Here is a 107,131-nt window from a genome sequence, read left to right as displayed (position 1 = left end):
AAACAACACCGAAACAGAACAAGGTCAAGGCATCCGTTTGTTTCCAGGGTTTGGACAATCACTGAGCTGATCACAGTTTGATATCAGAGCATCTGTGAAGATCAGGAGGCGGCGTCAGAGACGCGACGCTCATCTCCTCCAAGGGTTTCATTGTCACATAGAGAGGAAATGATTGGACGAGAACGGACGAGGAAAACTGACCCCAAAACCTAATCATTCTGAGGAGAGACCATTCCTAGCTCACCTGTAAAATGTCAACTTGTTAGACCCTAGCGCTCGAGCTAAAGACTGTTCACAGACAGACACACATAGTTGCCCCTTGTAAGAGGCAACTATAAAATCTGAGTCTTTAACTAAGAGACGTTTTTTTTATACCAACAAGCCATGAATAAAAGGCTTTTTTCCCCCTTAAACTGTATTTAAATCCTAAATAGTGACAACCTAATTTGCCCACAGGCTTCTAGAACAGGACACTGTGGTGTTTCTGTGATTGACAGCTCTCTTAAACTCTATACTGACTTTGCAGAAGAACTCAGCAGCAAGCCTGGCCAACTGCTTCTATTGTTTAAACTGTCTTTTCATAACCTCCCTTCCATCTCTCAGTCTTCAGTGCTCTGGGTCAGGTAGTCCTGGAGGCAAGAAGCACCGTCTTCTGTACTCCGTCTGCCCCGCATGTTTCCCCTCAGCCCTGCTGCTGCTGCTGCTGGCTGCTTGAAGCACAGGTTCTGTGAAGGCAGAGCAATGCCCGAGTGTGAGGAGAGGGCACATGGAGAGAAGAATGAATTAGAAAGGTGGAGAGAAAGAAACTGCTGCAAGTTAAAGTTTTGATCATTCTGAATTTACCATCTTCCATAGAGGCAATAGATCTCTTTGTGGCTCCCTCCACAGTTCTCCTCCTCAGAGCTACAGGGCCCCCCAAAGCCCTCAAAGATTACAGTTTCGTTTCTTTTTTATCTGGTGCAACATAAGGATTTTGTGTTCCTGAGATACTATCCTGTCTGCACAATGTAATAACTGGTGTGTACAACGTAATAATAAAAGTGTGAAGTTGGTTTTTTTACCTTTTCTTTGTACATTTGTGCACTTTTCTCCTCACTGGTACTTTTAAATGAATGTTCACATTGCTTTTTGAGTCTTTGGCAGTGGTGGAAAGTAACTAAGTACATTCAATTTTTGAGGCAATTGTACTTTTATTTATGTATTTCCATTTTAGGTTACTTTATCCTTCCACTCTCCTATATTTCAAAGAGAAATATTGTACTTTCTACTCTGATATATTAGTCTGACAGCTTTAAGGTTTTAAATATAAAGATTTGACGTGTTAGATAATATAGCAAGCTTTTAAAATACAACACACTGATAAAGATTAAACCAGTGGCTACCTACAAAAAGAAATAGTTGTCAGTCTCACATTTCAGATCTAGTTAACAACTCATACGATATGAGCGTGTGTAGAAAGAGCGCTGAGAAGAATGTTCTAGCTACACTTCGTTATCATTCTTCCATAGGGGAATAAGTTTGTTTATATTTTTTACACCAATCACAACAGTCTTGGGCGGGGCTATGAACAAGAAAACTCCCAGGTACGTTTTATTGTACCATCCAAACATCTGGCAACACTTTCAGAAAAAAAAATCTGATTTTTAGGTTGCTGCTTAAAGGTTGTTGTTTCTTTTGACAACGGGGAAGAAAAAGCTAAATACACGGCCGATGACTTCCCTGTACCTGTAGTCCACATCCAGTCAGTCAGATTAATGACTTGTTAACAGCTCCACCAAACAGAGAATGTTCCCTCAGAACTTCTCACATGGTTTCATTTCAGTCAGCGTTCAAGTGGTCCAATAGCTCAGCAACAAATTGGAGATTAAAGAAAAACCAAAAACAGATTTGTCTATTAGAGCTTTTCTTTTCCATTATTCATCTCAGACTTATCTGCTATATAAAATTGTATATAAACTAGTTCAATCCTGCAGCAGCAACCTGATGTTGTCATATAATAATTTATCAGCAGAGGGACCAAACCATCCAGTACTTGTAATTAAATACTTTTGTTGTTCATACTTTTTCTTTTAAGTTGGATTTTTCATGCAGGACTTTTATCCGTCGTGTATTTTCACATGGATGTTCTGGTACTTTAATCTAAATAAAGGATCCAGCTGCTTCTTCCATCACTGTCCTTTGGATAATAATGAACATTGAATTTTGAGATTGACTATCCACACAGTGGGCCTTTTCATATCTGAGTGCATTAAATCTAAAATCGTTGAACACACACTGGTTGCACAAAATTCCATCTCCGTTCAAATGATTACGTGACTTCCTCGACAGCTCAGTGTGTCAGCGATGATTTAGGTGTGTGTCAGACTAAAGAGTGTAAATATTCTTGGAATCCTTTCTGCATCCCAGTGACTCAGTCAAAAAAAAAAACACACAAGCAAAAAAAACAAACATGCAAAGGGTGCCAACATATATTACAGTCACATCTTTGGCTCTCCAACAAACGCAAGTCTAATAAGACCATTAAAGCCACCAGCCCGCAACGATCCATCTCGGTTGTTATGCAGAGCACACCAGAGCACCCAGCAGCAGTTGTGACAGTCATATTCATAAAAGTACACAAGACGTGCTCGGCATCCCAGAATGCTCTTTGAATCAGCAATAGGTACATGCAGTTCCATCTGTACAGTGAGTTTGTTCAAAGAAAGAGCAGGCGCTGTACAGAGAGGAAACACAAACACTGCTTGGCGGCAGGTGGGGAGTGTTACAAAAAGTAATGTGTCCAATGTCTTTGGTGCAAAAAAGGGAAACCAGAGGATTTCAATTTGAGAACACAACAACGGGATGATTTTTCAGAAATTAAGACTTGTTGCTACGTACCACCTCCCTCGTCACGCTGTGTGGTCACACAAAGCCATACCTCTTCACAGCTAATGAGGCACTGCAGCTGTCCACCCGAAATGCTACTTCAGATCACTACAGAGTAAGATGCACAAAAAACCTGAAAGGACACTCCTCATTACGGCCTCTTTCCCACAGTTCTCACAGTGTTTAAATGCATGGCTAGTCAGAGTTTCCCCCTGAGTTACTGTGCCCTTACAGAGAGGGGCGAGAAGAGAGATGGGGGTTAGACAGTGGGGGGTAAGGAAAGAATCGGTCTGCACACCAGCACCTGGAGTCCAAACCCCCAGAGGGGAACCACAAGTACTGCTCCCTGCCTGAGGGCCTCTCCTCCATCCACAGAGTGTCAACCACAATCCATCAGTGTTTCTCCGCAGCCATGACTACCGAGCTGCTAGATGCTGGTTAATCAGTGAGACTGACCCGGCCCATCAGTCAGTACAGTCTGGGCCCGGGGGGGCCTTGTCACCAAGCTGATGCTATGAGATCTTCCCATCTCCACATTGCGTTAATGCCCCTCAGTAGTAGAAATGTGATAGATGCATATCATTTTCCTAAAAAAGTTGGTAAGAATGGCCACTGCTGAAGAATTTCTCAGAAAGTGTGGTATTTTAAACATTTTGAGGATGCCTCTCCAGCTGGTCTTTCCATCTTTCTCATATCTTGATGTCAGGGTGACTGTGGCTCAGGAGGTGGCCCACATCTTCCACTCAGTGTCCACGAACCACAAAACTGGAGTTTCAGTAACCCAGCAAGCCCATGAACGCCAAATGGCTCCTGATAGTCAGAACCAACACTGGGGCTGTTACTTAAAAATACTCAAAAGTATTATCGTCAAACCAGCAGCAAAGTTGGTGAAATCCAGCCCAAAGAGCAATTCACAGAAAACGTCTGGACGAGAACGAGGAATGACTGCATGCCTAAAAGAGTCAAGGTGACATAGGCAGTAGACTGTTCTGCCTCAAGAAGTCACATCTGGTGTCTGAATAGGTGAATGTGAGGCAAAGTAAAGTGCTTTAGATAAAAAGCGATATATAAACCCAGCCATCCAACTATCCTTAATAACAGACCAGAAACCTGACTTGGTATTTCTGAATGTACACTTTTCTTCCCCCCCTTACACAAGCTACCATTTTTTTAGAGGCTATTCTTTGGGTGGGACTTGTCGTCTTAGGAACCAAAGAAAACAGCTTGTAGCTGTCATTTGTGTGGTTGTATTTTGACACAAACCAGAATCTTTTCTGAAACCAAACCAAATAGTTTTAGTGCCTAAACTTTAGCAAGAAATTTTCTGCAGTACACGAAAGCAAACAGTGACAGAAAAGCCAGCAGACAGCAAGTAAAAAGTTGTTTTTATGGGCATATTTTAACACAAACCATGTCTTTTTCCTAAACATGACTGAATAGTTTTGCTTCCTAAACTTAACAAAGCGATTTTGTGGCGAGTGAAAATGACAAAAATTAGCAGCTGGAAACACCAGAAAACAGAAAGTAAAAATGACAAGAAACCGTGACTAAAACTATACAGACAACAGCAACTGAAGAAAACCCTGAAAAAAGTCAAAGAAAGCACCTTAAATCATTGACAGAAAACTGAGATGGAAAACAAAAGCAAACAGCGAGTGGCGATGCCAAAAAACAACTGTCAGGACTGGAATTCTAATCTTCTGGGTGAAATTTCCTTGCAGCCTCCTTATGCAGTCTAAGAAACTTGTGAGTTGTGTGACATGAAAGTTGTGTTAAATGATGTGGATGCAGGCTGATGTGTCTTATTAGGACAATATGTATAGACAGACATCTCACAGTTGTATTGTCTTTATTGTAAAACTAACAGGCTTTGGACCAATGTAGCTTTTACACATTTTGGTGTGAGACTTTTCAATGATTACATGAAGGTTGTCTTTAATTAGCTCTCTGATTAATAACTTTTATCTTCCTGAATTTAGGATAAAAATGAATACATGCCTTCTAGACTCAGAGTTCACCCATGTTTGAGCTTTTTATGTATTTATTTCTTCTTCTTCTTCTTCTTTTTTTTTAAAATTATGTTTTGTATGCATCTAAAGCACCAGCAATCCAAACAGAGTTTGGTGTTCTGTGGCCATCACTTCAATCAGATGATCCTTTGGGATTCAGACAAACCTGCAGTTTCATCATATACTTTGAAGATCGGTGATTTTGAGGTGAAAACTACAGCAACTATGTAAAAAGTAAAAGTAAAGGTTCTTTTTAGATATTCTTTAAAGTAAAATTTACAGAAGAAAAACAACAAAAAACCAGCTACATAAGAATGAATTGACCTGAATAACTTTGTCTTGTTGTTTCTTGCACCACTGACTTCAGTGTCTGAACAACCCGAACACCTTTCACCGCTCACTGCTCTGGAAAGATGCTGTGCACACAACAAACTTCCAACCCAAAAAAACTTAAATGTCAGGCACTGACAATTGGGATCCTGGCCAGACTGCCACAGTGGGGGGTGTAGCCTTTCCTCTGAAGTGGGAGTATTGGATGAGTCTCATCCCTGTGTGGCGTACACAAGCTAATTTCTGTTTTCATTAGTTTCTTCCACTTTCTTCAACTTTACAAAACTTCAGCTACACTGTGTGCTGCAGGTAAATAGCTTACGAGGCAGTCTGTCTTCCTTTATGAATCAGTGTTAATTTCTAATTTGTATGATCGTACAGTGTAGTGTGCACCCTGCAGGGAAGCATCTGTAGAGCATTAAACAGCAATAAAAAAAAAAAAGAAAAAAAACTACCCTGCTGCCACTCTGATGTGTCTGAATGGATGGAAAGCAGCAAAGAGACACACATGGCACATATGGCGTCTAACATCAGCGATAATATACCTGCTACCATCAGGATTCACAGACTTACAGCAGCAATCAGGCGATCAAATGGATGAAAGGGAAGGAGAAATGCTGTTGTAGCCAATGGGGAACAGTTGACAAAGTGAGAAAGCAATCATCGCATTGGCCACAGAAAGTCAGTCTGCTGCCAGTAAATGGAATTCTTCTACTTGACTAAGTAGCTGTTTTACCCAACTAATGAGAAGCCAAGAGATTCCATTCAACTCGGCCTTCTCAATCAGAATCATAATTTCCTAAACACAGCCGCAGAGATAAGACGGTGGAGTGGTGAGACAACAATGTGGGCAATCTGAAGGTCGCTGATGGCAGCAATCAGACGACGGATGATTTTGTCTAATGTAGCTGCATGGGACAATGGCCTCGAGGTTAACATGTTAGAGCATCTGTGCTAATAAAAAACATTCACCTAATGCACGGGGCTACAGGAAGAACAAAAACAAGCTTCTCTCTTGTGAATTAGGAAGCGATGTCACAGGCTGTATCATCGTGTGTTATATGACTGCACCCCTACCGCCGAGGATTAAGGAATAAATCGAGTCACATTGCCTGATGCTGCGGAGTGCTGTGGGCTCATCGTGACTCTCCAGGAGAAATGAAAATGGCAGATGGAATATCTAAAGAAACCTTTGTTGTGGCTTTGTCTAGCAGGAACCTTTCATGTGTCATTTTCATGCAACAGTTCCTATATTATCTGATGATGATTATGGACTGGCAGTGCTCCTGTATGAACCCCCCCTCCCCTATGAATAGAGGGCAGGAAAGATGTCAGACTTGCTTCTTACATATGGACACTCCTGACAGTAATGCTTTTGCTTTGAGGGCCAAGGTACATTAGCTGCCTCTGATACACCTCCATGGAACCTGGGCGGCATACAAAGCATGACTGAAAGGTGAGACTAGAGTCTGGAAAAGTGAAGTCCAGAGTCGTATTTGGACTAAGGTGCAACAGATTAGACTCAGCAACGTCTAATGAAGTGTCTGCTGGTCGAGGAAAGCAATTCAAGCACTTGAAGAGTGGAAGAGGAGGCAGAAATGGGGAAACATGTAGGTTTTACCATTATGAGTGTGTCCTGTGGCTTCACCCAATTCTCTCCTTCTGCTGTGTGGGTATTGACTCCGGCACAAAAGCAGTTTCATTTACAATGACTGCATAATAGTACAATGTGCATTACACACACCACCAGTCTCACCAGCCTATTTCTGAGGTGAGCAGACATAGAGATGATATTTCATTGCAACTTAATCTTACTTTGACTGGGTTTAAAAGAGGCCCTGGTTTGTCATGTGCTAGAGGCTCAGCAGCAACATACCTGTCAACAAGTCAATCATATCTAAATAACAAAAGAACACTGGTTTGCTAATTCCTACCAACACAAGCCATATGACGATTACAGGACTGATGAGTCATAGCATATTTCAAACATCTTCCACTTCTTTGCTTAAATAATTATTCAGCATTTTGAAAAATGTCAAGAGATAGATAAGAAGATGTTCTTTGTGTCGTCCGGGCCGTAAATATGAAGCTACTGCCAGAGGATTGTTGGCAAGAAGATGGAAAGGTAGCAAAACGAAACCCAAGTCAGGTCAAAGTAGACTGCCATGTTGCTCAACCAAAGGATGGTTACAGATGAATAAAGTTAATGTTCTGGAACATCCAACTCAAAGTCCTGACGTCATTTCAATAGAGATGTTGTAGAAGGACCTGAAGCAAGCAGTTCATGTGAGGAAACCCACCAACGTCCCAGAGCTGAATCAGATCATCAGCTGCAATCTTCTCAGCATGCTTTAAGCTCCTAGAGGATCAGAAGATTACAACCGATCATCATCATCAACATGCTACAATCTGGTCTTGTCCTTGGCAGCAGCAGCAGCGTACCAGATGGTGACGGAGGAGGTGATGATGGAGTCAGTGATGGAGGTTTAGAAGTGAACCATCATTGTCTTTGGCAGGTTGAATTTCTTCAGCTGTTGCAGGAAGTACATCCTCTGCTGAGCCTTCTTGATAAGGTAGCTCCCTCTTGAAGTCCTGGGTGATGATGGTGCCCAGGAGCCAACAGTGCTCCACAGTGATCACTGGACAGTCACACGATGATGGGGGCCGGTGGGTGTGGGTGCTTCCTGAAGTCAACAGTCATCTCCACTGTCTTTAGAGCATCAAGCTCCAAGTTGTTCTGCATGCACCCAGTAAAAATCTCCCATCTTTATGCAAACTCATCCCCACCAGAGATGAGTCCAATGAGGATGGAGCTTGACAGCCTGGTGACTGGAGGTGCAGCTCTTGGTGTACAGAGAGAAGAGCAGAGGTGATCCTGTGCTGATGGTTCTGGAGTCAGATGTGTTTTCTGACATGTAGAAATTTCAAAAGGGTTCACAAACTTTCTGGTACCAAAGCATGTGCCAATGTAACCTTGAGGTCAAAGCTGACGCTAGAGGCTGGGTCGTAGCAGGGCTCTAACTGTATTCCTAATGAACTCTGTGTTTGGCCTTGAAAGCCTATTAGAGCCATTAGCTGCTCTTTGAATAGCCAAAAAGCAGCAGCAGTACATGAGCAACAGTCTTTATGGAAATTATGAGTTTCATGAGAATTACATGGATTGACTTGCTCAGTAGAGTCGACCGTGACGAAACATCATTATTTTTCCTTTAATTTCTTATTATGTATGTCAGTTATAATCATTTTTGGAGTAATGCTAGCAGCAAGGTTTAGATGGCAATGTCAACTGATGTCAATAACGTTTGAGTTAATATTAGCATAGCAAAATAATTAAACTAAGCTTGTGTAATGCTAACTAAGGAATTTACAGTTATCTGCTAAGGATTAGCATGTTAGCACGGTGATGGTAGCATTTAGCTCTAGCCACTGCTGTGTCCAGGTATAGCCTCACAGAGCTGCGAGCATGGCTGTGGATTCTTCATCTTGAGATACTTCATCTATAACTGCAATAGCTGACTATTATTGGGTTGTCCGTCCATCTCTCTATTAGTCCCATGTATGTGAATGTGGAATCCTTTGGCCTGCGGAAATATTCAGATTTGACACAAAAGGAAGACGTGAAAAGACTTTGGTGGTAAAAGGTCAAAGGTCAGGCTCAGTGTTCACAAGGTAACCTCACAAAACACAGAACTTAAGAATTTGTTTGCTAATTTTAACAAAATGTCACATTTAGGGAAAAAATGATGAAGTAATGACATAAATCCAAAAGGACAGAGGTCAGATGGATATGGGTGTAAACTGCAACTTAACTGTTTGGGGGACGAGTATAAATACGAGGCCGAGGCAGCAATTCTAACTTTCTTTACAAATGAATCTACAGATTCTATTCATGATTATTAGAAGGCATGCTGACATTTTAAAATATTGTGTTTAGAATATCAAACAATTTAAAAGCCAAAGTTGAGTTTGTTCTTGCAAAATACTAAAAAACACATTTAAAAAAAGTTTCTGTTGAGAGAAATGTTGTCATTTCTGCAGAAAAATGATTTACAATATTAATTAATTATGAATTTTGCGTTGAACAGCTAATAAATTGGAGGAATGTGAGTCTAAGCCAATATATTATTTTGCCAGATTGAGCTTTTTACTGCTGGAACTGCGGAACATTTACAGGAACCACATCATAATCAGCTCTTTCAGACTTTTTGTTTCCATATTAGTGAAAGATCCAACAACTTCAACCATGACTTTAACTCTTAGTGTGCCAAAACAATGACAAATACTAATTACTGGACACAAGTCCAGTTCTATACAAAATAGAACAATGGTGGGGTTTTTATGTTCGCCTGTATGGCAAAGTTTGTTTGTGTTGTTGTTTGCAGTGTTGGAGAGGAGAAGACTGCTTCTCAATGGCAACAATAGGGAGATAAAAAAACAATTGTCTTCTATGAATTAAACCAATCAGCATCAGCCCCTGCACAGCATATTTTAATGACCACTTAGAAGTATCTACACTGGAGTAGATGCCGTTTTTACCCTTAAAAACAACCCTGAAAGAGGCTCTATAGGGTTGGTCAGTGGAAGCCACGGTAAACCTGGCACACGCTAGCTATCTAAATATGCTAATTCGCTAAATATCAGAAGACAGTGTATTCAACACATCCACATCTGGAACGCACACCCAAAGTGGCAGTTCAAGGAGTGCAAAAGAGACGTCTTCTTAAAATCAGAGCCGAGATGTTCTCCATCAATTGTGCCGTTTACTGCCATGAACCTAAAGGCCACTCATGCTGCGATAATGAAACAGTGTCCTGCATAACTTTATAATCTCAGAAGTGACTGAGTCCTTGAAGCGTATCCATCCCTACAAACCCGGCACCGCACCAATAGCTGCAGCATAGCAAAGCCCTCACCGTAGATTGAGGGTGATAGGTTGCGATGGAGAATGTAAATTAGATGCAAAACAGACTCGTTTTTGTCTCAGTATAGCGTGAAAAGCACGACCCCATTGAACACCATAGTGATGTTAAGGACAGATGAGGAAAAGTGAAGGGAGACCCAAGTGAAAGCAGGCCTAAAAGTGGAACAGTGAAAGAACATTGAGACAAACATACGCTGGTTCTCAATAAAACTGCATCACCCCTACAGTTGTTATTGTCATCCGAATAACATACTGTAAGTATACGGCAATATTTCTTACAGATTGCATCAAGTAAGATTGACACTCATAGGTGATGATGTAACATTGCATCAGCTGTTACTTTTAGCTGTATAAAGCTACAATCATTAGTCGCTTGTGTCAGGATGATCCCCTGTGAACTTTAGTTTTCTATTTTAAATGGTAAACTGAACCAACTTGAGAACTTCTGATAACATCTTTCCATAAATGGCGTGTCGACCAAAACTGCAAAATCGCTGCAAATGCTCATTTTGTAATATTTTGAGAGTCAGTTATTAGTGAGCTTTGCCTGAACTATTAATATTTCTATTTGTGATGCAGGTAACACACCAAAAAAGTTCAGAGCTGTGACATTCCTCAGTGATGACTTTCTTTGAACACTGCAGTAGAAGAAGACGAGAGAGGAAAGGTTGAAAGACCTTTGTGAGTATTACAATGAGCATCTACATTTTTCTGCTCTTTAGAATTTGACCTTTTCTGCTTCTAGGCAATCTTCCTTCTGAATAGATGTTCCCTTTAAATATCTCAGGTCTGTACCTGAACAGAGAGCCAAAGAAAGTCAGCTGTGTCACCTGTGGAACTGATATAAAACTGAATGTCTATATAGGTCTACATGGAAAACTCCTTGTTTAACTGTGTGATGTTTCCTAAAATATAGTTTTATCACTGTGCTGCTGTGTGTGTTTTTTAATCTGTTTTTCTTTTGAAATTGCACTGTTTTTGCAAAACTACTATGAAGGATAGCTCTGCAAATAATAAAACAGCATGCTGTGCTCATATCTTGCTTCTTTACCTGCAAAAATGACAAATCCCCCCCCCCCACAAAGGAGTTTGCACTGCACTGGATGTAAACTGCCAACCTGGTTGCTTCAGTGTACAATGAACACAGGTTGTAATGGTTGTTTCTGGTCCTGATAATCACTGATGGCACAGCAAAAATGTCTAATCTACCATAGACCGTTCTAAAAAAATGGATGTAGCCACGATGATGTTAGTCATTGGTTTGTGGACTGCTGTTTTTTTGAAGCCTTGGATTTGGAATTTCAGCTGTCACAGTGTCGGGCTTTTGAAATTGGAAGTAACAGGCAGGCAGCAGATCTGATTGGAGATAAAAGTGATATGATATGATAGTGACCTGTTAATCATAAGGGAGCCCCAAAGTAAAGCATTATTGTCTATTTTACTCTAAACGAAATCATGTTTTACAAAGTGTACACAAAAAGTTTTGAAACTATCGATTGAGACTATAAACTCACTAGTAAAGTGTTTACTGAGCTAATAGACCAAGTGAGAGGCACAGACTGTATAAAAGATGGACGTAGCAACCGGCCCTGAAAAATGAAGTCAACCCGGAAGTGTCAAAAACCTGCAATATCACTACGTCCGCTAGCTGCTGGCTCCAAAAAGCCCTGGCTCCCATAGACTTGAATTGGAAAAGAAGTGATCAGAGATCTCGAAATACCGCATTCCTCCAGCTCAGGATTTTTTTCTTATTAGTTTTCATGGTCAAGTCCAGAGATCAGGTGGTCAATCTGAAAATAAATCAACACTGAATTTTGGCTTGATTGACAGTCAGCAGCGACCATACAGACAAAGCGAGCAGAAGGCTCCGCCCCCTCTGACGATTTTTGCGTCACTGGCTCCAAAAATCCAAGATGTCAACCAGGAAGTAGCAAAACCCTGGCTTCATTTTCTCAGTGCAGAAACCAACGGGTGACGTCACGGTAGCAACGTCCATCTTTTATACAGTCCATGGTGAGAGGTAGTGATAAACCTCTGTACAGTCAGACTTATTCTGAACCAAGAGCAGTTGCCTCCTGCTGGCTGTTAGAAAGAATGCAGGTTAAAAGCATTTCCATGTCAGCTTCACTTTTCCAACCTGGAGGCTACATCCACCATTTCTACCAATCTATGGACTCACCACATCAAAAATAATCCAATAAGATGTTGATCAAAAGATAAAGCACGAATACAAAACTCACTTGTTCAGCTTTTTTGTCGAGATAACCTGAGGATTGTCTGAAACGAAGACGGTGTATTGTCTGCAGCAGTCTGGACTCGGGGATGTCGGGTCAAAGACTGTTTCTTCCTGCTCCTGCCACATCCTCCAGGTAACATCACCACTCCTTATGCACTAATGTCCCCTCCATTTCAGCCACTAGACGGGGTTGACTCAAACAAAAAAAATGAGTACAAAACACTGCAAACTCAAATCATCACTTTGGATCCTACATGAGCAAATATCTAATATGCTGAGTGAAAGCGTGACATTTCTCTGCTTATCTTGCAATTTGGAATTCCACCTCAGCAATTCAAGCTGAATAAGATAATCTTAGAAAATGTCATATAATTGAATATCTGACAGTCCTGTCAGTGCATTTTTTTTCCCATCTGCAAACCTCAGTGTTATTATGTTGCAGCCATGTTGTCATGAATATTATTATAGTCAGTGAACACATGTAGTTTGAAATCCGGCCTTGCCAATAAAGTTAATAGAAAAATTAATCAGAAACATGTAATATATTCTGCTGTCTATGTACACATTAGTCTTTACATTCCTCTGCACTATCTTCCAGCCATGAAACTTAACTTTGTCTTTGCGTCACTGTCGTCTCGACACCGTGAATCTGCAGTTTTTGAGGTGTGACATAATGAAACTTGTCACGCAACAGTTTCTTCTCCACTCCCCTCCTCGTCCAATGCAAAACTCTCATTATAGGCATTGTACTGTAATGGCCTCGTAATGTAATCTTGACATGAAGTAGAGCTTCTTCAGCCACACCAGGACTTACTGTGCACAGCATCTCTCAACACATTCAATTATAAAATCAATAAAAGCATGTGTGCTCAGGGAGCGAGCTACAATCCTTGCGGTTCTGATATGATTACACCATCTAATTGCATTTTTTAGCAAGAATAATATGATTATGTCTATGGAGACCAAATGTGAAAAGTCTGAGTCCTGCCATGCTATAAAGCGGCAGGGGGGAACTGTTGGTAATAAAATGATGCCTGATTACTGCTTGTGTTTTCCCTCCTGAGTTCAAAGTGAAGAGGCAATCGCTCTGCTGCTGCTCCTCTCAGATAGATATCAGTGTCTCCATGTCACAAACCTTTTTACAGATCAACTAGGATAAATCCCAAACTTTTAGTTACATGTTCAAAGGATCAGATAAAGGAACTGACCACAATATTACATTCTCCAGGGTTTACCCTGAGCTTTCAGTCTCAGAATTCAACTAAAGGGCTCACGTGGGGTATGTCACCAAATCTGCTTTTTATTGTCTCCAAAATATTGCTACTTTCCTATCTGAGTGACACAGAGACAATGATGCACATTTTCATATCAAGGAGATTAGAATAATACATTGTTCTTCTGTTTGTTCAACCCCCCCAAAAGTAAATCAGTTACAACTGTTTCAGAACTTTGCTTCTTATGTGGTGACTAAAACCAGAAGAAAAGAATATTTTACACCAAAAGTTCTCACACTGGCTGCAACAACCTCTGAACCACGTGTGAACCTGGACAGTCCTTCAGGTCTTCTGCCACAAGTCTCTTAATTGAATACAAAAGCCTGGCTGTTGATAAGGATGTTCTCTGGTGATTATTTGTTTTATTTAAAGGTAGAGTAAGCCACTCCGATGCAATAATGTTCCCAACTTTGTGGGAACAGTTTGGGGATGGCCCCTTCCTGTTCCAACAAGACCAGTACACAAATCAAGGTCAATAAAGACATGGATGAATGAGTTTGGTGTAGAGGAACTTGACTGGCCTGCACAGTGTCCTGACCTCAACCCAATACAACACCTTTGGGATGAATTATTGTGGAGATGTAGAGCCAGGCCTTCTCCTCCAACATCAGTACTTGACCTCACAAATGCGCTTCTGGAAGAATGGTCAAAAGTTTCCCATAAACACACTCCTAAGGCTTGTGGAAGGCCTTCCTAGAAGAGTTGAGGCTGGTATAGCTGCAAAGGGTGGACCAACTCCATATGAAATCCTACGGACTAAGAATGAGATGTCATTAAAGTTCACATGCGTGTTAAGACAGGCGTCGTAACACTTTGGAAATACAATGTATTTCCTCATGTTTCATTACATCTCTGCTCTGTGTGTGCACTGAAAAAAACGATGTGTGTACACAGTCCTGACTCTGTAAATGGGAACAAACATGCTCATGCACAGGCAGCCGATGAATCCCTACACGATACCCACAGGATAGAGTTAATTTAAAAGGATTTTTTTTAAACAACTGCTCCTCACCAATACTGGCAAACTTGTAAGACCATTTTCTTTTTTGGCAAACTAATGTCCTTGCTGGAAATCAGATCACAATTTTGCCACAAATATGTTGCAAACATTTCCCTTTTGTGCTCAATCTTAAAATAATTGAAACATTAAAGTTGAGACAGATCACTCTTTCTCTCGTGGGCAAATGAACAGTCAAATCTTTCGTATATTATACTTTAGTTTGCTCAACCACAAAACACTCAGTGGTTATTTTCCTGGTAGGACAACAAGGCAGCTGGTGGTCTTAATTGGTGGGAGATATTAGACTAAAGCATGGCTCTACGCATCAGTCTGCAAATCCAGACAGAAACAGATTGACATTTATGATGTCTCTATGCAAAACAAGAAATCCACAAACTCTACCGACGAAAGGTGGCTGTCAGATAAAGTATTACCATAAATCAGAGCATTGTCTGCTCCCCCCCACTGTCTGCACACCGCTTAGGCCTTGAATAAAGAAACAGAGGTTCCTTGGATACTTCACGGGACTACATTAATCAACCTTGCTTGTCAGAAAAGTTGTGTGCCACAGTGTTGCAGTTTAACATTACTTGCACCATTTAGTCTGTAGCCTAGCTAGGAAAGTGTGTGGCGGTGGGAAAAGAAGGGCAAAATTTACAGCCAAGACACGAAGAAACAGCGTAGAGCACTGCAAGCATTGGATGTCAGAGCTTGCATGATGACTAGGCAGATATTAACATTCCATGTTTTGAAAATGATGCATCTTATCAGCATCTACACTGTCTTTGCTGTCTGTCCCTGCACATGCATTATCTCTCCGTTATGCAGAACACAGCTTCACAAACACATGCATCTCATTTCTCTTTGTCAGTGTGTCGTCTCCTTACTATGGTGGGGCAAGAAGCTGCGCATACTGGATGGATCAGGGCATCAGCCTTTCTCACACTTACTTTTTGGAAAACTTTGAAGGTGGATTATAATATATTTATGTATATAAATATATTTTCTCTCTATCTCACATCTGCCTTTTTTTTGGTATTGTTAATATTTTATTTTATTTTGGTATCTGTTTACTGCTTCTTTGCACCAATGGACCAAGTCAAATTCCTGGTGATGTAAAAATTACTTGGCAATAAAACTGATTCTGATTCTGATTCTGATTCTGAATACAGTAGGTCTTTTAACCACACAATCAGTTCGGCTCTACGCTTTGTCCCAACTGTATGTCATGGACTGCCTTGAAATTTGCTCCAGATACGAGGAGTAAATTGAGGATGAATGCCATAAATTTAGAGTGGGAAGCCTTTCCAGCAAGTTACATGTTAAATTGTTCTATTTAGTGCTAGATACAACCATGCTAAACCAAGCTTGGTAAAGTTACTGCACTGATGGCAGCATTTACCTAAAAGCATTAAAGTGCCTGCTGGAAGTTAAGCTACACAGAAGACTGTATGCTTGGTCGTTTGCTGAGATTACATAGATTAAAAAAAAAAAAAAAAGATCTGCATTACTTATAACAACCAGTAGGGGGCGACTCCTCTGGCTGCAGAAAGAAGCTGTATATAAATGTAATAAAACATGACCCTATTTCTAACCTGATCTGAACATTTTACTCATGAGTTCATGGTCTCAATTGCTAGTTTCAAGAGTTTTTATGCAATTTAAAAGGATGACTGATATAAAAATCCATCCTCTGTACAGTTGTCATAAATGAGAAGACCAGCTATAGACACCAAAACAGTTTTTTGTAAAAGGCCTAAACCGATATAACATTGTTATAAGGCTTATTTAACATTGGACATTTTAACATGGGAGTCTATAGGGACAGCCTCACTTTTAGAGACAGGCCCACGTGGACATTCAAGGAACTGCAGTTTTTTGGCACTTTGGCTTCACTTAGTTATAGTTGCGGGAAAAAAAATCGGTTTACATACACTTCTAAAGCCCATGTGTATCTTCATCTGCAGTCTCGACCTGTATCTGCATTCAGACAAAACGGCAAGCCAATCAGGATTGATACTTGGTGCTACGAACACAATACGTTGTGAAGTATAAACCATTTTTCATTTTGAAATAAATTTACCAATGATTAGTTAGTCATTAGTGACACTGATTATACAGTGTGGTGGAGACTGTCCACACTTAAATGTGGCTTATCTGTCACTGATGTCCTCATGGTGATGTTAACTGAGAGCTGAGAGAGTGTTTTGTGTTGTTACTGCTGTGTTAATGCTTTAACTTTACACCAGAGAATTTACTATCAGAGCCAAAACCACAGAGACAGAATGTGCCTTTTTCTCTCTCTCTCTCTCTTACACAGTTTCTACAACTGGTGTAAATATAAGAACATTTCTGGATCAGAAATAAACATGGACTCAATGTCTGAGTCCTGTGTGCCTCAGTTTTGTGCTGATCCAATCACAAGAGATATGATGGTTGTGGTGAGTTGATTCAGCTAATTGCAGGGAAACCATAGCATTTATCTCATTAGGCTTGATTGTATTCAGACTAGCTCGACTGTCTCGGTCTTGAATGTTTGTTGCTTTAAAGTGATGTGATTTGAATAAATGTCACTGTATTATCACCAGTTGTTCCAGATCTTGAATTAAAATCACAGAAAAAATTCTATTTTAGATTTTGTTTTTTGTACAGAATAAACAAACAAGATAGGATTTTTGACTTTTCATGGTGCTTCAAGGCAAATTTAGTCACTTTTAGACAGAGTCCTTGCTAGATTCTGCCATTGCACCCCGATACATCACCAGCAGCACTCAAATAGATTTCCAATGAGCAGATGTGTTTGTTCAGTTTTGTGTATCTTTGCTAAAGCCTCCTTATGCACGTTTTGTCTCTCTTCTGGGCAGAACAAAGACATGGTTAGGGAAGGGAAACCTGATTGATTTCCGGGTCAGACAAGGAGAGATGATGAAGGAGATAATAAAGGAGGAGGGAGGGGCACTTAAACATAGACTAATGCAACAACAGTCAATACTCCCCGAGGGAAAGGCTCGTCCCTGCATTTGCCTTAAATTGTTGGGACACTGGTGGTTGTCACCAACCCACATTAACCCCGACTGACCTCTGTGTGAATTTAGTAAATGAGGTCTATTTGCACCTAGCAACGAATTCATCTTTTCAGTGAAACACCAGGGCAGGATTTACCTCCCATTCGTTTGAATGTCAAATGGAGCCAGATGCCGTGCTTTGCCTCCTGTTCTTGCTTTTCAGCTGAAGTTTACCAAGCTTTTGGATCACCTTCAGGATCCTTGGCGCCATCTTAAGTCTCATTTCATTACTGTGAAAACTCAAATGGACTATTATGAGATCTGTCCTTCAAGGGCTGAGAGAGCAACTCAGTAGAGCAGAACACTTGAGGACAAGTCTTATGTCGAATTTGCGGTGTTTCCTCTGTACGCTAAAGGCTCAAGGGACTTATGCATGACTGAAAATAGTTATAGGACAGTAACCTCCACGCACCCACCTAATCATCATTACCATCCATTACTGTCATTTGCAGTCCTGCCTAAAGGTCCAGTGTTTGTCTCTTGGACCCTCCACCTCTCCTAATTAATGAGCCGGTAGGTAATGAAGACATGTTGTACCCCTCTCCTCTGCAAACACGAGGTTTTCTGGTAACATAAAATGCATCTCTTTATTAACTAAATGATTGTATGTAGTAAATGACCACCGGCCTCTGCTGTTTAACAAGCATTCTGCAAATTTGGGGGAAAAAAAAGAAAGTTTTGTGATGAATCAATTATATTTCAGTGGTCAAAGATCACTGTCATCTCACAAAATATGATTTTGGCCGAAAACAAAATTTCACACAAACGTCTAAAATGATAAAATGATGAAGTGATGATATTTTACACCCAAAAGGTCATCTTCACTGTAGCATAAACATCTTCAGCAAAAACACTTTTCTGGGTGTTATTTAACTCCATAACTCAGAAATAGAAGGACAGATTGTGAGCGTATTTCACATTTGGTCAGATGCTGAATTGGTGACACTAATCTCGGATGCCCATCTTGAAACTTTGTATAGATCGTCTGTGCTGCTGGGTAGAAGATCTTTGTGGCAACATCTATATTTGTCTCCTGTCACAGCTACAGCTCTGAATCAGCTTTATTGGCCAAACATGTGAAGACACGCCAAGAATTTGACGTATACGACCTATACAGAGGTTTGAGGTGACAAAGCAAAAAATATTTTGACAAAATTTAGGAGATTATCAAAAATCAAAAACTACAATCTCTCCTTTACGAAGGTGTTCAGACTCTCTGCTGTGCCAAACGTTCGCCAGGTTCCTTGTGTTTGCTTTAATCAAATGTGTCTGGAACTTGACTGAGCTCCATTTGTGGCAAACTGAATCGACTGGACATAGTTCAGAAAGGCACGCGCCTGGGTGGACAAGGTCCCACAATTCACACTGTGTCACAACAGAAACCAAGGCATAAATTCAAGGAGCTCTCTGTAGACCACCACAATTAAAGTGGGGCCAATCATAGATCAGAGCACGGTGATAAAACCATTTCTGAAGCTCTGACTGTTCCCAGGAGCACAGAGGCCTCAATATCTGTGAAATGAAAGAAGTTTTGGAACCACCAGGACTCTTCTTAGTTTTCTTAGTTGGCTGCCTGGGCAAACTATGTAACCGAACTAGAACAGCTTTAGTCAGGGAGGTGACAAGGAACTCAACAGTCCCTCTAACAGAGTTTCAGAATTTCCCTGCAGAGCTTGAGGACCTGCTGGAAGGTCGACCATCTCAGCAGCATCAATCAGGAATGGAGTGGAGCAGCTAAATGAATATGCCAAACAATGTTTCAAAATATCCGAGAGCACTAGAGAAAAGATTCTCTGATCTGATGAGACAAAAACTTATTAATTGAACTCCTAGCGCTCTAAATTTTGAGTAAAGCTCAATATCCCACTGTGCAGTTCTTATGGTGGAGCATGGTGGTGGCATCATCATACGACAAGAGTGCTTCTTAGTGGCAGCAACAGGAAGACTGATCAGAACTGAAAGAAGGATAACTGCAGTCAAAAACAGAGAGGTCCTTGAACCTGCTCCAGAGTGCAGCAATATTACGCTTTAGCTGCAGTTCACATTTCAGCACAACAGTGAACCAAAGCATCCAGACGACGGACCGCATACTCATAAATATTTGATAGAAAATGGGTTTTGAATCAAGAATTGATTCTGAACAGAACTGTGACACCAATAATCAGAATCCTAATTGTTTTGTGAGATTGTCAAAGCTGCCCTTAACCCTACCTGCTCCCGGGGCGCTGCACCATGGCTGACCCTGCGCTCTGACCCCAACTGGTGTATGCAAAAACAAAAAACACATTTCACAATTCTGTAACATATTTGTGTCAAATAAAGACTGCTTCTTTTTCTTGTGATGTAAGAAACCCCAGAAGTCTGAATCGTGTTTGTGAGGCTGTCATCCCTACATTGGAGTTTTAAGGTTTTTACAGAAGGTTCAATTGTGAAGGCAGGTAGAAACTCAACCAAAAATTAAAGCTTTTATGTATTGTCCATTCCAGTCCTCACAAAAGGAGTTTCTCAGCATGCTGCTTTTGTGTTTTTATATCCTTCCCCTTTTCTCTCTTGATATTGCTCTCGGTCTTTTTGTTGTTGTTGCCACAGTTTACACACCTTGGTTCACACGCCGCCATCACCGAGACAGAGTAAATGCAGAACTACCACCCACGTCCTCTTAGACACTCAGCAGCTCATTATCAAGACTCTTCCTCTTTATTAACCCAAATGCCAATATTTACCCCAGCAGAGCTTTATCCAGAGACGCAGTGGTGATGATGCTGATAGGGTTTATCCCCAAGATTTAGTGTTACCTGCAGTAGTGTGTGAATAATCTCCCGGGCCTCTGACTTCTTGCCTCCCGTCCCAGCTGCCTCCAGTGTGCGATAAATCTGCTGCACAGCGAAGAGCTCTCTCTGACCTACTTACATACATATTGAGCTTTTAAAGGTCAAACAACAGGCTGCAGAGGAACATGCTCTGGCTGGTGTGTGTTAATATTCATAATGTTTAATCAGTTTTGAAATGAGTGTAACTGTGTTCTCTTAAAGCTGTTAGATCTACATGTAAATGGTGTGTGCATGATACAGTGTGTGTGTGCATGTGTGCGATGAAGCAAAAGGAAGAGAGAGACATCTGTTGGCTGCCCTGAGGGGTGAAAAGTCAACTTGTCCCTGGGTGGAAGGACAAAAAGGCGCTGAGACAGACAGTTAGCAACAGTGATGTATCAGAATAAGGGGAACAACAACAACAAAAAACCTTGTCCAGCAAATCACTCTGAATGTCACCAGCTAAAGAACAAGCTGTTCACACATCAGCGGCACGAGCTGAAACAATCATTTTTAAAATGCTATTTTATAATCAGCACTTTGTTATAAACTGCATGAGAACTACTGCAGAGCTTGTGTGCCTTCACGGGAGAGGCTCTGTAATCGCATCAACAATATCTGATCAGGAGGCAACATTTGGGCTTGACATATGAATGTTGGTAAGGACAAAGAGTCTGAGACAAGCTAATTCAACACAAATTTGTTATCTGACAAGGCAGCAAAATGAGACCAGTCACAAAGAAATAAGCACAATATTAGTTATATTGGAGTCCATTCAGGAAACAAATATGGATCCATTGTGCTCTTTTACCCCCTCTTGTTCACCAGACGTGTCTACAGCACCGTCCTCTCTCCACTGTAACACACAACTGAAGTACTTCACTGTTTCTGTGCAGTTTTGAGGAGTTCACTGTGACAGACAGAGAGAAAACAGTTGATGTCTTTAGGGTAAACGGAAGTAATTCAAATGCTCAAACATCATTTAGGAGCACAAATATATTGTCACCAAAATCAAACCAAAGAACCGTGTGATTCACAAAGCTGAGGTATTCATTTGAAATCACTGAATTTTGTTGTCTTGGTAATTTCAGATGAGAAAACTGACATTGTTCTTAAATCTGTATGTTAAATATGAAACTACCGCCTGCAGTCTCTTAGCTTTACTTTATATAAAGACTGGAGACAGGGGAAATCAGCCAGCCTCGCTCAAACCCAAAGCAAGAAAAACAATCTACCATCTCGTCTAAAGCTCACTAATTGACAGTTTCTTTTCCTTATTTAAGTCAAACAAAAAGCCCAGCAATACAGAGAGCATTATGTGATAAGATTCTTCTTGCCCAGGTGCAGAAATTCTTGTTTTTATAATGAGTTTTAATGTGTTAATTAGTGGGCTTTAGAAATAGTGCAGTGTTTCCATAGCTAACCAGCTGCTGCCACTCGCTTCAAATTGGCTACTGCACATGCACCAGTCATCCACAACACTGAAACCACCTGATTAATACTGTGTGCGTCCCCTTTGTGCCACCAAAGCAGTTCCAGTCGTCTGGTCCATAGACATGAAACCTTTGGGGGTGTTCTGTGGTGTCCGGTCGCTAACGTTAGCAGCAGATCCTCGGTTCTTTTGGGTTTGTGGGGCCTGTTTAGATCAGGTTCATAGAATGGATTGGAATTTCAAGAGTTAGGTCACTGGGTCAGCAACTTGGGCTCTTGGTTATGTTCCTCTAGCTGTTCCTGAGCAGAGCTGTGCTGCTAGGGGAGTCTGCTCCTGTCACATTGTGCCACTGCCATGGGATGTGTTTGGTCTGTAACAATGTTTAGGTGGATGGCACATGAGAAACATCCACATAAATACTGGGATTCACAGTCTCCCGGGCAGAACTTTGCATTGCAACATTTGTTTTAATGTTGTATTTGTAACTCTTAGCAAGAAAGTAAAGTAGCTTATTTCCTAAAATGTCAATCTAATCTTCTAATTCTTCCACTGTCACCTCTACACTAGCGGTTCATAGACCCAAATCTGTTCGGACTCAATAAAAGTAGAGAAAATTTGAATATACAGGGAAACATGTAAGCCACTGCGCATACTAGGGGTGTGTTTGCCATTTAGGAAAAATCATATTTTGTGCACTTCAATGTCTGATAAATGCATTCACTAAATTAAAATGATGACAATTACATTTATTTTTACTGTTATTTTAATGAGAGAATGAACCCAGCCTCTCTCAGGTAAAGTCAACCAAACAGAGGTCGTTGAGTTTATTTCATGTTACATGTGAAGAAAAAAGAAAAAAACTGCAGTAAATAGAGTTGAAAGACGAAGCTGCATGACTACACTGTAGGGTGTAACTGACTATAAGCCACTGTTTTCTGGTTCGGACCTGTCAAAGTGTTTATTTGATCCAAAATCGTTTCTCAAGTTCAATTTGTTTGACTTCTATTAGTGAAAAACTGGTTGTCATTGTGACCATTGTGGACAGTACATTCTGGGCAGCAATCCCATAGGTACAACTTATCATTGCAATGTAAAGTAGCACATTTTAATAATGCAAGACATGTATGGGGCAAATCTCTATAAGCTACCTGCCCCAGCACTGAAAGCTCTGGCTTTAGCTTATAGGGTTGAGCATGTTGCATATCGTATTTTACGTCTGTTGTGTATCGTAAAAAATATATAATTAATATTTTTAGTCTGTATTCTCATAAAATTACAAAGTGGAGAATGTCAGTAAAGAATCAAGGCTCATCTTTAATGAAATATTTAAACCCCGCATACAACAGAAGCTTTGTTTTTTTTTAAAAATATAGTGATATCTGTAAAGCCACCTGCCATGTACGCCTGTAATCGTCTTCATCTATGAAATGTAGATCAGAAGTAGGATGTACGGAATATTACATGACTACTAGGTTAGGAAGTCCATAAAGAATGCAGTTGAAGGCTGATGGTGCAAGAGCTATTTTGTGGTGATCCTCATCTTCCTTTGAGTCGGTGAGAAGCACTTTATCTGCAGAGGAAGCAGGAAATATGTGAAATGGTTATATTGTGTTGTGCTTTCTACACACAGCCAGGCTATATTCAGCTGGATTCGTGATTACAGTTATCCTACACGTGTTTTCTCTTTGCAAAGTAGCCCAGGCGTCACACAGAAAGATGTATGGGTGTCTGATTATGCAAACTGAATGCGTTTACAATGAATAGAAATGAAAATGTGAAGCTAAATGAGGTTGCGAGCTGGATATACAGTACCACATGATCCTGTGACCTTGTGATGTTGGATCTCTGTAGCGTTCCCTTTCCTCAGGGCATGGACGGCCTGTCCAGAGGTCTGTCTGGCCCTCAGTATATCTACAACACATGGAGACACACGCAGAATGTATCACTGTTTCTATATTTACATCAATTCTAATGATGCCCACAGGCAGAAAATAAATATTTAAAATTGCTAAATGACAGTGTATTAGATTGACAGCAGTGATGAGGAGTGTAATCGCTACAAGTAGGGAAGTAAGTAGATTTCATAGTAGTGTGGCAATAATGGTTTTTTGGTTTATGTGACCACGTAAGGCTTTTGCATTCCCTTGCAACAGTTTTGTGTTACTTTGTAATATGCTTAATATTCTCCAAAAATCCATATAAACGTTTTTTTTCCTGGTCCAGTCCAGTTCTAATGCATCGGTTTAGACGACCACTCTTCAGAGTAGAGACCTGAAGGAGAGACACTTTACATGATGTAAAAGTAATGTGAGATAAAGCAAAATGTATTGCTGGGCAATGTGAACCTTATCGTACAGAAACCTACAGCAAGACTATGCAAAAGGTATTGAGAAGGAACACAAAAGTAATGGGGGATAACGCAAGACACAAATTCTGTCTGGGAACCTTGCAGGGCTCCGTACACAGCATAGCATTCGGTGCGATTTGCAATAAATCTAAGTATCTGTACCATCACTGCTATACATGGACACGAAGACGATATGACAATGACATCATGTGGCAATCCCAAGTGCAGTGTGCAAATACCAACTAACTACTGGCTGGCTATGTGTTCTTCACTGTCTGAAGGCAGCAAATGAATAGAAATTAAAGGAAGTAAATAGATAAATAAATAAGCTTCTGATGTAGTGAACTACTTCTGCCCTTTTGGTATAGCTTAGCTTGCTACATTTCTCTGGGAGAAATCAATGTAACGTAGAGTTAATGGTAATCTGGCTGGCGACACTTTCCAAGTAGCTTGGCCAACGCTGGATGACTGTAATGATACATTTACTAAAGGCGTTATCATTTCAAATGTGTGTTTAAAACCTACTGTCTAGAACAGCGGCCATGCTATGCGTGTTCTGCTGAAGGCTGCTGTGCCACTGGTTGAGGACGACACAGTCAACACCTGCCAAACTCAACAACAGAGCAGTCTCCCTGGGATTCTCCAGGGCAAGCTGTCCTGCGCTGCAGAGGAGAGAAATGGTGAGATTATTAAAGGCAAAAAGAGGGGAAGCCCTGTCCCTATCAACTACCAACCAAAAAAACTGAAATACTGCCAAAGACAAAAAGAAAAAAAGATATTGACTGTCACTAGTGTTAGTGGGTCCAGTAAAGCTAATTAGGGAGGCAAAAGCATGACAGAAATGAAATGAGAAGACAGATAAGTACAAAAACAAAACAGTTAGAGGTTAATTCAATTAAGCTGTTTTGTTACCTTTTTTGCATTGACTGATGGAGAATGCCAGCATTGTTCTGAATCCGGTCAAAGAGCAGAGTCATGTGGCACTCTGAGGACAGCAAACATCATTATCATTATCTAGCAACAGAACAATGAATATTCCTCTAAGTGGGTATCCCCAGTGACCCTCTAAAGGATAAGCTAATGGTATGTTATGGTGTTTTCTCCTTTCTTTTGTTCTTCTTCTCTCTGTACCAAAAAGAATTATAGATCAACTGTGTCTTTATCTGTCTGTGTCAAACTAATGCTGAGTTGTGCATGACGTACACGAGGTTATGAAGTTCAAATACTGACTTCATGATAAATCCCAAAGGGAGCCTTTTTGTTACGTTTGGCTGTATTTGTTTTCCACCAGTTCCTAGTCCAAGAAAGAGCCTCTACACTTGCTCTGTCTAAAAATACAAGCATGACATTTAACCGTGACCCTTCATCAGATCAGATGAAGTTCTCAATGTCCTTTACAGAAGTAGAAGAAACACATAGGAGAATATTGCGGCAGAAGGTCATGGCACAGAGTCAAAGAGGCTTTTAGCAGGACCCTCCAGTGCAGAAACACTATTACTTTGACACAGTCCATCTGTCTATGAGCGCACAGGAAATTGGGCTAGACCTGTGGGTGTGAAAAGCTGGCACTCGTCTGCCACAAGGTGCGTGTCAGCGAGGTCATCCGCTATCCACCATCTTCTCCAAGGCAGCAAGGTTAGGCAGTGCCTTGTAGTTATATACTGACTTACTATTTAGTAATAATCATGTCTGTGTCTGGCGCAAGACACTGCTACTGCCTACACTGGGCTCCACAGGTGTTTGAGATTTTGAATGGCAGTCCATGTCATCTCTCAGATGTACAGGCATCACCAAAGCAATGTTGAGATGTTTTGTTCAGACTAATGTTCAGCTCTTCACAACTTTAAAAGAAAGAAGGTTTACAAGAAAGAAGTCATGAAGATGCATAGAGTTGTAAAGTGAGTTGTAAAGACTTTATATATCATTTTAAATGCCTGATAATAAAGTCTCACACGTGTCTTTCAATCTTCATATCAAAATACTGCAAAGCTGGTTTATTCATTATGGCTGTATACTCTCTGGTTTTAGTTATGTTCTAAACGGGCTGTTTCAGTGTCTGTAACTTTAAATGCAACTCAGTTGCTGCTGTCAACAGTCTCTTATGGAAGAGGATTATGTGTATGGTGATTTTCTCAGTGATAACATAAGTATTTCAGCGGTGCAGAGTGGCAGCTATTAAGTGACTGCTGTTAAACAAGTAGGCTTAATGGACTGTGTTTCTGTCTAGTTCATACTTGCTGAGTCGTCTGACAGAAACAGAACAAATGTAAATGAGTTTCATTGGGAATTTGGCTGTGTTAAAGTTTAGCATAGGTGAGCATATAGAGCAGGACAGAGACAGGCATGAAAGACTGACAGCAGCTGAGTTTCAGTTGTACTGAAGCACTGAAGGTGGTGTAAATAGACAGTAACCTCCCACTTCTAATATATTGGTTTTGAATAAGTTTTAAAGTTTCCACCATTTCTGGGCATTATAATGTCCACAGCTCTGAACTGTGGACATACAATCAAAGCTAATGCTAATGTTAGTCACAGTAGCTGTACACAGGCTAATATTCAGGATTTTTCCATTGTTGTGCTGACATTGCTATCAAAAATGAAAGCAATCCACTGGATCGATCATCAGGTGGTGGGAGTGCACAAAGACTTTTGTGTTCACTCTTGCAGCCAATCTATAATGTCTCAGGCGTGAGCAAATCATACCAGAGTTAGCAGAAACAGCTCTAAAAAAAGTAAATAAACCTGGCAAACTGTGAAGCATCTCGCCTTGGAAGCAGGAGGCTCCAAGGTAAGACAATTGGTTACTTGATTCTTACTGGCTTGCAAGTCTGGGAAGCATTTAGTTGAGGGAGGTCTAGAGTAACAGCAGTAGTTTTCACAGCTTTTATTTTTTCCACGACCAAGCCTATATATACAAATGCCAGTAAAAATAGTTCTTCACCATGTGGGACCTTTAAGAAGACAAAAATGAAGTGATAAAGTAACACGATTCCCTGATAAGAAATGAGTGCAGATGGTGCCGCACATTCTGTATGACACCTTTTTTTTTTTTTTTTTTCTGAGAAACACAAATCTGCCATCACCTAATCATATCCTGATGGCCAATTAAGCATCAGTGATCTGGTGTGTGGTGAAGTAACAGCTGGAATTCAGACCATGGTGTCAGTCACACTATAGTTAGCAGATCATACAGTATGTCTGGCCTGGGGCAACGCGCGAGGCCAACCTGACACGCTGCCAATCACACTGGAAAGAAAGTTCGCCCATGCTCAGACTACCTTTGTTTGCTGGTGAAAGAGAGGAGAGAGGCCATGAAGATGAAGCCGTGGTTGTTTTTTGAAATCTCTTTTGAAGGTGTGAAGAGCTGAAAGGCGATTTGGGGGCAGGTTATCATTTATTTAAAGAGTATCTGAAGGAGGGAAGAAGCCTTCTATAATAAGTGAGAAAGGGGAGACAAGTTTGGAGTTTTCTTGTCCCCTGACTGTAAATAAATTACAACAGCCAGGAGTTCTTTTAAGACAACTCAAAGAAAGAAAAAACAAGACCTAAAGATTGGTTTGTGCTTTATCAAAGAGGCTTGAAAACACACGCTTGATTTATTTCTCAAGTCATTAATCAGCTGAGACAACAGTGACTTTAGTTTAAAATGATTCAGCGAATATGCCTTAAAATGCTTTGATTTATGCCACCAGAGCTGTTAGCTGTTATGACTTCAGACAATGATCCCAATGCCCCTCATCTAAAACATATCACAGCAACCTTGTTACCTAACATTAAGCTACATTTCCACAAGTTTACCTTGTCAGAGCATTTTAAAAAGAATCAGCCATTGTTGGACTCTTAATCAATTTACAACTGCTTTTCAAATCAGATCCACGTGTAAAATTCAGAATCATTAAACCTCAACAGATTTCCTCACCTACATTATTTTTAAAGACGCTCAGTGAAGTTATCGAAATGTTATGGCAAGTATTCAATAGTAAAACCTCATTGATTTCTTGCTGCAGCTCAGGAATATTTCTATATATACCCACTCAGCGGATGAAAGATTGATGTGTTTGAAGAGATTAAGCCTTCTGTTGAATTTACTGCTTACATAATCCACAAACAGCTCTGCCGCGGATTTCAGTCATTCATTCATTACAGTATTTTTCAACCTATTTGAAATGCTTTAGAATACCCAGACCTTGTGATTTCATAAACTCTGGCACACAAATGGGGACGTCAGGTGCTAAAGACATTTAATGACATAGGCTGGTTCTCTGTGGCTCTCTTTCTTTTGATCTTTATATAAGGGAAGAACGTTAATGTTGAGTTTTAATGTATTTTTTTTTTTATGTCCATTCAGTATTCATATGCAGATGTTGAGCAGGCTGTGGTGTATTAGTTTACAGTACCAGACAGATTGAGGGCTGCTAGTTTGGCAGGTGGAATGTTTGCCAATAAGCGCTCCATCCCCAGGTAAATAAAGGCACTGCATCTGCACAGCACCTGCTCCAGCTCAGACATACTTGACAGATAAGATGATGTGTTAGCAGAAGTGATGGGGTGCATTGTAATGTAATAAATACAGTAAGCTGTCAGCCTGCTTAGTGCAAAAAACATGAAAAGAAGAACGCTGTTGCTCGACATAAAGATTCAGACCTGGGTGTTTGTTTGCTGCCCTCCCACAAATGGGTGAAATGCTGGCTGTGTGTTTCCAAAATCTCCTTCATCCTCATGCTCAGACTGCTCCCTCCTGCGCCTTATAGAGACAACAACAGACAAATATAAACCCTTGCATCTGGATTTAGAAAAGGCCACAAAAGAAGGATTTTTTTTAAAAATTTTAATATTCATGCTTTAAGAGACCTTGTGGCGAGGAGAAGACATATGCAGAGCGACTGTATAGTAGCAATGTGTGGCTGTAATAGGTTCAAAGAGAACATTAATCACTGTAGAAGTTAGCTTTTGAACCTCAGAACTTCCACCACTGCTCCTGCAGTTCACATCACCCATACAGAATGTAAAATGAAAGCTGCGAGAGCCATACTGTCGTTGCACTTAAGCAAGCATTTTTATCTGCTACCTATTACATTTCCACCTTCAGCAAAAACACACCAATAAATAAGTGTATTAAGCATGTAATGTACGGTACATATTGAATCATTCTCTGCCAAATACATGTAATTCGTCTAAATCAGTTCAATTTACTTACCTAAATGGCCTCCATTGTAAGGGTTGACAATATCTTCAAATGGCAAGTTAAGAATAATGATACATGTAAAAGGGTACAATTCGATTATAGGACCCGCAGGAAATACATAATCTAACATACAGAGGTAGACATATTCCATCCATCCATCATCTATACACCGCTTAATCCTCACTAGGGTTGTGGGGGGTTGGAGTCTATCCCAGCTGTCTCAGGGTGAAGGCAGGGGACACCCTGGACAGGTCACCAGTCTATCACAGGGCTACACTTAGAGACAGACAACCAAGCACACTCACATTCACACCTACGGACAATTTAGAATCACCAATTAACCTCAACATGTTTTTGGACTGTGTGGAAGCCGGAGAACCCGGAGAGAACCCACGCTGGCTAGACATAATACTTAGCAAAAGTAATTGTGAAAGGACATCCTCATAAAAAGATACATTTGAAGTTGTGTGTGTCCATTGGGATGGTGTAAAAAGGCGGCGCTTGATTGGTAGGCATCTGTGTAAACAACAACATTTTAGTTATCATGGCTTCAAGCAAGCACAGCTAAACAAAGCATACAAATTAGAAGTAAATAAATGAAATGTAAGGCACACAAACACATGCAAATATCATCTATAGCACATATATGTCTGCAAATAGGTACAAGACAGAAAATACAAGTGGATTTTAAGACGGAGCAAATGAAATCGAACCAAAAAAACGAAGGGAAAAGAAAAAACACAAGCGGTGCATGACGGCGGCTAAATGCTACGAAGCTAGAAATAGGATCTTTATGAAAACACATTATGTAATTGATTGAAAAACCACACTTAAAAGAGAGGCGGGAGGAACTTTAATAATTGCCAGTGCTGACAGCAGGTAAAAGTAATGTTGCTGTCTGTATCTGGCAGGCCCAGATTAATTTACTGAACTCACCGCTTTGATGGCTTGGCTTTGATCTCCCTTCCCCTTATTTCCCTTGCCACCTTTGGTCTCCTTTTTGTTGTCACTTTCAACTGCCACAAACAGGGAGCGGAATTAACACATACACTTGTCTGCGGGGTAGATTACACAGCGTTTGGACTGGTAATAGAAGAAATGAAGTTTCCTCAGTATCTGCAAAATCAATGACATTTACTGGTGACTGAAGAAGTTTCCTCCTGGCACCTGTTACCCTCTGCAAATCAAAGCATCGACTGGTGATTAAGAATTGATTCTCAATTTAATTACCACATTAATTAGATTTAAAGTGGGTTGAGTAAACCCTGAGTTGCAGACAAAGCAAAGGCTTTTTTTCATTTTTCTGTAATTTAAGGCAAGGATTTATGAGGGGACTCCATCTGTTGACCCAGCAATGGGTCCAATGCTGTGGACCACTCGAGCCAAAAAGTCTGAATCCATGTTTTTTAAACTGTCAGTGGTACTCTGGAGTTTTAAGATGTAAATATTCAGCCATTGAGTAGACTGCTTGTTTTTGCTCATGATGTGTCCTCCAGCAGATTAAAGACACCACATGGGCATGTTAAGGTGAAAAAACACTAGAGGACATTTAGCATTTTTGTTAACATCTGTAGACATGCTGCACTTCTTACAGTCCATGCAACATCACTGCCTACATGACATCAGTGTGTTTTACTTTAGCCCTCTGCTAAACAAGTGCCTAACGTGGTTAATTCTACCCATTAGAACACTCAAGATTTAAAAATTCCAGCAATAAACAAAACCTGTGTATCACATACGTACGTCGAGCCTAAATCATTTTCTATTCACACTTAAAACAATCTAAGAGTAAAATTTGAGGCAATGAGAACAGATTCATACCAATGGAAGAGTTTCCCACCTGAAGGCAATCTTTTTATAGCTTGTGCTAATTCATCCTGAGTGGACTTCATGCAAAGCGCTGCACAGAATAATAAATAGCCCTTTCAGAAGTGGTTTCAGGCACTATATCTTCCTGACACAATGGTAAACTGTAGATGTCAAAATTATGTTAATGACATCCAGAAAAAAAAAATCCTCTTTTTTGTAGTCTCATTATCACCCATGTATTTGATCCAGACAACAAAAGATCTCAGAAGATAAGCATGTTCTTGTATTTTCTTGTCTTTGGCATATAAAAGTGTCAAGTGACACAAACATACACACTCGCACAAGCTTAACAGTGACCTTTGAACACCGACTCAAGTGATGCACATGATTCAACCTTTAAAAAGGTAGAGATGTCTGCAAGATCATATTCAGTGCTCTTTCTACGCCTTTTTTTCTTTCTAAAATATTAATGTGTATTATTCCCTGAAGGATGGAAACATCGCTGCCAAAAAACAATCTGATTTTTTTCTTGGGCTCTCCTGCTCACAGCACACCTTCAAAATAAAACCCCTCGACTGGAGAGCGGCCTGATGGGATGGAAGCTGTGAATAAAGTTAAGTGCTTTACAGCTTCACAGCTACCATGATATTGATTTACATGTGACCAATACTTTTACTTTAGACTGAGATTAAAGAACAACAAAGTAAAGTTGTTGTTTTTTTTTCATTGGAGACAAAAGAAAAAGAAAAGGTTGGACATTGTTGGGTCCAGTTGCAGAAAAGTCTGCGTTAACAATCAATTTTTTGTTCCAACAGCGTCCACGAACGACACCATTCTTCCTCCAACAGGGTAAATCTTCAGAGTCTCACAGCCTTTCTGTTATAATCCGGTTTTGTGTTTTTGGCGCACAGCTTGAGCAATTGCTGTCATTTAAATTTAAAGCGTGGTTTGCCCGGTCAACAGTTACCCATGAACACCACCAACCCCTGCACAATCAAACCTGTAGTCGTGATTCTAAATTGTTCTAGCAGGCACAACAAAATGGCCACAGTTAATGGACATCCACTTTAGAGATGCAGGCTGCGGTGTTCACGGATGTCTGCATGAAGTTCTGCATGCCAGCAGGATGTGAAATGACCTTTCTCTACTGAACAAATTCCATTTCTATGGATGGCTGCCTGCAGTCTAATACCTGACGTCAGGACGCTTTAGTAACTGTGAGCCATTATTTACTCAAATATGATGAGGACTTATGCGATGCAAACATCCACTTGTGCATTAAACCCCACTCTCTGTTTGATGGATAAGGCAATTACACCGCATTGTCTCATTTCTCTCATTCTACAGTATCTGTGACTCTGTGGTTGGCCACATTAAAAACACATTTGAAATTTTAGTTGCAGCTCATCTTCTTTCGTAAAAAAAAGTCCTAGTTTGTTTCTTGATTGGCACTGGGAAAACTGGTGAGAACTGCATTTATTCCTACTTAATTTACCACTGACTGTATTGCATCAAAATAAGTATGAGCAAGTTATAGTGCATACTGACAAAGATAACATGGTTCATTGCTTTAAAAAGAGATTAGAGAAAATAAATGAGCGTAGGTGTAATTAAAAAAAAGTCTTCAGGCAATTAAAAAAGTGCTTGTATTGTAAAAATGTAAAACATGGTGTCTAATTAGGACAGTAAGAAGAGTTTGAATGAATATTAAGGAGAAATTCTCCTAAAAGCCACTAAAATTGATTGCCACCACTTTTATTTTATAACTTGTGCCATTTGTATCTGTGTAGTACAATCTGCGACTGCATTAATTATGCTTTTTGGTTACAGTGAAAACTAGACGTCACAATATTTGGTTGTTTTATTTCGATCTTCATATGTATATGAACAATCCTGTGTATTTGTGTGTATATGTCTGTGCATCGTAAATTTATGTTTTTTTGTGAGACAGACAACCAAGCACACTCACATTCACACCTACGGACGATTTAGAATCACCAATTAACCTCAACATGTTTTTGGACTGTGGGACAAAGCTGGAGAGAACCCACGCTGCACAGGGAGAACATGCAAACTCCACGCAGAAAGATCCCGGGTGTCCTCACTGGGACGTGAACCGGCGACCTTCTACTGCGAGGCAATGGTGCTAACCACCGAATTAATTCCATGCTCTCCAATTATTGTAAAAAGAAATTCTACTTTTCTTTTCTTTTTAATTTATGGCATCATAACTGTGCCATACTGTACAAAAAACCCTTATGAGTTCACTTACTTTTTAGTCCTGGTTGTTCTGTTTCCATAGAGATGCAGGACTTTATTTTGCAGTGAAAAATGAGCCCACAGGGAATGACAGGAGGAAAAAAAAAAGCCCACAAATTGCTTGGGGTTCAGAGTGCTAATTGATTGCATAATAATAGGAATCTCTGACAAGTTTCAGGTTCCTGGGAATGGTTAGGAATCTCTAGGTAGTTGCTCATAAATATTTTAATATGTATTTATGTCTACTTCGGTACCTTTCTGTGGTTCTTCTCTATGATGGCGACTGTAGAAAAGCTGGAGAGAAAAGTCTCGTGACACAGAACTCAGGCCTTCCTCTTGCAGGATGGACAAGGATTCCAGCGGCAACTCCAGCAGCTTCCTGTCTGCCAGTATTACCACATATTCCCCTGCTTCCGGCGGTAATTTAGCTGTAGATACCACACACATAAAAGCACAATGAGTTTTACATGTATTATATATTTTACAACAGTGTAAATGCTTTTTACCTAAAATCTTTAAGATGTTTTGGTGCAACATTTTTTAAGGAATTATAGCTCCACTTATGAAGTGCACAGCTGATGCTACACCTGATACAGTGTGACTGTTTCAATAATTTGGACTGTTAATTATTTGAAATACAGTTTAGTGGTACTATACTCTCCTTTGTATAAGTGCTGAGTTATCATGTTGTGTGTGTGAACACTATTGTGTAGCACATAAAACCATTATTACAGCAACAACACTGGACTGAGGTGGAGGAACTGCAGCCTGTTTTCAAAGAAACCTGTTGCTGCCAGTTCCCACAACATACATGAATCCCAGCAGACATTGCAATAGTGGATCATATGATGCATTGTATAGATAACCACAGTGCCCTTAGGGAGTCAGACACACATCCAATGTAGAGTGACTTTACCTGAGCTCCCTTTCTCCTCTTTATCTTTTCCTTTGATCATTTCAGGGACTGGTAGCGATGCAGCCTGTGGCCTGATGGTTGGAGATAAGTACAAATGAGGATCAGTAGGACTACACTATCTTATGTTGGATAAGCACATAAGATAGACATAAACAACACACTGCAAGAAGTTGCAAAAGATACAGGCCTGCAGCACTTGCTTTGTGTAAGATGGTAGCATGCATTTGTGTTTATTAAAAAAAAGAAGAAACTTGATCAGGATAAATATCCACACAAGTTTGCTGAGCACACTTGAATGGACTTTTCTCACAGGGAACATAACTTGCAACAACTACAGTTAACAGTGGCTCGAAATCATTTAGAAACAGGTAAGATGTGCAAAATCAGAATCCAAGCAGTGAAACACCTATGTCTGACAAGTCAAGCTGTGAGAAAGACGTGTGGTATACAGTATAAACAAGGTAACATACAGTAGGTTCACAGAAATGTGAACTGTGCATAATTCAAACCATACCCACCACTGTCATGCAAAAGTTCCTTTGATACGTAACCGCAGACTTCTAAACACTAAAAATCTTGACTTCAAAGTGGCAACGCTTCCTTCCTCAGGCGAAGAAAGCTAAACGAAATTTTTCAAGCCTTTGTAGAGGACAAAGTGGAGAATCTGATCTGAATGTGGAGCTCACCTTAAGCAAGAGAAGTCAAACTGTGTGAGAAGTGGATTCAAATAGTCTTCCATGTCTTGCACGATTTCTCTGAAGCAAGGTGCTAACTTTTCTCCGCCTGCAGTTTTCTGTATTGGGGGGCAAGAAGGGAAGAAAAGGTAGTACCAGTAGCTGGCGTTTACTATCATTGTTTCAAAACACTGATTACTTTCACACACACATTTTTCTTTCAGCTACACATGGCTTGCATGCAAAAATCAGCTGTCCCAAGTCCCGTCAGTGAGCAAGAAAAGGAATGAGGTGATAATAATTGGAACGGAGGGAGATTATTTATGAAGCTTGCAGTGGATAGAGATAATAGAGTGAATAAAGGGCAGAGGCCGGAACAGGACAGAGATGGAGAAACACCTGATGCTCCTCAGAGGCCTCCAGCCTGCCCTTAACTCTGCACCAAGAGTCTTCCTTGAAGAGGGCATGTCTGGTCTCCTGGTCAAAGGCCCGAGTCTGCTCCCTCAGTGCCAGCAGAGCCTGCGGCCAGACTGAAACCTTGGCCATCTTCACGCACGTCAGGGTACCTGTAGCAACAGGAGCTGACACACAATCAGACATGCATACACAGACACATACAGCTGTTGTAATTGGTCCCCGTGAGCACCTCCAACCCCTCCTCATCATGCTCCTTTTGTAAGATCTCCCTCTTTCTTCATCTGCCTTATCTTGTTTTTACTTCACTGTGTTTTCTGTTTAATGAATTTGCCCTCATTCTCAGGCCATGAGTGTAGATGCAGCATATTCCCCCTTCCTTTACAACCTCTCAGACTAGTCTGAGGAAAGGCCATGTGGGCCAGTAACACTGTATGCTAATATGCTGTAATGACTTATGAAAGCTGGGTTTCCATGCCAGGCCAGTCGCAAAGAGGTCAAAGGAAAATGATATTTTTCTACATTTCTTCCCTTTTCCCTCTCTCCTCGTCTTCATTAAAACTGAACTTTGCATTTGCCTTGCAGATAAATGCTACATTGTAATTCCAAATTCATCTGGCTTCATTTTAATGCTGACAACAACGCATGTGTGATGAAGACCACATTCCCTGGAGCTACGAGACAAATTTGATGTGGTATAAAATAATATAAACACAAAAATAAAATAAATGTTATGTTTGAATTGGCCTGTATCCCTCATATAAGCAGAATGTGTGACTGCTCTTTGTAATATTAACATTAGCTTAAAACTATAAAAGAACTAAACCTGTAACTTGTGTAGTCTTTCCTTTTTGATTTTCTGGAGCTTTGGTCGTCTCATAGAAGGCTCCGTAAAGTTCTGACCTGAAAACAAATCAATCGACATTTAAAAATACATATAAAGAAATAGTTATCTGTATGCTGTAAACACAGCATCATATTCATTTACAACAACTTTTATTGCAAGCAACATTCACAAATGCTAATAGAGTAGTTTTAACAATCAGTCCTGTCATAGCGGATCTACCACACTGCAGGATTCTTCTGCTCAAGATGTGATTGAAACCTGAACTTAATGTGACTTGTGTGACCTGCAATCATTCTCTCATGTATTATGATACTATAAGGGCCAGATAAAGGACAGAATTTACAGCACACGGAATAAAGTCTAAAGTCTAATACAGTGGGGAAATAGATAAGGATGAAAAAGAAATTACCCATCTTCAGAGTGCTGAAGCAGCAAGATCTTCAGGTTGAGTGGGAGTTCTGCAAGGATGCTTAGGTGATTTGGATTGATGATCAGGTGGCTGAAGACCTGCAAATCCGAAAGTAGTTTCAAGATCACAAATTTTGCAGTATACTGTACAAGCTGTTTTCTCCCCTTATTCAAATAAAAGAATTTCAGAGAGCATAAAAGGTAAGCTCTTAGAATACAAATGTGGCTGTTGCACAAGGTCCTGCAAAGTATACACTCTGTAGAGGAACACCACAGGATTTCATTGTGTTTCCAGGAGGAGCTTAACAAACAATCAGGAAGTGTCATGCATTAAAACAATCAGTATTTGTTACTTTAACTATTAAGCTGATAAAAAGAGTGAAAGTAGAGTTTGTTTCTGCTAATAACACATTTTAACAAGAGCAGGTATTGTCCTGTCACTCGTCGTGCTTTAGCACTAGCTTTGACCTCCCCTTCCACTGTCTGTGCTCTATGCTCTGTTTTAAAAACCTTGTTTACTACAGTAAACAGCAGCAACCATTTCCCGGCAGCAACTGACCACACTGAAAATCGTAAGTTCTGCTAAGGATGTTGGATTGTGCAAAAAGGCTGGTCTGCTATTTTTTCTTCTTCTGTGAAACGTTCATTTTAATGACAGTGCTCAGCCCCCCGCATGCAGATGTTGCACTAAAACAATTCTTCCCATCATCATGAGTTCAACCTTGACTTAGCTGTGCTCACAATAAATGTGAGTGGCAAAAGAAATACAAAGACGCCACAGCATTTTTGTTTTTTTCTTTTGCAGAATTATAATGAGTTGCAGCCACATCATTCTGTACTGAGGAGCAACACCAGACCTATGTGATATCCATCATTCACCTGCTCATGAATGGACTGGAGCGGACCTGGACCAATGGAACATGGAAACAGAAACACACCAAGCGGAACAGACATGAGCAGATGGATGAAAGTGAAAGGTGAAGTAAAGGTATTTTTATTCGAATTAACAAAAACTCATTACATCCATTTATTGCATCAAGCTAGCAGGGGCTTATGGTTGTGGCTGGGTTATGTTTGTTCTCAGATACTTGAGTGACATCAAGTGATTCTGATAGTTCAAAGGTTCTGTATGCAACCTAAGGACTATAATAATGAAGACGACGCCTACCATGTTTCTTGAGGTTTTCTGTTCACAAGGACGTAGGTTTTACTAAAATACCAGCTATCGGACATGTTGGCTTGACATCACATCACAACCTTTAAGTCCAAGTATGTTTTCAGTTCCACTACGCTGTGTGATTTTGGAATCCTACAGTACATCTGGAGCAAAGGCCAAAGCACCAATACTATGCCCCCACCCCACCGCCCATCAAGGGAATTTACCAAGCTGGCAATGACAACATCCATAAATCATGAGTGGGGGCTGTTTGGTGACCCAGTACCTTGGAGAGGCTGTTGAGGGAGTCCTCCACTCCCTTCAGCAGGCTGCTGGGCCTCTCCTCCTGAGAGAGGAGCAGATTCCTGCGGAGGCTGAGCAGAGCAGAGAGCTGGGACACTCCGGTGTCAGCACAGGCAGAACTTAGGACCTCAGCCATCAAAGCAACAGTGCAGCAGCTCTGGGATTAAAGCAGAAGATGGATGAAGGAGCTGCTGGTAATAGCATGGATTTCAGCAGATGATGATGTCGTAAAGAGTAACATAAGTGAGAAAATATATTGTGAGGGCACAGATGTAAATGGATGCGCATGTAAATTTTACGCATTCTACAAACAATGCACACTCAAGATAATGTCTTCAGTAGTATACCTGAAACAGGGCAAGATATTGGCCTGCCACTGCAGGGTTGGACTGGCCATGACACTCCAACAGGTTTAGAGAGGCATCAGCCAGGAGGGAGGAGGGAAGGTTGTGTTGGAGACACAAACTGACAGCCTCGGTCAGTGCTTTACTGGCTTGTACCAGTAGTTGTTGGGCTTTATTCCTCTTCTATTGCAAAATAAAGACAAATACAGTCACACACAAATATGTAGGGAGATGAATATTACTACTGATAGAAAATAATTGCAAATAAGTCGATAAGATCAGTCAGTTGAAAAACATACATGTACATGCTTCTTGATAAAATGTGAGAATTAAAACATACCAACACCAACCATTCTTGAAATGTGCAGCTTCCTATGGCAGTTGCCACAAGTGTAATGTGTCACAAAGGGTGTGCAATAAGCCTTACACAATGAAATATCAGCAGGGCATATATAACTTTTATGTGAAAGTGCACCCAGCGCTTAGAAATAACAACCCAATCAATAAACTGTATATCTCTCTAAGTTGTCATCATAAGTCATCCATGACATGGTCGCAAATATATTTGACCAAAAGCCTTTCTACGTTAGGGACAGATTCACATTTTTCAAGTCTATTTTAAAACATTAATTACATTCTTATATGTGCATTGAAGGGGTAAGACTGTTGAAGCCTCAAATAGTATTAGCTGCAAGTAAACTGCACAATTCCATCACTTACATTGGAATTCCATTTAGAAAGGATTTCTTCACAGGCAGTCCAGACAAGAAGAACAATTACAGTAATCAATAACTCTTGAAAGGTACAAATGTGAGCACTGTTTTAAGACCTGCTTGAAAAATGTGAAGCCATCCCTTAAGTCAAACTTACGTAACGCTATTTTCTAGGTATTTCTTTATTGGTTGGCATTACATCTGCTGTAAAATTTAACACCAGATCTTCTAATAGCCCCCGAAACAGACCTGACTATCAAGCAGTCTGTGAAACCAATTTGCCAAAACTTTCTTATTTGCATACAATGAAAGTCAACGTCACAATACGTGCTCTGTTGTGGCATTACTGCTTTTCACAGTTCTAGCCTATTTCCAATGTTCTGCCTATTTTAATAAATGTTTTTAAGTCCATGTTTACACTTTTGTAGAGGATATATGAAAAGACTTTAGTGGGCAAAGCAGAGTTTATATTTTTTTAGTTTATGTCTACATAAGGTTTGACAGTTGAAATTAATTTTGTCTGGAATTCATTTTTAAGTGCCCCAATGACAAATGCACAATAGATGAGCTGATTAAAGCTGTCTGTGAAGGCGATTATCTCATTCTGCTAAAACTCAAATGGCACCTAGATATTAGAAATAATATATTTCGTTTTAATCATAGTCAATCTCAAAGCAGGCATCTATGTCAAAATTCAATTTTACAACTCTACTTAACATTCCAAAATGTTCCTGCATAAATAATACATTGCTCCCATTTTATTCTGCACCACGTTTGATGTGGATAGTTGATCTTTCAGTGCTCACTTTCAAAATGAGAACTATGCAGAACGCCGGGAGAGTTCCCCCCCAAGAGATCTGAGATGTGAAGGGAAACTTCAGCATAAAGACCTCAGATTAGAGACGAGTCAGGAGTGATGGGGTCACTTGTCAGGGGGTATGTACCTGCTGCTCAGCACTTCTGGCAGAAGTCATCCCCAGCTCTTTTCGGCTTGATTCACTGTCTTGCTCAGAACTCTTCTCCTTTGTGGAAATGACTTTAGGATCAGACCAGGCTTCCTTCTGCACAAAGTTAATTGAAAATCACAGAACAATGACTGTGATTAGTATAAAATCCTCTCATGAGGTGCAGATTTCAGGGAGGTGCAAGGGTATATCCCCTTAATATTTACAACATGTACATTTACTTTACTTTACATCAGTGTATTTTTAATATAAAGTGATGCAGAAAAACAATAAACAGGTGCACTTAAATTCACCACAATGCAGGAATTTAAGTTGTGCTGCTAAAAATTTCCTATGGGGAGGAAACCAGTCCCCTGCTTAATGTATTCCCACCAATGTTCATGTGAAATTTACACCCACCTGTATGTGTATCCACATACCAAAAAAGGTCTGTTCGTTATTTGTATTTCTGTCTTCTAGTAACTAAGAAAGATTGACTCCATGACTAGAGAGATTTCTTTGTGTTCTTAGAGTTGTATTTTCTAGTCACAGCGTTTCTACAGTCAAATGGTCTGACATTCGTACCTCCGAGGGTTGCGTATGTATTGGTATGTTTTCATATGGGAATACTTGTGTCCTCTACCTGCTTATGTGTGTCCCAGAGAGCACATAGATAAAGGGGATCCTCCTGCACAGCCAGGAGTCTCAGGTACTTTCCCATTAGGCTCAGGCAGCGAGCTCTGGTCTCCATGCTGTCCAGAGACTGAGAGCTGACCGCTGCCAACTGGTGCAGAGCCATCTGCCCTAAGGTTCTGCCCACACTCAGCCATTCCTGGGTGAGGAACACAAGGAAACCAAGGTCAAATGAGGAGATGAGTCACGGCGAAACACTTACTTGTATGAACATCTGATAAACGGATATTTATAATAATAATAATAATAATAATTCATTTTATTTGGATGGACTTTTCTAAATTTGACTGGATCCATTCATTTATGTTCAAATCTTCGTTACAGAGCAATTGGAAGCAACTGGTAATGCAGGTTTAATCTGTTTTGGCAGGATCTTTTACTAGGAAAAGCGGTTCTAAAAGTTGTTCAGAAGAAGCATGATTGACGTCTGTGGGGAAAACATGAAGCATTCTCGTTTTAGACTTTGTCACAACCTAAACTGATCCCTGCACTATGAAGAAAGAATGATAAAGAGACGGAGGAAGAGAGAGAGAAACCAAGAGAGAATGACATTGAGATCAGAATGGGGGTACCACACTATAAAATAATGGTATTGTATCATCACTTTTCATAAAGACCAATGGGAGCTGCTGGAGGACCACACACTTGTCATGCTCATAGGTCCGCAAGTTTCCCTGAGTCTCCTCATGTAAATTATCAGCATTAAGTGAGCAATTTCCAATTCAAAGTTCTGGGCGATGGTACCGCTAACAGCGTTTTGTGCTTTACAAACATGTGTTGACTGGGAATTAGAACATCCAGAATGAATGAATTCTTTAATATAGTGTATGTGTCAAGTGAGTGGAGTTTTAGGAGAGTCTAATTGCTATGTTTGGCAAATCTGGAACTTCAATGTTTGTTTTTGTTTCAAAATTGCAATCTCAGGAACAATACATGTTGTACTAAGTGCCCCACACGTAAAGTGACAAACAGAAAACTCATTAGTCAGTGTTATTTAGCTCTAGAACACATTTTAGAGTAGCGCAAAGTGAGTGAATGTTCATCCATGAACCTTGGCAAATTCTCAAATAATGTTATGCACACAGATTACTATAACTGTCCCTCCTATGCCCAATACTCAAGGAAGAAAGCCTACATAAATACTGTAAATGAGAGAAAACACTTGGCTTGCTGGTGAGCCACCACACACTTGATCACAGACGAGGGCTTATGAAGTGCAAAACCGCCTGTTGTTTTTATTGCATGTTAGCACCCTCAAGTGGCAATGACAGGAAACTAACCTTCAGCATCCTCTGGCTGACAGGATGCCAAACTCTATCAATCTTCAATGTGTGTTTTGCAAAGGCATGTAAACTAATGTTTTGCAGAATGTTTTTTTTGCCAGTTCTGTACTGCACCATGTTAACTCTGGTTTAGACAGGTCTACTAAGTACACTTCTGCTCAAAGAATAAATGTGTTGATTTGTGCTGAACTACACTGGCCATTGTCATTGTAAGAAACTACATCAATCAATTCCCTTTATGTGTTTGAACAGCAATAGAAGTGTAAGCTGTGAGCAGGACAAACTCAGGACTTATCTCTTAGATGTGCTGACAATATAAAAGTAATGGTAGGCTTATCCTTCAAAGAAGATGCTACACCTTTATAATTAAGTAAATCTCCATTAATGCATAGTGTTAGAATGTGTGTCTTTGGCATAATCTGTTCATTTATTGTATTAGTCAGCATTACAGGGCAATGTTTGATCATATTGAAATAGAGCTCAGATTTCACATTTGGTCCAGGTTTAAAGTGTTTTTCTTCTGTCTAACCTCTTCTGTAGAGTTGGGCTCAGGTGTGCATCGTGTTAACTCCTCCAGTGCTATTTCAGCAGGGGTCTTCTTCTCCCGGGCCAGAGCTTGGCGTGTCTCTTTAGCACAGTGCTCTCCCAGCATGGACAGACAAAGTTCTGCCAGGGCCAGTCGCAGGCGCAGCAGCTTCCGCACGGCTGCCAGCGACAGTCCATGAATCTGGCGGGGGGTGAAAACACCAGTGTAAAAGCAAACCAACTAAAGCCACCTCAGAAAGATGGATTAACAAGCATGGCTTTAGTGCCTTTTGTTTCCAGTGAAGGCTGGATGTCAAAGATTGTACTGTACTGAGCAGCAGCACCATCTGCTGAAAGCACGGTGCTACGACGGGCCTCCAGCCTGCAACGGCTGAGACAAACACCGACAGAAGATTTAATCAAAAACTCAATTGAACAAGGATTTGCAGCAGGTGTTAGTGCTGTTCAATCAATCTTTCTTTTATGATTCTATCAACATGTAAATCAAAGCTGGTGCCAGTCCATCTCTGCTGCTGAAGCCTTCAGGATAAACTCATCTGTGTGAGAGTGTGTCCTGATAAAATGAGGATTCAAACACCCATCTGTTGTTGACATGTAATAGTAATGGATGTCCTATCTGTTTATGTCAGAACATTGTTAAACTGTGGCAGGAGATAAAAAAAGAGCAACACTCACACTCACACACACACACACACACACACATACACACACACCAATATCTGGCCAAAATAACGGACAAGCAAGAACCTCAGAATGTGACGGTGACACTGGAGAAGCAGTTTAATTTTGATTTTTTTCAGTTAAACTCTTCAGTCTAAAATTCAGACAGCCCAACAAAAGCCTTTCTTTCTATCATTTTCACAGAAAATAATTCCTTCCCTCAACACTGAAAAACATGTTCAGAGACTTTCTAAATAGGATCAAAAATTTTGCCATCTGTACATATCCTTAATCAGCCAATAATCTTAGCCAAAGTGCTTGGCAATTACACCCTGAGATTGTAACAGCCAAGCAAATGTACTTCCGCAGCTGTTCAAAGCAAGTTTTATTTTAGCCACATTGTCTGCTGATCACAATCCCCAAAAGTTAGCAGAACGTCTGTGACTGGATAAAAGCGCAGATAATAGAAGCCAGAGAGATTCTCATGAACGTGTGAGAGATGAAATGCCTCCCAAAGTTTCTGAGAAGACATTATCACAATGAAAGCTGGATTTTCAAGGAACATGCGTGCACTTTATTTACCTCCTCCTGTTGGGGGAGCAGGCTCTGAACATTCAGCACCACATGTTCCTGCATTGTGACAGCTAGCTGCATTTGGAGGAGGCCGTCAAGCTGGAAGCGCTGTTTCTCCTCTATTTCAGAAGTATGGTTGGCTAAGATTCTGCAGAAGAATAGCAGTGTAGGATAAAGAGTTGACAAAGGCAGAAGACACAAAGATGTGAGTGAGACATAAATGAGTCTGAGTGACAAAGGGGCTGGGACAACACAGTGTATGGGAGTCTGGTGAAGCATGAATTCATCCTAAAGTCACTGATTTTCAGAAATGTAACAGTTCGCACTCATCAACAGGCAACAGTGTATTTAAAACTGTAGTTGCAAACTGCATACAGTATGGTTTAGCTAAATTCAGGTCTAATGTAACTGCTCACTGACTGACCTCAGACCATGTGCATACTCCTCATGTGCCTCTGCTGCCTGTTCCCTACAGCTGAGTGTAGTGAAAGCACTGGCACACTCTCTAAGAGTATCACAGGAAGTTATTAGCCTCTGGACAGCCTCGGTGCTGAGTCTTTCTCCAGGTTCACTCCCACCGATGGCACGTATATATTCCACAGCACCTCTAAAACACAACACAACATCAAGATTTCATGAATTACATAATGAGTAGGTGCTTCTTACAAGTGTGTTTGGATAAACCTTTAACGTATGACATTTAACAGATGATTCAAATGCATTCCACTTAATGCATCTACATACAAAGTAGACTTTATTAGTTAAATAAAGCAAACTGTGGTTCAGGTGGTAGAGCGGTTGTCCTCTGATCGTAAGCTTGGTGGTTCGATCCACGGTCCCTCTCCAGCGCCTTGCATGGCAGCTCTGTCGTCATTGGTGTACTAATGTGTGTGTGAATGGGTGAATAAGAAAACATTGTAAAGCGCTTTGACTGCTGCTAAGGTAGAAAAGCGCTATGTATGTGCAGTCGATTTACCATTTAAATCTTAAAACAATATGAGGTTTTTTAGGGACAAGGATTCATGTGGACTTGCAAACACACGTTTAAATAAAGCTGTTTTTGTGGTAAAAATCTAAAATGACTGTAAGATTTTAGTTGACGATGAGTGTGTGCTTGCATTTACAGAAACATAGAAAGAGTGCTGCCCATTATTGAAAAATTGTTGACGAAACAACAGCTAATCAATATGTCAACCTAACCATGAAAATAACACACTGAAAAGTTTACCAAGAGAGATTTTTTACCGTTTTTCTAATGAAGTGATCAAGAAAGTGAGTTCTGAGACTCTGTTTGCGCGTTGCTCCAGAACCAGTTTCAGAGCCCCACAGCCCTGTTTGATAATCTGATCAACCTGTAAAAGGAAAAAAAAAAGCATGATTGGATTTGTATGTAAAACAAACACAAGGTAATTAAACTGAAAATAATTGTTAGAAGGTGGTCAATCTATACCTTGGTTTGTGAATCTTGGTCCCTCTGGCCTACTACAGCTGTGACCTTGGACAGGGTGAACTGGTACCAGAACTCCTCGTCCCCACCCAGGGCTTGGGCTTTGTCCAGCAGGATCAGAGCCTGAGCATGGTTCTGCTCCTTACAAGCCAGAGAGGCCAGACTGAGCAAGCTTCTTGATATTGCATTCTGATCTCCCAGCTCCTGAACATTTACAAAAGCAGTCATAATTGAGTATATTAGCGGAACCATTGTTGTAAATACTTCCAATATAATCGGGATCATAAAGTTGCTGTCAGTCTCAAAAATAAAATGTAAAACACAGATTTTTTACACGTTATTTTAGATGTTTATCATGTTGCAGATGTATAAAATGGTATGCCAGGATAGAACAAAACAAAACATTTTCTTCCTTTTTAATTCATTTTGATTTAGGAGATTTGTTTTTTGTCAGAGTCTGACACTGCGATCTTGTTCTCTTTTAACTCACCGTAGCCACCAGGTAGGCCTCTGCCAGGAGCTGCCTGGCTGACCGATAGAGCCCCATGCTGAGGCAAACCTCAGCTTTGTCCAGCCAAATATCCTGAGCACACAAATCCATACTCTGTCTCCGAGACACAGCGTTCTCTTTCATCTCTGCTTTCTGAAAAATTACCACAATATAGGATGAATAATGTTTTTATGAACTGACTCAAACTTTTTACCGTGTCCGACAGGTCGGATACACACAAGAGATACACTATGCATATAACTTCATTCAAGAAAAAAAGTGCACATTCATACCTATTTTGTGGGGGAAAAAAAAGCGGTTGTAACAGAAAAGGAAAACAAATTATGTGGCCATTCTAGGACCATATAGTGTTTTAGTGTTGAGGTTTATGGGCTTTGCAGACTTCAATATGAAATTCACACGATTAACAGGCTCCAGTTATGGAGAAGGATAGACGCAGAGAAAAGTGATAACCATTTATAATTATCATAAAAAAATCATTGCACAAGATTGACTTAACAGTTAACACTCTTCTCAGGTTTATGACACAAGTAATTTTACCATCAGAAGCCTCATATATTAATCTGTCATAACCAACTGTGACATTATAAAAGTGCTAATTACAGCATACGATAAATTTCTTCCACCAATATAAGTCACTTGTGGGCGCTTGCCAATCATCCTCTGAGCAGTAATAAAATTACAGTAAATTAAAAGTTATTCATTGTAATGGTCATTTCTTTAACTTGCAAACCTTTGTGAAAGAGTAGTCTGGGTGGCAAGATAAAAGCACAGATGGATCTATCTTGTGAGAAGCAGCTGACCTGGTTATAAGCTTTGTGAACGCTTCTCCTCTCCTGTGAAAGAGCTATGGCTTTGTGGCACCTGCAGTCATGAAAATGATATCGTAGGTTATTAAAAATGTACAAACATTAAATCTTTATAGCTGAGTTCACATACCCCATTTGTTCTTGTTCTCGGATTTTACTCAGAGTCAAAAGTGTCTCCTGATATGGTGAATGCGTTTCCAAACCCAGCTGGACACAGGTCCTCACGATTCTAATTAGGTAGAAAAAGAGCAACCAGGACATAAAAGTGAATTACTGAGTAACTAATGGCGCCACAATTTTCTCAGAGGTTTCTGTGCGCCCCCAGGTTTTGCCTGATTAAATAAATCAGCCGTTTGACGGTTGACTTTAGTCTAATCATTCTTTTTCACTGGCACACAATTTAAATAAATTGAACTGAATTAAAGTGTTGTGCAATGACCTGACAGAGAAACTGCATGTAGTACTTCACTAAATTTCTGTTTGCACTTCTATAACATTTGTAGTTCAAAACATAACCTAAAGTATACAAGAGAAGTTAGAGCACCCCAGAGCAGTAGCACTTCAATGTCGAATGACTCAAAACTGTATCTCTAAGCTGACAAGTACGAAAATTAGCTCTTGTGAACCAAATGATTAAAAACAAATACTTCAAGAAGACTATATGGAAAATACAGGCCACAAAGTAGAAGATCAGTGCAACAGTATACCTGTACTTACTGACACAGCTGGAATTAGGAGATATAGAAGAAGTCATAGTATCACTAATAAAGATCACAGTGACTGTCCTCCTAAACTGACACTACAGATAACGTTCTGTTTGCACAATCTGGCCGTGGAAAACAAAAAAACAATAAGTAAGAGCTTCAGACTTCGTACACAGGTTATGGATGAAAATCTAAGTTTCTGTGACAGCTCTGACAGTGTGAAGGACATTGCATAACATCAACCTCTATGGACAGCATCCAAGAAAAAAAAACAAAAAAACACCTGCTTGCTCTTAAGCCCAAAACTGCAAGATTGAACTTTCTGTTGTGCAAAGAACATGAACAAAATCCATTGAATATTGGGAGCACATTTACTGGACAAATGAGATAAAGGCAAATCTGTTGATGTGGTTCAGCATGTTCGTTGTGAACCTGGTTGTTACTACCACAGTGAATGCAGAGTCCCAACAATACAGCACAGTGGTGGGATGATGACAATATGGGGCTGCATTACTGCAAAAGGTGTTGGAGATGACATTCATAGATGGCGCCATAGACGCCTGTAGATATACCAAAGAACTGCCTGACAAGATGAATCCCAGTCTGCAGAAGCTCGGCAGAAGAGGAACAGTCCAGCATGATAACAATCCGAAGCAGACTGCAAACATCACATAAGAGTTTCTACAGATAAAAGTAAAAACTATGACCTGAGCAAGTTAGTCGCCTGACTTGAATTCAAAAACACCTCTGGAGTATTTTAAAGAGAAAGGTAAAGCAACACAACCCCTCCAGCAAACAGCAGATGAAAAGAATTGTCTTTGAAGAATGCCAGGACGTACTTTCAAAAAGTTTGGTATCCTCAATGCCAAGGAGGACTCAGTCTGTCATCCAAACTAAACCTCCAAACTTTGACATTCAACTTAGAAGTAATGCAGTTACTAAAAGCTACATGTACACAATACAGCTTTGAATCATTTGAAATTTAAGCAATATTGATAACTTCTGACCTGCACTCAGAGTGTCTTGCCCACAGTTTTGTTGGAGATTCACGCGTGTTATGTTACTAGCTGCCAGTGTTGCCTTGATGCTACAAAGTCCTGTGGTAGGTTCACTTCTTTTTAACTCCACACCTTCAGATTTTCTTCAATTCTCATACTTGTATTTTTCTAAACAAACTGACATTGACCCATGCAACACCACTTAAAGCAAACTATCAGACTGTGCAGCATCTCCTGGAATCACAAAAAGCGTGTGGTAGCACTCCCCAACACATATAAACAAAAAAAATGTGGAAAACAGTAATATTACCCCTTAACATTTTAGTGTTCTCGTCAGCATCCAATTCATGTGTACCAGGCAGCTGTTTTTAGCACAAACACTGTTACAAAAGCACTGTTGTGCACCAAACAAAACACATACAAAATGAACAAGCTACCATCTCATGAACACAGTTAAGCATTTAGCAATTTATCTTATTTTCACAGCTCCCTCTTCAGCTACAAAAGCCTTTATACAACAGATTTCTCATATGCAGCTTTGCAACAACCCCTAAAAAGACTATGATGGATGAAATCATGTTAGTTCCCCTCAAATGCATTAATGTCCTTACCTGAGCCGGTAGAGGTCAGAGAGGCTCCTCCTATCCAAAAGGTCATGAGCAATAGTCTCAGCTAGATGCATTACGGGCAGGGTCAGATGGTCGAGGGAGAGCGAGTGTAGTTCTTTTTCCAGCAGGTTCAGATAAAACAGGCTTTGAGTCTACAGTCCAAAAAATATGGAAAATGAAATAGATAAATACCAAATACACTCACAAAAAAAGTACATGTCGATACCATCAAGCGTTTGATCAGACTATAAATTAACTAAAGATCCATTACTAAACTAATACATTCAGTCTCATCACATCCTTCCATCCCATTGCAGTGGTAGTGGTGTTTAGAATACATGTTTAAATTAGAATACTGGAGTTTCAGCTCCTTCTGAAATCGTAATTGGTCCTGCAATAATCAATAAGTGAACTTTCTATTGATCAACAAAAGACAGCTTCTGAGACCAACACTGAAACCAAGTCACTGCTCTTTGTAGCTTTGATTGTACATAGCCAGCAGACATGTTCTCTGCTATGTTAACAACAAAACTGAAATCAGAGACAGTACCACAGATGGTACATTGTTATGACACTGAGAGAGAGAGAGAGGGATGTAGTCATGCCTGCTTTGTAATGCTGTGTGTATTGATGCATTGGGGGTTGCTGTTGGTTCTGAATATCTGCCTGGCCTGGTCAGGACAGACGAAGCGAGCCCAGTCCCTCGGGGAGCGAGGCAGTGTCAGATCCAAAACAACGGGTTTAGGTCTTTCTTCTGCAGGGGTGGGCTGGTAAAACAGATAAGACACAGAATTGACAGTTTGTTTTTAGAGCTAATGTGCAACTAGCATATAAAGTTCAGTAAATACTATCAAAATATGTTTAGTTCTCCAAATAGTTTATGTGAATAGGAAGTACAATAATCTGTGTTGTGTCATGTAGTCTCAAGTACAATATGGTAATGTTCTAGCCTTTTCTCAAGAAATCAATAAAACGCTGAACTCATAAATAATTATTAGACATGGTTTTTCAATCATCCAGAGACATTAGGTGAACATTGGGAGACAGTAATCACAAGCAGGGAAGTAACTATATTATAATTCAAAAATACAGACTCAGATTTGAGCTGTAGGTCTTACAGCTTTCACTTTTTTGCCTTTTCCTTTGTCTTTGCCTTTTCTGGATCCAGCAGAAAGAAGGGGCTGGACGGGCTGGCTCTTTGTCATCTCACTTGAAATCTCACAAGCCACTGCCATAGAAACCTGTGATGAAATACGATTCACATTCATTGCTCAGCTCAAACTTACTTTGCGTCGGAAGCATTTTCCACATTGTCAGAGCTGAGGGGTAGTGGTGAAGACAAAATACCTGCCACATTTGGAGAACAAAGGTGTAGGCTCTAAGCAGGTTGAGCTGGTGCTCAGGTGAAGTCTTGCCTGCCAGGACAGCGAGCACAGTGTGTGCTTGTATCAAGTAGTCCAGGCGACGCACCTCCATCAGGCTGGACACATTCTGTGTGAATAACAAGCCCTGGACTCCAACCAAGGATTCACATTTCACAGAGCTCAAATCCCTCTTTATGAATTCATTTTCTAGAGAAAACACACACATAGCAATTTAATGTAACAAAAACTGCAACAGGAAACAAGGCAGACATATTCAATAGTCTAAGTATAACAAAAAAAAATCACTAACATTACACTTACAAATAAAGCCTATAATACAGAGGTTTTACTGAAGTCCTCAGTTTGTCTCTCAGGGAATATTTAATGAGGCTCCTAGCAGGAGACTAAAAAGACTTCTTACAGCAGTCTTTTAAATAGTGTGATGTTGTTCTCAGTGGGTACCCGCATGGGATCTTTTGAAAGCTGTACCATTGTATGGTCAGTTTGTATTCCTGTGAAAAATATTTACTTGGTTTATTGTTTACACAGGAAGTGAAAGTACACAGAGTTCCAATGGTGATGCAACTAACAAAAAGCTATGCTATTCCCTGTGCTAAACTAACACAGTGTAAAACATCAGGGATTTCCTAAAATTAAAGCATACAGGCACATGTGCGAATATGCAACCACACATCCAAACTGAACCCATGTGGCAGAGGACTCCTGAGATGGCTACATCCCATTCCCACATGCGTATCTCAAGGGGCTTCTTAGAATCTGTTATTTTTCCCTACAGATTTCAGAGTGCAGAGTAACATAATTAGCAAAACAACTAGTCAGTAACACAGTTTTCACATGAGACAATGAACAGGATGAGCCAATGAGTCCGACCTGCTCCTCTTGGCTGCTCAGGTTCCAAGTGTAGAAGGATGTCTATGGCCCATTGAACCTGGTGTTGGGCATCTGCTTTGGGGAAGTTGTGACAATGCAGACACTCTCCGAATTCAAGCAGAATGCTGACCTTTTGCCACTGAGTCTCCATGCTCTTTAAACAGATCACATAAAAATACAAAAGTCAATCTACAAGTTTGTACTTGGGGACAGTTGTAATGACATGCTTGTTCCACATGATGGTGCCCAAGTGCTTGCTAGAAAAATTGCCTGTTCTCAGCTCAAAGCACTACACAGAAAATAAAATGACGAATTTCATGGCAACAATTTTAGAACATGACAAATTTCAACATTATCTATTTCATCATTAATATGATGATGTGTCTTCTTTTGGTGATGATGTAAAAACGGTGCCAGAGCAGAGGTATTACCGTGAGAGAGGTGATGGCTTTCTGGTAGCAGGTTAGTTGTTGGGTTACAGAGCCAGCGCACAGTGCCACCTGGTGCCACATAAATGAACTGCATCCCTCTCCTTCATCTTGTAATTTCTGCATGTCCACGAGGACACTTTCTCCCATGTGTGCTTTCACCAGGATGCGATATTTAAGCAGGGGTCTGCGAAAACAAGACGCTGCTTGTATATGTATCTTTCCAGTCATTCTCATCTCTCCCCAGTGTTATATTTTTTTACTCACAGTCGGTGTCTGGTGCGAGGCATTTCTTTCATTGCTTTGTCCAGCAGCTGCAGAGCACCTTCAAAATCTGTCTTGTGAATGTGGATTTTGATTAACAAGCTGTAAATGGCTGCCCTCAGGGTTAGGTGCTCTTCATCTACACACAGACATGAAACACAGTAACACATTTAGTTTAAAAACAGATCTGTGATCAATTTGTAATCAGAAATGAAGCTTCCTAAGCAGATAAATATGAAGTTTGGCAGGTCACAGTGGAGAGATAACCAAATAGATTCATAACAGTAAGCAAAAACTACCATGAAGCTATCTGCAAAAGAAAATATTTTATAGCTGAGCCATTTTAGGATCCTTCTAGCACATACTTGTCACTTCATGCTTAGAACTCCCAAGAGGCGGTGCTGTCAAGGTTAGCAATCCTTTCACTTTGCCCTGTTTCTGAAATAGAACAGGAAAGGGAATAATGCTTAAGTATTAGTGTGGGAAGTAGTGGCCATATTGAAAGCTCAGTGATCAGATATAAGATAAATTGCTATCTGACCTTGACCTGTACATTACTCGGCCCTGTGTCTGTAAATCCCTCTCCACACCCGGAGCCTACAACATTGCTGGGTTCAGATACCCATGTGAGGAAATTGCCTATGATGCACACTTGGGCATCCTATACAGAAAAAACGTACACCAAGTCAGTTGTAAGAAAAGGCATGACTGTAAGGGATAGATTACACTTTTTCACCACTTATCGCTTTTGCAGCACCGCTTAAGAGCAGTGTACAGTAGGAAAGAACACCATAGATGAACATCATTCTGAGTTCTCACATAAGCCCCCTTTAATTATAGATTTCAAGTTATTTCCCAGCTGAACGACTGTTTATCCCCCTGGCTGGATTGCTGTCCACAAGCAGAGCTGGCAAGATTGTTTAGCACAACTGAGCACACCCACAAGTTCTCTCCTGTAGTACCCTAAAGAAAACTTTTCATCAATTTTTTCATCAATTACATATAACAGACCACACTTAGGAACTTTGACACCTATTTTTTTTGCCCGGTTTGATAGCAAACCAAAATAAACTTATAAAAAAAAGTAAATGAAAAAAATGGGCCAAAAATTGAAACAGTAAAAAACTAAAATAAAATAACAGGAGACGAAAGGTCGGTTCTTTCTGTCATTCAATTCTTGTTTTGCTCACTTCTTTTAGTTATTAATACTTTTTTTGGCAGAACTTTTGTCCTGTCAGCAGTTGACATAACTACAAGCGAAAAGTTCTGTCTGATGCTTGGGCTGGAAAGGGGCTGGAACACTTTTCATGGTAGAGGGGCAGACTCTATGTTTCTGCGGTTTCCATTGTTGCCGTGCTGTTTCATTGCTTCTGAGAAGTGTGAAGTGACAGGTGCAGAAAAACAGATCCAGTCAAGAAACAATGGAGAGTATCTGCACACTGGATTCAAGTTCCTAAAAAGCGAACTGAAGAATGTTTACAAAAAAAAAGGATATATAAGGATATATTTTTATAGACACAAAATGTATTTTAAAATGTATAACATTTCTATTTCTATAATATTTGCATAGCTATTTTAGTTTTCAATCATGTATATGGAGAGTCATTGTAAGAGTGGCTGCATATTATTGCCTCATCAATTTACAACGACTTCACTCAGACATGACCAGTTCACACTATGAAAAGTTATGTAAATCTAATAAAGGAGTTGAGTAAGCATAAACATAATCAACCTTGGCTCTAAAGCATTGCAAGAATTCATATGGATGAAAGCGCCAGCATAAATGTGACTAAAAGGGAAGTCATACATTTTCATGTTTGGTGGTATGACTCAGGGCATTAAGGATCTTCTCCAGGTGTTCTTTGAGCTGCCATCTTTCCTCAGGGCTCTGTGTCAGCGGTAGACAAGTGTTCCAGTAATGCCTAGCAGCTGTGACACACAACGCTGGGTTGTCCGCTTTCTCTGCAAAGCTGTGGACATGAGAAGGAAGCAGGCTGGTATAAAATTAAAAATGACAGAGGAGCAGAATAAAGCAGGAAAAAAATGAATTTTTGCAGCCAAAAGCATTAGTCAAGACCTCAGTGTGTTTGGAACTGTACCTGACACCGGACAGAAGCACCTTCATTGCCTCTTTATAAGCGTGTAGATTTCCACTGGACTCATGGACTAAGCTCAAACCCCTCAAACAGGCTGCGCTGCTCAGCATCTCGTTCACTGCAGTCGGGCCATACCTACAGACAACAGGAACTTAATTAAAACTTTTGAACTTCATGCAAAAATGCAAAGCAATGCTTGTCCATTCATGCCAACTGCAATACTCTTGAATATGCACAAGATGTCACCTGCCCCTCAGAGTGCAGAAGTGTGAACCACACCTAATACCTACCTGTAGTGCTTTCCTTAGCAACCCACACATACTCCTAAATGTAGCCTTCTTGCCTATTTTTAAAGAACTTGAAAAAAAAGGCAGGTATTTCTAAAATTATCTTACTAAAACAAATGGAAGAATTTTACACTTACAAAACACAGGGCATGGTACTGAGACTCTTTGCTGCTGTGTCTTCCAGCTGCAAAGCCCTTTCGGTGCAGCTCAACACCAAGCTGTGGTCCTTGACATAGTGGCAGAAGGCAGCCAGCTGGCACCACACCTGCAACTCCACCACAGCATCGGACCAGCTGCATTCAGACGCCATGCTCAACAGCTTTACGTGGGGAAGGAAAAGAGTGGATGGAAGGAAAATGGTAGTGATGATGGAAAGGAGAAGAGGAGGAGGGGCGGTAGGAAAAGAAGGCAGGAGGGAGTAGAGGTAGGGTGGGAAACGGGAGGCAAGCAGGGCGGGAATTAAAACAAGGGAGGAAAAAGGGTAAAGAAGAGGGAGGGGGGGATTAAGTAATGCAAGCACAGAATGGGAGAAGAGGGGAAAACACAAAGATGTTGAAGGAACAGAAAGTAGAAGAAAAAGAAGGGATGAAAACAAAAAAAGGAATTGACAAGAGAAGGGAGTAAAGCAAAAAAAAAGAAGATGGGTACAGAAATATTGAAGGCATGGAGGGGATGAAGGAAACATGCAGGGAGTCATGGAGTAAGGGATGAAGTAGGAGGCATAAGGAAGAAACCAAGAAGTGAGAAAACAATGAATGAAGACATGTAGACAAAGAAAAGTGGGACGTCAAAAAATAGGGGAAAAAAAGAGAGGACAAGCGAAGAATGTAGTGGAGGAAGGAGTGAAGGACAGTAAGTGGAGACAAATTTTCAGAGAGAGCAATTATCCACAGACAAAAACCAGCACACTTCATGTCAGAGAAATCTCTGATAACTATAATCTGACCAAAGCATGATGATGAAGGCAGGCACAGTATTTTTTTCTTTTTTTCCATATACTGTATTGAAACATGATGAGATGCAGACAGGCTCATGGGTCATCCTGGCATCTGTTGTTGCCATCTGGGCATCAGCTACTGTAGGAAAACATGAACAGAGAAAGTACATACTGTGGAGAGACTGGGAACAGAGAACTCCATATGCCTCGGGTTCCTATTGCACTGGAGCATCTCCACCCCAACCAGCACACGCGTCATCGCAGACACTTCCTCACTGCCACACTGCAAATAGGGCGGAGAACAATGCATACTGAGCCTTTTAACAGTTCTCTGCAGAATACAGAGCAATCCCTTATGTTCAATTATAGGAAAGGCATATATGTATTACTATTTGCTTATAAATTATACATGGACATGCAGTACGATTATCATACCATATGTGTCCCAAATACTGCAGAGATGGCCTTGTTGATAATGTATGACTCCCCATTGTGTGGAAAATGAGTTGATGAATGATTTATTGATTGCAATTAGAGATGAACCCCATTTACATCAACACTGCATTTCTTAATTTGCAAGGCTAGAAACAAATCTCATTGAGCTGTAACTCCAAGCCCATCAGGCTGAAGCGACTAATGTGGGGCAGGAAATTCTTAGATGACAAATGGCAGTAGGATTTGGTGACTAATCAAACAGTCCATTTAACTGACAAGCTGTGTAAGTGCTTTCCCCACATTTTTGTCCCAGTGTAAAGCGCTACAATCAGGAAATGTGCCATCTGGAGATGATCACAGGACAGCAGACACAATGCTGTAATGTGGATAGGGCAGAAGAGACACCTACAACATCTAAAAGATTCATAAAAATGTCAGCAATCATAAGTCTAAAGTATTATGAGCACATGATAGAAGAACAGAGCAAACCATAATATAGGATACATTGCAAATATGACATGATCATGTGATGAGCCACACTGAGCCTCCCTTCCATTTTGCAAATTTTGTTGTTTAATAAAAGCTTTCCAATTAGCTGTTCTTATCTTAGTATAGATATAAAACGAGCATGACAGCCCCTTGAAGTGAAAATGAAAGTAACTGCGCAGCAGGGTATGAAAACAGCTTTACTGTATGTCTTAATCATTCTCGTTACATCAAAAAAACATCACATTACCTGAGGCTTTATATAGTTGAAGGTTTTTAACAGTTTTTCTCCACATCTTTATTCACCTTTGGCAACTGCCGTCTGAAACTGCAGATGCAGTGATACAGCGATCACACATTCTCCATACTTTAAATCATTTCTTCACTTTTAAGTGTTTTCTAAGTGTTGCATAGAAATTGTAAAACACCAAACTCACTGCAGAGTCTTCTAACAGTCTTATAAGGCTTGTTTCCAATGAAGAGAAGTGAACTTAAAAATAAAAATCAAGAAAAAACTGTCAAACTCGAGAGAACCTTCTTTCCACGGTGTTAGCTTATTTATTGTACATGCTGAGGTATGCGATGCAAATAAATAAAGCAGCTGTGATGTGGACATGTGTGACTGCAATGTAGGAAAATATTTGGAGATTTGTTGAACTTTGTTAGTGTCTGTATCAGTAATGTGAGGTTTCATCATGTCACTCGCTGTAGTGGTGTGTTTCACAAGAGTTTGCAAGCCAATGACTGCATTTCCAGTTAATTTAGTCACAGACATATTGACTTCTGATGTTTCTTGCTACATTATCTTGTTTTTAGACAGTAGTTTGTAATTGTGTTTATTGTAAAAGAAGGTTTTTTTCCTCTTTCTTAAAATGTAGCTGTTGGTATTAATTTGCTATACAGCAAAAATAGGCCAGTAAGACTAAACATATTTAGCTTGCTTACTGCTGAAAGTAATAAATCAGACTCAAACTATAACTCATTATAATTCTAACTGCAACCCTTATGTGCAGTTTTGCGTGCAAGATGTCAAGTTCAACCTCTAAATGAACAGGGCTTCTCCCAACTCTTGGAAATGCTGCCATGAACCATGAAGCATCCACGGACCATGGAGCAACCTACAACCAACGTCTCACCTTCATTAGTGTCCTGTAGTGTGGTCCAATGCTACACAGAGGCATCTAAAGAAACTCCAAATCGCTCAGAACAGAGCTGCTAGAGTTGTGCTCCACTGTTCTTTTCAAAGAAATGTGCGTGAGATGCACAAGAAACTGTCCTGGTTAACAGTAGAGGCTAAATAACAAGCCAGTCTTCTGATGTTTATGCATAAAGTTTTAGCAAAGAAAGAGCCCAGATTTTTAACTGAAAAACTCTTCTTCAGTGGGTTTTGTCACAATTATGTGACTCGCCTTGTGACCTCAAGTACTTTGGTAGTCCCCAGGCCCAGAACCAACTTCATGAAAAGAACTATTGTTTACAGAGGAGCAAAAGCGTGGAATTCACTTTCTTTACCGATCAGAGATACTAAAAATATTGGCTCTTTTAAGAGGAAAATAAAGGGCCAATTGGCATAGAATACGTGGGTATTCTTCCTCTGTATTAATGTTATATTTACAGTGTTGTGTCATCTTGCATTTATTGTAATCTATTTACTGCTTTATACCGGGTTGCATTATAAATGAAACGTTTGCTATTTATTATGTATTTTTAATGTTTTGTAAATTGTAATTTTATTTTCACCCTGGGACGTCAGGAAGACTAGAAACCACTTTGTGGGAGCAACTGGGGATCCTAATAAAGAATAACGAATAAAGAACTCCAGTATTATTATAAACAAGATCATATTTGTAGTAATTTGCTATTAAGTATTAATGCATAAATTGAAAATTAACTTCGTGCATGTTAACAAATGCCACGGCCTCAACAGTTGTCATCAGCTTTTTAAATTAACAGTCATAGGCTGAAAAAAAGTTGTTGGCATTTGAAAAAACAAAAAAACAAATGAAGAAACATTTAAATAAATGAGTACATAGTTTCAACAAGGTTAGCATAATTTGGCACTAGTAACCCATTCTACACTGTCTAGTCACACTACAGAAGTTTTAAAATCCAAACAGATTCTGAAATCGGGTTGCATCACATACACAAGGACAAACTTCCCTGATATTCGTCTTTCTAATCTTAGACATACACATACTACAAGATTGGAAAATAATGGCACATCATACGTTACACAATATCGTTAAGATTATCATGCCGGCAGGAGAATCAGCGAGCAGTGCACCGCCTCACGTGAGCTCCCTGGGAAGCAGATATAAACAAAATGGAAACTGTGGAGCAACAACTTGCCCTCAGAATAATAATACTTTGCAGTGAGATAAAAACAAAAGCAGAAGGCTGAGCCAATCTAGATGAGAAAACGATTGGAAAGATGTTGTCAACGTGGGTTGTTCATCATTTCTATTAGTTTTAATATCAGTAGCTAATCTTAGCCTCGAGGTCTAGAGTGTTTGGCCTTGGCGAGCAACATTGCCCTCTGCTATGAGTGCTAGTGTGATATTCCTAACATCCCGATAAATACCAAACATGTTCAGTATTATTAAGGCGGCTCGATGAGCATTCATGCAGTTCAAGAGGTTTTCAACTGAATCTGTAAACCCATCACATTCCCAAATAATTGGGTTGAAACATGATTTCAGACCAAGATCCCTGACCAGATTTCTCCTCCGATTGTTGGTAGGTGTAAAACGGAGGTAAACTGGACTAAATCTCCTGTAGCATCCTCAGCCTACGATGTTTCCTAAGTTTTAAATGTGTTTTTTATGTGGTAGATGTTTTAAGGACAGTAGTGCAAAAAAATAAAAGAAGATACTTGTTACTAAGAATTTAAGAACTTGAACCTCCATCCTGGATAACAATGTAATAGCTTATGAATGATTAGACCTTTAACATCCCAGAAAAAACACCATGCACATTCCTGGGCTGAAACACAGAATGGTACCTGATCTTTAAACGTATCCATCTTCGAGCCGATCTGCTGTTGCAAGAGTCTCTTGATCTGCACCCATGTGGCCAACACCTGTTTCTTTGCTGCGATGTGGACTGTCTCCCCTGAGATGTGGGGACTGGATATGCGAAGGGCATAGTCGCACAGCTAGGAGGAAGTGTAGAGAACAACAATGAGCTAACTTTCTTTAAGCTAGTACTTGGTACAGTACAAGCAGTCACATAAGCTCAATACCTAGAACATGACATAACACAAAACATAATCAAGACTTTACATAGGTTCTATTAAAAACATTTGTGTGGCTCTAAGGGTCTATCAGATACTACATGTTTTGATACATATCTGCATTGTCTTTCCTGTCCCAAGGCCCTCCGCCAGCCTGTCAGCTACAGACATACACAAAGCACTCCAAATTCAGTAAGACTTTGTTCAAGTCAGACACTATATCTGACCCTGCTATACTATTTATAAAAAATGAATTGCAAAGGATTGGTTTTATCTTTCCTTCAAAAAGGAAACTGACAAGATGAAATTTAGTTAATAATTCACTGATAAAGTGTCTTTCATCTTAAGTTAGAGCCGATATTCATGGTGGATCCTTCGAATAGAAAAGGAGAAAGGAAACAGGGATTTAATTGGCACGAGAGAGAACAGAGAAATAACACTTCACGAGCAGAAAGAAGCTGGTCATGGAAGCTACATGTGAATGCGTATACATGTGTCTGCATGCATGATAGCATGAATCAAACAAATGCCAAAATGTACCCGAAGAGTACACTGGCACTTCAACATAATTCAGAAAATCTTATCAAGGAAGAACTAATGTTTCCTGAAAGGCCTCATATTTCTTATACGCAGATAAGCGCACATATGGAACCTAAACGGCATCTGTCTTTGTTTCTCTCTTGCCTTGAGTGTGGAGTCTTAGCTAATATAAAACAGCTTTATCTGTTCTGATGTGCCCATGCCCTCTTTGACATATTTATACTATGTTAAACAGCTAAAGTACAGTTTTTAAATCTTGTAGTCAAAAGCAGAAGAAAAACATTTGAAGTACCCATTGTATGTACCTTTGTTCTATAAAATAGGTCACTGTCAAAATAAAGTAGAATTACATCCATAACTATTTAAAAAAAAAAAAAAAAAAGAGAGAGAATGTCTGGGAGGTTAGTAGCACGCTATGATGGTTTAAGCTGGGGTTTGGAAAGTTAAAATGTGGATTTGACAGCCTTAAACATGCTAAAAGTTGACAGTGTGTAAATGGTTGAATACGTAATGTATCTGCACAAAAGATTAAGATTTGACTTTCTGAACACGTCTTGTAAAGATTCAGCTAACTGCATTCAGAGATTCTATACACACTCCTCAACACACTCCTCTCAGAGATTCCAATCAGTTCTTGAGCTTTCAGTGGTGGGATTTCAGACATTGTTTTCACGCTGGAAAGATCAGATACTGAGGGGAGGGGGGGGCTCAAAACATCCCAATCAGTGTGAGGAGGCACTGACAGAAGAACAGTCACGATGGGTGTTTCCACTAAACCCATGCAAGAAATCAGAGATTTTCAACTATATATGTTCTGATTAATTGTTACGTGTCATACATGTAGGGTCAGGTTGTTGGAGTTGTTCTGATTACATGTTGCATATAACACTTATTCTAACTTTTTTCTTGACCTCATCAGCGCTTCTTCTGGATTGATTATTTCTTATCTCCTACAGAAGCATGGGACTAAATCAGCCCCAATCATCTCTGCCCTGCGAGACAGTCTTGCCTTAAAGAAGCTCCCAGTTATAGGCTTTTTATCTTTATGCAAATATGACTTAATAAATTGCTTTGCAAATTAATGGTGGTGTTGGGAGTTTTAATATCAATGTATGGTAAGAGAGGGCATTTTTAAGTAAATGTGCAATGATGTGTGGAGGTTTCATTTAAATTAAGTGTCAAAGAAAGTTTCCATCCAACTTTTGTCACGATTTTAAACAAGTGTGTGGCATCAGAGAGAAGTTTGTACAAAACTATGGCCACATAGGTGGTTTTATCCATGTGCTGACGACAGTTAGTGTAGGTAGTGTTATGCAACTGCCACTGCCAAAGTCTGGTTTGTTTAAAAGTTTTATGAGGTCAGAGCCAAATGCTGCAATAATGTAACTGAGACTAACTAAAATTCACTATTCTTCACAAATAATTCTATGATACTGACAGTTGCTCAACACGTTTAACAAAGCATTTAGACATACACAGCCACGCAGAGGTGTCTATTGCCCTCATTTCACTCCCACATACAGACATTGACATACTTCTAATGCCTTGCGGACATCCTGCAGGGCAGCAGGGTCTGAGACAACCCCATGGACACTGGCAGCCTTCTCCATCCCCTTCTCAGCTCTGTTTTTTCCCTTTTCTCCTACCGGAGCTGGCTCAGTACTGTCTGGTCCAGACAGAGGTTGGATCAACCCCTGGGCCACGGTGTCACACAGCAGCACAAACAGAGCACGGTTTCTGAGAAAAACAACACAACGGATGTTCTAAACTGACATTATCTGGGAGAATATGTCCCGAAATTTGGGCTTGAAGGCCAAACATCTTTGTTTTAGGTCTTGAACTGAAAAAAATATGCTCCCTTGGCTACATCATTACATGAGAATGCCACCGCATACCAAAATTCACACAATTACTGCGGTGCCCGAGGACAGTTTGGTCTGGTTTCATGAGCTTCTTTCTACATCCAAAAAATAAGAGCAGAGGCTAAACTGTTTCATTTTCTGTGAGCGAGCTACAGTGCCATCAAAAACAAATTTACAAGCACTTTTCATGAGTCAACTTTGACTGTGCCTAAAATGATTTTCTGAGGACAAGTGCACATATTGCTATTATCCACTGAAAAACTTCAACCTGAAGTGCAGGACTTTGTATGTACACAACGGTCTACTGAGGGTAGATAAAATGACTGCTGGGCCGACGAAAGTCTTTCAAAAGCCACTGAATAATTTAAAATATGTGCAGTCATCAGTCTAAAAACAGCTATGTTTTATGTTTTTCAAATGCTGACATTTGTGAATAATATATTGATGTATGATGAAAGTTCACATCAACAGCAACTTCACAATATTAGCAAGTAATTCATTGTTGGTGGAGCAGCTTGTTTCTTTTTTTATTAAATACTGGAGTAAAAAACTTCCAGAAGTCCACAGCTGACACCTGATCTTTTCTAACAGGTATAATATCCGTGTAGTAAAATAGTGCAGTGACAGTAATTTGGAAACCTGGCCTACCCAATGTGCTCTGTCCTTTGGAGCATCTCCACCAGACTCTGGAAGGTGGGCAGAAGGCATTGGTATTCCCCAGCTGCCAGCAAGTGGCTATTATAGTTCCACAGGTAAATGGCTGCATTCACTACTACCCACGGCTCCCTGATCTCTGCTCCGAGCTCCCCTGCCCGCAAGAAGTTGGAGGTGGCGTAGGCAGACAGAGCCTGGATCCAGTCTCTGGGTGAGAGAGGTACAGAGATAGAGTAGAGAGTGGGAAAGGCATAGAGAAAGATGGTATAGTGCCTACATGTTGCTGTTTCTGGGAATAGTTTAACTACTGGCGAAAAGGTCATGAATTTTTAAAAAGTTTCATGTTTCTATGCGAATTTTTTCTCTTTTTTTTTGCTGAATACAAGCAGGATGCTTTTCTACAAGCGCAAATGAGAGTTAATGTCAAATAAATTAGATTTAATGCAGTATTCATCAGAAATTTGTTTGAGCACCTGGACAGTAATAGCTTTCAGCCATCACTGTGTTGCAATGTGCCAGAGGAAAATTTGAAGCACATTTCAGGCAAAGCGTAAGTAATTGCACTGCCTGAATGTCATGTGTCAGGCCTTGTCAGGTCAGTACAGAAAACAGGCTGTTAAGACTCCTGTTTGCTCTCATACAACCGAGGGAGACAAGAAAAAACATAAACAGACAAAAATGATTAATTTACTGGAGACTCTATTTATCTCCAGCAAGATAACCACCCTGACCACTGTGACTCTGATCTGCTGTAAAAGGCTTGAGGAGGTGGGAAAAGCACATTTCAAGTAATGCTTGATCCTTGGTGGCATACATCTGCAACATCTAGGTATTTGACAAAGATAACATCACAGCAAATGTTTGAAGCCTTATTTAATACCACATAATTGGTGTAAGAATGATTTCAGCACTGGTATGAAGTTTTGGATTAAGAGATAAGGAAACTAAACCTGTTTTACGTATTAGTTTGTAGATATAGAGACTGTCACCGCTGCCACGGCTCATTATTCGGACAAGTTATGCAAATGTATTCACCTTAAAAGAATCGCTCATCAGCCAAATAAAGGAGTCACTCTGACTAAGGGTTACATTTTGGTGTGGAATAATAGACTCTAATCTGCCACAGCTTCTACCGTGTTAATAATTATAAATGGAACATAAATTATTCAGTTGTTAATTATGGTCATGCATAATGTAAAAGCGTTTACTGATAGAACTTTTGACTTAAAATTAAAAGAAAATATCTTCAATTTTGCATGGAAATTATCAAGAAGAAACAGACAGTAGATATATATTTTTTTTAAAAACAGGCAAAATATTCAAGTTTTGTAACACTGGCATGTGGTGTGTATTGTGCTTTTACCTGTAAATAATCCAGTGTGGATCTTCTTCAGACACAATGACCCGTCTCTCCTGTGGGGGGACAGCAGGGCTGTTCAGCTGCAGCCCCTCTGTTAGCAGCTTCTGGACGGTGGCCTGAACAAGACAGATTACGTTCATTTCTCAGCTTCGAAAGATGATATTAAAGGTGACTTACTGTTTTCACAACTTCATAAGAAAGGGAGAAAAGAAGACCTCCCACTATGGGAATGACACCTCCTCTGGAAGTGTTAAAGCTTAGCTGTACAGATCAAAGAAAAGAGAAATGACTGTTGAGTATTTTACTTCAGTAGTGGACAACTCAGGTAAGAAAAGAGGAACTGGTCTTCATCATCAAAAAAAAAGAGGAATGTATCTTTTAAGTTAATGAATTGTCATCCAGATCTCAAAAAAAAGAAAAAAAATCCTTGTGTCATAGAACAAAGAGAACGATAAATGAGAGGAGCAACAGCAGAGGCTACAGTATGCGCCAGTTTTGGCAAGGTCATGTCGTTGCTGCGGATAGCTGTCTCCATTTTCTTCAAAGTGCTGTCAAGTTAACATCTCTATAGACTTAATAAAGACTTGAAGCTGCAGGCTTGATGAGAAGAGGGATTACACAATAAGACAAGCTCATAAGGCAAGAACAACAATCTCTGACTCAGACCAATCAACATCTACCTCAGGGGCTTGTTAAAAATCCCACCATGTTAGTTCCTAAAGTTATATTCCAAAACAAGATTTCAAGCTAAAAAAAATCAAATATATAAATATTCCAAACAGTGTACCCATGTGTAACCATACCTCATGACTAAAAAATCAGAATCCACATCAACTTTAAATAAAAACCTGTGTGACCAGAAAATGTAAATCCAGCCTTTGCACTGTGCTTGGTAAAATATGTACATTTACATCCATAATGGAAAAGGGTCACAATGAAAAACAAGACAGGTGAAGGATTTTGTGTCACTCCTGTAGAAGAAAATAAAGAGTGTAGCCCCATTTCATAATCAAAACCAGAAAAGCCTGTTTGTATCAGTGGAAAGTTCACAAGTCATTGTACGGGATGTACATCGGGAAAATGAATCTACTCAACCTCCGTGTTTAATATACTGCATGCACAATACCCTTTCAAGGGCAGATGATGCTGGAATTACAAGCCAAGAGATGATGACACTGCTGTCTGTGTTGTGCCCTGATATGTCCTGTTATGTCAGCCACCGACGTAAACTGAGAGCTCCCTGTAATAATCGTGCTGACATGATGGGATTTAACTTTAATTAAGTGGAAGAAAACGCTTGGATGTTTGATTAAGGTTGATAAACTGTTTGAGACCATACCAAAAATGTTGCTGTATATAAACTTGTCATCTGTGTCATGACATTATTGGTAAGAATTCCTTTGTGCATAAATAAAAAAAAGTGTAAATGCTTATTAAAGAAACTAAAGCAGTTTTTAAAAATTTATTTATTTATTTTTTATCTTTGATTGTTTTTAGGGTGTGCCTTAGCTGCAGTCTACTGACCATTGGGCACCCATTCACTGCCCTGGTATCCTGAGCACCTGACTACATTATCAACAGTAAGCCCTGACAGGTACCAAAAATGCAATTTGATGACATTACAGTACAAAGTCTTAGCTTCATATTCTATTCTTGTTGTGCTATTTTGTCTGTATACAGTAGGAATGATGTGAAACTTGTTGTAGTTCATTAAAGCTGTTGGAACATAACTGCTAATATGTTAGCCTGGAGGTCTGAGTTAGGAAGAACATACCTCAGCACTGATGAAGCAAATTTCAGCTAAAAGGCGCAACAATTGCACACAGGTTTGACTTCCACTGTAGCTGTGAGGACGTTCCATTCTGCTCTCTTCCTCTGAACGGCTGCATGCTGGAGGGAAATCAGAAAATCCGTCTCATTATTTAGCAGCATGACATGTACTACTGCTACAACTATTACAAGTATTGCTTCCTGTCAGCTTGGTTTTTTGTCAGAATACTTACAACCACATTATAACAAGTGCACATCAGATCCGTGATATTATTTTGAATCTGATTTACACGTGTGCAGTGAAATGAGAATATTCTTCCATTGAGGCTTGAGGAGAATTTATGTTATTTTACAGTCAGTCTCAGGATTATTCATCATCTTACTGTCAGTCTTGGAAAGCTTCCATCTTCCATCATCGTAAAGCAGACAGAATCGACAAGCAGCTCGGCACACATCCCAAACTTCCTGTTTCCTGGCTGTCTTTGCTAATAGTGCCCACAACTTCACTCTGAAACAGGGAGGAAATAAAGAAAACTTGATTTCTTTTTAGACGGTGGAGGTCGGGGCAAGGGCATAATCACACATTGTATATGATCTAAAATTGTTTGCAGGTTGATGAATAATACAATTTTGCTCTCAAGTCCTGATGGCACAGCCCTCTTCTGATTATTAAGCCTGTCATTTCTGATGTGCACACGTTTTAACAGTAATGACAGGGCCAGACATGGAGAAATCAACTATGCACTGTGAATAAGAAGACGTAATGGAAGGGTGCAGACTCCTGTAGTCACACAACAGCTTTAACTGCAGAGAGGAACAATAGATCAAACATTCATTACTATGTAATGTTCAGTAAAAGCAAGGAGTAATAAATTCAACAAGCCGTAAAAGTCTGGTTATATAGGCAATTTTCCAACTGGGCTTCCAGGAAGTGTGACAACTAAAAAGACTTTAAAATGACAAGAAGACAGAGAGGAAGACTTACGTTCATATACATGTAAAGGGACAATTAATACATGTAAATGCACAAACACCCACCTCTCTGTGTCGTCTGTGTCATTGCCTTGTCTGGCCAGATGTCCATTCACCTTCTCTACTGATGTGGAGTGATGCTGAGCCTTAGCAGCGAGGTGAGCAACTGGTCCAGCTCCAAGACTGCCTACGGGGACTAGACAATTGTTTGAGAACTGCATGCATAAGTTAAATTCTATTCAGATAGGAAAAGCTTTTGCATTTTCTATAAATAATGAATTGATACAAGTCCAAGATTAAGTAATTTGAATGGGCAATTTATTAGGCCTAAATGGTTTTTGGAGAGTTATAGAGCATATGCAAAGTGAGAATGTTATCCTTTTGTGGAAGTTACACAATTATTAGTTGTATCCTCCACAACCATGGGGATACAAGAGAAAATGACTTATTTACGATGCCACTGCAGGGATGTCTCTGACTAGAATTTAATCTTATTAGACAGAAACATATTCCAGATTTTTATTGAAACCCATCTGCAGCATCTGGAGTATTCAAGCACTTTTTGTGTGGACTGAATTATGAATAGAGGTCTGTGACAGTAAGTGGAGACGCAAAATGCTTCAGTGCCTGTGTGCTCAACCTGAAAGTTTAAATATGCACACTCTCATGCACACACCTCTCATTGATGAACATCTGAGGAACGATGCAAAACTTCAGCAACAATGCAAACCGCAATTAATTAATTCTTCTAGTCTCAAGGGTTACTTTGTGTGCAGGCTTTGAAGCTCAGAACACAATGATTAAGTGTCTTCGTTTAAGGAATACTTGAGGTTCATGGACAAAAACAAGAGGTGCCTCGAGAGACCAAAGCTTTTAACCAATGCCTGCAGTAGAAGCCCTTTGACTAGCTGTCAGAGGCGAGTTCTTCCCTGGGTCATTAAGATTGCTGAATGTTCATTTGATGCTATGGACCAAGGAGCCTGGAAGGAGTGCGAGATCAAAGGCTCTCCCCAAGCTCCGGCCCTTCTGCTCCCTGATCTAGTGAACACAGTCGATTGGGCTTCACTGTGAGCAACACTAGAACACACTAAATGTAGTTTCTCAGAAATATTTCACACAACCTAGCAACAAAGTTTCTCACTTAAAGTATTTCGAGCCACATGGGGTGACCGAAGTTACAAATTTACCAAAAACAGCACACTGACGTTGGTTTGCGATGTTCATTCAATTTGCACTCAGTCTGAGTGTAATGAGTGCCTGCTTTACGAAGGCAGCACCGAATTATAGAACATAAACAATCGATCGTCGTCCAGGTGCAAGTAAAGAAGGGCTCAGTCAGCACAGATCAGTCAGATCTGTCTGAGCTCACCAAGCTTAGAAAGTCATGCTGCTTTGGAACATTCAGGTACGCCGCAGTTTAAAAGCTACGATAAATGTTTGATTGTTTCATAATTTATAATGTCTCCTGGTCTGTAGGCCGTTTTATGTTCTTCATGCAACAGGGCTAATTAAATGAACTTCAAAGAAAATACAAAAATGCAGTCAGTGTACAAAAGCCACCACAACAAGCCTACAGAAAGTTAAGAGGGAGACAAGAGAGAGAGCAGAGTGGAACAAAACAGCCACTTAAGCAGAAGTGCAGACCAGAGCAGGTAAAGAATGGACAAAATACTCACAGCAAATGCCTTATAAAAAGACCAAAACGACCAGCCTGAAGGTATTCTACAGTTTAACTTCAAGTCAAATGAATACAAAGCACCACATTGTCTTCACATGGTTCGATTTAACCAAATGGTTGAATCCTTATATTGTCTTATTCCTTCCCTTAAAGATCACATATGGTGGACATTTTTATTTTTTTATTTTTTTGCCCTGGTATGCTTTAGAAAAGTGGAGTTGTGAAATAAAATGTGAAAAGATGAAGAGGCTCATTCCTACAATTCCTGTGGCCGTCTCTGACACAGACAGTCTTCTAGCTTTACAAGTTAGCAACATTTTTTATCTTATAGAAATTGGGCAACCAATAGCAGTTGAGCTAAAAATGAACATATTCCAGCTGCCTCACAGTCTGCTGCTTGCCATTCAGAATGAGCAGCTATCTCGCAGTTGTAAGGTTTATGTACTCGCTACAGCCAATACTGCTAAGTCCACAATGTCTCACCTATGAGCAAAGTGCACCAAATGTTCTACTGTTGGCTGCTGGAGTCTCTTAGTAGCACCTGAGGAACTGAAGAGCAAATACCTTACTTTTATTTGGATGGAAATTTCCCTACAACAATTCAACAAGCAGTGTAACTAACGTTATCATTAACTCTGATCATATGTCCACAGGGCAGAGCTCTGTGATGACTGCAGTGTCGAGGGGCAATCAGAAATGGTGGAAACTTTAAGATCAATTTGACGCCAATGGGTTTCTGTGTTTTTAAATTACAGCTGCTGTTTATATCTGTTTACTTCTCTGTTGCTCTAAGTGCTTCCATATACTGCATTTTAAAACACCTAAATTCCCAATAAACCTGCTCTCATTTGCATATTTTTCAGTTTCTGCTGTCAGACAACGGAAGAAATATGAAACATTGGCTGAAACACAGCCCATTAAGACTGCACGTAACCAGCAGAGACATTTCCAAGCTGTCGCTTTGCACTGCTAAAGTACTGATTTTATAACCGCAATGTTGCCTGACAATGGCTATGGAGGGAATTTGGCCAAATTTACATGTAAAACGATCATTTAGAGAGAAAGTTAGTCTCATGCACTTTCATCTACGTCAGCTGCTGCGCGGTTTTGCTTCACTTTCTCAATCACCGAACACAGCAGATGCAGAGAGAGTGTGCTTACTGAAGGGGACGGGAACAGCAGCAACTCAATCGCATTTAAAATGACAATAACTTTAAAACAAGCAGGGCTAAAACCAGGGTTCATACAGTCATGGCAAGATGAACCATCTTTGAGTTGAAAAATTGAAAGACAAAATTAATTTGCTGAAATGAAGCACCATGTGGGACCTGAAAATGTATTATGTATGCATAAAGAAGAAAGGTGCACTTGATCACAGGTAGAACGCACTTCTAATAAGAGTTTAACTGCCCTCCAGGTCAGTAACTTGTCCATTTATGAAGCTTTAATGGAATTTATGATTCCTGGTGAATATAAAAGAAGCTTAATTAATCTGGATGTCAAGCTATTTCTTCAAAAGAAGATCTTCCTGCTAACCAGACATAGGATAAGCACCTGTCAGTGTATTTTAGTGTAAAGTGAACATGAGGAAGAGAAATGTGTACTTTTTGAGGTGTCGTCTGCATCCAGCACCATCTGAAAATCGTCAGGGGCCAAAAGGAGACCTGCAGCAACCAGAACAGGACGACTATCTGTCTGGTCTTGGGGCTGCATATCTCTGACCTGAAAAAGACATTGAAGGGTTATTGTATTAAATACAATTTAAGTTATTTCATTTGGCATGTCACATACACTTATTCTTGTCTCATTTAAGCTGCAACAATTGAGTTTTGGGAGATAGGTGAATCTGCTTTCATCTGTGATTGCTAGTGATTGATTGTTTTTACAGAAAATTCATGTCCTCCGCAGTTGTACATGAGCCGTTACACCGTGTAATGTTACATCGTCTGAAAAGTGGGAAGAAAACCTGCTGCATAAGCATGGCGGCTTTATCCTTAGTCCGGGGAGGTGTCTGGTAGAGCGTCCGTCTTAGCTGCAGGAGGCGAAAAGCTGACGACAGGCGTTCTTGTTGTGTCCCGTTATCCAACAGCATGGCTTTCTGAAGGTGAGTCAAAGAAGCCTCAAGGCGCCCCTCCTCCTCTTCAATTGCTGCCAGCTCTGAGTGGACTTGACAGCGCATCTCCAGCAACATACTGTAAAAATAACACACAGACACTTCCAGTATGAACTAATACATTGTGATTGTATAACAATCTGTAGGTCTGCTAGATTTAAAAAAAACGGATGATATTAATTATATTTATATATATATCATCTCATAAAATACCTACACATTCGTTGTCAGTAATAGTCACTAATGGCTACAGTGAAAGAAACAGAAAAATGTTACTGCTTCTTACCAAAAAACATTATAATAGCCTTCTTAATGCAAATGCAAAATGCACATAAATATTGCACTTTTGAAAAACTATTTTCTGCAAAGCTTCAAAATAGTCACTGTAAAATGTACAGTGAGATCTGTCATATTTTCATTTAAACCTAGAATCAATCCTGGAAACATCAAAATACAAGCTCTGGTATGTAAAATAAACAAACACAACTTATAGATAGATACAATAATGTAAGATTTGTACTACTTCTAGGCATTGACCATGTTTACTTCTCTTAATTTAATTCTATCCTTGCCTTGAAGCAGCATCCATTGTTCACTCCGGTGGATTTGATCAACTTGTCAGAGGCAAGTTCACATAAATCAACTTATAGACACTATTCACCGGTTAGACCATGGCTTTGCCTCAACTTTCCAGGGGAAATATTGATTACCAAGTATTGTGATTGTATGAAACACTGCATCAGAGCTAAGTGAAAATGTCGGAAGTCAAATACTTACTCCACAGAGGGGCTTTCTCAGCGCCAAATCACAACTTGACTGAGTTTTCTAAAGCGGCAGTGCATGGCACTCTAAAACACTTTGTGGAAACTAGATCAGTTGTATCAAAAGCAGGATCAGGCAGACCAAAAGTGAGCACACCATCAGTAGATCAATACATCAAGCTTTGTTCACTGGGAGATAGAAAAGCAACTTCATCACAGATGCAGAATTTGCTAAATAAAGACTTCACTCAAGAACTGTCAAAAGAAGGCTGTCTAGTGTCTCAGAGGACGAAAAGCGTCTCTAAACCATTTCTCAGGAGGAAAAACAAGGCCAAACGCTTGGGGTGGGCTAAGACATAGCAGCATTTCAAAGTGGATGATGAAAAAAAAAAAAAAGTCCTAATTAGCAATGAATCCAAGAAATTAGTGGCAGTAACAGGAGCACTTATGTAAGGAGACCAAGAGGATGGAATGAGAATAGTGCTTAGAATACCCAAGTCTGGGGGTGTTTTGCTACTCTGACAATAGACACTTCAACCAAATCAATACCACCTTTACAAAGGAGAAATGGCACTCCATTCTTCCATCTGAGGAATGGAGTGCCATTTAAAGTTTAAAGAACTAATAATTGATTGAACTAATTGATAACCTAATAATTGATAACCAGAGAAGACTAAGTGGTGCTGACCCTCATGAACTTTCCTGGACAGTCACCCTGAGCTCACAATGAACATTTATGGGGCAGTTAAAATCCTGAGAAACACAAACATTCATGATAGGAAGCTCTTTGGAACATTGTCAGATCACGCTGGGATAATGTGGGTTATGAGGTTTGGACAAACTTGTGGAGCTCATGCAGCTTGAAAGATGCTGTCATTTAAGACAAAGGAGAGCAAACAAATAACATAATATTCTGACATTTATCAGATAATTAACTTTTCACTCTAATTTTTTAAACCACAAATATTATTTGTAATTATTATTTTTTTAAACAAATGCAAAAAAATATGCAGTTTCTTAGTATCTCAGTCTTCTGGATCCCACTGTAACTGTTACTGTGTATGTATTAAAATATTTTAATGGTGAGTGTGGACTTTACTGCATTAACCCCAAAGCCAAGATACCACGATTAAAAATTACAGCTATTACATAAAAAAAATATATCAGGCCTCTTAGTAAAATAATTTGATAGGATGCTATAAACTGTCTTTAAAAATAGTGCTCCTTTGGATTTTAATGCTTAATTGGGCCACTCAGTTTATTTCTATAAACTAAGCTACAGTACATAGCCACACACAGAGATAGGTGACAAATTAAAGGAAAAACCAGCATACAGTGCCTCAGTAAGATCTTTGGTCACCACATAACACTAGAACAATGTCAAAGTGCCTTGGCATTGATCCTAGAATTCTCTGGAACTCTACTGGAGGGAATAAACACCATTCTTTAAAAGATATTCCCTTATTGGTTCATTGATAACGGTGTTGAAAAGCGTGGTCTACCAGGTTGCTCAAAAATCTCCCGTTGGTGTTCAGTTGGGTTGAGATCTGGTGACTGCAAAGGCCATAACATGACTCACAACATGACCACACTCTTCAAACTATTCCCTGACCTCTTGGGCTCTATGGATGAAGGCATTGTCATCCTGTGGGAGACCACTCCCATCAGGATAGAAATGCTTCATCACATGATAACTCAGAACAACTTTGTGTTGATTTACAGTGAGCCTTCCCAAGTAGAGCCAAACCATGTCAGCAAAACGCCCCCGACAACATAACAGAGCCATCAAATGTCCTCACTGATGGGGTCAAGGGTTCAGGTTTTTCCTTTAATTTGTTGCCTGTGTGTATGTTCCATGAAAAAGTTAAAAACCTTTGCATGTCTTCCAGGGCTTGGGCCACCCTGAGCAGAGGTGTTTTGATGCGTTTCCTGATGCTGTGCTGCAAGAGGGGCAGGCAGAAGTTCCACTGGGTAGCACACACTGCCTGCACAGCCTGAGGGTCCCCCTCTCTCACTGCAGTCTGCAGCCACTGATCCAGCTTGCCGATCTCCTTCAGTCGGGCCTGTGGGATAACAACTACAGATTGAGTATCTCTCCTGTAGCTATGACAGCACAACACTTCTATCACTTGGCAAGTATACTTGGACTAGACTGGGCTGAATATGTTTAATGTGCCAATTTCTTTAATGTGACAGTTTTCACAGTATGGTATGAAATAAGATTACATGATTGCTTGATCCTACTTCCTTGAAGATTTTTGTAATTTTTATTAGAACAGTAAAACTCCAGAAAATGTCTTAAGGTGATTATATAATAATTCAAATCCTTTACTGAAACTCTAACTCGTGTAGCATTTTTTAATGAACTAGTGGGTCATTCAAGGCAGGGACACTTCTGCAAGTGAAGCGGAATTTCTGCCCATAAACAAGTAACATGATTACAAAAAGTATAAGCACTTATAAACAGTTAATCAAGCTTGTGCAAGCTTTACTGTTTAAAACATGTGGAAGAAACATTGCTGATATTTCATGTATATGATGGAGTACCTCCACACTGGCTTTGGAATAGTCATTCATCGTTGCCTCTTTCTTCAGGAGGCTGATTTCACAGTTGACACATTCCATTATTATGCGTTGGCCAGTACTCTAGAAAGATAAATACACATGTGATATGAGTCAGTGTTCAGTAGTGCACTGAGGATAGGATGACAAATCTACACATTTTTAACAACCGAAACCTCGTGTACATGCACTGCTGCTAATCATTATTATATTTTATCATTCCATGTAATACCCTCAAAAAGCAAAAAGTCCAAAAACACTTAGACATACTTTCAGCAAAGTAGAATGTAGTACTACTTTGCTGAAAGTAAAAATGCAGTAATCTCTTTAGCTCTTGAGCCCAGCTAATTAATCTCATCTATTGTCAAGTTCCTACTTATAAGGGGATGTCAAACTCCATGCATAAATTTGCATGTTTCTATAATATGTACAGTTACAGCTACTGCTCCTACCGCCTGAGGTTTTAAGAGAATATCGGACACTCACAGCCTCTCCCATCGACTTTAGCTCTTTCAAACAGTCGGCAGCTACTTTCTGATGCTTCGCTTGCAAGGCCAGCAGAGCCAACTCCAGGAGGAAGGCAACTCTGCAAATCCCAGATAAAACATAATTTATACAGTTCACAACACTTCAGTACAGTAATCTGAGCTATGTACTGCCCTTGGGATATCCATATGTGGGTTTATGGTAGTGGGAGGTTTAGGAAGAGGACAGAGAGCAACAAAAGTAATCTCGTAGGAGATTTGATCAGGACACTTTGGGTCACAGACCTGTCAGATGGTAGGATGAGTGTTGGGCTCTGAGGAGGGCCAGAGTTCACAGGAGTAGCGGGTGCTTCGGTACAATCCACCAGGAGATAGAAAATCTCCTCAAGCTTGGTAGAATCCTCTTTTGTCAGTTTGTCCTCATTTATTTCTTCCAGCCTGCTGCAAACAACAGAGAGACCTGTCTGTGTACATTAACGTACATACATGTGTGCATCCAAGACTGCATGCATCTGTGTTTGCATTCGCCCTCTAATATACTCACACCAAACAGTGCATAAACCTCAGGCAAAATAACCTATATGGTGCTGACGATGGCTGGGTCGGACTGAATCAGGCTGTCCACGTTTATAGCTCAAATGAAGAGCCAAAGGAGCTCTGACATGTTGAGTACATGCCTGCAGAAAAGGGGTGGGGGTTGGGATTGTACTACAGTGTTCACCACCAGAAGACATGGTGCTATACTATCCGCAAGATAAACCTGCCCACTAGGAGAAGCCACAGGCTGAGCTGCAAACCAGTAAATCACTGGTCCATTGACCCAGGTTTAATGTTTGCAGAGCTTTCAAGTTAGCTGAAGGCATAAAAGACTTAAGATCAAGAACACCACAACAAAACCCCACCGCAAGTCCTACAGCTTAAGAAAACTTGGCAAATATATAAAAAAAGCAGAAACCCTGAATAAAATACTTCAGAAAAAGTGGCACAAAATCTAACTTCGGTGTGACACAACTCTTACTAAGGTCAAAACTGACAAAGTTTATGACTCAGCTTGCCTTTATTGTTGGCAAAAGTTTTCTAAAAACAGTAAACATGCAATCAATCACAAAAGCACACTTTTAAACACAGTCTTGCCTGCACAACTATTGAAAAGCAAACACTATTAAAGCAGATCAAGGGCTTCTTTTTGTGGACAACTACAGCTACAGTAGAACTTGTTTATCTTAGCTGCAGATAGATGGAATGTGCTTTCATCATGACAGCACAAAAACAATAATTCATCCAGCTACGTCAAAGCAGACAAAAAAAAAAGGACAAACTTTGTGTAAACGTAACACAGAAACTTACTTTTTGAATTCCTGTATTTTGTAAATGACTTCTAAGGCAATGCACTGCCTGCTTGTTTCAATGAGGGCATCACTCTCTGACAGCTTTTGTTGTACCTATGAAAGGAAAAGTTCGACGTTACACTTTATGATCCTGAAATGATTCACAAAAATCTATACTGTATTTCAAATTTAACTCAAAGAATGGCATGAAAACTAGTCTACGAAAAGCCATTTGTTGAGGTTAGAATAGGATATAGATCTATTGTATTGTAGGGTCGGGTTAGAAATGTGTTCAAACTTTGGTCAAAAGTCTAGTTTTCTATGCAGTGAATTTGACTTTCTGTCATCTGGTCATGAAGGATCACGTTTGGCTTACTAACTGTTGTCAAGTTACTTAGTCTGAAATGTACTAAGAATACCCAGTAAAAATCATGTATTTTAATATTTCCAGATTTTTCGATTTTCAGAAACACTGGAAGATGAAATGCTCTCAGTCCTGAATATCCTAAAAACCTCTCACCTGGTTTAAAAAAAATGCACCACAAAGAGTAATACGAGGCTGCTTTTCTTAATAATCACAATCTGTAAATCCAAAAACCTACTTTGACATGCAAAATACTGCTTACCAGTAACATAAAGAGTCGTTGATAAAGATGTGGAGTGTGTGACTTGATAAATTCTTCTGTAACTCTGGCAAAACTTTTAGCCTCCTCAGCATTCCTAGAGTCCACAAGGCATTTGACCAGGTGCCTGTAAAGAGACAGAGAGCAGGCATACAGACATTGATCATGTTGCGAGTTTTATAGTCTATACAGTCCTATACAGCAAGTTTCCTGTTTATTACTATACGTCGCTGCTGTACATACAATGTAATCAATATACCGATACAATCAAATATAATAGCTTTCCTTTATGAGGCTTGTAATGCTCACTGTTGTCGACACTGTGTCTCTAAGGTCAATATGATTTTGTGTTGCTGTAGAATTGCACTGCATTCTACTGAACAGGGTTTCTTGTATTTTGTTGATATCAGAACATGCACTGGAATCATTGTTGTAAGTTTTGAGAGAAAACCGTGATTGTTGGCCATTCTATCCTACCTAGATGAATGCTGATCATGGCTGACACACTGTGCCTGATCTTTTTAATACTCCTTGACTGATATTACACTGTACAAGAGTGGTACTAGAATTGTTCACTGAACAAAGATAAAACTAACACTTGGGCCTGAGGTGTCAAGGGAGAACATGATTAAACAGCTTACATTAGAACAGATTCTCCACTCTATACAAGATAAAAAGGCAACTAATTAACTGGGGAGCTAGAAAACTGTGGTCATAAATGAACTGCTGGTTAATTAGCCCGGCGCGTCATCTTTATGTATCGTGCAGAGAATGCACGGAATCTGAAACGGACATTTTAACGAAAGGTGAGTAAGAGAGCATAGCAGGGCCACTTGCATCATGAGTTCAGCCCTCCAGCTGTGGTCTTGGTCTGCCACCTCCTCCAGACTTTGCACCACCTGTTTGAGGGAGGGGACCAGGTGGAGGCATCGCCCTGGCTGCAAGAGAGGTTGCACTGTCTGGAAGTACAGCACTGAGGCATTGAACACCATAAAGTGGTATCTGTGAAATACAAATCACATGCATAAAAAGCACACACTGCATTATTTATATGACACACATGCAAAACAGTTCATCTCTTAGTTCAGCCCCATTCAGGTCAAGTGTCAACTCTATATGCAGAAGTCCTGTGAACTGCAAATGTGTGCTGATTAACAATAGTCTAATGAACCACAGGAGAGTGGCCTGTTCAAGCTTCTATATGTGAAATAAGTGAAAATTATGAATTCAGAGCGCTGTTCTAGAGAAAACTGTGTGAGCAGACTGTTTAAGTGTTGCTAATTTATGCACCAGAGAATGTGCTGTGCATTAGACTGGCTTGGAGGCATAAGATATGTATTCCCTTTGGTATTTAAGGATTGCTCATCCAGCCCTTTTATTGACAGGTTATGAGTTCATTAGCAAAGACACTTGGTGCCGATTGCTTGCAAAGGTTAAGCCGGTTATCTCCAAGCACATCTTTGAAAGTAAATAACAAGGGAACTTATAAATCATGATTTTTCCTATTACAGCTAAATTTACCCCTCCTTTCACCCTGCTCTCTGATACACTTAGTCAAAGGTTAACATTAAGAAGAATACATGCTGAATATGATCCACTTGCGAATAAGGGGGTCAGGGCGAGGCATGAAAATCATGTTATAGTTCAACAATGTTATTTGGAAATCAAACCCCTAATTCTTTAAATATTTCTGTGCAGCAGACTGAAACTAATCCACCATAGCTAAAAAAAAATATTTAAAAAAAAAAACACTCCCTGTGGGGGATATTTCACTTTCATTACATCTTTTACAAGAGCACTTTAGCACTATAGTGGCAACTGCCAAACAATATCAGAGATGATCAGCTGTACGCAGCATAAAACGGTCAACTTTCTCGACACTGTAACAACAAAGCCAAGCACGCTGCTGAGAGGTTGCATACCTTGGGTCATGCTTTGAAATTTCAATTGCTTTCACAAAACACATCACAGCCTCTTCAAAGTCCTCCTAAAATAGAAAATAATGCAAAAGGGGAAATGAGAACTTGTCATATCATTGAAACATACAAAGGGGAAGACAAATAGGATATTCAAAGGAGGCCGTAGTTTGATATATAAAAAAAAATAAAAATAAAAATAAGACTTTAAGCTGCACTAAAAAGTGAAAAGACAAAGGCCAAACCACTAGTGCGTGTAAAGTTAGGGCATCTGCTTCATTTTTAGTGAAAGTAAGTACAGTGTATCTCTACAGTAATTTTGTGTGCATACCACACTGCCACAGAAACACACACAAAGCCCTTGAGGAGATGTGTCCAATTTACTGTCCTCACCACACTCCCAGTGGCCGGCGGAGACTTTAGCTGGCCCTGGCAGAGGTAGGCTCGACACAAAAATTGATTAGCCGGCGGATTCCCTTCAAAGTACATCTTTAGACACGCTGCGCTTATCTCCAAACAGCCCAACTGAAAACACAGAGAAAGAGAGCCACAAAGGCCAAACAAAATAAATATTTAAACCTCATTTGCAGTTAGATTGTGTAACCGGTAGTTTCCTGAGTTTGATGCATTATTAAAACTATTCAGAAATGGTTTAACGTATGTGAGATGCACATTTTTTTATGCATGACAAGAAAATTATCATAATTGCATGCTGGTGCCCTTAGTGTTGCCCCCTTAGTGCTGTGATACTTACTGTCTCCTGTTAATTGTCAAATAAATTCACACATGGTGGTTTTCATTCAAGAACTTGCAGTGCTGTCATGGGAGATAGTTTTAGCCGCACACTTTAAGCTTTTAATTGTGCTATGATTGTGTATGAAGTATTTCTTTTTATTCTCATGCAGGAGGCTCAGAAAATAAGTGAAACCTGACAGCAATGAACAACGGATAAGTGTGTTTAGAAAATGTCTGCACGCAAGCGGGATATTTATGCCTCTCTGGAAAATTGAAGAATATTGCAATGTAGCTGTGGTGTGGTTGAGGACTAATTCAGTATTCACTTAAGCCTGGCACTTCAAGGCAAGCTGCATTTTCACAGAAAACCTGCTGTATGATATAGAGAAGAAAGAACAAATCACATTATGGAGTATCCCTGTGTTTCATTATTCAAATATGTTTTCCTTGCCCTTGGACAGCTCCGTCTACATTAGTAAATATTCATTACTATTCCCTGCTGGGAGAATAGTTAGATTAAGCTAACTACAGTAACTGTATAAAAACAATGACAAAATGAAATCTATATAAAGACTTTTCCAGCAGTGGAGCACTGAAAAGGCTTTTTTATCACCTTGATGCTTTCAATCAGTATCTGTAGATACCATCAGCAACAAAGCACTGGTCAAACCCAACAGGTCGTCTCTAAATTACAAAGACATAATTTAATAATGTCAGTAGAAATTCACAAAGGTCCACAGAAGAAAGTACTTATACGTTTTCACAGTGCCAAGCATTTACTTATAAATGAGCCTCACATCTTTCAGCCAGTTGCAGATCTTTTATTCGTGGAGGCTGCTTGAAGCATTATGTCTTATGTGGCATCTCAGCAGTCACAAACTCCTCACGACATAAAAACACTCTTCACAGCAACGCTGGAAGTATGTTCAGAGCATGTGCTTTCTTCCTGCCCTCCTTCTTACAGAGGATTTTAACATCTGACGCTGGCTGTCTAGGCCCACTGTGGCTGTCCTCAATTTAAGTCTACATATGATTCTGTATGAAGCTGGTTACTGCATTTTTAAATATCATGTTTATTGCATTATATAAATCTGATTTAAAATCTCTTAGAAGAACTGGAAAAACCCTCTGTTATAAGAATGGAAAATTATAATAATGTCGTTTAGTAAAGGACCAGACAAAACCAGTTCATTCATAAAAACATTAAGTGCAAACCAAATGTCTTAAACACCCCATGTCCCCGAGCCCAGGGGTGTCGAACTCCGGTCCTCGAGGGCCACAATCCTGCAAGTTTTAGATGTTTCCCTCTTCCAACACACCTGATTCAAAAGATCAGCTCATCATCAAGCTCTGCAGAAGCCTGATAACGATCCTGATCATGTGAATCAGGTGTGTTGGAAGAGAGAAACATCTAAAACATGCAGGATTGCGGCCCTCGAGGACCGGAGTTCGACACCCCTGCCCTCACCCCTGTTCTTTGCTTCACCCTTGACTCGACTGATTATGAGCCAGTCACGATCCAGATGCATCTAAAAATGGTTTCGCTGACAAAATGCTGGTTAAGTAAACTCCACATCAGCAAGAACTACAACAGTGAACCACCCCTCCTCCGTTATCACCTGTAGAGCTGCTTCCGCACAAACGACGTACAAGTCTGAGGAAATACGTGGAGTTGTTCTGCTGCCTCCAGCCGCTGTCGTGTTCTGGACCAAACGGTAGGCTGCCTGCAGAGCTCCGGTGTCTGTTTGACACAAACCCGGTGAGCACAGCACACCTTCACAACTCTCCACACTCTCAACAACTGTAGCTAATTACACAACACACCTTGGTGCTCCTTTGCCTTGGCAAGGTACTGACGAATATCCAGCTCCATGTCCTGTCAAAGTTAACTCGCATACGTGTGTACGTGTCAGCAAACGGTAGCTATTTAATGCTAATGTTAGCCATTAAAACTGCGCAGGTGTGAGTAACCTGCTAGTCAATAAAACTGCTAAACCATTAGAAAAACTACACGACCGTTTGTTACTTCGGTGTCATTGTAAAGACCTTACTGAACTAGTAGTCTCTTTAATAAATAACCCAAGGAGATACTTGCGAGACTTTTTAACTGAAAAACCATCCGCGGTTTGTAGTTTGGAGGTGTTGCTAAGCAACCGTCAACCAGGCTTGTACTATGGGAAGCCAAATGGGACAAAAATGTTTCAAACTAAAAAGTTAATGCCTTGATAAACGACCTTCATCATTTTACTCTGACTAGTAGTCAGACATTAAACAACTGACTGTTACATTTGCAGAGTCAGATTTAGACCTTTACTCACACTCTAGTGGCACATAATGTCTTGTTAATATTAAGAGTTTTTGTTTTCATTAAATCAATGAAGACAACTTTGTGGTCAACCCTAAGATAAAAAGTGTCCTTATTTCACTCAGGACACCCACCTAGCTGAGACATCACACAGTGTCCATCCAGTCTTTTGTATTTCTTTTGGATGCAGGTTCAGTCTTACATTAATCAGCTGTTTGTTTCCAGAAATCATCCCTGCAGTCTTTAATGAAGACGAAGAAGAAGTCAGTACAATAGCTTCCACTAAATTCAAACCCAAAACCTAAATCAGGGGTGCCCAATCCTGGTCCTCGAGAGCCCCTATCCAGCATGTTTTAGATGTTTCTCTCTTCCAACACACCTGATTTAAATGATCATCATCAAGCTCTGCAGAAGCCTGATAACGATCCTGATCATGTGAATCAGGTGTGTTGGAAGTGGGAAACATCTAAACCATGCTGGATAGGGGCTCTCGAGGACCAGGATCGGGCACCCCTGACCTAAACCATGCACACTTTAACAGATGAAAACATACATAAATCTTGATTTATATATAAAAACAGGTGCACTATTCATACTGTCTATACATTTTTTTTAATGATAATAATGCACCGTCTTTGAATTGCTACAGAATCAGTGTAAAAATGTTGTAGTTGTTCAGAACTATTTCATTGTATGTGGTTGAATGGGGGGTTTGCTGCGCTGTCACAATACATCTGTATGAGAAGTCCACGGAGAAAAAGTTCTGCACAAAAGTTGTACCAAAAAAAATGTAGTTAATGGATAAATTTCAGTTTTGTGAGTGCATGTGTAGCCCTCCAACTCGCTTCACTATTGGTTGAGTGGTTTGTCCAGACTTAAGTCCGTGGTGGCCATGATCACCCCGGGCCACCCTTAGGCTCAACCACTGTCACTGCAGTAGATAAAAACCATACAGTTCTTATGGCATACATACCCATGTTGGATGTATAGTTCAAGAATACATTTTTAAATTAAAAAAAACAGACAAATAAAAGAATGACAAGATGGCAAATCAAAAAAAAAAAGAGAAATCACTCATCTCTCTTACACAGACACACACACACAAAAACACCTCTTCATGAATGTGGTCTCAACTTCAAAGTGCATCATCAGAAATCAGGCCACTCAGTGTGCAAATATAATTTACTTGGTCAAACCAAATAGTGCCTCTGATGTGACAGGGGACAAAGTAGCAGAGCAAGGCAAACTGCTGCGGCTCCCCCTATAATGGACTTGGGATTCCTAGCTGGAGATTTAATTGACAGAATCATGTATTACCTGCCAGTATTTCAAAGCGGCATAGATAGCTCCTCGGTGGCCCTCAAGCAAATTTGTTAAGCAGTTCATCGTGGGATCTGTCTAAAAATACACACAAAGAGAATATTCACCCTTTGGAATGGCTTTAAGTGTGAAATATATAATTATTTTCTGGGAGAGATTTTTCCTCTGTCACTTGACCTACTTAATGGTTGGAGTTGGTGCTTTTATGTTTTGTTTAAGGTTTCGCAAGCGTCATGACATACAGTGCTGCTGCTAATGAATGTGGGTTTTACTGTATTCTTTAAGTCGCAGAGAGAGGAGCCCCTATATGCTGAAATTCTGGACATGTCAGAGGGATGATAAACAAAATCTCAGCGAACGGGCCACTGAAAGGGATTTGGTTCAAATTCGAGACACATCTCATAAATATGCAGCAAGGTCTTTGTAATAGTGCACCGGTTCCAAACATCAGTGCATTATCTTCTGGTACCTATACTGCTAGTGCACCTTTAAATATTAAGACCAAAATGCTTCAACTACTTTTTAAAAATACATCTGAAGTACACAATAAGTTTGTTGTATGTCAGCAGTATATTCAGTTCCTAGTACAGGACGGTCTGACTGTTAGTAGCCAAGCAATCTGGCCAGCACAGGTGGTGCTATATGATGATAAATAGGTTCCTAGAACGCTGTCATCCAGTGTGCTACAACAATACACCTGTCCTGTTGTTGCAAATCTTTGTGCGGTATAATCATGTGAATTAGAATTTATGCAATATAATACATTTCTAGAATCTCATTACATTCAACCAATATCTGTCAACAATAATAACAAAAATCATTCGTAAAAGTCTAGAAACGAGGACCGAGGCTTCAATATTTAATGTCAAGGCAGGCTGTGGAAATGCCTACCCAAAAGACCTTTTTAAAATTAAAGTAATAACAGTTATAAGACAGGACATATGCCAATATTTCAGGGGAAAAAAAGCAACCAGGGCATTTTCACTCCAATATCTGACTTTAATTTACTGTCATTGGAGCGGCTCCAGGAATGGCTCAAATTCACAAAGAAAGACTTAACTGTCTTGGATTACATGAATAACAAGCCTGGACTCTTTTCAGAATTTAATTTAAGGAAGTGAAGAGTTGAAGTTCAATCCAATGAATAAATGTTAAGCTCCAGTTAGGGCTCAATAGCAGATTTTAGCTCCATTCAGCTTGTGTTTACACACCATCATAAATAATGTTTTGCTAAAACGTGGCCTGTTTAGGTCGTGGTCTCTTGTAAATTGAGAAAGGAAATTGAAATGCCATTAAGTGATGATCCATGGACTGTGTCTGTGAGTTATCTTTGGACCAGAGCACAGACACCAGCCACATTTAATGAGGATATAACCACATGACACAATCTCGTCAGCGGCACTGACGCGCGCCAAGGTGGAGAACAAAGATAAACAATGCACAACCAGTAGAGAAATTACATTCATCACCAGCAGTTTCCAGACATGAATAGAAACGAAAACCCAAAAGGCTGTAGCTCCCGTGTTTCTCCCCAGGACGCTAATTGTGCAAACATGCATTCAGATAAACAAGATGAGTCAGAAGCGATTTGTTAGCGGTTTTAAATTTATTTTTATTTCACGTGCTTGGAAGTCATAATGAGAAAAAGAGCAACAAAATACAATCCAGGGCCCTATTCCATCAGGAGAGAAAAAAAATCCTGCCTTATTTTTGATTAAGTCTTGGTAAATTATAAGACAGTTCTGTTTCAGTATTGTGGCTCATAAGATTCCCTGCTCAGTAAACACAGCTGAACTGGGCTGATCTGGAGAGAGTTTACGCACAAGAAACGGAATCCCTAAAGACACCTCCGTCAAGTTTCTGTCATCCTTAAATCAGTTACATGTTTGGAAACATACATTCACAACTTTTTCTCCAACTGAGCATGAATTTCCACTCCTACATTTTATTTATTTTTATTACCTTTTGCAGTGCAGCCAACTATGGCAGACTCATTCTCTATCACTGCTCCAGGAGGACTGTTCTCAGATCATTCAAAAGGTTTCATTTCAGAATTTAACGGAGAAAAAAAGTGTGTCAAGGTTGTTTAAAAGCTATTTATTCATTTTGTTCAAGCTGTGACGACAAAAAACTACAATCCAAGCCATGACCTTGTGCTGGGTTCCACTTCATACTTGCATCCTTCCCCAGTTCATTTATCGCCAACTGCATCTTTCAGTGCTCTACGCCAGATGTTTGACTCTCAATGCCAATAACCAGACGGCGCTTGTTAATCAAACCGACGCCCCGAGAAGAGAAGATTTGTCAAAAAGTAGCTGGTTATGTATAGTTCTTGTTAATGGCACTAGGAGAAGTTACTTACTCGCTGAATTACTTGTTCCGGTTATGTCATGACACATCCAAAACATGTCACATTTGGTCTTACCTCTGGCATTCCGGCTACTGCAGAAATAGTCTCCTCATCTAGAGCCCCACACGTACTTGTGCCCTTTCCAAGCAATCAGAAAAAAAAACAACACTGCAGTTGTAAAAGCAAGAATTGCATGAGATGCTCAGTGTTTTTACAAACTAAGGGCTACTCACACATGAGTCAGGTGAGCCTTGGGCATCATGAGCTGGGGGATTTAGAAGGCAGATCTGACACATCATAAAAAAAAAACTACCTGCCTGACACTGTGCAGGTCCCGTTGTGCCTCCAAAACAGCTCTAACGTGTTGGGACGTGGACATGGACCTCTGGGGTTGTTCCTGTGGAGCCCGGCACCGGGATGTGGATGCTTTGGGTCCTGTGGCTTTAGATAAGATAAGCCACAGCAGGGAAATTACAGCAGCAAAAGGATATTGCAAAAAAAATAAAATAAAATAAAAAAATCTAGGGACATCAGTGGAAAAATAGTAAATAAACAAGAAATTTGCATAAGCAGTGTTGATATTATACAGATTAAATTTTATGTGTAAATTCAGATAATGTACAAAGTCTTGTGAATGTGGAAAATAGTAATATTGCACGGTGCTGATCCGTTCGTAGAAGGACATTATATTGCACAAATTCTTCCATGAATAAAAAGTAGGGATTTTAAAAACACTGATATTGCACACATTTTATTAATCCTGCAGTCGTCTTTTACTTTGGTGGCTCCAGATCAACAACAGTTTTAACAAATAAATGTCCTATTTCATTAAAGGCTACTTACAGCTTTGTAAAATGTTTTTCTACTTAATTTTTGTTTGTTGCCACATTCTTTTATTTTTTTTTTTGGCTGCTGAGATGTAACAGAGAATAATGAATATTGATTAAGGACTGAAGTTCAGTCAGGCTTCAAACACTTCACTGATTTGTGCTAATTAACAGTAAATCCATTGAAGTTATGCTAATTCCCCTGAGTTACACCATGTTTTTAAAACATACTTTTATCAAGCCACAATATAGCCACAGTCTTACCGTATATAGTAATCTAAATATTCATGTATTTAAAAAATTAAACAACAAGTAGGCCTAGTATATCTTGTAATTCAAGTTTTTGTTGATAAGCCATCTCTCTCTGGCTAATTTCGTTAGTATTGCACCTTTTGGTGATGAAGACTGTTTTATAATCTTCATATCGTTCCATCAGCAGAGCTCTGGCTTCTTTTTGCAACAAAGAATCCTCAGTTCTGGGCTCCTTATGTATTCCACGTATATAACGCAGGATTATTTAAGCCTGACTTGAGTTAACATTGACCTGACACGGCCAAGCTGCATTAACGGAACAGTTTAAGCCTCAAATGAAAGTCAATGTTAATTCAAACTGATTGTGTTTTGTTTCCCCAGAGTCAAGCACAGATTTAATTAGCAGCATTGACGGAATACCCCCCAGGTTTACAGCAGCTGCTTGATATCTCACACTGTGTTGAACTGAAAACAAAACTATTCCGCCCAGCGCCGTGATAAAATACATTTGATGTGGAAAAACTTTGGGAAAAACTACCCCACTTTGAAATTGTGTTGTGCTGCGCTGCCATAAATCAAATGTAGAGCTCCTAAGTGTGGGTGTGTTTTTGATAATAAGCATTTACATATCTAATCATCATCAAGGTACGCAGACTTACAAGCGTCTCTCATTCATAAAGAATCAAAGACACCGTGTGCAGTAAACTCATTACGCATGGTCTACTCCCCTGACTGCATAACTTTGAACATCACTGAAAATCCCCACACGCCAGCCAATCCTTAAGATGGTAAATCAGCAGGATCCAGTAAAATATTGATCAACTCTCAAATTGATGTCAATAATTAAACATTTTGTACATGTGAAACCCACATACACACGAATGGCAGCAGCCAAACAGTAGTTACATCAGCTTAAATAACACTGGTAATAACTCTACATTCACACAAGTTAAAGTATACCTCACTATTTGGATGCATGTAGAAATAAAAAAAAAAAAAAAGTCTTGGGCTGCACGTCAGAACAGTTCATCTATGATTGAAAAGCGAGATCTATTTATCTCGGTGTTAAAGAAACACTTGAGTCTTTGATAGCAGAGCGCACTGCAATCGAGAGCAATACTTTTTTTAAAAATAGGCTATTATTAAAATATAGCACACATTGGCATGAGAAATAAAATTTGTTGTGAAATTCATACAAAAATAGGAAAATGTTATCAATATTTTATGAGTAAGATGTGGTGTATCTTTGAAAAGCTCATTAAAATGATCTGCTACTTGTGCAAAGGTTTACACTGGCCTGGATTAAAAGTGTTTTTCCAGCAGGTCTCTACCGTTTCCCCACTGCACACATTACCAGAGACCCCTGAGAAATATCACTAAGACTTAGGCACAGCAGTGCTTTGGGCTAAATGCTAATCTGCAATGCTTATCATGTTTTCCATCTTAATTAAGTTTGTTACCATACTAACATTCACTAATTGGTACCCATAGTTATATAGGCTACATGTTCTTAACTCATCCAGCTTGTGAGATGTTGTGCTGCATTAGCAATGTGCTGCTGCCCTGTGCTGCTGGCTTCTGTCCAGGTTAAATAGTGAAAAATGCAGGTGAAATAATCTCACAATATGTTACTTTTCTGAGTGTACTGAGTTTGATACGTCACAGTCAGGAATCCTTTTCTTAAGCCAGCATGAATGAATGAAACTTGATATTATAGTAAGTTGAGCTAACTGTCAGGTGAAGAAAAAACATTTTTATTTTAAAAGTATTTCATTTGCTGGTGCTTTTATTTTCTAACTTAGATTGGCTGGTCTGAATGTGTAACTGTTACAACTCGGCAGAAATTGAAGTGTAAATAAGAAAAATCCATCCATCCATCATCTATACACCGCTTAATCCTCATTAGGGTCGCGGGGGGGCTGGAGTCTATCCCAGCTGATTCAGGGTGAAGGCAGGGGACACCTGGACAGGTCACCAGTCTATCACAGGGCTACACTTAGAGACAGACAACCAAGCACAGTCACATTCACACCTACAGACAATTTAGAATCACCAATTAACCTCAACATATTTTTAGACCTTGTGGGAGGAAGCTGGAGAACCCGGAGAGAACCCACGCTGCACGGGGAGAACATGCAAACTCCACGCAGAAAGATCCCGGGTGTCCTCACCGCGAACCTTCTTGCTGCGAGGCAACAGTGCTAACCACCGCCCCACCTTGCAGCCTTAAATAGGGAATATATTTTAGTAAAAATAATTAAGTAATTATGCAGTCTTTAATTTTTTTCTGCTTGTTAGTTGGCAACTGATGGTTGGATGGAGATAAAGACTTAATAGATGTGTACATTCTAGAGATGGCAATGGTCTGGAGTTACATCTATGCAATTTTAAGCCATTTGGAGATTTTTTTCATAGGAAAAACTTATATATGTAATTTTGTCACATGGAGATGAGTTTTGGGGTCTTTAATTACTAACCAGAGGGGACTTTAAACTATAAACTATTGACAATTGACAAATTAAAGGAAACACCAACATAAAATGGCTTAAAAAGTGTTGGGCCACGACATGCAATGTCATCTTTGAAGAGACCACCCCTATTAGGACAGAAATGTTTAATCACAGCATGAACGTGATCACTCAGAGTAATACCAGTAAAAAGCTCAAAACATCATAACAGAGCCACTGGATCCTCTCACTGTAGGGGTCAAGCGTTCAAGACTCTGTTGGTATATCCTACAAATGCATTTGCACGCTAGTTGAAAATATGTTGAAGGATGACTCATTAGACCATATCCCTTTTTTACACATCAGCATGGACCAGTGCCGATGGTCTGTGCACCACAGTGGTAGTTTCCCAACAAACACATTCTGATCTCATCCTGCCTTGACATTCTCTGTCACTTGAGAAAGACTTACTGTTCTGTATTTCTTTACATGTCACACTAATTCACAAGCATTGTGGTCATCAAACGTGTGCTATCCACCACAACCACCACAACCCCATTTACCGATTTGAATAGATCTACATGCAAATGTCCCTTTTGTCACTGTTCCTGTTGGAACACTAGCCAGTTGAATAGTCTTTGTGATTGAAGCTCCTGCCACCCACGCCACAACACTGGACCCTCTTTCAAAGTCACTTAGATCTTTTCCTTTTATCATCTTGATACAAATCAGAATCAAATGCTCAGCTTTTGTATACGCGCCACAGAGCATGATTTGGATGTGGTTCAGCAGGTAGAGTGGCTACAATGGCACTGATGAATGTGTGAATGAGAAACGCATTGTAAAGGGCTTTGTAGAAACTAGCTGAAAGGCACAATATAGGTTTGGATCATTTACCACTAAAACACATATGAATCCATTAGAGATCAGGTATTTGTACCCAAACCAAACAGCTGAGAAATCTGTAGAAAACTCAGCCGGTTGTTGTCACTTTAATGGAGAGACTTCCTGACTTAATAGACAAACTGTACATTCATCATAACAACAAACAGCAGTGAGCGATTAGGTATGAATCTGTGATTAATACCAAACACAAGGTGCATCTGGTGTCGCAGATCATTAAAAATAGCAGGTGTTTGGTTGGATTGAAACGTTTCACTCAAAATCCTACATGTTTAATTCGTTATCTTAAAACTCAGGAGGCTTCATTGTCTGAAATACATATTATTTAATGGTGTCCAGTATTTGTCAAGACATCCCTCTAAAACTCCCAAAATTAAAGTCAGTTAAAGTCAGACAATCACAACGCTACGGGCATCTATGTCAAATTTAATGGCAGTCTGTCTGATAGGTGTAGGTGGGATATATTAACCTCGACTAAAGTGGTCGACCGTCTGACTAACCGTTGGAACAACATTGCTCGAGCTATGCTGCTATCATGGCAAAAAGCACACACAAGCCTACACATGCATATCCACAGAGTGATAAGTGTTTTCTGCTGCAGCGAGTTGTCTGCAAATAATCAGCAAGACCGCCCACGTACAAGATATAACTAAGTCAACATGGAATTTTAAACAGATGTACTGTAGGTGTTATTTAAATGAATGCATCCAAAATTCACTGTGTATTTGCTGAGAAAGCCCACATTGAGCTGAGTATAATTACTTTCTTATGAACCTATAAGCCCTAATTTTTTTAACAAGACATACAGTATGAACAATCATTGATTGGAAAATAAGCCCCAGGCTAAATTCTCAGTCCTTCCCAAGTGCCCATTTTAAATCTTTTTGGGCAATAAATCAGTTGGTTATTAAAAAATAAATAAATAAATCAACAGACAAGCCAAACAAAAACGTGGCAGACTATAATGTTCTTATGATGTCTTTTCTTTCATACATCAATGTATATTAACGTTGATTCCTTTTTGCATAGAGGTTTTCTATTAGACAGGGGTAATTAGTGGGGTGAATCATGCTGTGGGTGCATTTTCATGCATCCGTTACACTTAATTTGAGTTTTGGCGCAGAAAACCAGCCCAACTAAAAAAAATGCAGAGTCATTATTAGCAATAAGTCATTTACAGGTTCTTTGCTTGCACATTTGATTCTCTCTCGAGATTGCAGCAAACCAAAAGGGTTAATGTTGCATCTCCTGTATATTTGTACCCAGCAGGTTATCGATACTGTACTCTTCAAGTGTCCTACTTTGTGCACAATAGGCATACACACTTTTAGGATGGCTTGGTTTCCCAATCTGCGAGCTTAAACAGTTCGACATTTGAAAAATAATCTGGCCTGTCAGAGCTGGACTGTCAGACACACAGTTTCTTATCTACAGAAGCATGTGTTCAAACGGCTAATGAGGGTATTGACTCACTGCTCACGCTCTCATTGGAGATGACGGATGTCACTGATTTGTTTAAACATCAACAGCGTGGGGATTGGATTTGATGGCACCCTGGATGCATACTTAGCAATAACTGACACGATGCCCAATCCTTCACAGCATGTATCTGCTGATTTGGTTGCACTCCATAGAGATTAGTCATTTATATCAAGTTGAAAGCAAGCAAGGCATTAGTCTGCGCCATATATTTTACATGTATGCAGTAAGCCATATTTCAAGGCATACTACATGTATGCGATGCATCTGTGATATTTAAAGCACATGCAGTTTTAAATCTACTGACATGCATAGGATTACTGTGCTCCACATTTCATTGTTCTCTGTACAAGGATCCAATGTATTGTACTGAGCTTGTGCTTATTGTCTATAATGTGATTATCTGGTGGACGTTACAAAAATAAAACTGTCCTCTTCTACAAGGTCTTCACTAGAAGTCTGAAATCATCACTAGACAGTTTTAGAGTTTAATTATACTGCAATTTTTCAACACACTGATTAAAAAGCACTAATGTATCTGCCGGAGGTTGAGGACCTATTGAGAAGTAATCAATCAGTTGTACAGCTAAGAGAAGATAAATTATACTGTTCATTCACTAGATGTATTGTTAGTCACTTTGAAGGTGTGAGTCTAAGATGATGATATTCATTAGTCTGTCAGTCAGTTTGTCAGTCTCATGAATTAGTTATCTACATGAGATAACTACTGAATGCACGGCCATCAAATTCAGTTGATTCAAAGTCCCTTATAAATGAATCGCACAAGTTTTGGTAGGATGAGCCCACCTTTACTACCTAGCAACACCAAAGGGTGAAGCTTCTCATCTGTCCAACGCTTCAGTTAACAACTGCAAGACATCTCTAACATGTTGTCATTTGAAGATTAACGATAAATGATCCTATGAACACTGTTGAGCTTATCGTCATGAGAGTTGAGTCAAGTCTGTCGACTTAAAGCTAAGCCTGTAAAGCTGGCTGCATGTTCAGGCTTTGCCATGTTTCTAGACTTATACACTGAACTTTATTTAAAGACTTATTTTAAGACATTTTTGGAAATGCAGAAGAGAGAGCGATCAGGGAGTGACATGCACAAATAGTCCACTGCCAATAGTCAAACCACTCCACCTGCTCGCCATCAGGTTGCCTCAATACTGCTATAAGTTTTAATAAGTTATAAGTTATAAGTACAAAAACTGCACTTCTTTGAATGGCCACTTTAGGCTGCCTCCAAAAGTGAGTTAATCCCCATAGAGCTCCATGTTAAAACGACAGCAGACATACATGTTCACAACCTGGTGCATAAAACAGTTTTGGTCTTTGTAGTTGGCTTCCTGTTTGTATCACACATACAGGGGATGAGTTGTATATAGCTCAACCATTTAAACTGTTTTAAGGTGTAAAGGTAATTCAAACTTAGAGACACTTCCATGGTTGTGTTTCTACCTCTGCTCATTTTATTTTTGGATGAGCAGGAGGTAGGCGGTTTCAGGCGATGCCAAGATGGTAACACCACTCTGCCACACTGAGCTTTAAAACTGCGTTTTAGGAAACCTATGGGAGAACTCAGAGAGGGTTTGTCCTTTTTTATATACATCTGTGTCTACCACACATGCAAAGAGTTGCAAGAAAAAAGTTTGTCAACATTTGGAAATGAATGGTCACTCAATAAATGATCTTCATTTCAATTAAAATTGTACACAATCTAACTAAAGGTATCCATTCACTGCATATACAGGGGGAAGATGAGTCAGCTTGAGAATTTATTAGATTGAAGAACATCCATTAGCAGCACCGACCTCCATTAGATGTTTCCTGCAGCTAACTTGCAACATTTCTTAGTTCATCATTATTTCTGGGATTGTCTTGATTGATCTGCCCTCTTAAGGTTGTGCACCAACATCTCGATAGGCTTAATGTTTACAACTCTGACTTCACCGTTCCAAAACATACATTTTAGTTCTTACAACTGGTCTGTTCGACTGTAATATTTCTTGATTCAATTTTGAATTTATCATTACTTCAGTGTTGGTTACCTCAAGGTCTGGATGCCTTGCAAAGCAGCCCCAAACCATGGTTCTCCCTCCACCATGCTCCATAGTTTGGATTAGGTTTCGTGTTGCTGTTAAGTGCCTTTTCTTTTCTACAAGCATAGTGTTGTGCATTTTTTCCCCCATACAGTTTAAGTTTTGTCTCATCTGTCCAAGAAACAGTGTCTTCTTGTGAGCAACGGTTGCCTTTGTGGTGTCTTTCCATTAACACCCCTTTTATCAAGGTTTCTCTTATTGTGGACAGATGAACAAAGCTTTTAGCAAGTTGTAAACATTCCCGCAGTCCTGCAGCTGTGTTTTTGTGTTACCCTTGGGTCCCTTTTCACCTCTTTCATAATTGCATATTAGGTTCATGGTGTGATCTTTGCAGGATGCCCACGATTTTGAATGTCCTGTGAAACCCCTGACTTCCAGTAGCTTTTGAAGATCACAGAGATTCACATACCTTTTTTCAGCCTCAATTGTGAATAATAACTCAGTGTGTTCAAGAGAAAAAGAACAAGTACAGCAGCTTGTGTGTTGTCATTTTAGCCAGATTGTGTGTTAGAGAAAGATTAGACCACATTTTATGAGTAATCAATGCAGTAATCTTTTGTTGTTCCAAAGGATACACAAACTTTTTCTTGCAGTTTATGTGTACCCATCTACAGTGACCTACTGACCTGTGACTGTGCCGCCCACATCCCTTTTCAGTGATTCAAGAAGGTCTGATGTTGTTTTGTTTCCCAGGTTGGAATAAACCCTGGGCTCATCAGAGCTCTGGAGGCGGAATTAAGAATGGGGGATGTCATCTTCATGTGGTTGAACTAGAAAATTGCCAAGAAAGTGGTGACAAGCATGGATGAGACTGAACAGGTGTAAAATTAGCACTATTCATTTGATTGAAATGGTAAAAAACTCAACTCCTCCTCAGAACACAACTTCAGATGTCCTTGGTGTTGATTGCTTAGGACAAAACAACAACTCCTTACAAACAGAACACACTTTAAGATTACATCCGATTGATTAAATAATGAAGCGAAATGGCAGTAGAGTTCGATTATTAGGATTATTTTTGCAGGAGTCAGGCAGCTAAATGTTGGTTTTCATCCAACTAAGAAAAAAAACCCTCTATGAGTATGTTTCATTGAGAGTCTGATATGAGAATACTGTTACTGAGTAATGCCTGTGATTTCACAGCATTGACTTCCTCACCCACTAGAACCACCAGAACACTTTAGGAGTAAGTGGGTGCCTATTTAAAATTTAGAGCATAAAAAAACCCCAGAGAAGAATCGAGGGAAATTCACCAAACTGTTGAAATATCACAGTGTCTATTTTTAGCTGAGGTGGCAAAATTGTTATTTCAATTCAATCAAGGTGTGACAAAGTGCAACAAAAAATGACTTAGTGAATAAATCAGGAGGAAGAAGCATGGGACCAAGGTGTGACTCACTCCGCCGAAGAGATGAAAATATCAGAAATGTGTGGACCGGTGAATTTAGCATTCCTTGTGTTCATAAGTGATAGAAACAAAAAGGTAAAAGCCGTATTTTCATCACGTTTTCCACAGCGTTTCCCACTTGTTAAGGTTTGGTTCTTCTTTTATTTACATCATCCTCTTTTCTCCTTGTATTCTGCAGTTCCTTAATGCCACCCCCCCTGAGAAATAAGCCCACCAAATGTTTATCCTGATGCTCTCACGTCTGCACATCGCTCGTGGTTGCAAACATGCATTCATTCACATTTTTCTTTCACTGAGTTTTCTAAACGCTCTGTTAGAATTTGCACTACGTTTAGACAGAACCTTGGCATTGACATTGACATTTTAGAGCTGCTCGTATCCATGGCAACAACAAAAAAAATCCACTTTTGACTTTAAACTTTTGCCCCACTAACAATCTAAGAATAGCAAAACTAGATCTCCACATTTCATCTATCCAGCATTTCTCATCCGCCCAGCTTTCTGATGCGTAGAGTGAATTCACTTTAAGTCTAAGCATGGGCCGGCCTGATTGATCTTGCTAATAAGTTCCAACGCCTCCATCGTAAGCCCTCCTCTGAGCATAGAGAAAGGGTGTGATTAGCCACACTTTGGCTCCCTGTTGACAGGCATCAATAAACCACTTAAAGACACTCGCTGCTTGCACTTCTACCTCCCGTCTTCTGCCACCTGACAGTACTTCAGAACAGCTTGACCCGAACGCTAACCAAATATCACATTCATATGCATGACTGCACCTTGAGCCACTTCACTTCGGGGATTATCATTCATGCACATTGACATAAATTTCCTGTAGCTTGTGCATATACCGCCAAGAGAATATAACCTCTCTTCATCACGCTTTACTATCGCTCAAGAGTTATTCTTCTCAGCTGCTTGCTTTCCTGATAGGAAGATCAATGGTCAGGTGTGGGATTGACACATCAGCTCTCTGAATCATAGTGGTAAATGGAATGATGGTGGTGGATTTGAAAAGGATTATTGAGGCTTGGCAAACTGTCTGACTGCTGCTGTATTTAGTCACTTCCACCTCCAATATAAGAGTGTATAGCAAGTTGCTGATACATAAACTCGGGGTGAATATTGGATTTTTGTTAATATTTAATATGGCAATATTTTCCCAAATCATTTTGGCCAGCTGCCGATGCCTAGACTGATATATGCACATATTTTCTCCACAATTGCAGAGAACATCAGGTCTTTGCTGTAGTCTTATCACATTATTGTGCCTACTCTTATCGTCATGTCCCACTGGCAGGTGCAGACATATAATACAATGCATTGCAAATTTGCACATTCACTGGGTAAAAAAAAAAAAACTGCCACAACTTACATACAATGACTATGCCAAATATTATTAGCAAAACTTTTAGCCTAAGAAGAGTTCTCTGCCTGTTAGTTTTCATTGTGGACTGATGCTGATATGTCAATTTAAGCCGTTATTGGCTGGTTGCCTGATTTTGGACGTTATAAACCCATTAAATTATCATCACACATATATCCCAAACAAATGGGCCAGTAACAACTTTAAATAGCAACTTTAAGACCTATTGTCATACATTCTGATCACGATCACATACTACTGTAAAGTAAATCCATTATTCCATCCATCCATCCATTATCTACACACCACTTAATCCTCACTGGGGTCATGGGGGGCTGGAGTCTATCCCAGCTGACTTAGGGTGAAGGCAGGGGACACCCTGGACAGGTCACCAGTCTATCACAGGGCTACACTTAGAGACAACCAAGCACACTCACATTCACACCTACAGACAATTTCGAATCACCAATTAACCTCAGCATGGTTTTGGACTGTGGGAGGAACCCACACTGCACGGGGAGAACATGTAAACTCCACACAGAAAGATCCCGGGCATCCCAACCAGGACGCAAACTGGTGATCTTCTAGCTGGGAGGTGATGGTGCGAACCACTGATCCACCTTGCAGCCCATATGATGTAAAATGTGCAAAACTGAACTCACATGTTGTAAACGTAGTGACACAGTGTATTTTAACCCAAACAATGAACCTAAACTTTAAACTAAACCTTAAGTAGTTTTGGCACTTAATTTTAACCAAACAATGACTGAAAACATGAGTTACACCAGGTAGAAAACAGTGAGTGAAGACAAAAGTCAAAATAGGACTGAAGTGAAAATAATTTTACTATAAGAAAGATCCACCATTGGACTTAAAGTCAAATGTCCTGGCAGAAAGTCAGCAGACTTATGACAACTCCTGCCTCCAAATATGGACTTTTGTTGTGCAAAACAGTGGTTCCACCAACTTTAAATGGGCTGAAATTGGCCTACTGAAGCTACTAGAAGGTGGAGGAGGTGTCTGCTGGCCCATTTATATGGGAATGATGAGCAACATTCATCAATGAGTAACGCTTATTGAACGGAATGATAACATTAGAAATGGGTGGGCTGGTACTGCTGCTGCTGATGGTATTATGCATCCCAAACTTAAACCCATTTAAACCATGCACTGAGACAAAGGGAGGGACAGATGGACAACCAAATAACAACTTACAAAACTGACTGTTTAGTTACTAACTGTACCTCCCTTTCCATATTCAGTGCTAATTTGACTTTCTTGTATGCTGGTAAAGTGGCTTGTTTGCACCATTTTTGTTCTTTACCTGCTTGTATGAAGTTTCCCAGCAGGATGGCAGATTATTTGTGATGTTTGCAGGGCAACTGGTCTTCAACCAGATTTTGGTTTCGTGGCTGTTACCTTGACATTCGCTGTTCCATTCTTTGCTTGAGCTTTAGCCCAGCAGCTTAAGAAGGGGCTGTTGTTAGCAATGCCACCTGAAAGATGCGTCAAATTATGTTTCATGTTGTTTCATGTCAGAGTTTTCACCTGCCTCATTGACTTTAATGCCTCCTGTCTGAGACATATGAGATATTTGTTTCTACACGTGAAAATATAAAGGATGATGACAGGGCTGAGGCATAGTGGCAAATCTGTTACGCTCCTCCGATTTTAGTGTGACGGTTTTCATATGATTCAATGTAGCATGTTCTAAAATGGACAAACAGATGCTTCATGTCACCTTTACATATTCATTCATGTTTTTTTCATGCGGGCATTCTGAGAAGCGCTGATCCCTTTTGCATCCAGATTCCTCACGGTTGGAAATGTCACACACACTCCTTGGTCTTTTTCATGTAGCGAAGGTAATGTTCCATAGAGCGTAAGCAGCGACAACAAAAATACGGTTTCGTACACAGTGTTATGGAAGTGACATTTGGAAAATTCTGTAGATATCTGGTTCGACTTTATCAGCTGTGACAAAATCTGACATCACCCTTTCAAAAAGAGATGAAAATAATACGTTTTTATGAATATTTCAGGAGGAGCCTGTCATTCACAGACTGGTACACCTGGCTAATGAGAATCTGTGTTTCATCATCCTGTTATATATTAAGTACTGTATCCGTGTGTGAATGCCGGTGCTGCATGTGTCTCTCCTCTCAGGTGGCTGATGCGTCTCTCCTAGCCAAGTGCCGCTCCTGCCAGGATGTGGAGGAGGAGCAGTCTGCGTCTGGAAGAGTTGGATCAAAAGCAAAAGGACCCTCAGTGATATTTAATACTTCTGCAACATCGCCGAGCTGAGGTACCATGGTAACCAGCCAGAACCTCCCTCCTTCCTCGTTCCCATTTTGTCTCCCTTTCCTCTACTCCCCTATTCCCTTACTTTTAAACAGTCGTTGTCTGTAGTCGCACATAAACCGGCAGCGAGCGACTGGTCATCGTGCTGCGTCAGGCTGATTTTACAGTACGTAGATTCGCTGGAGAACTGTTGACACGCTATGCTGATCACCAAGTTCACATCACGGTCACATTATGAAAGCAATTTCAGGGAGGGAGCAGCTCTCTCCCTCCCCCCCGACTCTCTCACTCTTCACTCTTTCTCTCGTCTTTTTCTTTGATGATAAGCTAAAGTAACATGTGCTTGGAAAAAAAAAAAGAGGCATAATGCTACGCTGTTGCAATATGATTGGAATAAGAAAGAAATGAGATGTGCCGAAAAACTAAATTCAGGAGAAACATAATTTGGGTCAAACACAAGTTATATTTATATATATTTCGAAGATTATTGGTCTGTTTTTTTTATGTGCATTGTGTTTGTCGATACAGCCTGGTTGCTCTGCCTTCTCTCAGTTGCTCCGTGGCCTCTTGCCCAACAGATTGGCTCTGGCCTCAGGACATGCGCCAAAATAAGGCATCCCGCTGGCCTTCCCTGCATGGATTATTCAAAATAGAACAACTCAAAATTTAATAACAGGAAACTCAAAGTAATCCTGAATAAACTTAAGCCTCCCTATTTCCACAATTTTCTTTCTAATTCCCTTCTTACTCTTAAAAAAAAAAAAAAGAGCACACATTGCCTTTCTGCAACACTGATTTAGCACTGGCTTCATGAGTTCTCTATAATGACTTTCCAGGCAGAAAATGCTCTGGCAAAACAATTTGAGGTAGCTGAGCTCAACTTTTGCCGCCGCTCCCTTCGCCAGATGACGTTACACTACATTGCCCAGTGTAATACATGCAAGCACTGGGTCCTGGTTGACTACTGAGTTGTAAAATGAGTGTCTCTGGGTATTGCAAACTTAGGTCTGGTGTTTTGGTGCTTGAAAAACCTCGAAATGTATTAATCTCTGGCTAGTTACTCCGACCTGTGATGAATTCATGAATGACCATCATAAAGCATGCTAAGCCCTCTTGGCATACCTAATATTGCTGCTTCATCAGTCTGTTACAGTGACGATGTGTCGTTTAGACACATTATATTAACATATCTTTATTCAGACATGCCCATCACAGTGATGAGAGAGCCACGGTATATGCAGGGTGTTTGTCATACACGTGTCAAATGACAAAATGCATGATAACGCACTGAAAAAACAAAAGACTGAATGTAAATCAGCCGTGCACGAAATGATTTAACTGTAACTCATAAACTGTGACTGTGTGTGTGTGACAGATCACCCGGCTTGTTATTAGATCGGTCCTGTCTCCATGTCAGGGATAATTTAAGTTATTCATTAGGTTACTGCTGCTGTTCCACATGTGTGAACTCCTTCTGGAGACACTCATGTGGATTCTGCTGCTATCTGATGCTACACGTATTTCATAAGTTCAGAGGAAAGACAAACAGCTGGAGACCTTGAAAACGGGCTTTAATAAGATGTTGGACCACAAAATGCCACCAGAACAGCTCCAGTGTGCCTTGACATTAATTCCACAAGTCTCTATATGACGATAAGATGAGATAAGATAAGCCTTTATTAATCCCACAGTGGGGAAATGTGCACTGTTAGAGGGATGGAAAAGACCACTCCCATCAGGATAAACATGTTTCATCATAGGATAAATGTGATCACTCAGAACAACTCTGTAATGATTTGCAGTAAATCTTTCTACACCGTGGAAGCACAATGCTCCCCACAATATGACAGAGCCGAAAGATCTCCTCACTGTAGTGGTCAAGGGTTTAGGTTTTTCTTTTCTTTTGTCACCTGCCTGTGTGTCACTTAACACTATGTTGGATAATGAAACAGAATGCTATCCAGGAATGGCTTTCACAGAGTGAGAAATACAACAGTGGATGTTGTGAACAGTTCTTTCCTTTTGAAATGCAATATGTGATAGAGTCGGCCTTGGAAGTAAAGCGTGTGTGCTGGAGCAGAAAAAAACACTATATCATTTCCTTGCACTTTTGCTCTTGTTTCTTAGTTTTTAAGAGGTGAAAATATATAAACACTACCTGTGCTTTTCATATATACCAAGTATTTCTGAACCCCACACCCATGCATTGCGCACCACTTCAACAGAAGAAATCCAGGACTTAATAGACCTGCTAATCGCTGTTCAGGGTTTATCAAACTGTCAGCTGTCCTTTGTGTTTACAGGGAAGAATCAGAGAGATAACAGCAAAGTGAGAACAAGGGAGGTGTGATACCTCTCTGTCATCTTGTAGCCTTTAGGTTGGTTCCAGGCTTTTTTTTTTAATGGTTCGCATGAGTTTTCTTTCACGAGACCAAATGGTGCAGATTAAGGCATTTCCCTCTCAATTTGCAATCCAACTAGAGGGAAACACTTTATGTAAGGGCACAGATGGACTGTTATGCTTCTGAATATGTTTCCCCTGTGAGCCAAGACATGAAGTTTAACCTTTTGTAGGCTATCCCCATCCCCACTCTCTCTCTCTCTCAGTCTGTCCTTTGCTATCTCTCTTTCCTTTTACATGCACATTCTCGCTCAATTGACTCTCGTGACAGCCCTGCAGGGTGTCAGTGTTCTGAGACAAAGATGGCCCTTTAAAAAATATTACTCCCTTATATCCGCATCCCATAAAACACTGACCTTGCTAGCCAAGTGCTGACTGCCTGCTTCATTCAGTAACGCTCGCCCATTCTATGTCTGAAGGTCATACTGTCACCCCGTTACTTCTTCATTCAGTGCTTGCTTGGATTAGGGTTTGCTCCAACCAAGCTGTCACGGTCCTGTCATGCTGCCAGAGGATCCAGTCATGACCCGAGTGTCCACCAGTTTCTTTTCAGCCTTTAGTCAGAGCGCACTCAGCCTTGGCAGCAATATAAAAACTGATTAAAGAGACGTACAATAAGAAAGACTCATGTTGAATGTTAGGCAGAGTAAAGACAAATTCTTTTTGCAGTTCAGGGTGTGATAAGAATTCTGCTGAACCAGAGTGTTTAAAAAAAAAAATCGTTTGAGAAACATGCAAAGCATTTATCTTTTTGCTTAGAACCAATTCTGACTGATTCAGCCCTCTTTTCTTCTTAAGATTTGGTTCAGATCCATTTGAGAATGTGAAACATGCACTCAAACCCCACGGATCCTGGAGGCTCAGATCCCAGCTTGATGTGTATGATGTTGTGAAAAGATATTGCAGACACCTCCTGTGAACAGACAGCCTCTCTGCAGCTTACAGCAGATGCAAAGACATCAAACCGAAAACACTGCTGGCTATAGCCTATTAAACTTACATTGTGTACTTTTGTTTTTATGTTGTACTAGGTGCCATCACAGATGCTCTCCATTTCAACTACTGAGAAAGGGATGTTTTTGTGCACAAATGCTGAGAAGACTGAGATTACAGGGCTGGAAGAAATGTGCAGTTTCAAAGTGAACCAGTTTTGAAATGGTTCCGTATGTGTATGCCATCGCAATGCACTTCTTAGACGCTCAGTTAAACAGTACGTCTATTACCGTGGAGTGCCCTTGGATTCCCGATGCAGAGAACGGTTATTACCAGATATAATGCCTCACTTCAAGCGGACAGCCGACATCTAGTGTCTGCTTCAGTAGATGTAAGAGCTTCAGTGAACAGTTAAAGGTGCCATACGGTGAAAATTCATTTTTATTCTGTTTGTATGTCTTAAGACTTGGAGGTGTAAAGTTAAAAACTGTGAGAATGACGCTTACTAACAACTTCTTTAACGTCTCAAGTATGAACAAAGCACACCAAGTGTGCCGCTGCAAGAGTGAGCCCAAGAGACTTCGTGCACACCCAGCATCTGATGAACTCTGCTGTTATTGTCGCGACTGTTGCCATTAGCTTTGATTGTACGCCCCCAAGTCGGAGCTGTGTGGAAACTGTAGTGCTGAGGAACATTCAGAAACGGTAGAAACTTTAGGGCAGATTTCAACTGGATAAACAAGGACTCAGTGTGGGTTGCTGTGTTTTCATGTCGCCTAAATTCAACCCCGTCAGCCCTTTACATCTGTTTTATTCTCTCCTACTCTCTGTGCTCACATAGAATAGAACAGAACAGAATAAAACTTTATTGATCCTGAGGGAAATAATCATGCTGCACTTTATTACAGCAGAATTTTCCAATAAAGCTGTTCTCAGTTACAGATTTTTCTGCAGTCAGACATGAAACAAGCATGAAATGACCCATTCCCACTACATGTTAACTAGCGGTCACTTCAGACGCATTTCCAAGTTGCTGTGCTGTAATGCTAAACTACTGAATATATGGCCACCGTACATGAGTTAAAAATAAAAGCTGTACAGGGAATTTGGTGATAATTAACTATAAAATGATCCCTCAAAGGGAAAGTTAGAAGCAGGAGAAACATACTTATTCAAGTTAGCTTCTTCCTGAACAGGGATGGGACATGGCTAAAGCCATTAGTTACACAGTCATGGCAAAATGAACCAACTCTGTAGTATTTTGAGCTAAAAAATTGAAAGACACATTCCACACGCCGGTGAGACTTTCATTAATTTGCTGAAAAGGGGCACAATATGGGGCCTTACAGCTGAATTAATGTATACTTTGGTGCCCACTGCAATTGCGATGGCTGTACACAGATTGCAGGGTTTTTGTGAGGAAGCCTGCAGATCGAATCTGACTAATACAGTGCTTGTAGTTTGGCATCACAAATGAAGCTTGGTTCAGTGCAAGTTCAGTCAGGAAGAAGGATGAAGGAATCTGTGTGCATCAGCTAACTCAAAGCCTTATTCCTGAACTGACACCTGTGTCAAGATCAGGAAAGATGAGATCTGATGCATGGGGTTATTGCGAGTACTTTTTAATAAGGTGAAGCAATGAATGTTTTGACATAAAACATGTCTTAATAGGAGGGTAAGATAAAAAAGTTGTTAAAAAACTTGCATGTTCCAGATCCAGGTCTTTCCATTCTTTCCTTTCATTAGAGGTTTTCACACGTTTCACTTCAACTAATCAAATTTCATCATAACCTCTGTGACCCAACCATCTATTATCGCTCGGACTTAAAAACGTGTTCCTTTCTCTGCCACTGTCATGTCAGCGCTCGATCATTGCAGCCACTTCCGTCACTCCATCTCTAGTTTTCATCACAACTTTCTTCCAGTAAGATGAGAGGGATCCCACTGATAACATCACATCCATCCAGATGTGCAGCGAGGCTTTCCTTTACGGCTTAACACAACAGCTGTCTAGAATTAGTTTAAATTCCCTGATTCAAAAATGAAATTATACGACACGTCAGAATCTTTATTATCAGCATCAAACCCTTGGGGGGTTGAAGACTGCGCAAAGTTTGAGAGCCTCAATTCCCAGCATAATTCCAACAGTGACAAGATTGTGAGGCCCAGCCTAATTACTGCTGCACCGTCCATCTGTCTGCACAGTATGCGCCAGTCACATTTTTGCCAAAATGTGGCAAAAATTAGGCAGCATCTGTATTGTGCTCTTCCAGTAAAGTATTATTTAAAAATAAAAAAGCTACGACAAAAGTACAAAAACCTAATTAAGATAGCAATAATGCTTTCACTACGTAGTTTTCAGCTCAAACAGCAGCCACACTAAAGATGGAGTTATCGTGTAAATAGGCATTTATTTCTTATTTAGTGGTTTTGTACAAACTGCAGTAGTTTTTAGAGAAGATGTCAGAAGTGATATAAACAATCCTTGAACCAGATTCTGCCATGCCTTTCCCCCCTTTTCCGTGGCAGCTGCCATAACACACTGACAAAATGAGTGTTGTTCCCAAAGTGCTACACCTCCCAGAGTCATTCATAATTTGGTGAGACATGTTGTGTGACACAAACCTCAAGACACTAGCGATGAATCAGCTCCCAAAGCCGAACTTAGCCACGAAGGACGGGTGAAAACTTTTGCGTCCCTCCCCAGTGTCGACTTCCAGCTAGAAGAAAAATGTTTCCAATTACAGTTGCTCAAAACATGACAGTTTTGAATACGTATGTATGTTGGTGATACAAAAAAAAAAGAAGAAGCCATAGTAACTATTGCAGCATATTGTATTGTGACACATTCTACATTTGGAGTGCACCAGTGAGTGCTGCTAAAACAGCAGCAAGGATTCCAACCAGCCTGTATTTCTGTAAACATATGAGCACAAAATATTCGCCATGCAACCCTGAGCAAATTAGAATTTCTCGCTCTCATCCTCTCCACTTTCTCCACCCACCCTCTCTGTCCTCCTACCACACGCATCCAAAAATGATCAGTGGATCTCAGCTCCTGCCTGTTACACTCGCTTTCACTCGCGTTCTCTCCCTCACATTCGCTCTCCAGCTAACACACAAACACACACACACACACAATGCCTCTCGGTGAAGCAGTGGCTGTATTCTCCTTTACAAGTGAGAAGGCTGCATGATAATCTATGCTGGTATCGAGCAGTTTGCAAGGGGAGATTCTTCTGTAGCCTTTTTCCTTCCATGTATATTTGTATGCATAAAATTTGGCCATTAAAACTGCTCCTGGCACCAAAATATCCTGCTGAATAGTTGCGTTTTATCTAAATGAAACCAGAGTATCGCCGTATTTACCAGATAACCCAAACCACCATCCTGGCTGATTGTTTCTCCTGGAGCGGCCGTGACTCTTTCTCCTTCAGTTTGACAACAGCGTCACCAGAGCAACAGTCCGAATCTACTTTTTATTTGATTTGGTCAACATTTCTATTATTAATCTTATTTCAACATTCCACAGTTGAGTGTTTTCATATCAGAACTACAATAACCCCGCACTCTGTTTCCTGTCAATCACCCAAAACACACAAGAGGAAATGGAAAAATAACAGTCCCTGAGAAATACGTTGCGTATCAAACCCTGTCACCGTTTTAATTGAAACATCTCTTACGTGGAATGGCATGTAATTTCAAGGAAGGCTTGACACTAAAGTTTTTTTTTGCCATCTTGTTCTGTTGATGTTGCTTCAAGCGTCTCACACCAACTAGACTGTAAAGCATAAACATGTCACTTAACGGAGGAGTCAGCACTTACTGCTACTTTTGAAGTTGCTTTTTGCCTTTTTAGGGCCTCAGAAACATGTTTTTTCTCGTTGATATTACTGCGTATTTCTGCGGTGTTCTGTCCTTTCCCTGCCTTCCCCAGTGTTCCTAGGAGTTACATCCATACTGGACAATTTTACATCCCGTGATTTGCATCCAGCAGACAGTTTGCCCTTCACTGTATGTAGTGAGTGATGGTAGGCTGTAACTCACCAGACTCAGCAGCTAATGGTCTCCTTTTGATTGAATGTATTAAATTAGAAATATGTTTTTTTTATTACTAAGAGTTAGATGAAAAGTTTGACAGCACTGTCACATCTGCGGTAAATTTGAAACTTCTGGACAGCGCACTCGTAAACAAATCTTTAACGAGTCTTTAAACTGAACTGACACCACTGAATCATCACCGTCACCGACTGAATCAACAGCTTTTAGCAGAGCAGCTTCACACTGGTGAGAGTGTGTGTGACTTCTTCATTAAAAGACCACGACAGCCACAAAAAACATCAGAACTGCAGGGCGCTGAATGATTAACCTTAGATTTGAACTGAACTGAAGCGTGACACTGGAGGAATATCAACTTACTTAAAGTACTACACAACAGTTGCAATCAATGCTGAACGTCAGGCTCTGTGAATCGTCATCGTACGCACTGAATCGTCCCTTTGAATGGCAGGCTGTCACTACCAATCTTTGAAGTCAGCTGAAGGAAATAATTTAAATTAGTCATTGCTGTGAAAAAGTTGTCAATCTTCTCTTGATTTATTCTATTTCTGTGTCTACCTTTCTCTAAAACTGTGACAGATCCTCTCAATACAATTACCATAAAAGTAAGGCAACGTAACGAAGCACAAAATACACATTTCCAATGATGATTTTATATATAGAAGGGGAAAAAAATGGTCAAGCTGTCACTGAACCACCTCCAGTTCACCTACAAACTGAATGTGGGAGTTGACAGTGCCATCATATACCTACAGTGCTGTATTGTGACTGCACCCACCTGTGCAGTCCAGGGTACGCTGTCATGCTCCTTGAGCTCTATGGCACTTTTAACGGCGCTCAGCCAGCCCTGCTGAGAAAGAAGTTGATGAACCTCTGGTGTCCTGAATCATTGACTACATTACAGTCGCCCTCAGAATGAGCACCTTCAGAACTGTGTCGGACACGGCTGTGAGTCATACTGGAGCTCCACAGGGGACTGGACCATCACATTTTCTCTCTACCCGTTACATTTACCACTTCAGATACGACGCAGAGCCGTCCACCAACAGAGGTTCTAAGATGATTGTGTAGTTAGTCTCACATATGAGGTGTGTCAGAAAATTTCCAGGACTGCTGTCACAAAAGATATATTTCAACCCCAAACAACCAACTATCAGTTTTACCCTTCAGATGATCAACCACCACGTCTACAAAGAGATCCTGTGGCGTTTGCTTCGCTCAGTGTGCGAGAAGAGGCAAGAGTTGTGGCTGCTTCACCATGGCAACGCGCCTGCTCACAATGCCCTGAGCATCCCACAGCTCCTGGCTGAGAAGAACATCGCTGTGCTGGAGCAACCTCCCTACTCACCCCACCTGGCTCCGTGGGATTTGTTCCTCTTCTCCAAGCTCAAGGGGTCATCAAGGGGACCCATTTTGAAGACGTGGATGACAGCAAGATGTCTGTGATGACGGAGCTGTGGAGGATCTCTGAAGAATCCTTCCAGGAGTGAATCCCCAGGGGGATTACTTCAAAGTGGAAAACCTGTAGTTTGTAGTTTGGATTTGAAATATATCTTTAGTGACACCTGTCCTGGAACTTTTCTGACACACCTCATGAATGGTAAATGGTCTGCACTTATATAGCGCTCAAAGCGCTTACAATGTTTCTCATTCACCCATTCATACACCAATGGCGACAGAGCTGCCATGCAAGGCGCTAATCTGCCATTGGGAGCCATTTGGGGTTCAGTGTCTTGCCCAAGGACACTTCGGCATGTGGGGGGAACCAGGAATCGAACCGCCAACCTTGCCATGAGTGGACAACCC

General features: G+C 40.1%; 1 protein-coding gene across 1 annotated transcript; it reads right to left on the bottom strand.

Moving 5' to 3' along the window:
• Positions 1 to 23,113: 23,113 nt before the first annotated feature.
• On the bottom strand, positions 23,114 to 80,745 carry cfap46 (cilia and flagella associated protein 46). The gene is made up of 59 exons (XM_008299374.1): positions 80,697 to 80,745; positions 80,492 to 80,613; positions 78,531 to 78,662; positions 78,144 to 78,208; positions 77,059 to 77,223; positions 76,225 to 76,348; positions 75,618 to 75,712; positions 74,556 to 74,711; positions 74,272 to 74,371; positions 73,771 to 73,869; positions 73,096 to 73,286; positions 70,316 to 70,541; positions 69,954 to 70,071; positions 66,738 to 66,867; positions 66,083 to 66,207; positions 65,704 to 65,819; positions 63,933 to 64,045; positions 62,564 to 62,776; positions 61,589 to 61,790; positions 59,283 to 59,435; positions 55,533 to 55,643; positions 54,561 to 54,742; positions 54,140 to 54,271; positions 53,848 to 54,010; positions 52,406 to 52,478; positions 52,044 to 52,179; positions 51,780 to 51,963; positions 51,349 to 51,502; positions 50,441 to 50,664; positions 50,212 to 50,334; positions 49,699 to 49,860; positions 49,097 to 49,245; positions 46,914 to 47,012; positions 46,778 to 46,838; positions 45,954 to 46,106; positions 45,467 to 45,667; positions 45,262 to 45,368; positions 44,441 to 44,623; positions 44,026 to 44,164; positions 42,767 to 42,964; positions 40,905 to 41,093; positions 40,262 to 40,378; positions 38,608 to 38,787; positions 38,244 to 38,417; positions 36,803 to 36,900; positions 36,373 to 36,449; positions 35,532 to 35,698; positions 35,145 to 35,251; positions 34,459 to 34,529; positions 33,797 to 33,970; positions 30,411 to 30,490; positions 29,930 to 29,990; positions 29,487 to 29,519; positions 28,934 to 29,027; positions 28,687 to 28,799; positions 25,202 to 25,274; positions 24,815 to 24,951; positions 23,755 to 23,853; positions 23,114 to 23,512 (listed from the first exon to the last, which is right to left on the bottom strand). The coding sequence occupies exons 1-59, from the start codon at positions 80,743 to 80,745 to the stop codon at positions 23,400 to 23,402; spliced, it is 7,785 nt and encodes a 2,594-aa protein (XP_008297596.1). The 3' UTR covers positions 23,114 to 23,399.
• Positions 80,746 to 107,131: the final 26,386 nt, after the last annotated feature.

The sequence above is a fragment of the Stegastes partitus genome, unplaced genomic scaffold, assembly GCF_000690725.1.
Source record: "Stegastes partitus isolate 25-593 unplaced genomic scaffold, Stegastes_partitus-1.0.2 Scaffold1409, whole genome shotgun sequence".
NCBI lineage: Eukaryota > Metazoa > Chordata > Actinopteri > Pomacentridae > Stegastes > Stegastes partitus.
Note: the sequence above shows the minus strand (reverse complement) of the source record. Positions and strands in the feature narration are given on the sequence as shown.

Bases quoted from the DNA above. Each gene is read 5' to 3' on its own strand.
- cfap46 (XM_008299374.1), bottom strand. From the start codon at position 80,745: ATGGAGCTGGATATTCGTCAGTACCTTGCCAAGGCAAAGGAGCACCAA. The intron at 76,349-77,058 runs GCAAGTGGCCCT...GTCTCTTTACAG, and splicing joins TGGAGGGCTGAACTCATGAT to GCACCTGGTCAAATGCCTTG. The intron at 74,372-74,555 runs GTCTGTGACCCA...TGGGATTTGCAG, and splicing joins CTCATCCTACCATCTGACAG to AGTTGCCTTCCTCCTGGAGT.